General features: G+C 41.5%; 3 protein-coding genes across 7 annotated transcripts; all 3 read right to left on the bottom strand.

The window, feature by feature from the left end:
• Positions 1-39,623: 39,623 nt before the first annotated feature.
• Positions 39,624-64,093, bottom strand: LOC134149173 (ATP-binding cassette sub-family A member 10-like). The gene is given in 40 exon segments (XM_062592077.1): positions 39,624-40,232; positions 40,914-40,969; positions 41,047-41,126; positions 41,378-41,518; positions 41,806-41,925; positions 42,379-42,473; positions 42,998-43,030; positions 43,032-43,074; positions 43,681-43,859; positions 44,512-44,603; positions 45,061-45,178; positions 45,525-45,645; positions 46,043-46,134; positions 46,707-46,775; positions 47,583-47,711; positions 48,252-48,362; positions 48,559-48,729; positions 49,380-49,493; positions 50,430-50,567; positions 50,936-51,063; positions 51,810-51,976; positions 52,810-53,005; positions 53,174-53,293; positions 53,788-53,927; positions 54,075-54,165; positions 54,816-54,954; positions 55,304-55,423; positions 55,849-56,024; positions 56,129-56,239; positions 56,636-56,694; positions 57,260-57,431; positions 57,974-58,121; positions 58,582-58,767; positions 59,284-59,422; positions 59,766-59,992; positions 60,850-60,950; positions 61,057-61,215; positions 61,657-61,867; positions 62,213-62,340; positions 62,553-64,093. Coding segments are annotated over 39 exon segments (4,893 nt in total). The 5' UTR covers positions 62,315-62,340; positions 62,553-64,093; the 3' UTR covers positions 39,624-40,133.
• A 2,685-nt stretch (positions 64,094-66,778) lies between these two features.
• On the bottom strand, positions 66,779-86,222 carry LOC134148856 (ABC-type organic anion transporter ABCA8-like). Of its 4 annotated transcripts, XM_062591379.1 has the most exons (30): positions 86,114-86,222; positions 84,965-85,023; positions 84,392-84,502; positions 83,713-83,888; positions 83,196-83,315; positions 82,705-82,843; positions 82,060-82,150; positions 81,322-81,461; positions 80,672-80,791; positions 79,952-80,150; positions 79,480-79,646; positions 78,972-79,099; positions 77,954-78,091; positions 77,230-77,343; positions 76,299-76,469; positions 75,830-75,943; positions 75,558-75,668; positions 74,658-74,708; positions 73,963-74,054; positions 72,913-73,033; positions 72,451-72,568; positions 72,114-72,205; positions 71,193-71,371; positions 70,590-70,665; positions 69,669-69,763; positions 68,685-68,804; positions 68,288-68,425; positions 67,979-68,055; positions 67,829-67,884; positions 66,779-67,041 (listed from the first exon to the last, which is right to left on the bottom strand). In XM_062591379.1, exons 1-30 carry the CDS (start codon positions 86,146-86,148, stop codon positions 66,943-66,945), a joined length of 3,447 nt encoding a protein of 1,148 aa, XP_062447363.1. In that variant the 5' UTR covers positions 86,149-86,222; the 3' UTR covers positions 66,779-66,942. The 4 variants fall into 4 exon arrangements, with proteins under 4 accessions (XP_062447363.1, XP_062447364.1, XP_062447365.1 ...); XM_062591380.1 differs by lacking the exon at positions 68,288-68,425 and having other exon boundaries at positions 67,979-68,058; XM_062591381.1 differs by lacking the exons at positions 72,114-72,205; positions 72,451-72,568 and having other exon boundaries at positions 67,979-68,058.
• Positions 86,223-99,574: 13,352 nt separating this feature from the next.
• Positions 99,575-134,903, bottom strand: ABCA5 (ATP binding cassette subfamily A member 5). 2 transcript variants are annotated; one of them, XM_062591404.1, is made up of 41 exons: positions 134,847-134,903; positions 132,660-132,786; positions 131,771-131,837; positions 131,016-131,137; positions 130,064-130,268; positions 128,866-129,024; positions 127,952-128,049; positions 126,755-126,984; positions 125,193-125,334; positions 124,276-124,464; positions 123,783-123,930; positions 122,752-122,920; positions 121,081-121,139; positions 120,385-120,495; positions 119,972-120,147; positions 119,407-119,526; positions 118,500-118,638; positions 118,203-118,293; positions 117,803-117,942; positions 116,125-116,244; positions 115,309-115,510; positions 114,893-115,062; positions 113,891-114,018; positions 112,673-112,810; positions 111,812-111,925; positions 111,169-111,339; positions 110,015-110,128; positions 109,633-109,770; positions 109,110-109,184; positions 108,482-108,573; positions 107,345-107,471; positions 106,951-107,068; positions 106,738-106,829; positions 106,401-106,576; positions 105,662-105,737; positions 105,482-105,576; positions 104,567-104,686; positions 104,192-104,341; positions 103,083-103,162; positions 102,778-102,833; positions 99,575-102,028 (listed from the first exon to the last, which is right to left on the bottom strand). In XM_062591404.1, the coding sequence occupies exons 4-41, from the start codon at positions 131,118-131,120 to the stop codon at positions 101,921-101,923; spliced, it is 4,941 nt and encodes a 1,646-aa protein (XP_062447388.1). In that variant the 5' UTR covers positions 131,121-131,137; positions 131,771-131,837; positions 132,660-132,786; positions 134,847-134,903; the 3' UTR covers positions 99,575-101,920. The 2 variants fall into 2 exon arrangements, with proteins under 2 accessions (XP_062447388.1, XP_062447389.1); XM_062591405.1 differs by having other exon boundaries at positions 131,016-131,129.
• Between the last annotated feature and the right edge of the window lie 9,276 nt (positions 134,904-144,179).

Raw genomic sequence — 144,179 nt, 5'->3', positions numbered from 1 at the left:
GCACTACAGAGCAGCAGAGTTTGCAAGTCTATTATAAATCTTCCTGGTAGGACAAGTTTCAGCAGCGCAGGGGAGGTTAGGAGACTGGGAGGACACTCACCATGATTGCCAAGGCCTTGAAAGGTGAGCAGATAGTCCCAAATGGATGGCATTTACTAGCACTGATGGTCCCAAACAGTTGCTCACGGACTTTTCTTCTTGCTCTTCTTTCCATCAGCTCTTTTTCCACATGTTGTCTGAAAAAACTCTGGCAAAGAACAGTCTGTGTGGGAGAAGGGGTCTCTGATGCTGAGACCTGCTCAAGCTAAAGAGTCCTTTGTCCCTTGGCAAAGGGTGGCATGTTACTTATCAAACCTCTGACTGTGTCCTAATACTGAATGAAACGTTACAGCTTGTGGTAGAGAGCAGGTCATATTAGATGTTTTACTGACTGCTTCTGATCTTAAAACCAATGAATCGCTGAACTGCCATCCAATCCAGAAAATCCTCCTTGCAGTCACACTGGCATTTACAACTTAAAGATATACCAAAGAATATATAAGTGCAGAGACCTTTGGAGATTACTTTTATCATCTTTCCTCTATTAAGTATAGCTCAGCTCTGCTGCCCTGCACAAGAATAACATTAGCTTGTCATTACTTCTAGGAATCATCCATTAAGTCTTTTGAAAATGTTGTTCAACCATGTATTTGCAATAGATTGGATTGCTATTGCATAAGCCACAGAATGTTCCCCATGTATGATTATTATTTTTTGGCTCATTTATAAAGGAAGCAACCTTCACTGCTTTAGCACTTCGTATATCTTTTAATGAATCTGAGCTTTTGGCAGATTCTGTTATCTCTAGCTGTGAGGTTTTGCCTTTGGTTGGAAGCATAGAATGGACAAAGTCAGAGAGAGGAAGACGGTCTCACCAACTCACCTCGTGATTTCTCTGGTTAGAGGTGCTGTCTAGCAGCCGTGAAGAGGCCAGATGGTTTTGCATGGTACCCTCTGAATAAACCTGGCTGGGTGATGCTGATTCAGTGTGGGGATCAGCTCTTGGTAACTGAGTCTCTGCAGAGAAAGAACATGGTCATGAGAGGCACAGCTTAGCATCTCTCAAAAGGAAGGGATGTCTAGCTGAATTCCTTCTGTGGAAACCCCATGAAAGGAGGAGAAATTGCATGTAACTAGTGCTAAATGGCATATGATTCAAGCAAAAAACCCCTCACATCTCTTTATTACAGAGATTTAGCTCACTAAACTGTGTCAGGGCCTGACAACCATTACCAGAGGCTCATCTTCCCAGTGCCTTATTGACTGCTGGGACATCCTCATAATTGCCAATGGTGGGAAATGATTCTCCAGCATCTGGCATGTGCTAACGCTGATTCAATGCACTTATCAATCCACTTAAGAAAAGAGTGTATGTGCTGGGTATGCAGTCAACAGCAGCCTGACAGATTCAAAAAGATCATCATTTGATCCTTTTCCTCTGAATTGCTGTTGAATAATTGATTAATTTCCACTGAACCCTGCTGCAGTTTGAACAGTTAAAGGTGGGAAGGCATTGGCCAGACATCATGTCCCCTGTCTGGTGACAGGGCTAGGAAGTTGCCGGCCCAGCTGCCCCTAGCCTTGCCTGGGGGGTTTTATTTCAGAAGCTGCTGAAATGCTAAGAACAAGTTGTCCTTCAGCTCATGAAAGTTCATTTGACAGTTGAGACTGCTAAATTAAAGCTACTTCTGTTTTATTTTTTGGTGTAGGTTCAAAATATCCTCTGCTTTCTTTGAAGCTGGGTGCAGATATTGATAAGCACACCTGCTTGGAAACTTTTCAGCTAGATGTCTTTTAACAGAGGAGGGTGCGTTGCTTGGAGATCTATAGAGATAGTGAAGTCAGAGGCAGGTGGGTTTCTGAGTTGCAGCTCTCTCTGGTCACCTCAGAGTTAGGGAAAGCGAGCGATAAAACTGTTTAAAGCAGATGTTTCAAGAATTGCCCAGCACTGCTTCAAGGATACCTTTTTCATTCAAGGTCAGAATACAAACATGATTTTAGGCAGTTTAATTTTTTCCCCCACTTTTGTCCCCAGAAAAGCCTGGCAGCAGGGGTGAATGTAGCCAGGTGACTTCAGTTAAGGCATTTGGTCAAATACGAGAATTTGTACTGGCATGCTTGCAGAAATGTTGGTAGCCTCTGATCTTCCTGGCAGAGCTTTGAAGGTGGAATTTTTTGAGGGAGACAATTATGCAAAAGAGTCTATTTGAACAAGGGAATTAAATATTTTCCCATTTCATTCCTGGTTGAGGAATGCTGCTGAATCTTAAACAATACGCAAGGGCAGGGAAAAGGCGTTCTTCAGGCTTGCTGAGATCCAGTGCTGTCTAGACTTCATAATACAATGGTATACACCGCCCTGCTTTGAACTCTTGCCATGACCTCTCTCAGTGCTTCCTATAAATGGAAGCTGAGAAGCCTTCACTCTGCCAAAGCCTTGGTCACACTAAAGAGATCCTAGTTCCTGTCAAATTTGGCAATTTGTCTCACTAAACCAGTGAACTTGCAGCAGGTAGTAGCAAAGCTCATTTCCAAAACCACATCCCTCTTAAAACAAGAAGCCACAGTTGACTTCCCATGATGGGATGACCATCTCTGTCCAGGTTAACAGAGATGCGTAGGGGACTAGCTTGGCAGGGGGATGCTCCTGCAGAAGGTATCTAGAAGCCATCACTCTGCAGAGATGATCTTTGGAATGGCAACTTACTGCCAAGTAAAATTGCTGTCTACGCCATTTTAGAAAAGAGACGCTAGCTGCTTGAAGCCTGTCTCTGATATGAAAACAGCAGTGTCTGTCTACGTGAGGCTGCAACTGTCAAAAATAACTGGTTCCCTGATGTTTCTCTCCTATCTGCCTTCATGACTCTGTTTATGCAGTTTGGCTATGCAGTGTTGTTTTGGATCACCCCTGGCACTAGGATGTGTTTCCTTCTCCTACCCCTCTCCACTCTCTGGGATCAAGTTTCTTGCAGTAAATGTGATCTTGTCTTTCTGTGCTCCCCATTGAAGGCTGAGTTTGGGCTTGGTCACCTCTTTTTCTAAACCTAGACCAAGTAATGAGCATCTGCCTGGAGGCAAAGGTTTTCCCTAAGCCCATGGGTTAAATAACTCATTTGTTAAAGCCTTGTTCCTTTCCCAAGCATGTGCTGCCCGTGAGAAGTTAGCAGTACTGAGCGGCACTGTGCATGGGAAGGATGCCTTCTCTAACCACTGGATACTAGCTCTTGCAAAACCTACAGCAGTATATTGCCATCAGAGCACAGCCATCGCTTCACTGGACTGAGCAACTTCTGGCTCATGTGTATGTAGCATTGGCCGGGTTCACTGGCTTTGGTCCATTCCATTTGGTCCACTCAAGCACTGATACAGCCTCTCCCACAGTATGCGCATGCTCCATAGCTTCTAAAGGATTTTACTATCCAGGTCTGTGTGGAGTGGAAAAATATGCTCCCTGCTTTTACCTTCAGAGAAGATAATTAAGTGACGGTGTTGAACAAAGCTGGGAGTATATGACTGAGGCAGAAAACGAACCTACATCTTTTAAGTCCAGCACTCATTCCAATGCCCTCTGTGCCCGACTCACAGGCACTTATATCCAGAACTGACATTGCACTTTAGTAAACTCATTTGACAAACTGTATTATAGTGAGCCCTCAGAAACATCGCTACTCTTATTAGTAGGAAAGTAAGATCTTTGCTATTGTATTTTAAAAGATCTTGAAGTTTCCAGGAGTGCCCTGTGCTTTGTATGCCTGCAGTTTTGGGTGCCTGGGAAGACACTCCTCAGGCAGTACCCATTTCCAGAGGTTAAGTCCTGAGCAGTGCACATTAGATCTGTTTCTCTGTGTGAAAATGGAGGCAGCCCAGGTCTTTTTATCACTTTGGTATATGCTCCTGCACTTCATCAAGAGACAGTAAATTCCTGTGCAAAATGGTAGGCTGTAACCAAATAGGCAGAAGAGAAATCAGTGAATGCTGCAAAGAACCCCATAGATATTCATCCCCTGATATGAATTTGAGCTTTGGATTAACAAGTTTTCAGACCAGCATCAGTTTTTGGTTTGAGATATTTTTGCATCTCAGACTGACATGTCATACATAGGTCATGTACCATGGACAGATGTGTCAGGAACCATCAAGAAATCATGTTGCGGGTTGAGTAAATAGTGAATGAACTATTCCACCTGTTAGGGATATTAACTCTGCTTATGCTAGAAAGGGCAGATGAGATGCATAGCCTGAAGAGTAAGTAAATTAGAGCCTTGTATCCAGGATGAGCAGTCACTGCCTGCACACGTTCATTTACATTCAGGGAAACTTGGGCACAGAGAATTCCTTTGCTAAAGTCACACTGAGTCTGTGCAAATGCTGAGAAAAACCTGCAAAGTCCCACTCCAATTTTCTGCTCTAACCCACACAACAGAGCCTAATATCCAGGGCCGGGAGCCAAGCACACTCAAGTCAATGGAAAGATTCCCCTTGACTTTAATGGTCTTTGCATAAGTGCCTAATTCCTTCCTGTTCTCAAGCTCTTTTGGACTTAGTTGTGGAAACAACTGCAGACATAAAGTGTTGCAGCAAACTGTAAACCCTTCAAAGCAGTGTAATGGCAGATTTTGCTCTCCTCCCAGACAGTTGGAATGGATTTTGCTTGACAAAAAGCCTGATGTATGTTCTTCCAATCAGCACCGCGGCTACAGTGTGAATGAGAGTTTTAACAAACATGTTCATACGTTGTGGTCAGCCCACTACGTTTTGGAGCCAAGCTGTTCCCAGGACAGGAAAGGCAGGGAGCTGGTGTCCAGGCTAGGCAAATCTGACCCTCCAAAGCTTTGACAAGGCCAGTTTCTCTCAGAGCTGCAATTCTGCAGCTTGATTTTCTAGAGTCCAGTTCAATTCCCTGCCTTCAAAGACCATGTCACTGGTAGTGATTAGATGTTGCCCAATTTTATCATCTCTTTATGATATGTAAGACTTTTTGGCTCAGAATGTGTCACTGCAGCCGTTGTCGCACCTTGGGCAGAGCTGGCATCTAAAACTGCAGAGGGAAGGAAATGAGATCCCAGTTCAGCAATGCTCTTGCTTAACTATAAAGATAAAGGTACAGTCCAACTGCTGAGCTGAGCACATTTCTGCCTGTCAGCTGAGTAACTCATCATGTGCTTGCCATCAACACATCCCATGCTGTGAAGCAAAATGCACTACCTCAGACACCTTTGTGGCTTACTCCACAAGACTCTCTGTTTGGCAAAACACGTAAAGAGGTGCTTAACTTTAAGGACTTACTTAAGTTTTGCTGACTTCCATGGGGATTAAACATATTTGGAGGTGTTTGGCTGGAGAGGGAGCTCAGTGCATCTGGCTGGCTGTGCATGACCATTGAGGAGTACATGAGATTTTGTTCCTGAACTCTGGGACTGTCAACTAATATCTTTAAGCATGAGATCTACTGCTTGGTCTAATCATACAAGGACCAATAATGGCAAGCAGATTATTTAGTCTTTAAAAAGCCCACAGACATGCTATCTGACTCTCTGTTAGAGGAATAGTGACTTTCACAAGGGATCCATTTGAGTGTTAAAGAAAAGAAGAAACTATTTTCCATTATGGAAGGTTCTTCAGCTGACTGTCTGGGGAGAGAAGATTGATTATGATTGCTCTATTTCTTTCTCTACTCCCTAGAAACTTTCTGGATAGAATTAGGTGGTTAGAGTTGTGGGGGTGTTTTTTGTTTTATTCGTTTTTTTTTCCTCTGCTGTTCAGACACAGGTTGGTTTTTGTTGTTTCTTTTTTCTACATACACAAAGGGTGTCAGCGCTGCACACCTGCACATCCCATACTGATTGTTACTTAGCATGCTTATGAATGTGAGCCTGTTTACAGTGTAGCCTTAATGGCTTAGATTCAAATTCATATTCCTGGAGCCACGTTCCACAAAAGGAACAGAGACCTCACTTTTGCAGCTGTGCATTCCTGAGATGAAAAAGACAGCTCTGGCCCAGGCTGTTTCTTAGCAGTAAGTCAGACCTGTGCAATCTATGGAAAAGTCTGGCAGCTATAAAAAGCTGTCTGACTGTTAGAATAATCAATGGCTCCATCTGGGTCTGCTCCTGATGCCCTGATTCAGGGAACACTTCCCCTCAGCGATTTCAAAGATTTCAAACTATTGCCCATCAGTCTCTCTAGAAATGTGGCTCTGTGAAGACTTCCATTTCAGAGCCTCAGGAATTACAAAATGCTGGCCTGGCTCTTTCGGAATGATTATTTACTTTTTAAACACACTGACTGCAACTTAGACTAATCATGCTATTGCAGAGGAAAACAGGCAGGAGATGACACACAGATGAAGTAACGGATTCATCTCATTGCAATCTGGGTACATTTTTTTCCTCTGGAACTTAATTAAAATACATACATCTTTCCTCACATTTTTGTGAAGCTTGATGGCAAATAATCGTCACTATTTAATTACATCAACATTAACTTATTTTCATGGCTAAAAAGGATAGATCCAAGGGCAGTATCATTCCCCTGTACTAGATTACTCTGCGATGCATTAATTCCACTAAGCAGTTAGAAATGCAGCTAGTATAATCTGTGCCAGCACTCCCATGGGCTGGACTGTGCTGGTCAGTGGAAGATAGACTCCTACAGGAGCAGTGGAAAGTATATGCATTAGTCTGGGCTTGCTGATAAAGCCTCACCCTGCTCGTACTCTTCCTGCTCCATGTTGCTGGCACTGGTGTTGGCCCCATGGACTTGCTTTCCCTCTGGGATTCTGAGTTCCCCTGGCCTGAGAAGAAGCCCATCAGCCATTGCTTGTTGTTTGGTCACACTCCTTTCTTTATTGGTTTCCTTCTGACCTCCCCAAGGCTTCCTGATGAAAAAAAGAAAAAAAGATTGGATTGGATAATGAGTTATAATAAGTTGAGTTATGATATACCAAGCCACAAAACTGGTCATATTTAGTCAGAGAAAGTTAAACAGGGTCTCTCCTTGTACATCAGAATAGTCTGCTCTATAAAGGAAGCCAGTAGCTCCTTTCTGCGAAGGATGTAGATGCTACAGATGGAAACAAACAAACCGTGATCCCACAGCCTTCACCTCTTTCTGTTATTCCAGACTACGATCAGCATTGACAAACCAGCCCTGGTCTCAGTTCAGTGAGCCACTGGCATCAGTATTTACTGGTTAGTGCAGCTGTCTGATGTGCCTGGTAGCCAGGCTTTGCAGAGGGTTTGGTGTAGGCCCAGCAATGTCTTTGCATGCTTCCGTGATGCCTTTCCAGCTCAGTCGCATCCTGCAAGGTCATTGGTTATGAAACAGCTAGTTTTAGAGTGACATTTTAAAAAGGCAGCTCTTCTTTTTAATATAAAATTGTTTTATGAATGTATATATGTATGAATTTTCCAGTGTATTGTGTTCTGCTTGAAATTACTATGGTTCTAATGTGCCAAAGCTCGTAACGTTTTGTTCCATTTTCTCTCCTAAAGCTGATCTGTTCCATAACATCAAAATCAAGTCTGGAATTTTGAAGTGTCTCAAATTACAGTGCATATATTGGAAATGACTGTATTTTGACATGTTGCCAGTGCAGTTACAGTATGAGCAAAGGCTACAGAACAGGCACAGACAGGTACAGAAGAGTGCTGTTGCTCAGTAGGCTCAGTAGTAAATGGGAGTTACAGCTTGAGATGGACAGTAATTGACTGTAGGTATTTTCAAACATGATAATTGATAAAGCAGCAGAATCTATTTCACTGAATCTCACTTTGGTCTCATACTAGTTTAAATACTAGACTTTGTGTATGATTTTTAGTGCATTAAATTCTTAGTTTATGTCAGTTGAAGAATCCTGTCACTTTGTATTGCAAAGACACTTTAGATTCCAGCTGTAAGGCCAATGGCAATGTCCTACCTACTGTTTTTTAAGATTTCTCCTAACTAGCCATCAGAAGTGGCAGGGCACATATCTCTGCTCAAGGGGTAGTGCTGGCACAGAGCATGTGAGCCCAGTATGACTCCACCGGTGGGTGGTTTGGGTCTTGGCCAAGACAGCGAGGTTGGAAGGATGTGTGTGGTTTCACTTGAGTACTTTGTGGCTTGACTATGTGGCAAAGAGACTGAATAGGCATCGTCTCTCACATCCACGCCCTCCAATTTAATGCACACATGGAAAAAGCCAGTGGTAGCTGCTGTCTGTATGATAAATGGTACATTCTAGGGCTTTGCTTCAGAGGCTCAAAGGTCTTTGCAACACTAAGCCTAGAACTCTATATTCTGTTCTGGGTGCCTCTGACAGATGTAGCAGGAATGAGGGGAACAACAGAAGAGGTGACAGCAAGACCAGTGAGTCCAATTAAAGAGCTTAGCTTGGCTGACTATTTCGGGGATGAGTTAATCAGCTATAATAGGTGAGCCCTGCAAGGCATGGTGATGAGCAGGAACATACAGAGGGAGGGAGGGAGGGAGATATAGTTAGAAGAGCACTGGTGATACAATCTTTCTCACAATGTGATTTATTAGACTGTGATAGTGTCTTTCAAGTTAAGTGGCAGATGCCTTATCACACGGAACATTTAATGTAAGATGAGAGCAGTTTTATTGTAGGAAATTGTTCTTTATCTACAAGGGAGGCCCTGGACAAGCTGGACCAAGTCAGCATCTCTGGTTCTGTTACTACTGTGGCTCTCATAATACTCCCAGTCAGAAAGAGAATTTTTAAATCTTTTATGACATGCCTAATTGACTCATCATCCCTGCCCTCTGTGTGCAAGTACATTTGCACTGCCCTGAAACGTGAGCTAATCATGGCTGGAGATAAATGTTTTCTGAACATAGTTGAGGAGAGAGAGAGCTGAAGAGGGTGAAAGGGGAGCAAAGTAATGACTTTATAAAAGCAGAAGATTGTAAAACACTAAAAAATATATTAAAAAATAACAGAAAAGTTGTTCGTGGTTTCTTAAGCTAGTTTACATTCCTGGAATTTGATGAGGCCCTGGATTATTGTTGGGTTTTTGTAGATATTCTTCCATTTTTTAGGCTAGTTTGTCTGTAGTGTGGGCATATGTGGGTAGAGAACTGTGGAATATGCTGAGGAAAAGAAATAAACTAAAAATGGTCATCAGAGGCAGAAACTGACTGATTATATATGCAACATTTTTCTTTCTTTCTTTTTTTTAAGAACTTAGAGCTTTTAAAGATTTGGGGATGCAGAGATGGAGCATCAGGCATGACAAAGGAAGTTGACTGCATGCAATTGAGGGATGCTTCATTAATCATCTTGCCTCCGTGAGTATGTATAGCTGTGTCTCACTTTTTGCAAAATAATGAGTCCAGACTTCTGATTTATGTCATCTGGAAGGTGCCTAGTTCTGCAGTGATAAGAAAAGATGCAGCCAAACAGTCTTAGACTAGGATGCTAGAAAGGTGATGGTACAGTGACGTTGCAGGTTTTGTATTAGTGCTGCCAATAAATTAATTTCTTGTTGCCGTCCAATTTTGGTGTCAAACCTTGTCTTGGCATTTTTGCTTGGAAGATACTTATCTTCATGGAAGGATTTCTTCTCCTTTGTGTTACTCAGGCTTTTGCAGAGCTAAACCTGAATGGTTTCCTTAGGTTGCTGTTGCTTTGCTGGTAGTCCATCAAATCCCGAGTTAGTTCAGCAGATCCCAGACCAGAACAAAAGGAGCATAGAGAGCAAGAGGCCCAAGGTCTGGTCTCATTTATGTGAGTGTGTGATAGCCAGAGCATCCTCTGGTTATTCTGCTAATTTCCTGAAGGTCGCCGTGGATTTTTATTGCTTGTGCTAAAAGAAGCATCTGGCTTGTAATGTTAACATCTGAGAGGGAACTTAGAAGAAAAAACAGTTGCTGCTTCAGTTTCTGTAGAAGAAATAACTGTTTCATTCTGCCAGTAGCCCTGCCAGGATGTGTGCTGGTTTCCTGGGGAAAATGTTTCTACATTTGCAGAGACCTTTCCTGAGACACCAGATGATTCTGCCCTGATCAGAGATGACAGTTATAAGAGGTGTGAGTGCCATAGCTGCCAGCTGAAAAATACTGATTAATTTTTAACTCAAAGCTCTTCTCCACACTGAAGTTCTAGAGACAGGCCAAGATTACAGTTTCCTTTTCCTGCTACCAAACCACAGACTGACATTCCCAGTAAGTGTATCCAGTGGATATATTCTTTGCTCATTGCTCCTTTCAAACAGAATAAGGACTTTTTTGAAAATTGCCAATTCACTGTCTTCTTTTTTTTTACTCAGCTGGAGGATTCCTTGTAAATCATTAATATCTCTAGCATTCTTTTCTCCAGCAAGTTAATTAATATTTGATTCATAACCTCAAAAGGTAATGGATATTTATCCAAACCGTGGAGAAAATGAATGTCTTCTAAAAGTAATTGTAGTGACACTAAGTAATGCTCACTAACAACTGATCTTTTCTCACCTTCCTGCTGCTTCAGGAAACAAATTTTGCTTGGGTATGGAGGAGCTAAATCTAACCTTTTAACAGGGTTGGATTTGTGCTTGTCTGGCTTGGTATTTTTCATAGTTTATCTTTGCTTGTAAATGTTGTCTTTTTTCTGAGAGAAAACAGCATTTGTGAAAAGAGGCACAGACTGCATAGCATAATTGCTCCAACCTTAGCCAGCTAAGGCAATTGGAAACCCTGGGTGTTTTCATGGACTGGGAGGTCTCTGGCACTTTGTGAAACATTGTTCACAGTTCTGGCTATTGAATAAAATCCTAAATCATTTTCAAAATATTGGATAGCCCTTTCAGAGTTCCCATCTGTTTCACATAAATTTGTTTTCACATAAATGTTTACTGTCTTTGTCTCAGCTCTCTAGCTATTGTCATCAGTGACCTTAATTAGAGCATTTTAGAAATCATGTCTAGTTTGTAGTTCACACATAGACAATTAAAAAGTAGTTATTTGCTTGTACTGCTAACATGCATGTTCCTCCTGGCTACTGCTCTGCATGCACAGGCATACTTTAAAGAGTGTCAACTCTTGGAGAAGAGTTCACTGGAGATAAAAGTCCTTTTTGCCCATTGTAGACTTCAAGGCCAAAAAATAACTGTGTGGGTCTTGGGAATCTGAACAAAGTGACCAAGGGGCACAGAGATGGCCTGAGAGTTATTGGGGATCCTGGATGACAACCAAAGCATGACCTGTTGCAATGCTCTCCCTTAGCTTTTCCCACAGCCCCGCCCATTGCTCACTGTTGCCCTTGGCTGGGTCAACGCTGGACCTCATGCTCTGTGTCTCTATCAGGGGTCTAATTCTGCTCTCAGAGCTCCAGAGGGACCAGCGACCTGCCAAGAGCCATTCCAGCCTGCAACAAGTGGGAAAAATACTGTTGACATATTGTTTCTAGGCCGCTAACTTCACTAAAAACCCAGGGGACAGTGTGCCCTGGGGCCAGGGTGGTGGACTATTTGCCAAGCAATTTAGCAATGGCACTAGTTTTGAGGCAGCATGAAAGGAGCCAAGTGAGCTTCCTCCCCAAAAGGCTGTGTTGCTCACTCCCTTGTTTTTTATCATAAACGATGCAATTTGTAAGGCTACCTCCTGGAAGCACCAACCTCTGGAGTCACAAGATTGTGTGTGTGTATATATATATATATATATATATATATAATATATATATATATGTATATGTATGTACATGTATATAAAAAAAAACTCTATTTTCCTAACTCCCATGAAAATGTGAACTTCAAGCACAAAGAAACAGCTAGACTTTTTTAATATTTTTAAAAAATCTATGCTGCTTAAGATGATCTCCCAGGGTTTTTTTTAGGGACATCATTGGCTCATGAATTTTTAATTTTTGTGCTTGGCAGCACTGGTTGAATTAGTGACACAACAACTGATTTTAATGAGTGTAAGATTAATGCAGATGAGCTTCGCTGAAATTGTGATCCAGCTGAGGAGAGAGGATTTTCTCACTTCACCTACCAGTTCTCTCCTCAGTGGACTATTACATTAAAAGTATTACCATAGCAGAGCATATTGGCATTTCTGGTCATTACCTTGGGGAGAGATGCTCATTAAATAGCTTGTTTTATACAGCAGATTTTGCATATTAACCCTTGGTGGCTGTCCCAGGCCTTCAGCAGTGCTGTATGGCTGATTATGGCACCTGGCAAGTGGGGAAGGAGGAGTGCTGTGGATGGATGTGCACTGATGGAGGAGAAACCTCCCTTCACTCTCTGTGCCAGTGCCCACTGGAATGGGAAAGGGAAAGGGAAGAGGAATGGGAAGGGAAAGCAATAGGGAAAGGGAAAGCGAAGGAGAAGAATTCAGCTGTCTTGTGGAGCCGTCGTAGCCAGCTCCAAACGCAATCACAGTCCACAGATGGCTAAAAAGAGCTCGGCATGGACTATCAGCCTTCCTGGAGGAGCAGTGTTGTTTATCTCTGTTGTGTTGCTGTGGCCGCACAGCCACCAGCACCTGAGCTATCTTATTAAACTACAGAATAATGCACACTGGCAGGGACCTCGGGAGATCTCCAGTCCTTCCTTCTGCTCAGAGTAGGGTCAACACTAAATTCAGACAAGGTTGATGACCACAGGCAGAAGGAAGGTTGTACGCAGTGTTTGTCTGAGAGGTAACTTTAAATGGTATGTCAAAGGTTGGGTACTTACCCAGCACGGGTGAATGCTGAAGGGTCCCATCTCTTTTCCTGACCAAAATTTCCCACAAAATTTCCCATCTGTGGTCCACAATCTGGCGTTTTTGTCTGAGGAGCCACTGAAGATGAATGAATCTGACCCAAACATGAAGTGCTTAACACTCACCACTGTTTGTTTGGTTGTGGGCTCTCCAGTAACAGAGATTTCTCCAGAGATCCCTAGGCAAAGTAAGCAGGAGAAAGAGGCTCAGCCGTTGCCAGATCCTTTCCTCTGTGACAAGTGATTGTGGGACCTATTACATCCAATAGTACACAGTAACTGGGCTTAACCCAGTGGGGTTCAGGTAAAGAGTAGTGTTACTCAGGGAGGATGCATTTCTCTAGCTGAAACTAATGCAGACTAGTGTGTCTACATCTGGCTTTTCTAACAGAAGTTTATTTATATTTTAGAATCACAACAATTTATAATCATGGTAATTCTCAGGTTGGTCAGAAACCTAGCTCCTCGCTATCTACATTTCTTTCCCCTACTAGCATTTGTGCTCATACTTTTCACTCCTCTGACCTCTCCGTTGGTGGAATGCTGTTGTTTGATAAAGTGTGTAGCACACCAGGTTGTGTCAGTAGCAGTCATGGCTGTGACAGAACTGGTGCCACAGAACACACTATCTGCACTGGGCAGAGCTCTCCTACTGCTCTAAGAAATAACACATTAGGCTTAATGACTTGCTTTCCCATATACCTAAAATTAGATCTTTATGTTGTGAGTTAACTTATTACCTGCATGTGCAATAAGGAAAGATGAGGGAGGCTGAGCTAAACTAATTTTATTCGATTCTGTAGGCAACAGGCAGTTTTTTTATCGCTCATTTTTTATATGTTTTAATCAGATAGCGCTTTCAGAGCTGAAGTTTCTGCCTGCTTGGGCTGTAGAGCGAATGTAGCAGGCGCGTTTACGAGTGGAGTGTGACAAACCATAACTAATGAGGAGTCTCCCCAGAAAGCATTAGGGGGTAGCGGAGGAGAAGGCCTGCCCAGCGCCTCGGGAGCCCGCTCGGTGGAACGTGTTCAGCTCTCGTTTTGCAGGGATCGCCTGTCTGACCATGGCTAAGAGAAATCTGTGAGGGAGAAGCGGGTCACCGAGATAAAACAGTTGTACGTAAGAATTAGAAGACCCTGAAAAATAGCGGTCCAAAGTAACGGCACGCTTGCAGTGCCCTTCTCCGGTGCCCGACAGCTTCTCCGTGCAGGGACCGGGGCCGGGCAGGTGCGGGACCCCTCGCGGCTGTGCAGACATGCTGCCTGCGGGACGCTGATGTGTGGCTGGCAGCGGTCACCTCGCGGCTTTCCTCGAGGCTGGTCACACGAGTGCCCGCAGACCCACACCAGTCCAGAGTGCGGAGCCTTACCGGTTCCTCACTGGCTGACGGCTGGCAGGCCGGGAGCCTCCGCTGGGCAAAGCTTTCCCTCTGGCTTCTGCCGCGGCGTGGCCTTGCTCTGCCCTGTCCTTTCTGCCTGCCCCAACCGAGGGACACCGTCGGGGTGGCAGGACGGCCCCGTGCTCAGCGGCCGTTCCCCAGGGAACCTTCTAGAACCGGCCTGTCCTGGGAACCTTCCGGAACCGGCTCCCTGTTTTAATGCCAGGTCCAGCCAGGAAATGGCAGTCCTCACAGAATGGGGGACCCCACAAAATGGCGGGCACCTCAGGGAGCTCCCTCCGTGAGGAGGCGCCTTCTCCCGCCCAAAGTGGCCTCCTCTGGGAAAGCAGAAGCCTCAGAAGTGCAAATTTCCAGGGGCAGAACTAAGAGGGGCTACAGGCTTCCCTGTATTTTAGATCATTTTGTGCCGGCCAGGCTGGACACGAGGTGTGGACGAGCGTGCTTGAGACATGTGGGACAGCCCAGGCTCAGCAGTGTCCCAAATGCGGCTGGCTCTGCCGGTGTCTCCCGGCACAAGGGCCGTGTTTGGGAGGTTGGCTGCTGCACCAGGGACGGGTGCTGCTTCTTGGGCCACCGCACTGAAGGCACCTGAAGCAACAAGAGAAGGTTGAGGTGGACGCCGAGCTCGGGGTACGTGCCCATGCCGGGCTTACATGTGTCCCCTCCTCCCGAGACGTCCCCGCGCCGCCGGGACGGAGCCCGCAGCCTGCGCAGAGGTAGGAGCTGGTGGGAGCACGCTACCTGTGTGAAAGCTACTCCTGAAGTCTTCAAGGATCTTTTCAGCTTCAAAAAACTGTGTATTTTACAGCAAAATTCCCTGTGTTGTTAATACCGCTTTCAATCCGTCAGAATTATTAGCATTAGTTGTGCCCCAGTGGCAATGCTGATGATTTACCTTGTCAGCTGCCTTAGCTGCAGCGATGAAGGGCAAACCAGTTTCACCTTTTGATGAGCTTCCCGCATTGTCTTGCTTCTCGTGCTGAAGCAAAAGTCTACAAAAAAAAATGGGCTGTCGCAACATTAGGAGACTGCAAACAACCCCCTCCGGGTACACTTTTCTTGGAATGCATTAAGGAAGAAGAAGGAAAAAAAAAAAAAAAAACACCACAAACCCATTTCTCCTCATCCAAATTTTCCCCTAGTAATTTTTTTTTTTCTCTGACCAGCCCGAGCTGCTGGATGGGGTTTGCTCAGCTGGTGCAGCGTGGGACCAGCCCGTCGCCTTGCAGCTGCCTGCGGCCCCCAGACATGCTATGTCAAGCAGTTGCGCCGCAGTGGTTCGCCGCGTTTTGTGCTAACTCTGTCACGTCGCTCCTATTCTTAGCGCCGAGGAAGACAACTGCCTCGTCCTCGCACCGTGAGCCGCAGCTGGGGCTTCTGCACTCCACGGCGGCACCCTCATTACAAGGTATTTGCTTGAGCGTGCCTGTGTGCAGCACCTGCCTGAAGGCTCCCGGCGCGCCCCGACGAGGAATGTGCCAGCTCTGTGCCAGCTCCAAATTGCAGGGTTTCTTCTTCCTTGAAAGGGGAGGGGTGTCTTCATCCAGGGCCAAATTCCTTTTACGTGACTGAGGGTTGCTTCCTCGTTACACTGAAACACGGCCTTCCAAGGGGAGCTAATTCGCTCTGGTGTGGTGAAGGCGAGGAGGCACAAGTGCTGCAGCTCCGTGCACGCTTGGCTGGGTCTTCTCGGGGCAGGGCTGAGCAGCAGCCGGCAGGAAAAACCTGCCAGGGAAACCCAGCATCTCCCCTTTCTGGGAGAAGGTGGTTGCTGTTAAAATCTGCAGTTGCGTGGTCCCTTGTGCAGAAGGAGTCACAGCTTTGCCCTCCTAGTGAAGCCACCGGAGACAGCTCATCGTGGGTTTCATTTTACGTAGGTGCTTACCATATACAATTACAGGCCCGTGGATTACTGTTTGCGTCTGTAAGCTCTCTGGCCTTTTTCTCTTTTGGGTGCTTGGCTAAAATTGTCCACTCCCACTGAGTATGGCTGTGCATTGAATAATACATTCCCCCCCCCCCCTTTAGCACAGCAATTTTCTTTATTCTTCCTGGGCGCAGCTTAGATGTTTGTGCTTTGTTTTTTATTTCTGTAAGGCTTTTATTTCCCTGACCGGGATACTGAAGTGGAACATCTGATCACTGGGGTAAACGCTTCCCAAGATAAAGGGTTTGTATATCCTGTTTTTAAACTTGGTCTTGTAAAGTTGGTCTTTCTATTTAGCTAGCATTTCAGTGTCCATAAATAGCTTAAACTTTTTCGAGCTATTCTCAGTGGCAGTATCTATAACTCAGTGACTATGATATTGCACATCCAAAATGAGAAACAATAGATAAATACATTAAGTAAAATGCAATGGGTCAGCTACGTTCCTGGTGTTATGTTGGGAAAAGCTGCTGATTACAAGGCCTAGGAATTCCTGCAGTTACTTCAGAGAGAATAAGTTGCAAACAAGCTGGGGAAATTTGTTCTGTAGAACTTTACCCTTCTGAAACGTATCCCGGAAATGGCTGTGACCCTGGGCCAGGATATGAGACTGAAAAGTTTTGTATATCATCTTCATGGTCTCAGGGATGTGCTGTGAACTCCTGAGTGGAGACCCAGGCCCCCACTGAAGTCACTAGTAAGACTCCCAAATGGTGTGCTGGAGCCAGGATTTCTGCGGGTCACCAGGCCTGGGTGTCACTTCATTTTGCTGAAGACAAGAACAGAGCAGATTTAAAGGCATTACCAAATTCCACCACCAAAGGCTCACAGGAATTGCTCACTCTTTTGAAATGCAATTGCATAGAGCAATGTTGGAAGAAGAGTAATTTATCTGCAGGAAGATGTGACCTAAACAGACATGAAGAAGGCATTCAGATCATGCCTAGCCTTTATTTTCTGTGACCAACTCCAGTCCTCCAGGTGTATGTACCCAAAACGTTCTTAAAGAGTAAGTCAGCCCCTGCATAATATTAATGGAAATGAAAGAAAAGAGCAAGAAATGTTGGCTATCTAGAACATCAAGCTTTCTCCTGGAATATCTTAAACAAACAAATAACACACACACAGAGGCACACACATGCAACCACTCACACATGCATTTTAAAATGCTTTTATTAGACTACTTGGGTCAATTTCTAGAGAACCAATGAATAAAGTCATCTACTCTCAAAAAGCCACATTAACATTAGTGGCATGCAGGCCAAGACTCAGTTTGCCCCGAGAAGGCCAGATCAGTGATTCAATGACATTTTATGCTGCATTTTCCACATTTTATATTTCAGCTTTCATATTCACAGTCCTGCCAATATAATGATAGTACAGCTGCTTTTCATCTTCAAAGCACTCTGTGAACATTAACTATGCTTAAAATGGTGTTTAAGTAGCCCTCACAGTTTGCCCACAACCCTGAGATGATCTCAGAAGGAGAATGAAAGTTTTCTGTGTAAAGCACCTAGCTTAAAATACATTATTTCAACAAAGATGCCACCCCCATCAGCCTCTTCCCATTTCCAGCCACTTGCAATATCCACGCTATGGAAGATAAATAGAAAAATGTTGGAGAGCAGCTGAGATGCTGACGTATTTAGCATTGAGGCTCTAATAAAGATGAATGCTTTTTATGAGGAAAAAGAATGTGTAACTTGGAATCTGTACAACTATGTAACATACAAAACAGGCCTATAAACTCCCATGGCCTACAATTTAATAAATAACGCTGCATTAGTCAGCCTAAAGCAAATGATACCCTTTCTGCTGGGGCTCTTTGAGGTAGATGCTCTGTGATTCTGTATTTCAGACCACAATTTCTCCATCAAAATTGGCTGTAGTAAAATGTCCAAGAGCAAGGCAACAATCTGTTGCAAGAATGTCCTCTTGGTGCAACTGCTGCTCACCTCCAGGAGGAGTTTGGAGAGACTTGTAAGTCATTCAATCGGAGAGAGAGCAAAGAGAGAGTTGTTAAAGTAAGCTTGCAGTTTGCGCCCTTGGTTAAGCAGTCGTATCAGGGAGTTCAGGAGTGGAGCAAGTGTGTTACAAACCCTGCCTTTGCTGATATACAGATAAATGTTATTTCAAGTACCAGCCAGAAAAGTGTGTGTGCTTTTTCCCCTGGAAAGTTTTGGTTTTAGTGCTGTGTGACCTATTCAGCGCTCTGCTGATTTGACTACGTGCCTCTGACTTCAGCTGGACCAGCTCACTGCAAGGTCATTTCTGCAGCTGTAGCTAAGGACTTTTTCTCATACCCTGAAGCCAGGAGTGTCACTGCTGTTCCATGCAGTTTGTCCTCTCCCACTCACCCCAAGCTTGCACAAGTTGTTCAGGACAATGTGGCAGCTCCATCCCACTGCCAGCAGGATCTGGTCTGGTAGGGTGACCAGCGCTGTGATTTCAGCTTCTTCCATTGCATCGCCTCCAGCTAGTGCAAGATGTGACCACTGTAAATGGCCCAGACCTGTCCCAAATCAAATGTGGTTAGTTTGACCCAGTCCAATATTTGTGCGATGTTTTCCAAGCCTGTGGGAGGAGAAAGGCAGATTAAAAGATGCACCCATCCCAATCAAGGAGAAGGGTAGAGAGGATCAGAACTGAAGCTACGACTCTAAATGTAATTGAAAACATCAGGAGAAGAGGAGCTTTTCAGAGAAGCAGGTGACATTGTCCCCAGCAAGAGCTAAGGGTCAAGGAAAGTCAGCATAGGGAGAACTGCCTCTGGGCAGAAAAATCCTTGTGACAACCAATCTGGAGCTGGTGTGTGGTTGTATTATATCAACTCTCTTCTTGAACAAACCTTGATGGTCCCATTGCCTGCTGCAGTAGTAAGTTTTACTAGGAGGAGGTTGAGGACACATACCAAGGGGTATTATCTCTTCTTGCCTGTATGCATGGCTGATAGAGGGGAGTTTGGTAGCTGGCTCAATGTCCCACACAGTAACTGTGGAGGTTTCAAATTCTGTTACCACCTACTAGGAAAAGAGAACTTTGAAATATTCTACCTTGCAGCATTTGCCGTTGATTAATCAAGCGCGTCCTAAGAAGAGAACTGGACATGCTATCATGTGCAGCAGAATTGTATCTTCTTTGAATAGATGTCCTGTACCCTATGCCTTTAAAAGGGAGAACCACCCAAAGTGACACATCAACTACCTGCAGGTGTGTGTTTTTGCACGGTGAGTGTACCACACACAGTCAGGTCGGGAAGATAAGTGTTTACACTCTGAGCTGTGGTTGGCATTACAGTGAGCCTGAGTTTGGAGTATGGACAGAGCATACTTTTTTTTTTTTTTTTTTTTTTTTTTTTTTGTGTGTGTGTGTGTGTGTGTTCAGCAGGCGAGTATCTGCCCAAAGCACTGTGGCTGTATGTTATTCCCATAGTGACCTGAAGCCTCAGAAGGTAAATGCCAGTCCATCCTAATCATGCTCAGACGGAGTTATTCTCTGCAACCCATCCTCCCCACTCTTCTGTGGAACACCTCAGAAAGCTTCTATCTCTTGGGAGGCTTAGTCCATCAACTTACAGATAGCCAAGGCAATCTCCTTTTGCTCATTTCCACCCAAGGTCTTGTTGCTACACTGCCTTGGGCCAACCTAAACCATTCTTCTCCCTCTTTGACATTTATGTCTTTGTGGAACATACGGTACCTATTAGACCTTGTACTGAATAATCGGTAACACAGAGGTCAGATGTGGGCTTTGTTAGGTTTTACTGAGTGTGAAAGTGGGGAATATTCCAAATATATCTGTAAAAGACTGAGGTTGGGCCATTCATTACTGCTATGTGTTAGGAACATTTCCAAGGGGAGGCATGTGCAGAGCTGGTAATGAGGTCTCTTTTGGCACAAGCAGAGCTTTGAATGGGTGTGAAAGTTGGAGGCTGAAGGCAGTAGATGGCAGACCTGAGGAGGAAGAGAAATTTGTAGCAGGGGATATTAGAGTGCTTTAGGTTGGGTACACACCAAATGGCTCCTGCAACATAAGGGTGCTACAAGGCTTTGTGCTCTCTAAAGAGCAGGCAAAGTGGCTGCATAGAAGAGAGCAAGCAGGAGGATGCAAATGGCTGCAGGGACATGTGAGGATGGCAAACACTTCTTGGTCTCACAGCAGAGGTTGAGGTGGACATCAGAGGATCCTAGCAGTAGTTTCTAAGCAGTGCCAAGTGCAAGACTTTCTTACGTGAGTCAAGGTAGGGAGGGTGTTTAGTGGGCTGGTTTTCTGTCTCATCCCAACACTTTTCCCTTCCAGATCCCAAAATATGACAGAAAACATTATACTGAAGCCAAATAATACTGAAGCCAAATAAGACACGGCAGGAGCCAAACCATGACATGAACTCAGGGGCCTGCAAAAGTGAAGAGTTAAAAAGCACTTGGGACTTGTTTTCCAGGAGGGTTTGTGGGATGTTGTTTTAGCCTCACCCTCCCTGTTTACTGCAGAATGAAAGAGCCCTCAAAATTGGACCACTCTTTTCTTGTGGCTTCTGACATCAGTTTGACAGCAGAAAGGCCAGGGCATAGGACCTGTAGCTGTATTTTTCCAGTGGGTTTGGGAAGCAAGTGACTAATGTCAAAATAAATGTACTGGGCTGGGTGTGTGCCCTGCTGCTAGTCATTGCTTGAGATCCACAGTGGGATGGACTGGTGATGTGTCCATGCACCCACAGACCTGGTGGCAACTGCCTACTCTTGGTTTAGGAAATAGATTAAAATAAATAAATAAATAAATAAATAAATAAATAAAAGAGAAGAAAATGAAGCACTACTGGTGGATCTTGCTACATTTTTACCATTTCCATAACCTAGTAAGGATCTATCTGTGCTCCTCCAGCTTTTTCTTAGTATCATCTCTGAAGTCCCACACCAGTCACGAGCACTGTCCATCTTTCCCCTTCTCTGCTCCCAGGGTCTGCTAGACCAGGTCTCTCACAACCTGTGTGTTCTTACTATGGTGCAGCTAGTCATTACTGGCTGCAATTGCACAATTTTCCATCATTAGGGACGACATCTCTCTCCTATGAGGAAAGGCTGCGAGCGCTGAGCCAGTTCAGCCTGGAGAAGAGAATACTGAGAGGAGCTCTTATCAAGGTATACAAATATCTAAAGGGAGAGTGTCAAGAGGATGGAGCCAAACTATTTTCAGTGGTACCCAGTGACAGGACAAGAGGCAATGGGCACAAACTGAAGCAGAGGAAATTCCATCTTAATATGAAAAACTTTTTTACTGTGAGGGTGGTCAACCACTAAAACAGGTTGCCCAGAGAGATTGCGGAGTCTCCTTCTCTGGAGATACTCAAAACCCATCTGGACACGATCCTGTGCTCAAGGTGACCCTGCTTGGACTAGATGATCTCCAGAGGTCCCTTCTAACCTCAACCCTTCTGTGAGTCTGTGTTATGAAGCAAGCAGGCCAGTCTGTATGTGTACACATTTGACCTCTTCCTTCTCTTGTGTGAAGATGCCAATGATGAACCCTGCCTTAGGTGCACATTAGATCAGAGATAGCATGCTGGAGGGAAAAAGGAGCAGAAAGAGTTGATAAAAATCTGTCCCAGCTAGACTGCCAGTTCTAGGGAGAATATACCTCTGGTGGCTGAAAAGGCCACCTTATGACTCATGAATTCAACAGATTTCATCTAAGAAAAGTCTCAAAGAGGGAAGGAATAAAGAAAGGCATCACATTTCTTTTATATTCAATTTTCTAAAACTGGTTTCTATTGTAAGTGTAATGCAAAAGCCTGAGCCAAACACTGGACAGCTTCAGAGAGAGCAGGCTGGAGCTGGAATTCTTCCATTCCCTAACTAGTAGGGGACAAAACCATATGTTGAGTGTTGACAATTAGCAGGGCTCACATTCTGCCTTTCTGTCTAAATTGGATGTCTGTCTTGGGACAAATCTCTCTGGAATTACTGATGTGAGCAATCAGGGAGGCTAACCTGATGGATGGAGTGGTTGTAGAGCGCAGCACAGCAGGGCCACACGGATCACTACTTCTTTATCTCTACCGATATGGGTAAGCTTTAACATGTATGTCACCCATGGGGCTAAGAGGAGGCTGTTGTGTGAACACAAGGGGAAAATCCCATTGCTGGATGGAGCCCTGGAACTTCAGCACTAGTGTTTGCAGGCCAGCCTCTGAGAAAATATCGCAGACTTTTAGCACTGAGAAAAAGAGAAAGAGAAGCAGCAATTTGTTCCTCCTACTTCTAGCTAAAGTGGCTAAGGAAACCTTGATTAACCCTGTGGTTTTGGGAATGTTCAAGTCTGAGCTTTGTGGCTTCAAAAGATCTGGATCTTGAATGCTGACTGTAATATGTAATGTAGTGCGAAGTGAACAGGAAGAAGCTATCATGATATCCAAGCTAAATACCTAACACAGGCAGTCTGAATATGGCCCTATGCTCCCTCTGAAGCAAGCAATCTGAGTTGCTCATTATTATCATTCTACCCAAGGGCATAAGTCTAAGGAGGCAGAATGCACTATAAGCCAAGGTTCTGCCTGGATGTGTGCTATATGCTGTTTGCTATGGATCATTACTTATTTATTTCTTTTTACACCCATCTTCTAGTAGAATTAAGGGCGATAATGGAGCGCGCATTGAGCACTGAGTGCCTGCATAGTCTCAGGATACTTTATAATCATTGCAGTTTTCATCCTTATGGCATCTTTGGGGAGACAGACAACATTCAAATGCCCATTTTACAGCACCATGCACTCAGCACTTCAGAAAAAGAAATCCTTAGTAGTGCTGGCTCTGGGTAGAAAGTATGAATATAAGTTTGCGTATATCCAATCCCTCTGCAGTGAGCTCGAGAAGGTATGTCTATTCTTTTTATGCTCATGTATGATTTAGAGTGACTAATTGCAGAGAACTTCTCCTTCCATCTAATTGTCTGCAAAAGGAGAGATTTCAAAGTACAGTAATTGTAGCCACTATCAAAGGGAATAGAAGATAAAAGCAACTTCTCTTAGCACTAAATCGCCCCACATGTGTTTCTTGTCCATAGCAACTGGCAGTATTTGTATCAGAATAATGCATCAAATATATATTTAATCTTTCACCCAAGAATTTAAAATTGCTTTCCAAGGAAACACTATCTGAAGGAACCCCACACAGCCCTGGGCAAAGAATATATGGAAGTCATTTTCCCCCCGCTTGCAGAGTGAAACAGCCCAGCTCTGTAGCACTGGGAGAGAAGAGCAGCGTACGATGATTGTGCTCCACAGGGAAACCACAACTGGAAGACTGGGAGAAAGGAAATATACTGAGAAATGACAAGCAGGTCAAAACCTCTGTCTTGCAAATGCTTTGGACACAGTAGCTGAACAAGGTAGTTTAAAGGTTGCCGGGTATTTCCACATGGAGGCAGAGATTTGAAGTACCCTCAGAGAAATGATCTCCAAAGGAAGGGTTGCAGTGCCAAGAGGAGGCCCAGCAGCTGTGCTGTGCTGGGACTGCCAGCCCAACAGAAAATCAACTGACAACAGCACTTCTATACTAAGATCTGGGGTGGCCCAGGAAATGGGGCTGCAAGTGGAAATGTTTAAGAGCCACCACTTCCAGGTTTGTAGGGAGCACAGACATCTTATTCCCCAGGGTGTGCCAACTGCTTCGAGCTCTGCAGGACCAGTGGCTTCATGATATGAGAGCATTCATCCCAGAGCCCAGCAGTACCACCTGGGGCTTTTGGAGACCTTATTCTCAAATACTAGCTTCCCTTGTGTATTCAAAGCCCTTGTCACTCAGCCAAAGGACCCAGAAATACCCAGAGCTGCTGGGTAGCACCCAGTACAGCAGCAACACACCAAGTCCTGTGGATAGCTGAATATGAGGCCGTTGGCTTTACCAGAAACAGTGGTGGAGTGTCCCTGAAGAAAAAGGAACAAGGATTGGCTGTCATGTAGCTGCTCCAGAGGCACTCAGCATGACCTACCCTTCCAGTGACCAGGAGACTCAGGGGAGCTGCAGTAAGCCAAGGACCCCACACCCTGGAAAACACAGGAAAGCTCCCATCATTTGGGTTGTCTGCTAGTGTCCTCAGCATCTCCCTGCACAGGCTGGGGTCTGTGCTGTGTGCTGCAGACCTGGCTGGGGAGAGATGCCATGAGAATTTCTTTTTGTCCTTTTCACATTCTCAGCTTATGACTCAGTTATCAAATCAGGTTACCTTTGCATCTCTGGCAGAAAAAGAAAGCATCACAGAATTAGCTCTGTGTCACCAAGGAGTGCTTAAATATTGTGATTACAAAATTCCAGTTTCACATAATCTATTCAGACACGCAGGAAGAAACCTTTGCAATTAGACTCCCTGTCTCTGACAGGAGCACAGAAGATCTTCCTTTTTTTCTTTTTCCATTAGTGTATCTTTCTGTGATTTTAGAGCAGCAGGGGAAAAAAGTCTGTTAGAAATTCTTTGTTGTGCTAAATCTGTTTTTACTTTCCGATTGCGAAAGCATATTACATAGAACAGAGATTACTTAGAGACTTCCAAAGATTTGCTTTCGATCTTTTTTTTGGAGCCTCATTAAAATTGCAGGTTTTAATCTACACTTTATCCTTACAGTATTACAGCATCACTATATAATAATGGCCATACTTTTCATTCAGAATTAAAACCAGATAGATGCTTCTCATGCTTTGCTTTCAAATCTTTTTTTTTCTTTTTTTTTTCTTTCTTTTTTTTTTTTTTTTTTTTTTTTTTTTAATAATGATCAGGTCTGTTTTGTTTTTCTTTTCCTCTGGCACTGCTGGCACTGTAAAAGAAAGTCACTAAGGAGAGACTTTCAGTCCCAGATCTTTGTGTGTTACTGGGTGCAGTTTGTTTTGTAGATTTAGGAACAGCTTTTAGATAGTATAATGTATAAATAAAATTTTTAAAAAGTGATTTCCTACAGTATGATAGGCAAGAAAATAGATTTAAAAATAGTACCTCTGCTATCGGGGGCACAGAGCAGCTTGGACATGTTAGCATAGCATGTGATGTGCTAGGGGCATCTTTCAGGAGCTAATTGCTGTTGAAAGACCTGGTCCTCTATTACTTACTTAAGAAAAAAAATGTCAAAAAGTCTTCTCATGGCCTCAGGCGCATCCTGATTTCTGCTCTGTAGGAGAGGTTTGGAGAAGGATGACAGGGGCTGGACATGAGGACAGCCTCGAGGGCACACATTAATGAAGCTTAGAGGCTTCAGGACAAAACAGCCTTGAGCCAGGAAAACTGACCCACATTCTTGATTTTCTTGTACATCTTCCTCTTTCTATGATGAGAAGTTGCGCTGAGAAGGTCTCCTGCCTCACACCAGGCATGGGAAACAGCTTTCTCAGGCACATGAGGGCGGTGTGAAAGAGCAGGAGCTGGCTGTGTGCTGTGTGTTCCTGAAGGACTGTAGAGGAAATAAATGGCCCAAGGCAAGTTTATCTGCTAGTGCCCTGCCTTGTCACCATGGGAGTGGGAGCTTCCCTTGTGTGGTGTGGGGGTGAAGACAGCCCATCCTTATAGTGTCACTGCACCAACCCCAGCCACTGTTGATAGCACTGTGACTTGGTGTAGAGGTGAAATCCTTCATACTTGGATCTGCCCAGAGCTGCCCCTAATGCTCAAGGTGCTGCAAGTGACATTTTTATCCAGACTTGACCCCAGGAGTTTTGTTTGAACTGGAAGACAGCTCACTTGGAAGGATCCTCTGTATTTCCTTCCAGATCCACTCAACAATATCTAATAATAACTAGCTGCTTTCCTATTTATAAATGAGAATAGTGGTGAGGAACTTGTCTCATGTGGTTGGGGCCACCACAACCCCAGGTGCTCCTGTGCAATGCCATGACTCTAGCTCTTTGCTATTGAACTATTCTTCTGCCCAGCAGCTCCGTAACAGGCTTGCCATTGCGTATGGGAAAGGGCAGTACCCAGGGCTGTTGCCTTTGGATTCACACACTTTTTTTTTTTTTTTTTTTTTTTTTTTTTTTTTTTTTTTGCCTGTTGACAGGGAGTATTTTTCAATTCTTTTTAAAAATGGCATGGTTTTGTAGCAGTCCCTACTCCAGTTTGTAAAACAAACATTTCCCAAGCACTCAATGTTTCTGATGATGCTATTATTACTGGAATGTCAGCAGGAATATTAGAAACTTACTCTCTTCTAGTGGAGCCTGCGGATTTTATGGTTCTTAGCATCACCCACTGAAGATACTCTGCTCATCTCCCAGCGGTCAGATGTGACGCAGAGGGCTGATGTATCCTTTTGGCCAAGGCAGCTGGATGCAGTCCCTGCTTTGGATCTGAGCTGGAAAAGCATTTGGGCTTAGATTAACACGTGCTAACCCTTAGCTCTCGCCTAGCCTGCGTGCAGGAGGAGAATATTATTAGCTTTGCTCCAGCTGGCTCAGCAAGAGCCTAGGCTGGAGTCAGGCGGCAGCTGCTGGGCAGCCACAGCGCTGCTCCTTCTGCCTGTGCTGGCTGGATATCTCGGGAGCTCACTGCTGCCACGCCTGGAGCACCCAGTACTTCTCACCTGGCCAGTTCATTTATCTTTGCAATATGCCAGTGAGGTTCCAGTATCCCCACTGTTCAGTCAGAAGACTTGAACATGGAAAAAGTAGAACTGACTGCATGATAGCCCGAGCTGACTGCACAGTAGCCCCAAATTCACTAGCTTGCTTGCCCTAGGCTAAATTTTCCTGGGTGCAGTGAGCAAGGAAAGTGCTTAGAAAGGGTCACTACACGTTTGAGCAGCTGGTCATATCTGCCCTCACCTGCACAAAAACGCTATGTGGTCCCAGCTGATCAGCAAAGGACTTTTAAAACAGGCCCATGCAAGGCTGCAACGGCCTGAGCAAACTAACAATGCTATGGTTGTTCCCCTAGAGCAGCGACGAGTCCCTGGAGTCTGACAAAGAGGCAGAGAGGGATTGGGGCTTGCTTGGCACAACTGGAGCTCCTTTCCTGCTCCATCAATGCATGCTCAGCAGCTGATGAAACGCGTGGAGAGCAGCAACAGCCCTGGGATGCTGCAGAAATTCTGGCTGCGCTCTCAGTTGATGCCAGGCAGCAGGTGTGTGCTCTGCTTTGGTGATCTAGTGAACTTTGGTAATCTCGACACAGGAGCCCTACATAGGGGGATCACATTCTGGAACTGGCCCTACACCCCCAACCAAGGGCAGATGCCTAAATTTGTCCCTGCCTTCCCAGATAGCTCTGGTTTCTGGTGGACTGGACAATTTGCGGTCAGTTCCGTTTCTAGCTGCAGCATTGCCTCTGCTTCCCTTACAGACAACACTGTACCTGCATTTCTGGGAAATACTGGATAGAGGTGTTTTTCCCTGATACTTTCCCTCACTCTCTCTGCTAAATACAGGAAACGAGAGGTGATGAATATTCTCTGATCTGTTCTGACAACTACTCTGTTCCCTGGTGGATTACTAGGAAATCTTCTCAAATAAATTCTAGTTTCATATCTGTATGTTAACTTGTTATTCCTTCAGTCCTAATTAATTTCTCCTTCTCACCCTGAATCTGGGGGCATTCTTAGCCCCTCAAATGAGAAAGAACAAACAGATTTATTGCTGCTGTCAGCATGGGCCCAAGTAGATTCTTAAGACTGTGAAGACAGGCACACCCTTCCCCACTAGTGCAACCTGTGCATGTCCTGAAACTCCTCGGAGAAGTGTGCCATGGACACGTTGAAGAAGTGAATACCTGTGCTGGGGCAGCACCATTTCGCAGATGTTGGCCCTGTACATAGCATCTGTTCTCCAGTATTTAAGCCTCCTTCTTCTCCTCTGCGAATGCTTGTTATCTGCCACAACCTGTTAGGAAGCGAGCACACAGAGAGCTGCAGTACAAGCCAATTGCTCATAAGAGAGGCAGCGGTGCCACCTTCTGCACAAAACAGCCAGGGCTTCATGTCCTGAGGACTGAAAAATGCCCTGGGCTAATAGGAGCTGAACCACGTCTTCCAGCTCCCCTGGGAACGGGAGCTTTTCCTTGGATGCCTTTGGTAGAAAATTGAAAACGTTCTGACAAAATGTTCTGTGATTGTTGTATATTTTTCATAAGAAAAAAGAAACTCTGAGCAGCAGTTTACTGACTGATACAGCATTATCTGATGACTTGTCCTCAAATTCAGCCCAGCCCTTTAGAGCTCTCCCTGCCTCACATGCTTTCTGCCCTGGGAGCCTGCGGTCCCACGTGGTGAGAGCTCCTCCTCTACTGATGCTCACAAACTGTGTCTGCAGGAAGGAGGGTATTGCCAACATCCTAGTAGTTGCTTCTTGCTGGGAAATTAAGGTAAGAAGTTGGTCTTGCACCAGAGGTCCAAATCTCTTAAAGGCTATATGAATTAGTGCTCAGTTATTCCCATTCCTCATTACCGTGTGTCTGTATTGCAACTGTCATACTGCATGGTAGCAATATAAGATGAGAGTCACACTCCTTTGTGGGCAGAGAAGTGATTCAGTCATTTTTTTTGACTGAAAAAGTGATCCTGAAACTGGCACGTTGTGATGCACTGTTTGCATGACTCCCTGGAGTGCTGGGCCAGGTTTCCTGTTTCCCTCTCAAGCCAGGGGAGCAAATCTTGAAACTTTTACCTAGCCCTTTCTCAGGCCAAAATCCCTATGGTCACAACAGGCACTTTGCTTGAGAGAGATAAGCAAAAGAAGCATATAATATTGTTGAGCTATGGGCCGAGAGTGCTCACGTCCTCGTTCCAGGAATTCAGCTACCTCATCACCCTGTGTACCTCTCTCCACTCACCTTGTTTTGCATAGCGTGATGGATGAGGGGCTCAGTTTCAAGAATCTCATTTCTGGCTTCCCTTGAGGAGTCTCTTTCTTTGTAATACAGGAGTAGGTATGTGCAGAGCTTGTCCTGCTCAAGAAGGCCATCACGTGTGGTATCAGCCAGTGAGTGACAATGAATAAAAAAATGGTGAAAGGAAGGTGACTTCTCCATCAGCGATGGTACAGGCTCAGGAGTACCTGTGTATTTACAGTTGACTATTCGTCTGACCAACCCCCAGTGACAGCAGCTGTGCAGATTCAGAATGAGAGGTCTTCTCTGCTGTGACAAGAATCTGCACAGAGAAAATGTGAAATGGCCATGACTAGCCCAGACGCAGACCTCCATGCTGTAGGTTAGGACCCTAATGGGAGGGAGACATCAGAATGAGATGTGCATCAGCAAGCTGGCAGAAGCTCTTGCTGGCAAGGATTGGAAGAGCTGTGGGGATTTGGCAACGCAACATACCCAGGTCTGCATCCTACCTTGCTGAAAAGCAGCTGCAGTTGGTGGTTTGAGGACTTGGAGCTGATAAGCTCTGACAGGGCTATATGGACCTCCTGTAAAATTTCAAAATTTTAGCCAGTATAAATCTGTGTACAGTTAAGGATTTGGCTATTCTCCTTTACAGAAAGATTGCTGTACCTAGGCATTTTTTTCTCTAGATTTTATTAGCACTTAAGTGTTTTGGTGTCCTCAAGATCAACACCATGACAACAGAGTCTTTAGAACAAATATACGATCAGAAAAAAATATCCACTTCTAGTCATTATAGAAATAAGTATGCTAACAAATGATATTGACATTGAAGGGAGACCTAAAGGACATTTATTTTACCCTAATGAGAAATATTGCTATTCTGAGTGTCTGTATTACAGAGATGTCTGTAGAAACGATTAAATAAGCACCTATATTGTTATATTCAAGTTATTTTTATATTGTCTTCTCACTACAAATGTGCTGGAAGGTGTGCAGCCGTCACTGTGTTGTCCCAAAGCTGGGTTCTGTTACCGGTGTGCAAGCACTCGATAGACACACATGGTCGAGATACTTATTCATTTCATTTCTGCGCAGAGCTGGGTGCTAGGTGGTAGATCCACAAAGCTAGCACACCTTCTCCCTTGCTCATTCTTTATTTATACACACTTTTCAGGGAACACTTTGTACAAATTCTTCTATTGGTTACAGTTTCGTTACATCAGGTATTTGCTCTGTGCTTGCGCTTTAACATTCCCGTTAATTAGCATTAGAAGCGGAGAAGAGGTGGTAACATTATTATCATGTCATTTCCATCTTGTTATTCATTTAGGGGTGTGTAGTTTGATATGTTAATAAGCCTTAACGAACCTGAACTCACTTCTGAGTTATTCTGCTGTTTTTGTCTTGCCTATCTCTCAGGTTCTTCAAAGTGCTGTGGTTTCATCAAGGTTATTCAGCCGGAGCTGGTTATCTTTTACAATACTGTTTTTCTCTCTCCCTTGTCCTTCAGTCTTGTTAACTATTTGCAGGGTTTTTCTCACAGCATCGCTGCAACAGTCACTGACTAATAGCAATTATCACCAAGAACGACTCTGCCATAAATTGATAGTGCCATTGCACTTCCGACTAACAGCAAAGAAACCTCCTGCACTGCACATGCTGAATGCACTCTCTTGCAGTCATGACTGGTGTCGCCAAAAGATGAGCTCCTTTGAAAAGCTGTAAAGTATGTCTTTAGGGGTAGGTGATTCTTGGAATAGAACTTACTATGTTGTACTGTGAGAGCTTACACTACCATAGCACGCACCGTAGAGATGCCTTGGAGGCACAAGCTTGCTGGTCAGCAGACGTGGATGACCGTGTCCGGAGGAGAGGCAAGGAATGCGTCCGGTGCAGCAAGGGCACCAAACACTTGGATGTGAGGGACCAAGGTGAGCAGAGCTGGCCTTCTCACCCTTCACTTTGGTGACAAATTTTAGCACTGCACCAGCTGATGATATTGCCCCAGTTAGATACATGAGATAAACGTGGACCTGGGTTTCATCCCCAGGTCTGAGGCTCTTGTCTATGATTATTAGGTTGAGCCAGTCCAAAAGGCTGGACTCCCTTACGAGATGGGAGCTTGACAACTGGGTGGTAAAAACACTACGGACACAAACCTACCAGCTGCTCGGGAGCTGGGGTGTCACCCCTCCAGTTTTCTGCTGTGGAATGCTCGGGAATCCAAGCCATGCACTGCGAAGCGTAACCAGGAGATGGCACACAACGAATAGAGATGTTCCCTGGGAGAGCAAACGGAGAAAGGCACTGTTAGTCCTAAGGAGTCTGCTGCACATCCCCCAGAATGCGAGCAAAGTGACTCATTATGGCAGCTTCGTGAAAGAAAAGTCTCGTATCTTTCTTAGAAATCCATTGTGCAAGTCCTTTAACATGGAAAAAAAGCACACAAACCCCATTTTGTTTTGAAAGAGGGGAAAAAATGAGCACATTTCCCCCTCTTTGGAAACACGCAGCTGTCACGATATGCCACTGCCTTCTGTCCCCAAGGCCTTTCCTGCATGAGCAGAGCCTCCTGTGACTCCTGTTTTTGTTCTTTTCATTCAGCTGCACTTCACTGATTGCTCTAGTATCCCCTCTGTTAATGTGTTCCTTGAAGAAACTCTGTTTATGGCTTATATGAAGTCACATTAATAGTTAGTAAATTGAAGAGGTTTTTACTGACAGATCAGACCAAATAGCACAGCAATGTCTGCATGCCTCCATGGCTGAGCAAGGAAAGGTTCTCTGCCTCTGAACTGCAGGTCTGCATCTGCTGATTCACAGACTGGATGAAATACATTTCTCACATATGGCTTGTTCAGTCCATCTTTTTTTGTGGAAACAATTTTTAGACACCTGTTTCTGAGGTAGTATAGCAGGAAATAACAAACTAGCATTTTTTTTCCTAGCCATTGGCAATTCTCCATTTCTAGGAAAGGAAGAATAAAGGATGTACAATCAGTCAGTTAGAGACCAGAAAAAAGATTTGTTTTCAAGGAAAACATGACCTACAGAGCTTCTGCTACAAACATTGTATTTCCAGGGAATTATCATCCATAACTTCAACAGATAATTTTGAAACATATTAGCATTATTGGAAAACTATACACTGTGCCACATAGCACACACTCAGTTCATAAACCCCCCCCCCGCCCAAAGAGAGTTATTTTTCTCAATTTTCTCTCCTTCAGTTTAAACATAGAAAGTTAACTGCAACACTCAGTCAACAGTGACTTAAGGAGTCTCAAAAAAATGAGACCAAGCAACTCCTTTGATCCATTGTCAGAGTCCTTTGAGCATAAGAGTGCAAGGACAAGGCCAAGCCCATGGTCACACTACCCTGGGCTGCTAGTCAACGCTTTGAGGCTCAGGGGTTTCCTAAGCCTGAGGGTGTTTAAGAGGTCCTGATGAAATGTTTTTTCTTCCATGAATTTGTCCAGGAACTTCTCAGGCTAGAAGAGTCAGTGAAGGATGACACCATGAAGGACATGTGGAAGGTAACCAGGAGTCATTACTCATTGTCCCTTCCACTCTGAGAATCTCTATCAATTTACCCACATAATAAATACAACCAGTCTTACATGAAATCCCCAGGACAGTAAATAGATGTTCTGCAAACTCAAGAAAGAAGACGAAAATGACATTGTGCAACCATTTCTTGCTTTTTGAACCTTTGACATGCAATTACCTGTCCTCAGGCAAAATGCAGAAGAATGAGTTCCTCAGCCAGTGGGGCTTGGTATAGCTATGCTACATTATGTTGGCAGGAGTCTTCCATCCTATAGTAAGAGGAAAAAATGTAGCTGTTTCAAGGCTGGTTATTTTTCAGATTAAAGCAGCATAAAAAAGTATTTTTGACCCTTTTCATTGTTTCTTCTAAATTCCTACTTAGCATCTTGAAAAATCTTTAGGGGATTTGCATTTAGAACTTGAAACAATTTTCTCACAGTGTGGCCAAAGAAAAATAAGGCATGTGGGTGGAAGAAGCTATGGCCCATGCCAACAGTCAAACTCAGCAAGTAGATGTCTTCAGCTACATAAAGTGAGGCCAAATGGAGTAAAGCACTACTTCAAGTCTTCCTTGCACCCTAGTCTTTGAAAACAGATAGTAAATATATGCTGGGGCTGGGCACAGAGTGGATATTTCCATGGCCCAGTGCAAACCTTGCCTGATGTTTCCACAGGTAGACTAACATTTAAATAGTTGAAGAAACCTAAAAATAGACCATCTACAACTAAATACTGACTGTATTAAAACCTCTCTCCACAGCAGTGCTCTGGCTGGCAAATTACCTGCTATCAATGACTTTCAAGAAGGCATTCTCAGTCTAATGTGTGGCCATCGGAAGTTGGGATCCCAGCAGTCCTAGAGGAGGTAATAGTCAAAAATAGCTTCCTTCATGTGCCTGGTTGCGAATGTCATGTTAGGTCCTCTTGGCAGGTTTTGCTGCTAGAACAGCCAACTGCTGGCCCAGCCCTGGCTCTAGAGAAAATGAGGTATGGAAAGGAGGAGTGGGAAGGCTGTTGAGAAGAAGAAAGTATTGCTCCAAAGTGAGAGTTGGCATGATGTGTCCACCTGTAGCACAGCTGCCTATCTATCTCATGTATTCAAGGTTCCCCCCAGACTGGAAGCACTTACCTGCTAGAGACAAGGTTGTTAATGGTAGTTACAACTCCTCCAGCAAAATCAGAATATTTTGCTGCTAATAGCTGTAATAATCAAGTGGAATGACCTGCTCCAGCATGCCCCAAATCCCTGGGAAAAACTGCCACTACTTTTTACTACGCTAACCTCATGGGCACTGGCAGCCCTGTAAGTAGAAGCTGCCTGGCACCAGCAGTTGGCTTCACCCTCTGCAGAACGACACCTTCCAGGCACATGGACAGCTAGGGTGTATGCAGAGACTTTTCCTCCTTATGTTTAGGGGAGAAAGAGAAGAGCTCCTGCAAGGAACAGCTTCTGGGCCACATGGAGCTCTTCAGAGAGCTCCTATATCCAAAAGGAACAAGAAACATAAAAGTCTGGCAGAGAAAACTTCAATCTGAAAGTGGGGCACAGGAGGGAGGGAAAAGGGGGGAAGAAGAGCAAGGAATCTCAGTGAGAAAAGGTTATCCTTATCCGGCCTTTGGCATTTGGGCCTGCAGCTCCTACTGAAATCCATAAGGCACTTATCAGCCTTCTCTGATCTGACCTAAGGATTGCTTTACTTCCTGGTCTATGCTTCTGTCATTTTCTAATAGCCAAAATTCATTCACAGAAACATAAGCCGTTGCAGGATGGAAGCATTCAGTCCCCATGCGGACACACAGGTGGTTCTCAGCTCCTGCAGAGCTCATTTGCTAACTTGCCTGTCCATAAAGCACTACCCGAGATCTGTGCCAGGACAAAGATGCACAATGACAAACGGACACTTCCATTTTGCCTAGAACATAAGTTCATGAACTTCTGTTATCATTCAAGCATGATTTAATTAAAACATTATGACTTACACAATCACCTCTATGTCCCCCTCTCCACTCTTTTTAAAAAATGTTTCCTGTGTTTTCCAGCTGGACAAGCTATCCTTCTGACTTCTTTGAAGTAAATATTTTATTGAGTTTGGCTGCTGCCACAGCCACACATAGTCTTCTGCCTAATATTTTATCCATGTGGTCCTAAAGAACTAGAGGATGTTTTGAGCTGAGAGTCTCAAAAGGGTTTTGAGATGTTAAGTAGAGTTAAGGAGTACCAATGCAAGAGGAAAATGTGTTACTTCTTACCAGCTTTCACGTGCATGCTAATTTAAGCTGAAATGCCTTAACAATGAAATATTCTCAAAGAATGCTTGTTATGACATCCCAGTGCTCATATACTGTAAATTGGAGAACATACACTGCTTTATTAGCGAGGACCTGATACACTGTAGTCATTCCCTCCATAGCTCGCATGTGGAGATGTACTCCAACGATGATTTCCTCTTTTGTCTCGAATGGAAAAAGAGAATTGGATTCTAGTGCATTCGTGATTGCCAACATCTGCCTTGCCTCATTTCTGTGCTTGAAGAACATCTGGCTCTGTTCTAGGATGGCCATCTGTAGGCAATTGTGCTGCATGGACCAGGTCAGGCTTCCTGTGATAAAACCTCTCTGAGGTCTGCTGGTCTGAATTTAACTTCTGGCAGCTGCCTAGAGAGACTTGCACCTTCTTGCTGCTTTGTTATTCTTTCAGCAAGCTGGGCATCCAAGCCATTACTTGCCTTATAGGTGGAGGCCGCTTACTGACACTGTGCTTCCTTTCAGAGCAGACATAAATAACTTCATTTGATGCTGGTCCTGTCTCAGATTTCTTTCTTCTTTCTTTCTTCCCCCCCCCCCTTTTTTTTCTTTCTTTCCCAGGGCTACTGTGCAGAAAGGATATTTTTTGCTTATTTGAGCTGTTAGGTCTGGAAATGCCTGCTTGGAAGAGAGCACGTGTGGCAGGGCAGGTCTTGCTATGCTTTGCCTTTACCTTCCCGGGGTGTCTGAGAGCAGAGTGTAGGCTTGTGGGCAATCACAGGAACCGTGTTACAGGCTTCCACAGGATGTGAACCCTTCACTTAGCCTGTCTAGCATTTAAACTAGACAACATTAAATTAACATTTGCAGTATAGTTGTAAGAGAAGAGGAGACCTGGAAAGCTGTGCCCTTCTTGCTTGATGTTTTTCAGATCCCTTGCCTCCGCTCATCCATGATTCTGCAGGGTAAATACACTCTCCCCTAGCTCCCAAACCAAGGGCACACGCATGTCTTCCTTCCCCTTGTCTCCAGTACTGAAAAATAACAGGCTGACACGTTTTGCCTCACCTAACCTGAAACACATGGGCTGCTCTTTGCTGTCCACTTCTGGCAGCTTGATTGGGGCCTGCTGGATAGGAAGTGGGTTTGGACATGGCCAGCGCTGAATGGCCCATTGTGCGCGTCCCCCATGGGGGCTCTCTGTCTTTCACAGCGCTCTGCTGGGCATCTGCACAAAATGCAAAATGACAGCGTAGCATAAAGAGGGCATTATTAAACCTAACAAATAAGAATCTCTCTGGCAATAAGACTAACTTATTGCACAATAATTATTTTCCATAAGTTTTCTAAGGGGATCACGCAGCATCCACAGCAAGGAGCTATCTCACCCATACTGAAGGTTTTGCGGTGGAGAGCTGCAAGCACAGTTCCTGAGTGCCAAGCACCAGGAGGTGGTGGAGGTGTCCTGCGAGGCAGCACAATGCTCTCTTTGCTTTGGATTCATCAGCGAAGAGATCGGCTGCACGGAGGGCTTGTGCGGTGCTGGAGAAACAAGCAGAGCAGCCAGAGCTTCAGGCCGAGTTCAGAGCTGGTTTGCCTGTTGGAGCAGAGCAGCCCATGCTTCCATGGGGCTGCTCTTAATTCTTCACTCAAATACCCTCTAGAGTAACCGTTATAGTATTTATTTTTCCCTTACAGCTAGGACAGTGGAAAGGAGAGAGGCAACAGAGAGCTCTGAAGGGAATATTTAAGATGTCTGTTAATTTCCCGGAAATTTTTCTCTTGTTCTTTTCAATAGAAAAATCTATGTTCTCACGAACTTTACAGAACTTTTGCTTATTCCCTTTTGCCTAGCTGAGCTCAGCTTTGTGCTGCTGACAGACCCCAATTCTCCAAGCTCTGGCCAATGGCCAGGACCTGGAATTCAAGACTGTGTGCTGGCAATGGCATGAGCCCTATCTCGCTTCCCTGCTGGGCGATACAAAGCCTCAGACCCAGCTGACTCCCCTTTCTGTGGTTTTGTTTCCCTTTATTTTTTGTGCAGAAGATGAAGTTAGATCAGCTTGCTTTGACCTTCCCCTGCAATGCCAAGTAATGGAAAGCACCAACTATGGTAGAGAATAACCTGTCAAAGCCATGGTGCTGGAGAGGGAAGTCAGCTCAACAGTAGTTACGTCGAAAAACTGATTATTCAAGAGGTGCTGGAAGGAAAAGTCAAAGCTGGAGATGTTCTTGCTCCTCAAGAAGAGGTGCAAGCATTACCTCTGCAGCACAATTACCACGGGGAAATTCTGTACCTCAGTCCTACCTGCTTCTCTATTGCACTGTGCTTGTCATCTCTGTCCTGCAGTAACACTCTCCCAAGGCCAGCCTTTAGCCCAGCTAAAGTAACATTTTCCCTCACACATTCAGCTCTGCTCATGGTGTCGGGGGAAGGATTTCTGGTTTGCTCCTAGGAGTGTCCCAGCTTCAGGGTTTGCTGGCACAAACAAAGGAATTGCCTGCAGGTCCAGGAAGTCATCGAGAACACTTCTAGAGAATAAAATCCACACATCTTGGGGCTGTTTGATTAGCTTTCATTCCTATTTGTATCTCTGTATCATTCAAAGATCTCCCATGGGCCCAGACTCCCTTGTACTGTATGGCAGAGAGATATTTCCTGGTTACAGAAGCAAGGGTCTGCATAAGGGAAGAGACACAGACGCAGAGACGCACATAAGAGGAAGAGGATGGGGAGAGATGAAGCAAGTGCAGGGTCCATCTACACATCCCTGCCCTGCTGTTCCCCAGGGGTAGGTATTGGGCTTCCAGCAGAACAGGGGGCAATGCCCATTGCCCTCTGGAGATGCCCATTCTGCTAGGATGAGTGCTTTCCAGAGGTCTAAGATCGCACGAGAGCTGGTTTTATAGGTCCACTCAAGCCAGCAGCCACTACAGCGAACCAGCCAGCATCTCTAGAGCCATAAACCACAAAACGCTAGTGAAAAATATCAACAGAAATGGGTCACGTAACCTGACGTTAGAGAGGCTTACGGCTTGCACTGCCCTGAATTCTTTAACTCTGCCAGTATCCCCAGGGCACTAAATAAGGCTCTTGATTTTCACTGAGTTTACATTTTCTGGAGCTGAGTGTATGAACAGGTGACCAAAATGTTCAGTGATTTCACTTACTAATTTTCCCAGGGGTAGTGAGTGGATCCAGAAACATTGTGCAATCAGGAGGGAAATCATCTCTCTGAAAATGTACCCTCCAACAGCCAAAATATGTTTTGAAGCTGAGCAGGAAACATACATAAGCAGTGATTGCAACATAGTCACCACTGCATATTATATAAAGAAATTTGGATTTAATATTTGGACTTAATATGATATTCAGCAACTTCTGTTGTACAAAAAAACATGATAGTGTTTTGTGAAAGTATGTGCTAATAAACTCTTTCCACTTTTACAGTGGGACATTTGAAAAATATGAAAATAGAAAAATTTCTGCTGTGCAATTTGCTCATAAACTCATAAAGAAAAAAAGTATGACTTTTCACTAGACTTTTTGACCCAAGTCAAAATTATTCTGGGGAAAGTGTTCAGTGGCACACAGAGTTCCCCAGGCAATGGTTTGCAAAAAAGGAATAATCACAAATCTCAGGTCTTTCTGTTTTGTTCTTTGTATAGTATGAAATTTCCTATAGGGTTTTCCTAAATACACCCTGCTGTTAATCTATTGTATGCAAAATGAGAAGAGAAAGGTATTTTCTTTTATGTCATGAGGACAACCAACTCCAGCAAGCTTTGACTGGCTTCTGACCTTAGCAATACTTTTATCAACCTCGTGAAGAAACCTGAGCAACTTAATGGAGTCACCCAGAGTAAATTAAATCCAATCAGGACCTCAGTCGTGCTGAAGTACCTGTAGGCCACCAGTTTTGACCTGTGACATTTTAGTTGATCATTGCAGGAAAAAAAAAAGCAGCTAAACAGGTATGTGGTTAATTTTTGAAAGCATAGTTTAACTCAGGAAGAAAGTAACGGATCTCCTGGGAGATGCACAGAACAAACAGCAACTTTGCTTTGCAAAAAGATTAGAAATTGATCCAGCATACTTCCTTCCTAAAAACCTCTGTAAATGCCTCAGCACCTCCAGCTGTCATGGAACATGTTTCTGTGCTGTTACCATGCCTTTTGGAGGGTTTTTGGATGTTGATTGCTTTTTTGTCAGAGCCTGTGCAAGAGAAGTGTGTCTCCCCATTAATGCTTTCTTTTTCACTTGCTTCTTCTTTCTTACCGTCTCAAAGGCTTCATATCTGGCAGCTCCTCAGACTCCCCTCTGTTAGTAAAGCTAGCAGCAAAGATTGTAATGAGCTGCTGAAAGGCTTCCAGGCAAGAAATGCTCCAATTTTGATTACAAAACGGAAAATAAGAGCGGCGCCTTGTGAGAACTGCCGGTTTCCAAGGAGAGGAGCTGACCGCACAAGTGACAACGATGCAACCCCGTGTGGAGGAAGCACAGAGGTGAGTGTGCTCTGAGTGAGACTGCAAAGAGCGTAAATACAACCGACTACAACTGCCTGGAAAACAGTCCTGTTTGTGTCACTTGCTGGACACAAAGCAGTGCCTTTTGAGCACAAGGTCAGGGCAAATTTATGAGGTATTTCCCCACACACTCTTTTATGGCCCAATCCTTTGCTAATCAGGGACTTTGTGACCTAAACATCATTTCTTTGAATTCAGAAGCACTCACTGAAAATACAGCTTTACTGTGAAACAGCAAACTTACAGCAGGCCCAATATCCTGGCCCAAGGAGCTTAGCTGCAGTTTGAGTGAAGACTCTCAACTGTCAACTTCCTAGTTTCCAGCCATGCTACACACCCTTTGTCCCACCTCAGCCACTTCTTTCCCCACAGGAAAGAGTTTCAAGCTTGCTTAGTTATTCCTGCTCCTGCTGGCCCAGCACAGCAACAAAATATGTGGGTATAATCACAGTTTCTATAAAGACATTTATTGGTAGGATATAAAAATAGAGTGTAAATTTTAATAAGATATATTTAAACAAGTCTCAGGCAAATAGTTCCACATGTGTTAGTTGGTGGGAGATGAGCCCAAAAGACTGACAGCATGGCCAGTTTCCCTGATGTGCCCAGATCCACCATGCAAAACAAAGCCTTGATCCCAGAAACAGGTTACGACCCTTTTTTCTGCACATCTTTCTGGTCCCTTTGCTTCCTATGCCTCTGTCAGATCTGCTCTGCTTGACAACAGCTCTCACTAGTGTGGGCACTATTTCATCAGTCAGTCACTGGAAATATGGAGTAGGGCTCCACACAGACATCCGCAGAGTCTTCTGAACTGGAGAGTAACCCTCGGCTTGCACTCTCTGGAAAGAGAGCCTGTTCCTCTTCTCGTTATGCTGATAATGGTAGTAAATACGTGCAGTATCAAATCATTTAGATTATAGAGAATAATTGTATAAATGAGCATCTCAGGTCTTTAACTCTCTTCCTGCTGAAGTTGTTTCCATTCAAAAGTTCCATCCAAACTTAGATCAAAATTATCCTTCTCCTGCTCTCGGGAGAGTTCCAAAAACACCTGAAATGGTCAATATAAACCTCTAATTATTTCTCTGCCACACACTAGACACTGCAATCCAGCTTTATAGGAAGTACAGCTCTGCAACACCCACAGGAGGTATGTGAGAGGTATGCTTTACGAGGCGGGGAGCAGACAGAGTCGCTGAGATGCCTGTGCTTTCTGGTTTACCCTGCCAAGAGGTGCAACAGCAGCAGCCTACTGGGCAGGCAGATGGGTTTTACCCATCAGTGGATTGGCATAAGTATTCCTCAACTCTGACACAAGCCTTGTCCAAGCAGCATTAATGTGCTAGTTCAGGAGCAACCAGAGATGCCAGGCACTGGCATTTTATCTAGACCACCCATCCCTCTGGGCAGCAATGCAACTGTGCACTCATCTTGGGTGAGTGGAGCCAGGTAACAAACCTAGGCTTTTCCCGACCATGTCACTTCCCAGAATGTGAGGTGTTGCAATGGAAGAATAATAATTAACAAAAACAATATTTTTTGTCACTTAAACCCCTCTCAGAGTAATCCTCCCCCTGACACAAACCATGGGTGTGCACAAAAGAGCCATCGCCCCACCACTGCAGGCAGTTTCTCTGAGGAGCATCCTCCTGCCACAGTGCTGGCTCTGGCCACTCTGTAGCTTTCAATCCTGCACATCCTTTACAACATGTCTAGCTTTGAAATCATGTACCTGAGCCAAAGTATTCAAGGAAAAGCTGTACTCCTCGAGGTTGAAGGCTCTTTTGGCTGTAGAAAAATAAAAGAGCTGACATTTACCATACTGGGTTCTACCTTTTCAAAAAGTCATCATGTTTTGCTCTTACCTTCCTCTAGCTTGGAGAAAGACTGAGACAGAGGCAATGCATCTTCCATTGGGACCTTGTAGACTAGCAAAGATGGAAACCTGGAAGAAAAAGAAGTGAAGGTGACTTGTTCTGTATTGAGGGTTAAAAGTTTAGGTCATACTATGGAGCTGGACTTTTTACTGTATGGATTACAGCAGGGCTGGACCTAGTGACATTATCTAATCAAATCCCCATACAGAGACTCGGACCCATGCAATTCTCTCAACCTGAGACCCTGTATTTGGTCATTAAACTCAGCACATTTTTAGGGGGGAGGCAATTTGCAGCCACTATTCGTCCTGTATTTTACCGCTCCTGACGGGCTGCGCTTGGGAAAATCCTCAAAATCTCAGCATGCAGAAGATCAGCGTGTTCTGGGTCCTTGACTTTAATTTCCAGTAGGTAACCTTTGCCGAACTTGTTCTTCAGATACTGAATGGAGCCAATGCACCTGCAGAGGTGGGAGGAAACACATGAATGGACAGAGATTGTCAGCGTGAGGGTACAATAAATCCTTTGGTATCCAACCATCTGGTCTTTCCCAGAGGACATTGTACTGCTCCTCTCACTATTGCAGTTAAGGGAAGTATTTCATGAAGTCCACAGTAATGGACTCAAGCCAGGGAGGCCAGAGGAGCACCCCTGCTGTTCCACGGACCAGAGAGGGGCAGAGACATGCTTTCTAGCTTGGTCACAAAGGGTGAGCAGCCAGGCATGCTGGCCTGCGCTGCAGCCCACCGTAGCTGCCCGGACACCATGATGGCCACCCGGTCGCACACCGCCTCCGCCTCCTCCATGTAGTGTGTTGTCAGAATTGCTCCTTGCTCCTTGTTTTTCAGCGCAGCACGAATCATTTTCCTGAGGTTACAGAGGAGGGGGAAAAAAAGCCAACATTTCTTAAGTATATCAAATGCTTCTTACTACACCTTTGCTGCTCTAAATGTCACATCTCCTAAAATAAGTGCAAAAAGATATAACAACTTTGAACTGAGGAGCACATGACAGTGCTTTGAAAAAATGTCAGAAATTTTTAATCTTGACTCAAGCCTTTTCATAGATTCTTCCGAAACCTGCATATATTATGAAACTAAATTGTCTGCTGGGCTGAATTCACAAGAGGATTTTTCCTTCTCTTTGCTCAGACTTTAAGGTAGGGGGAATCAGGAAAGTGGAGTTTCCAGCAAAACTGTTGGCAAACGGCCAACAGCGCTAAGGGAAGATTGGGTGAACCTCACTCTACCTGTCTCTGGGCACCTGCTCTTGGCTTCCTACCCCTTTATCCCGCAGCATGGTATCCGAGGCAGTACTCACCAGACGCGGCGTGCCCCGCTGGGGTCCATGCCGGTCGACACCTCGTCCAGGAGCAGGATCGTGGGGTTACCCAGCATGCACAACGCAAAGCACAGCTACAACACGGAAAGATTTTTGAGCCAAATCTTCCAGGGTGCCTGGCACTGTGGGTGTGCAAGCACCTCTGGGCAGAATTTAGGTCACTTTATGAAAATCAGGGTTCTGATTTATAGGAAACATGGACTTGAAATCAACAGTAGCTTACATCGCCTTCAAATCGTGTTTCCTCTATTTCCTGACACAGGAGCTGTGTCAGTTTGACACCAAACCATGTAGATCAACCTTCTCATCCACATCTCCATAAACTGAGGTAATTCTACCTTTCACAACAACTGTAATTTAAAGAAATTTAGTAATTTGGCAAACACTCTGTAAAAGAACCCCTGACATGGGGACATAGTTGCCTCCAAGCTGACATAGCATGGAGGCACATGAAAGCCCTCCATCCTCATGTGAGAGGGAACATGAGGCTCTCCCAGGTAACTCAGAGCACAGCTGTGTTCCCTCCTCACCAAAGTGATTTTTCATTCATACTAAGAACACTGCAGAGCTTACTACAGGAAAAACAAGATATACATACCTTTCTAGTTATCCCCACAGATAATTTTCTGGCTGATTTTTTTTACATACTCCTGAAGCTCCAGAGCGTTCACTATTCTGTGGGGAAAGAGAAGAAAGGGAAAAAATGAACATTTGTGTTATTCTCAACTCCACTCCCTAATCTGAAAACAGTAAGAAAAAGAAACTTTCTTTCCCCTGCCTCTTTGCTCCTGCTTGTTTTCATTAAATCTTCAAATTTGTTATTAAAAAAAAAGTGAATATTTGAAGCCAAGTGTACTGAATAGGTGACAATCTCTTTTCTAAAAATAATCATTAGCATTAGTAGCATTATAAAGCCATTCTACCCAGCCTGTGTTAGTTGAGCAAGCAGTACTTAAGCACCCTTCTTTCCGTGCCAAACTATAAAGTCACAGGTTTTCAAAATCCTTCTCACAGTTAAAACACTTAAAAAGATGTTAGAGGTAAATTTATCCCCACTAAATGTCATAGGTGAATGAGAGATTTTGTCGAGCCACTCACTCAATCAAGGTATTTAGCACTAAAGTATTTCTGCAGAATACTTTCCCGAGTCTCTTTCAAATGTTGTTTCTGCCACCCCCCCCACCATCCCCCATGAAATTTGATGTTCTGGTTCCCTCTCCATGCCTTCAGACTGGGGAAATAAAACGTTCATTGACAGCTGGAACAATCTTCCCTCCATACCGGTTGACAGCGGCAGCCGTATCCTCCTTCCTCACTCCCTTCACAGCAGCATAGGCCTCCAGGTGGTCTTGAACCGTGAGGTTTGGCCAGAGTGGGTCCTCCTGAGGGCAATACCCCAGGAAATCTGGTGCGTGGTCCTGAAGATGGGAGCTTGCTCCGTCTCTCCTCAGCATCAGCACCTGCACGACCAGGCTGTTTGCTTTGCTCTCATATAGCCTTTCCACATACAAGTGTAAGGTTCAAAGGAAGACTATGGGCTTCAGCACGATTTAGGAAAGGAAACTCAAAGGGCAAGAGATTGATTTTGCAACCCTCATTTACATAAATGCAAATAAGGTAAATTAGGGGAGACGGATCCCTACCAAAATTTAACTAGGCTACTCAGGGTAAATCAGCCTCCAAAGATGCCTCTTTCTCTCCACTAACTGCAGATGTTAGGCTTTGATTTAGAATTTATTTCAATTTCTAGCTAACATGAGTTAAGATTTAAACAGGTATATACTAGTCCATCGCCTCCGTTCAGGAAACGTGCAAGTGCATCACTGGTTTATTTCCACTTTTTTTGTCTGAAAACCATGATGTATGGAATGAGTTTATACTTCTTCTAGTTGTTCTATTCTATTACTGCTTGTCAAAGTCAGAAGTAACCTACAATAATTTACATCAATAATTTTAACAGCCTATGCATTCAGCTAATACCTCAATCCCTAACATTGCTTGGACTGAAAATTATTGCTCAGCCTAGCAATATAATATAGCTATTGCTTAGCTTTACACTTGCACTTCCGTTGCGAATCTGTTCCTTCCCTCCAACCTACAGGTGCCTCCTACCTGCCCAGCAGTCAGTGTCGTCTCTCCAGTAATCATTTTGATAGCTGTGCTTTTACCAGCTCCATTGGGCCCCAGAAGTCCTAATACTTCTCCTGAAATCAATATACACCATTTCTCAGTAACACTTACCATTTAATAAATACATCAGGCATAATCACCATTAAGAAAGAGCATGCTAATACCAAAGGTCTTGTAAAAATAAAGAGCAATATAAGGGCCATGCTGACAGTCCCTAAATTACTTCTCAGCTCTCTATAGCTGATCCAGTGATATGAATCTGAGCATTGATCCAGGTCACTCAAAAGCCACTACTGAAGTGACTTCTGTAGAGGGGAGGATACGTAAGTTAAGATAACGTAGAGTCAAAGGTAACAAATATAAAGTATTCACACTAACACATCAGCCACAGACCAGACATGCCTTAAGCACAGAGCAAGTAGATTTGACTTTTATGTCCTTGTTCAATAACTGACACTCTCCAGAGAATTAAATTAATAGATATGATCGGGGTCTTTAAAATAGTTGCAGTAGAACAGTACCAGTTCTCACCTTTTTTAACACAGAATGATATATTTTTGGTTGCCGTTTTCTTCTTCTTCTTAAAAACAGAACCAGCTTTCTTTATTTTATATTCCTTGCACAGATTGCTGACAATAACAACTGATTTCTGAAAGTGAGGAGGAGGAAGAAAGAATAGTGTAATGTAGTGGATACTATTAAGACTTTAGTAATATTTTTCCCTTACAAAAGGAAAAATGCTTCTTCCAAAGATCTTTGGGTTCATTTGTTAGTTCTCTGAGAATACGAGGCGCAGCAGGACACTTAATTGTCCTCTTGAAATCTTTCTTCTCTAGTCTGATGGGATCCACTTGGTCCACTTGTGAGGTTTGATTTTCCCAGTGAGATGAATACAGTCAGAGCACTGACCTACCTTGTTGATAACTTACTTTATTTTTGCCAGTAGGCTTCTTACTAATATAAAATAGAGAGAGAAGTATAACACTTAGTTTTACCTCCTCCTGACTTGGAGATGCTATGGCATTTCTCACTGCTGTTCTTTCAGCTTTAACATCATCATCTTCTTCTTCTAGCTCCTCAGGGTTCTGGAGGCTGGTCTCTTTTCTTGGGGAAATCCTGCAAATCCATCAGCTCAGTCTTAGCATTTTATTCTTTACCTTAGTTCTTCACCAATGCATTTTGGATAGCCGAAGACTGAATGTCTCTCTGGTTCAGTGTTTCTTGTTTTTTCTATTATTTATTGTAGGGCTTTCTGTACTGTACAAAGTAGCAGGTTGGTACTTCCACACAATGCAGGCAACACTAAGTGGAGATACTAACAAGCTTGAAAGCCATTTAGTATTATCATAACTTTGTAGTGTTTAAGAGGCCATTGTGATTATAAAAAAAATCATCAATATTAAAAAAAATAGGGACAAAGGCAACAATTTTAAAATGTCGTCTTCAAGGAAAAGCAGTGCAGTACGAAGTTATATCTCACATGTGCCTATGGTGCATGTGCATTTATACAAACCTAAATATTGGGTCCTTTCTCAGAACTGCTCTTCCATATTTTATCTCCAAATATCGAAGTAGAAAAATGAAACCCACAGAATGGATATAAGGCTGAAAAAAAGAGGTTGCCACATTAACAGCCTTGTCTTCTGCCCTACTATGGCTGAAGCTGAAAAGATGGTGGCAATGTGAAAATAAAGTACATTAACATCTAGACTCAAGGTAAATCCTGAAGGCTGTGAACTCTGCTAACACTTAGAAATATTGCAGAAAATATCACTGGTAAGAAGAGAAACACGCAATTCATAAAATAACAGGACAGCATTAAGGTGTGATCTGGGCTTATTCTGCTTTCCCTTCCCCATTTCAAAATAACAAAATTATTTTTGCACATCTAGGTAATCTGTCATCCCGATCCAGAGATCCTCCTTTCACGTAAAATGAGCTCAGTTTTCTTGCCTCCCTTCCTCCCAAGTGAAGATGTGGCAGCAGTTGGTGCTCTCTGAATGGACAAGTTGTGATTTGGGTCTGAGCCCACCCTAAAGCTGTCAGGAGATGCTCCATCCCAGCTCAGTCACTGATCCAATGTGAAACTTCTGTCAGGTAAGTGTGAGGGAATTACATTTAGCATCTTTTAGGACATGAAAATTCCTAAATAAAGGTAATCTTAAATGTTTTCTTACTGCAAAGACAGCTATTAGTACACCATTCCTTGAAGTCACGTCAATTATTTCAGAGTCTTCTATAAAAATCTATAAGAATAATAAAAAAAAATACACAATGAAGGACCTGTGATTCTTTAGTGCAACGCTGACAAACGTTGGAAGAGTTAAGTGCAAATAGCAAATACTTCAGAAATGCACAAAAGCTTCTGATTCACTCAAAATGTTCAAAATACAGATGAACTATTTTCAGAAAATGTCACAGTGCTAAAAATAAGCATCAGCTTCTCCTTTTTAGGAATACTGGTCCATCACAGGAAAACATCTGTTCTCTTCTCCTTTGGAATCCCAGCAGAGAAAAGGTGGATGAAAATAAGAAAGAAGAGGCGAGTCTCCTATTTGGATTTACACTCTTAAATCATTTATAGCACAGAAAGATATAGTCTTGCGTATAGCTGGAGGATTTTGCTAAATTAATAGCTGCCTTTCCAGTACCACCTCTCAGCTGACATGGAGTAAAGCATCCTGTGAGTATTCTTAATTCTCATTTGCTTTCTATGCAAAGTAAGAGATATAAGCTCAAATTTCTCTTATGACTGTTCAAGCCAAGATACTTGACTTTGTATGGAAAAAGGTAAGAGTGCTTACCTAATCTATAATCATGGTTTAACTGCACGAGAAGTAGCCCCTAGCAACACTGAACAGCTGGAGGAATTATATCTGTTCTGAAATGGTCATCTAATGATGCACTCTGGTGACTCAAGAAGTCCCACCAGCAAAATAAAACTAATGATTCTTCCTGAACAGAATTTGCAACTGCCATCAGATTTTGCGCTCAATAATACATGCTTTTGTTTTATGTACTAATGCATCTCGTAGCTCAGCACCATAGCTTACCTGCTGGCTGTTGACCACAAAGCCCAGTAGTGGATGCATAGGAAACAAGACGGACATGATATAGAGGGAAGTTCTAGGATCCAGTGAGTAATCTATAACTTTGCTGATAACAAAAGAAACCAAACCTACCTAAAAATGAAACAAAAAGGCAACTTAGCTGAAAGGAACAGTTACACCTCTTCACCGGTGCTAAGAATTGCATTTATCAATATTTTTAGTTCCCTGTTGAATTTCTAATAATGGGAAATGAACACAGAGACAAGACATGCTGAGGGTTCAGGAGCTCCTCAGCCATCTCTGCCTGAGCAAAGGCTGCAGCTTTGGGTCTGCTGGGGAAAGTCCTCCCTAGACAGGCCTGCTTTGGGCAGGAGAATAAGGAACGTGATCCCCTTGTCTTCTTTCCCAAGGTTTATGGTCATCATGGTTTATGTCAAATATTCCACCTTCTTTGATATCAGGCTTAGGCTTTCTCTTTCTAACCCCATTTAGAGACTGGCGCTAAACAGAAAAAGGTGAGACTAGCTTGATATAGTGTTGCCTACTAAAAAGACGACATGTCCTTATCTATGTCCTGGATGTACGTTTGGTGTTTTGACTTCTAATTCATCCTTATGATTTTGAAATATATTTTTGTAAACCCTACAGTATCTTATCTAGCCCTATACTTACCACTATTAGGATAAAAGACCAAAAATCACAGTTCCACCCTTTGCGAAACAGGAAGGAGATCAAATAGATGAAGAGAACAATAGACATTCCATAGCCAAAAATAGTCATAACCTATAAAGAAAGAGCTTTCATTAGAGAAAAGGAGTGGCGTAAAGAACCAGAAATCCATGCGCATCAATGTGGTTCAGTTTAAATATACATACGTTAAGACCAGAGCATTCAGAAATTACTGCAATTACTGCTGAGTACAAAGGACTATAGTCCTTTCACTCCGTAGTGAATCAGTGACCACCAGAATTATATTTACCAGCAAAAAAAGGCTGCTGCCGCTCCCAGAAATCTTGCTACTCATTGCAAACTGAAGCCCAAACATTGAGAAGAGAAGAAGCCAGCTCAGAGGGATGTCTACCAGTGCCTGGCCACACCAGTATGCTGAGGGCAAGAGCCCGGAAACCCGCAACTGGGAGCGAGCTCCTGTCTAGGGATGCACACAAAAAAGGGCAGCTTAGTTCAGGCCCCTGGTTGGCCTGTAACATCCTTGGGAACAACTCCATGAAATATGAAGAGAAATATGAAACATTAATGCCTCCCCCAAACCATCTCACTGGTCCACCTCTCCTCCAACCCTGAGGCAGCCTCACACCTGGAAGCTAGGAAGTTTCCAGGAAACTTGGGAGCTTCAAACCAGGAAACACCAGGAAATGGAGAGCATTCACAGTCTCCATGCCCACCATGCACATTGGATAGGCAAGGAAAAACTGAACAAACAAAAAAATACCTACCAAAGCAAGAAAACACAGGTAAGAGACTGCCATAATGACACCTATGTTTCGGACACTACTTTGTCGCTCCGTTTATCTGTAACACTCCTACATACACTCGCATTGTTTATTGTCCTAACTATGCCTCCAGGTTTGTTTTCTCTGGAGTGACCTGTCTGCTTTTATCTTACTGAGGTTAAATTCCAATCCTTTTAGTATTTTGTTAATCTCTGCTGAATGCAAAGCTGCTTATGTCCACCTAAGGAAAAATACCTCAAACAGCATGTCACATTCATGTGACACCTAGTGACAATACAGTTGTAATCCCTTCTTCCCACCCCAAAATCTGCTCCAATTCAAGGATTACCTTGTAATCCTGGAGGTAGCCCATTGCAAAGTGAGCAGGAAAACCAGGGAATAAAATCAGCATATAAATGAGGTAAAAAGAAACAAAATAATCCCAGAATCGTGGATTATCTACCTGAAAATAGAAGAACAAACCATTTGTAGAAAACAGCCACATCATAACAAATAGATACCACAGTTAATCTTACTGCGTTTTCATGATTTAAGATATAGTACTTGCACAAAATGGGATTTGATGCTGAGCCATCAAATGATGCTGAGTACTGGGGTGATGGAAGTTTTCCCCTTAAAAGACTGAACACAACCCTACAAAGCGCTTGCCACTTGTGAAGAGAGATGGGTAGTGTAGGTCCTACTCCCACCCTGGACTGTGATAAACTACACCTATGGATCAATGTGCCACAGCTTGATGAACACGATGTGATGCAGAGAACAAAGGACCTCCTTCTCAGCTCTGGAGAAACCTCACAGCCTTCCTCTCTGTTTGACAGCTCTCAAGACCCACAAGGAAAAAATTAGCATCCCCTAGACATTCTTGCTCACTTCCCTCCCCCTCCAGAGAGGCTGCTGGTAGTCCCAGGGACTGTCCAAAATCAGATGTGGTGTTGGTGCTGGCAGATTTCTGTCGGGGAAGGAGGAGGCCTGTGAAAGTGGTAAAGAACTTTCAAGACAGAAGGTTATGGGGAATTATCTCATTTTTCAACTAAAGATTAGTCTACACAGCCTTTTACTGATGGACATGAACTCACAACTGTCCATGATGGATTGGTCACATCCTATCAAAGATGCTATTATGCAGCTTCTGGTCCAGAGCTGTTTTGCATCCAGCTATTTGAGAGCACAGGCAGAAGCTGTGTAGTTGTGCAAGGGCCCGTGTTAAATTTATCCTTAGACTCACCCCTGAAATCAACAGTGCTTGTTCCACAGCCACTGCTGATGCAGGTAGATCAATGTGTATGAACAACCTCACATGGCCTCCTACTATCGAAACCTTAAGCAATTTTAAGAATAGTTGTTTGATGCATTCTGGCTATCAGACTCCGACACTTACAGAGAAAAATGGATGATTCCAAATCCGAATATGTGCAGTAGAATTGAAAGTTCTCAGCAAAGCATTGCTTATGATGTTCACAAGCACTGGAAAACAGTTGATGGCCTCCATGTGGCATAATACAGTAAACCTGTAGTTCTTCAAAGAGCAAGAAAACAAGATGAAAACCAAAAGATTTTTTTTACTGCAGGGAAGCAGTAGAAACTGATATGCTAATATGAATTAATTTTGCTTATATCTTGGCTGCTAAATAAATAAATAAATTACCAGGTACTAAAAATCTCTAACTGTATTACAAAAGTAGTAATAAAAAAGTAGTTTGAGGTGGAGGACTGGAGAGATGAGGCCTCCCTCTAGCATGCAGTCTAATAGTCAAAACACTTCCAAATCTTTGTGCTCATGTCTTATTCAATAGGGTCATCTCACAGGTTCAACAGAATTGATTGCAGCATCTTGCTTATTAAATTATTGGGAAGAAACTGGAGGAGGAGAAGAAAAATCCTTACCTGGCCTTCTCGAGACACTGTTATAGCCCCGTTATGTTTTAGCTCCTCTGTGATATTTTCCACACTTCTTATTTCCACTGTTAGATCTTGACTCTCTAGAGTGTGGATAAAGTCTTCAATGCCTGATCCTAGCATGAAAGCCAAAAGCAGAAGATTCATAATATTGTACTATTAAATATTAAATGAGGCTGCCTTTTTTTTTTTTTTTTTGAAACCATGATGATCCAACAAAAACAGATGAAATCTAATGACTACAGAAGTCAGACAGCACCTACGAGGTAGGTCATTTCATTTCTGTATAGCATTTAGATTTTAGTCTCAGTAATTGAAATTTTGCATTGTCATTTTTTTGCTGTCCTCCTTGACCTGCAAAATACTGTTTCCTTTCTGATGGTCTAGTGAAGCAACAGTGTCATGCTCCGGCAAAATAACATATAACATGCACACATAGGAATGCCAACCATAAAACACTGGAAGTAGACCATTCATTTGACCCAGCATTAGTTGGCCTTTGTTGGAGTATGGTGCTAGCTTTCAGGATCCCACAGTTCAGAAAAACAGAAATTTTGGATAGAGATCTTTATTTGTGGCATGGAGTTAACTGGGGAACATCTTGTGCCCCCTTTAATCCTATTTGCTAGGATATCCCTTTTCAAATCAGGGTCTCCTCAGCTGCTAAAGCAACTGGAGGCTTCAGTTACAACCCCTTTAGAATGATAATTTCTGTGCTCTTCTGTCACTGAAACTTTCATCACTTGTTGCATTCTCTTCCTCCTACACTTTCACTTATTTTTCTTGCAAAAGTAAAAAAAAAAAAAAAAAACAAAAACCCAAAATAGAAAATAATGCTAATCAGCCTATTTGTTCCACACACCTGTTTTATTGAGGATGAGCAGGGTGGTAGTCTCCAAGTGAGCCTTCTTGCCAAGTGGAAGAAAATACTGTGCAGATGACAGCTCCCAGGCACTTACACTCTGCCATGCAGCAACCATGGCCATTTGTAAAACCACAGGAAGCAGAAAAACCACATAGAGTAGCAAACTACAATGAGAAAGAGATGAATAAACCTTTTGAAAACATATTCTGCAGATTGCATTTATGTATCAGAAATAATATGTTTAGCTTATCCAACACCTTTGCTATTAAAAATATTTTAGCATATTTTAGTTATAAAACCTTAATCATTTACAAGAGCCCTCAAAATTCAGCAGTTAGAGGGCCTCAGATTTAAGGAAGTCAAATTTTTAGAGTCATGAAATCCCCTTCAGACTTGCCCAAGACATAAGTTTTTCATAAGTCAGTATTTCCCCTTTTCTCATGCCCTGCCAGGAAATGATGGCTTGGCAAACTGAAGATCAATGAGGCCAAATGAGTTCAGACACTGACAAGATCAGAGAAGTTTTAAAAAAAATACAGAGGAAGTTTGAAAGTAATATTTTTTCCTCCCTTCTTTTTATACTCATTTATTTTAAAATCCCCTCCTCCACCCAAAACAAAACTGTTCCTAAATGACTCTTTTTATCAGAAAGAAAATGAGGTTTCCCTTGCACATATCACTCCATGTAGGAAAGAAAATGCACAAAATAATCCAGGTATCAAAACTGTTAAAAATCAAGTCATGGCTGCAAAGTCAGTGATGGGAAAGGCGTTGGTGTCTGAGAGAGATTTTATATTACTGGCACTGGAAAGGAAGAAATCTTCCTATCCTCTGAGTTTAGTGCATCACAGAGATCGTTCACAGGAACGATCTGATTTCAATTACTCCAAATGTTCATTGAAACGGGGACGTGAAACCTGCCCCGCTTGCAGCGACTGCTGTTCACATCATGCTCTGAGACTTCAGAGCTGAACGAGAGAAGCGCTTTGGTACTTACATTGACCCGAGGTTTTTCAATGAACCCTTAAGCTTTAAGAGATGAACTCGTGCCATGGCACAGACCTGCTGCCTCCAGAGAGCCATGTCACTCACAGTTGCCTCTACAACATCCGAGAGCAGCAGGGCACCCTGCTCCAGCTCATCCGGGGACCTTGTTCCTGCATCTGCCCACTCCTCACCAGAAGCATGGTCATCTACAGAGAGTTTTCAATGTGCACAGTTACATTTGAAATCAGCTTTTACATTGTAATGTGTGAAAAGAAATAGAGTGCCCTAAATAGTGAACTATTTGTAGCATGGTAAATGTTACTGTAAAGTAGTCCCTTTTCTGAGAAGTGTTTATTTCAGAGCAGTGATTGTACCTTCTTGATCAACTGTGGTTTCTTCCTCCAGTTTCAGGAAGACATCTTCCAGGGTTGTCATGTTAACTCCATAATTGATAATTCCCTGGTCAGAGCAACTGTCGAGACCACTGAACAGATCTGTGAGACAGCAATAACGCAAGTGCCTTCAAGGTGTTCAAACCCAAGCACAGATCTCTAGAGCAGACTCCAATGTGCCTGAAGTTGACCTGACTAAACCATCTCCCGCTCACAGGGAAAATGATAAAGCAATGAACTGACAGAATGCAAAGGTTAGGAAGGAACAGGAAACTGCCATATTCATAATTCATTGAAGATTTTTTTCATTTAGCAACAGTTTCAGACTACGTGTTACTGTATTCAAATAACAACCATAGCCTAAGCTCAGAGGCTACTGAGCTTCCTCATCAAGGTTCACCATTACAAACAGAAGATGAGTGTAATCTTAAACGTTCAGAAGTTAAAATTTTGGGAGAGGCCAGAGGGGGGAATAAAATGCAACAGTTCTAAAAAGTTCTTATTCTACTCCCACAGAACTTCTCCCTCTCCATTGCTCTCTCCCTACATTTCCACCTTTTTTCATAGCAATTCTCAATTATTTCAGTATACGTTACCTGGGAATTTGTTCACATTTTCCAATGGCAGTTTATATCTCAGCTCATATTGACTGTGTCCTGAGAATATGGCATTTGGGATGTACTGTTTAACCAGAGCTGTCACGTTCTCTAAGTCACAAGACTCACTGACATGGATCCTGTTCAGTTTAAAAAAGCAGAGGGTTAATTTGGAATAAAAATGCTGTATTTGCTAGGATCTGTTATATCCAAAGCTCAGCTTACTTCGTTCACCCCTTACTCTAGGGTAAAATACTGCTACCGGTTGCTAGGGCTAATATAGATACCTTAAATGATAGCCAATCCCCCATTTTTTCTTCAAGAACAGAGAAGAACCAACACACTTTAGCCTCCCATGTGAGATAAAAGCCTTGCGATCTAAAGAAACAAAAAGTCAAAAAGTTTATACTGTAGAGCAGAGGTTCTAAACACCTTTTTGCAGCTGAGCCTTGTTTGAGATGATCGATATGTTGTGCACTTTTATGGGGCCGGTTCCCTTTCCCCCAGCCCACTATTATGGCCTTTTTGGCTTCTGCCACCCATGCAATGGATGGTCAGTAAATACAGAAACATCCATCTCCTGGCATGTCATCCTCAAACTCAGTTCCAGCTTGAGCACATGTCTGCTGGAGCTCACTCATGTGAGCTGAGAGCCTTACTGGGGAAACACATGAGTAGCAAGTATCTTAGAGAGGTTATTTCACGCAACATGATTAAGGGAGAACAGGTTTACGATGAACTTGGATATAATGGGTGTCACCAGGGAAGCATAACAAATGCCCTGCATTGCTAAGGAGACTATTTTATTTCCCCAGCAAGGCCTTAGCCTTGCTATCCTGCTGTCCTTGTTGACCCGGTGTTTCTGTTAAAGTCGGAGATAGCAACTGCCTAGTGCTATCAGTGCCAGTGGAAACACCTCTCATGCATTTAACAGGACCGAGATTTCATCCCAGCTAGTTTGGCCTGGGGAAGGACTTTGTGCTCAAGGCATGCTCTGAAGAGAAGCTCCTGGTCGAGTCCATGCTCACCTGCAAGGATATCGGCCTCGTCCATGAACTGGGTGCTGAACAGAATCACTCGCTCACTTCTGTTTTCCTTGAGGAGGCTCCACACCTGATGCCTGGAAAGGGGATCCAATCCAGCCGTCGGCTCATCCAGTAACAAAACCTACAAGAGGAAAGAAATTCTCATTTGAAAGCAGACATTCCTCCTTGCCAGGAGTTACTGCATGTCTTGTGGGTTTTGGCATTCTCCTGAAAACCTCAGGTCCTGAAGTCAAGAATGGCCATCTTTTATGCAAAAGCAACCATTCTGGGACCTGTACAGTGATCCGGGAAGTATCTATATTAAAAGTAGACCAGCAAAATCAGATTTATGAATTTACTTTCTTTGAGGTATAATCATAAGAACTTTAAAAGGTAATAAAATCAGAGTGAGCTTGTAGCTAAGTGTATAACATTTCAATTAGGTTGGACTCAGCCTTTCAAATATTACACAGCTGTGTCTGCTGCTTTACCTGGGGGTTTCCAAGCATGGCTATTCCAATGGATAACTTTCGTTTTTGTCCACCACTCAGCTTCTCAGCTTGAGTGTCTTGAATGTTGCTGATATCCAGCAATTCCAAAATATTTTGTACCTAGAAAAGTACAAGAAAGTCCATTTCAAGCACTAGTATTCCTCTGGTCATTTTTTAGCCATGAAGGAAATCTGATTGCACCTGAAGGTGAAATTTCTACGTGTGCTTACAGAGGCAAGCTCCTACCCACTGACCCCGCTGCTGGCAAGAGCGGTCGCAACAGGGCCTAGTACATTCCCCTCATCTCCTTGGGATGAGCAGAGTCATCACCTTAGTTGTACCGAGCCACTAAACTGGCCCACCTCAGTGCGCAATCTGATTAAAGCTGGATACTTGCTTTTATTTTTGGAAGAAACTGTCCACTAGACCTTTCACATTTCCCAGTGCAAGACAAGCCTTTGCTGAAACGTGGGATTTGCCTACAGTCCAACACTTTCACCAGAGTCCCACGCAGTGACGCTTTTCAGGGGAACGTGCACACTCACCTCATGCTCTACCTCTTTGGACTTGATGCCCTTGATTTCAGCAAAAGTCTGCAAATTTTCTTTCACTGTTAAAACTTCAAACTGGACATTGAATTGTGGGCAAATGCCAATCATCTCTCTAATTTCTTCCCTGTCTCCTATTTCAGATAGCTTGGAGTTGTATATGCTTGCAGAACCTGTTTACAGGAATAAACACAATGAGGTGGAAAGAACTTTTCTTTATCCATAGAAAGCTTTAAATCAAGCCCACCCCTCCACCATTTCACCTCTCGACACCTACCTTCAGAAGGTAAGGTAAGTCCGCTGAGCACATTTAACAGTGTCGTCTTTCCAGCCCCACTGTGGCCAAGCAAGGCAGTGATCTGGCCCTCATAAATATTTAAAAATAAACCTAGAATAAAAACATTAGGTTTGGGAAAAAAATGAACTTTTACTTGCTTCTGCTCATTGTCCCAGGCACCAGCAAGACAAGGAAAGAAATATAAAACTAAGTAGAAATGAAAATGCATTAAGTAAACTGAGGGGTAAAGTTGTGCAAATCTGGAGCTAAATTCGTAAGTTGCTCTGTATTTAGCAAAGACGACAAATAAAACAACTGAAAAATCCTTTCTTCTTCTCCATACTCTCAATAAAAAAGTCAATCACTAAAAACTGAACAGAATAACAATTACATCATCTAATATTTTAGAAGAATTTTCAAACAATACAATTATTGCTGTATAACTGAAACGTTTGCACAACTATTTCTGTTCATCTTTAACAGGAATCAGTATCACAGCTTTCATACCTCTTAAGGCTTCTGTTTTCTTATCTTTCTGTTTATAAACTTTTTTAATATTGTTGAGTCTAAAAGGAAAGTAAGAAGAATATTATTTCAGGATTCTCACTATTACATTTCCCTGGTACCCCTTTATACATTTTTATGGATCTTAATTCCCAGTACCTTATGTCTTTTGGGGTCATTCCTGTCATTTTAAATATACATTGAGATTCAGTAGGGTTTTTGCGCGAACACAGACGTGTACACAAATAGGAATATCAATATGTGGCATGCAATAACAGACCGTCAAGCCTTTCATGGACAAGGTCGAGTCCATTGCAACAGATACCCCTCTTGCTGCCCTCTGGCTTCTCCCTCGTCACTAATGAACCTTAAACAAAGTCCACAGCAACAATAAAAAACAGCAAACGGTTTATCTGAATTTCCCCACTCGTGACTGGTCTGAATTACCTGTTTTTCTCATCTGCATTTTAACTCTAATTTTTCCTCCATGAAATACTTTGCAGAAATGTCATTAACATGAAAACTACCTGGATAAAGTAAAACAGAACTAGTGGCAGAAGCAGGGGTGGTGTTAGTGGGAGCGTTGGACCGAACTCAAACAGGGCAAATAGCAGCTCCTCTCTCAACCTGATGGCCTCCTTCCCCCTGAATTCGGGGGGCACTGGCTCTACGTCATCACTGAGCAGCTCCTCAGGGCTCGCGGCAGCCTGGGGCCTCTCTCCGGTGGAGCCTCTCCTGCTCTTCATCCAGTACGAGGGCTTCAGGCAGAAAAAAGGGGGATCGGGGATGCCGTATTTGCCTAATAGGAAAAAAAAGAAAATGACCTATGATCAGTCAAAAGCACAAGCAAAGCATCATTCTGGATCAAATGCTTAGGACGGTCTGGAAAATGAAAATAAAAAGCTTGGCTGCCTCAAAATTGTTACTTTGTATTGCTAAAAAGAAAGTTTGGGGAGTCTTCATTAGTATGCATAGATCTGGGCAAAGAAGGGCAGGTTCAGGGCTATTTCTAATGTATTCTGTCTTTCATTTAATGAATTAAAATATTATCCAATACATCATAACACTATTTTTTCACAAATAATTCTACAGCAACATAATTAAAAAGAAAAAAAAACAACATTGAACACTTTGCTGCCTTTGATTTGTGAATCACCAGTCCAGGCCAGGAGTAGGAAAGTCACTCAGCAATAAGATACATTTTTTAGAAACCAAAGCCTATACTGGTTGACACAAACAGTGGAGCATCCTCTCATCTCCCTGAAGAGCTATTACACACAATTAGTATAAATCCAAAGTACACAAGCAAAATGTATAGTTGTAAGTATACGTCATACTTACCAGGCAGAACTTTATCAAAGTAGAGAGCTAACAGCAGATACAAGACAGAGTCAAAGATCAGCATAACGTAAGTTGAAAGTAAAAAGTATGACTCCTCCATAAGGTTAGAAAAATAGAAACCTATTCCATATTTTTCTAAATGGAAAATCTGAAATAAAGGACAAGTAGAAGAGTTTTCAGGCTGGAAAGCCATGAGCTTATCATCAAGCTATGGATGCAATCGACTTTTAAACCCCAAAATCTTTCAAAAGTGCAACACTGACTGCCCCCCTTTTTTTTTACTTTTAGTGAGAAAGGGGAACAGATTTACTCCAATCAGAGATCCTATGTTTCCATTTAGATTTTTCCAGAATAATCCAGAAACAGAAGAAAAAAATCAGAATTTTATAGAAATATGATATTGGATATAGGAGATACGATACTGGCACATTTACAGAATTGTATTTGTCATCGAATACAAAAACGTTATAATTGTACACAATGATTGATCAAATCGTACGGCAAACTGGTAGTAATTTTGCCATTATCTGTGGCAAAATGCACTCTGCCTTCACCCCAAGAGGACCCAACTATTGAGAAAGTTCGATTAGGGAGATAACGCACCCTACCTTTGCGATTCCAGCATTAAATGCAAAAGGACAAAAGAGATCGAGAAACCACTTGACAGGTTTGGGAATATTTTCTACCAGTACTGCGAGGCTTAAACATCCAAAGACAAAGATGAAGAGGAACCCCATGGAGCCGGCGAGCTTAAAACTCCTTAAGAGGGAGCAGAGCAGGAAAACAAAGTGGACCTGCAAGAAATGGGAGTTTTTCATTGGCAAGGTGAGCTTCCGATGCTACCAACCCAACCCGAGACATGGGACACGGCAGGCGCGCGTCGAGGGCACGCACCAGAATCACTGTGCTGAAGGGGCTGACGTACCTCTAAGACGTATCAGCACCTACATACAGGGCCATTTCAACAGCTGAAGGGGAGTAAATATCCTCAACTAGTAGCATTTCTACTTGCCAGGCAAACGGATCTCTGGTGAGCTAAGTCTATGCAATAAAATATATCTCAGTGGGTAGATCTAAGGTTTCGCTTGTAGTCAGTCTACTGCCTGTCAGATCCTCAGGCTTAATTCAAACCACTGCCGATTACGAGATACAACTGACTCAGAGAATCCACTCATCTATTTTTATCGGCAAGACCAGGAAAAAATATAGTTATGAGCGAATGTGCAAGTGGCTCTGGAGTAATGTTTAGGCTAATCAAAATACTAATAAATTACACGGTGAGAAAATTTGGCTTTAAAACTCCAACTTACACATGCTAGGCCATACAGGAAAAACAGCAGTACGATTGCAGGGAAGCTGCTAAGGTAGAAAGCATCCTGCACAGTGACGGCTGTCAGCAGGCAGGACATGACCAGCACATAGACAGCATACAACAAACTCCAGGAGAGCCTGAAGATGGAGAGACGGTATTATAACCTTGTTTGTTTAAAAATTGTTTATGGAGCTTCATCTGCATGGGAGAACCGTTTCAAATTATAGTATTTCCCGAGGTGAAGTATTTCCCATTCACATGCTACATACACCAGTCAGCACGACCCACTCCAGGTGAAAACGCCCAGAGAGGAAGAACACCTCGCACTCCCTTCCTCATCCCTTATGGTTTGTCCTTTCTGCTGGAATGGACTTACAAACTCACTGAACTTGTGAACTCATTGTGCAAGTACCCAAGGGTACATTGATTTTTAGTAAATAGGCACTTCAGTTATCTCGCTTTTGCTACTGAGGAACTCACCAAAATGCAATATCTTGTAATCCCATCACCTTCATCAGTACTTTGAGCTTCTTCTTTTCTCTTACAATATTCATTGATAAAAAATGCATGAATGAAGAGAAACACATCACTATAGTAATCATGAAATAACTGTACTCCAAAGTAATTGAGGAGATGACGCTCCGGGATCTCATACGGACACCGGCAATGGATTTCATTTCTTCCCACACGGAATGATTTACCACCCCCTAAAGGAATTCAAGGTAGAAATCTTAGTGTTTAATTTATTTTATATTGCAAGATGTAGCTATATAATGAACCTTCTGATTCACCAGCCCCCAGAATTATTTCTAATGCAGGTCTACACAGAGCATAAACAAGCACAGCAATAAGCCATATGGGAAGTGCTTGTTTGACTCGCTCAGCTGTCTGCGTCTCAACTAGTCTCCCTTGTAGTCTGTTGAGAGAAATAAATCCTTCACCTCATCCCGTGATAAATGTCCAAATGCACAAATGACTCACACTGCCCAAGATCCTGTTTCTCTCCGTGAGTATGAAAACAGTCTAGGTGGCTGGATAGCTAGACAGAACAACCCCATCCAGACATATTTTTGAGGTACAATTTGGAAAGAAAAGGCAAGAAATGACAGACGGGCCTATTCTAAAAAAAAAAAAAAAAAAAAAAAAAAAAAAAAAAAAAATCCAGGAGACATTCATACCACCCCTGCTGAAACTGCCGTTTTCTTGGAATCTGGGATATTCTGTAAATCAAATAGTAGTATTGCATTTGGTTCACAGCCTTTAAGAGTAATTGTAATTTTGAAGAGAAACAATAGTAAACACAAATCTTCAAAGTAAAACTGAAAGCATGTCTTTTTTTTGCAGGGAACTTCGAGGTGAAGGAACTTCTGATTCTATCCAAGTTCTTGCTGCCATTGCCAATAATATTCCCAAAGCCTCTCAGGCATTGGAATAATTTCAGATATTTGTTCTTCTGTAGAATTTTCTGACACACTAATCCCTTGCTATTGTCACAGAACAATTTGTCTTTTCTAGACCAAGTATAAAAAAAGGAAAACCACTTCAGTTCCTAAATTTGGGTTACCTCTATAATAGCAGCATCAATACTGGACTGCAGGGACAGGAAACCTTTGTACCAATACCTTGGGCTGTGACAGTACTGTGATGAGAAATTATAACAGGTATCTGCAAGGACGAAAGGTTGAAGGTTGACATATATGGATTACTCCAACACAGCTACACTTGCCCATGCCAGGCAATCATATGCCCATAAATATACATTTTGAATTACCTATGTATCCAAAGTTCTCATTTGGAATAATCACATTCCCAGCAGGAAACCTGAGGTGATAGGAGAAGTTGTCTTTAAATACAACTCCTATAATTTTGTTATTTGAAATCCATGCTTTCTCCAGGGCGCTCTCACTTTCCAGTGCCTCTAATTTTATACCTGTCGTTTGTAAGAAAAACATTGCAATGAGTTTCTGCAGTTCTGAAAACGTGAGCATGGACGTTGGGTATATATTCTGCTTTTATTAGCTTTGCAACTCCCCCCCTTACAGTTCTCACTGGATGAGGCACATTCGCTGTACCTTTAGGTAATTCACACTTAACCAGTTGAGAAAAAGGATTTCTCAGAATAACGAACCAATGTGTCTTAATGGTATTATTCTATATAGCAAGTATCTTGTAAGGCAGAGCTGCTTTTCTTGGAAGTGTAAGCTGAGCTCACTAGTCACGTAAATACTACTAAATACCAGAAGAAATATTTGTGAAAACGGGAGATTTGGGATGAATTTTCTCTATTGACTGAAGATACTTAAACCCAATGAAAACACACCACATGTACAATAGGTTAAACAAATCTAAATATTTAAAAGATGAAACATACCTAACATTACAGAGTCCAAGGCCACCTTATTCATTATCTGCCTTGTGGTCACCGTTACGGGCGTATAAGCAACAGTAACCCCGGTAGCATCATAGGCAGGATCGTCGAGTTGTCCGAGATAGGTGTAAGGCACCTCCGGATGACGGATATCCATGGTGAACACACTAACTATGAATATCAGAAGCAGAAAGAGCAGAGACAGCATCCACTCCTAGGTTAGGGGAAAGATGGAGAAGGGAGGTGGATTAACCTTCTTAGAGCTGGATTAACTAAGAACGTCTTTGCACCACACACGTCACTTCAGTGAATTACTCTGCCCAAAGAGCCCACCAGAGCTTTCACACAGTACATAAATGACATAAATGCAGTTTGTTAAAAAAAAAAAAAAAAAAAAAAAAAAAAATCAAAGTCTCACAAAGTCTTCATTACCGGCTAGGGTTTTTCACATATACATTTTTAACTTTGCAGGAAGAAATTGGGGTTTAGAGAAAGGCAGGGATACGATGCTCTTCAATATTTAGCTTTTCACTGTTCTGTTATCAATTTTTTAATTTACCTGAAAGCTCTGCATTTTCATCCTCCATTTGATAAGCACATTCTTCCACAAGAGAATTTTTGTTTGCTGGAATATGCTCATATTTCTCTGAAGTCTCTTCATCTCTGAATCTACAATTCTTTTAATTACTTTCAAATAAAAAAAGAACAGCAGTGATTTTTATTTGCACAATCTTTTCATTTATGCCAGTGTATGGTAATATTTTTTTAAAGTTATTTTATTGCAAGAGAGAGAACCGAAGCAACTTAGATCGCGCTGCATGGATCGATGCTCCAGCCCCGTGCGTCAAGCACACGGCCAGCTCCACAGCACAGGTTTCAGCAGCAAGGGACCACTGTACCTGGAAAGACTTGCACCGTCCTCAGCGTACTCCTAATCCTTGCAGCTCAGCATTGAGGCAATGATTACAACCAATATTTCATGCTTCAAGGTTTCTGCATGGAGGGGGTAAGGATACTCCTGCTAAATTGGCTTCCAGGGACTGTTCTGCCTTCTTCTGATGCATCGCGGGTGTGGTATCCGGTGCTTAGCTGGTGCACTTCCCACTGTGGCACGTCTGCAGCGCGCGCTGTACTTTGCCTCCTGAAACGCGGTGCAAAGACCCCACAGACTGGTCTGTTCTTGTACAGGCATTGACACCACCCCTGCTTTCTGCCTACGATACACTATTTATTTTGGAGAGCTGAAATATATACCGACTCAAATCTTTAAACTGGGGGAAGACAGTTATGAAACGCAACAGGAAGATCAGGCTGCATGATCTCATTGGCTTGGGCAGCCTTAATGTCCAAGAAATGACAACTTCATCATTTAAAATCACCAAAAGCTTTTTGCATGTAATTCTAATCTGCTGTAGGCTTCACACCAAGAAGTGTTGAGCAACTCCTGGATGTGGTACAGGCTGAGCTCATCCTGAAATCGGTGTCAACTGAAGGCAACTTGGAGTTATGAAAGAACAAACCCTTGGACATGCGCTCAGAGAACTGTCACCGTCAGGGATATTCGTGGGAGGAGAGAGAAACCAACAGCTGCCAGCGTGCCCTGGTGTATTACTCCAAAAGACTTGGCAGCATCCTAAAACATTTCTGGCTGAAGAAAAACAATGATTTCTTGCCTGGATAATCATTAATGGTGGTAGTGGAAGCTTAAAAAACTGGGTTTGAACCACTTTGGCAGATGAGATATGCTCATGTGAGCTGTTAGTAAAATAATCGTGAGTAATTTGACAGAATAAAAGGACTTAATACCCAAACGTGAAGGGGCTATGTTCATAGCCAAAATACTCTTCTATAATATATGTAGCTAAAAAACACTTTCAAACAAAATGGTTTCCTGATCTTTTGTTAAAAACTGAGGTAGAAATATCGGAGTATTTGTATACCCAACCCTTCGTACCATATAAAAGGAAGATGCGTGTTCTCCTATTCCCTTTGGGAAAACATTGTCTCCCATGCTGACTGGCATGTTGGAGTTTATCTGCTTCCGAATACTTACAGTCACATTTTCCCTCTCCCTTACTTTTCTCCACTCTACTCCTAACCCTATCAATAGCTGCATTTTATCACAAATGGAGGGTGCAAAGGAGAGAAAAACAAGACCAAGAATGCACACGCAGGTCTCTTGGGCGAGGAAACGCATCGCAAGCGTTTGCTGCAAAGTTTCTTATTGCCGTCGCTCCGAGAGGCGGAGGTCTGTCTCCTGGCCAGCCCGCGGGGATCTGCTGCTGTGTTTGAGGGACTACGGGGAGATGATGCAGCAGTGAGTTACGGGGAAGGAGAGGGCTCAAAGACATCAGGTGGAAGCAGATGCAAGTTTGCTCGGCGCGTAGGAAAAAACATGCTCAAATACATTGGATTACTTAAAATACTGGAACAAGCTGAGCTTTACTACATCCTCTTAAAGCCAAAGATGCAGAAATACATGTTCTGTCATAAACTGAAGCCTATTTATGCATTATTTTGTATCAAACTAAGGTTAAAAAGACTCTACCAGCTTTAAACAGTCAATAACCTTAATCTCAAGTTTAGCCTTTAAGCCTTTTAGAATGAAAGGCTCCAGGCGACCTACCTATGCGCTCATATTCTCAAACAACAGTATTTATGGCGTTATTAATTACCAGATGCTTTCATCTCTTTTAAATAATTCTTTAACCCTTAAAAAAAAAAAAACAACCAAACAACAAACCCAGAAATTTTACCTCAACGGGAAGGTTTGAGAAGTATCCCAAGCCCGTAGTTGTGACGTTCCCGTGAAACGCACACTTTTCAGCTCCCCCGCGACGGGCTTGCCGGTCGCTGCAGCGCGTTGCAGGGCTCCTCCGCTCGGTTTTTCATTCTGGCATTCCTGCCCAGAGGCATTGCTCACGCCAGCGCTTCGCTTTTCACTGCCTTTCCCGCCTTCTCCCCCCACTCTCTCTTCCTCCCTGGCAGATCTTCAGATTTATTTATATTATAGAAAGCAAACAGAGCGTATTGTTGTCGAGTCACTGCAGCAGATTCTCTGAAAAGTTACTCAGAAAATTCTTGAGTCTTGGCCAAGGAAAGAGGGAAAAAAAGAAAAAGACAAAAAAACCTCTTCAACAAACCTTACAAAATCCTTCATCTGGCAAGCTTCCTTATGTTTCTCAGTGCAGCAGCAGAGGTTCCAACGAAAAGCAATATTAGGGCACTGCTCAAGGCGGTGGAGCGAATGTTGACCCTTGCTTATCTCTGCAGGGCCACGGTTTTGTTTGCAGAGAGCTGTTTCAGTGCGATGAGCACCCGCAGGCCAACTCCGGTGACGCACTGCCACCTGGATGGAAACGCTCCCATGCTCTTTGGATTACAGCAGAGCTCACAAACTTTAAAAAAAAGTTTTGCCTGACTAACAGTGCATTTCTAAAGAAAAACCCTCTCCTTGCATCCCTAGACTGGACTCTGGCTCTGGAGCATCCCTGCCCCTTCTCCGTGCATCCCTTATTCCCAGCTGAGCAAGGCGTAAAAACCCAGTGGTGGGAGGGAGCAGGGAGCAGCCTTGCTGGGACAGAGGCTTGCACATGTGGAGGGAGCTGGATCTGCTTCCCTGCATAGAAAAAAAAACAAAATAATAAGGCTTAAATAACATTCAGATGTCTCAACCAGACCAAAGCAGATTTCACAAGACACAGAATCAAGATTTACTCCTGGTACATGCCTCCTAGGTGTAGAAATCCTTCCTCCTCCTGTTCACCCCCTCCTTGCAGAGGAAAAAAAGAAAAAGAAATTTTTGTTTTAACCAGGGAAGTAGACATGTCAGATCTTTTCCAGTGAGTCTCAAGCAAAGACAGTTCCCTCCTCATTATCTTAAAAAAGACACTTGCTTTTGGAGATCCCTACGAAAAGCAGCTCCCTGGGCGCGTGGGGTGGCTTTCCAATTTTCTCCATTGCTGAGCCGCTGCAGCCACCTGCTGGTACCCGCCAGCCCGCTCTGCCTGCGCCTGCACACGCATCCGCCCCTGCACACGCATCCGCCCCTGCGTCCTCTGCCAGCGCTGGCCACGCGTGCTTCCACCCCTGCATTGCTCACACCCGCATCCGCGTGGTCTGGGCAGCTCGCGGCACAGGTCAGGGTCTTGCTGCTGCGCCTCTCTCCAGGGACAACGCTGCCCCAGCCCCGTGCAGGTCCCAGCTCCCAGATCCACCCAGCCCAGCAGGTTGCAGGCGTCGAGGAACAAGGTGCTGGGGCATGCAGGGAAATGCCCAGCTGCCCAGACAGATAGGTTATTAGTTTGCTTTCCATCTGCAAATTTTGTCCTCCTGAGAGGAGCAAAGGGGTGAGGTGGGACCCAGTGGGAGTCTCCTCTGGCTCTGTCTTTCCCCTGCCATAAGAAGCAGGGAGCAGCAGTGCTTTGGCCTCGGTGGTGATAGCACTGCAGCTCCACGTGTAGACCATCTACAGATTCTTGGCACCAAAGTCTTTGAACTCAGCACACAGGAGAAAAAAAAGTAACAGCTTTGCACTCTCGAGGGATGAGGAGCCATCTCCTCACCTCTGGCCCCCAAATTCAGTGTAAACAACAGGAGTGGGCAGAAAAGGTTAGGACCTAACATGCTGTCTCCTCTGCATGTCCCCAGGGGTAGGGGCTGGAGATGGGCCAAGCTGGCCCAACAGCACCTGAAACCCGTTGATAGCTGCTTTGCGGGGACAAAACACAGCCCTGAGCACTTCCACTTGTCCATGAGCACCATGAAGTACCACCCCTAACACGAGCCAGAGGGAAGTTTCTCAGCACTGAGAAGGTTAAAACTCTAGTTTCCGCACACCACGAACGAGTGACCCTTTAAGAGACATCCTCTCCATTCACACGTTATTTCCCCCTCCAATTGCTTCCACGTGCACAGCAGCAGCATCCCTGCTTCTTCTCCACCCAGCAAGCGAGTATGGTCTTTCAGCTTGTTTAGGTGAGGTGACTTGCGAAGTAGAGTTTGCTCTGGTGGAGTTATTCCTCAACAAAACAAATCTCACAAGTCAGTCTGAACAGGAGTACAGATGAACTGCAGATACTAATTTGGCAGAGAATCAAAGTTTTATTTATTAAAATTTATATATATATACATATATATATACATACATATATATATATATATATATAGTGCAGCAGAAAAACCTGCAGAGCTCTATGTGTTGCGACATGGATAACCAAGTCCCAGGGCTGTATCAAATCACACATATTAATAATACTGATAAAATATACTGAAAGATTTTTTTCTGGCTTAAAGGGCTCTAGGATGAAGTGATCTCCAGTCCTGAGCTCCAGTGGATGCTGCATCCTGGTCGTGCTCTTCAGGGTCCTTGATGAGGTCTATAAACACCTGCAATGGACCGCAACAGAAATGATCTAGTTATTTCCAAGGACCTGACAATACCAACACTGATCATACCTTTATTAAAAAAAAAAAAAAAAAAAAAAAAAAAAGAAGAAGAAAATTTAATTTCTAATCTTGACTATACAGTTTTTTTCCTACTAGACTTATGCTATTTCTTTTATTCTACATGAGATACATTTCTCATATGCACAACATTCTCACTTGCCAAGGTTTAAATCAACATTATAAAAGGCTGATCTTTTTTCTAAAGTATCAGTACCTGTTTGTCATTTCTGGGACTTATTTAGAAATCATAATTCCCCTTCAAACTGTACAGTGAGATTTGAATTTAACTGCTTTTCCTGATGCCTTTTCAGCAGTAAAATCTCACTTTCAAGAGTGTCCCTACATATTCATTTATCCACTTAATTGCAGTAACTATTTCTTCTCCAAAAAACCTAATTAAAGCAATAATTTGGCAATATTTTTTCCTGCATTTCAAATTCCACAGCAATAAACTATGCTTTATAAACCAAATGAAACTTTCAGCATAGTAAAAGCACAGTGCATTCCTACTTTCTTAACTCTGAGTATGCACACAGTGGTAAGGGCTTTCCCATTCCACTTTCAACCCTTAAGCCTGGTTAAGTCACATTTTTGGGATATTTGCCTCTGACCCCCAGCCCAGACTCCTAACTAGCATGCTGTGAATCACACCTGAAGTAGCCCAAAGTAGAGGGCGTGGACACACTCTCAAACTCATTCTACACTATGTAACTTTTGCATGCCCTACCTGTTGCAAGGTGCGCAAAGACAAGCTGTACTCCTCAAGCCTGCTATTTTGTTTAGCTGTGGAAGGATGGAGAAGGAATTCTTAAAAAAAAGAAATCCAAATGAGCAATTTGCAAACAATCTTCATACTCACGTGATTGTTTCCTTTTACCTGCTTCTAGCTTGGAGAAAGACTGGGACAGAGGTAGCACATTTTCCACTGGTATCTTGTAGACCAGCAAAGAACTACTACTACAGGGAAGAACAAAAAAAAAAAAAAAAAAAAAAAAAAAAAAAAAAAAAAAGAAAAAGAAGAAGAAGCAGCTCCATCAGTTTGTAACTCAGCACCAAGGTTTAGGAGCCTTCTCACGGCTACTGTATTCTCAGACAGACGACCGAGCAGAGTCGCTAGAGCAGCACAGCGGCTCTGCAGGGTGCGTGGCCGGCTGCCCAGCCCCGCGCCGCCCCGTGGGGCACCGACCTTTCCTGCCGAGTCGCTGCGGGGAAGAGCCGCAGCACCTCGGCGTGGACGTCGCTTTGCCTCACGTCCTTCGTTTTGACTTCCAGGTAGTAACTCCTGCCAAATTTACTTTTCAGATCCTCAATTGAACCGATGTAGCTGTAGAGGAGTGAAGTAGGAAAACAGTGCTCTAACCATCATAAGCAGCAAATAAAGCTATGGCTGGATGTAAGCGGCAGATGTACCGCTCTTCAGTTCTTATTCTTCAGCTATTTACACCACGTTCATTATACACTTGGGGCAAATCAAGCCAAAATGAACATTTTCTATTAGATTAATAAGAGTAAACCAAAAACATTGACTAGGACAGTGCCTGAGCTGGAGGCAACCCAGTGAATGACGCTATCCCAGTGCCCACCGTAGCTGCCCCGACACCAGGATGGCCACCCGGTCGCACGTCGCCATGGCCTTGTCCAGGCAGCGTGTGCTGAGAACTGCTCCCCTCTCTTTGCTTCTCAGTGCGCTCTGAATTGTTCTCCTGGAAACAAAGCGATCACAGTTATTTCTAGGAATCACAGTTATTTCTAGGAACAGCTACAGAAAACTTCCTCTTCTATTTTTCCCCTCAAAACCCAACTGAAATGATAAAATAATAAAAAAATGGATGACCATTTCAAAGACTTCAGTAGCAAAGGAAATCTCCATTAACTAACAAAAGACCAATGTTTTCCTTACTCTGCTCAGAACAACTTCTGTAACATTGAGTTGATATGGAGAAAGAAGTTACTAAATACTTCTTGTGCCTGCTTTAACTAAAAAAAAAATAATTTGAGCAGAGAGTCCGTTTTCCTTGGCCTAGGTGAAGTTATCTTGCTTGAAGATGACATGAGAATGCTAATGTTACATTGCAATTTGTCATGTCAGCATCTCCCTAAATTTTACAGTTTCAGGTAAAGCAGCTGTTGAAAAATAACAGTAAAAACAGAAAAAACCTCAGTAACAACAGAGTAACAACAGTAAATACTAGAGCTGAATGTTCTTTCTTTCCAAAAACTCATTGACCTACTCACAATTTTGTCACAAGCTCTGATGAAAACGGGAGTTTTTTTCTTCTGTACCAAATGTACGGTTTCAGTTGGAGCCTATTATTTTTTTGATGATGCTATCATTATGCTAAAATCTGATGGCTAGTAATGGCTTACTGCCTGCTGAGTAAGGGGTTTAGTACCTAGTACCCCGTGTAAGTAGGAAAAGGGAAAACACGGACATACTCTTCCACTGAAGCAGAAGCTATTTGCTTGTCCAACGGTTACTACAGTACCGAGGGTCAGACCTCTTCTGATACAGTTGTAAATCCATAGTCTATTACGCGTCTCTGTTCTGCTAAGACAGCGCTACTCACCACATACAGTGTTGCTCTTTCAGATCCATGCCTGCTGATGGCTCGTCCCAAAGCATGACTGTTGGGTCACCCAGAACACTCAGCGCGAAACACAGCTGAAACGGGAAGGACACCAAGGTAAGGTCTGTTTTCACCTCGCCTGAGCAACTAGAACGAGGGAGTTGTCCCTGTACGTCTTAATTTCTGTAAATCTTTTAGGAGCGAAACTCTTCATTCAAAAATACAGCAGGAACAGAGATTCAGAAACTGCTCCCAGGTGTTCTTAGTTAACGTTTTAATCTTACAAAGACAGCTTTTCCCAAACATCCAAGTCTGTCAAAGATTTGAGAGTGGTTTTCCATCCTATTTACTGGCAGATGCATGTTACAGGGCCCAAAGAAGTGATTACCTGGTAAATCCAATTTGTGGTTACCATTTATTAAACACAATGGCTTGAGAGTGGGGAAAGAGGAGACTGGGGAATCCTGCCAAACAGGATTCAGAAGATACTGATGAAAATAAATCAAGCTCGAAATGCACTTGCTGTACGCACTTCTGTGTTAGAAGGAACCAGCTTGCAAGAGCTATAATAATGCACATCTGGGTCTCTTGTGGCACAGAAAGCAGTGAATATCTCTGAATGAGGGGGGATAGAGCAAAGCCAGGCTGCCTTCACTCCCCTCTTGACTCTATGGAGCTCTCATTAGCAGAGCGCTATGCATGAACAGGTTATACAAGAGAGAAGTTTCGGCTTTCTTCCAAGAAGAAAATTTCTACCAAGCGAAACAAAACTTCCACAATGTGGAGGACCCCATTCTGCTCTTGATGACACCAATACAGAAGCCAGGTAACTCCATGAACCTCCATGAAGGTTTTTGTACATCACATTTGAGAAAGAGGGAGCAGAGATTTGGTCAATCACGAAACACGAGTCTAACATACCTTTCTAGCTTCTCCCACAGACAGTCTCCTGACTGCTGTTTTTAAACGTTTCTGGAGATCCATGGCCTCTGCTATGCTGTGGAAAGTAGAATAGAAGTATAGAAATATATATCTCCATTTGCCAACAGTGTAGTCAGGGGTACTGAGGAACCCTGGAATCAAAGACCAATGTACTTGTCACCTTGGGTTACTTAGTGATTATATTCCTAGTTCTATTCATAAATTAAGGAATGCTTGCAGAAACTCATGCCACGAACGACAGTAGGACAGGACAGGACAGACAGGAATGACAGTAAGTATGGCTAATCATAGAAAGGGAATTATTAATGTAAAGACCCCAAACTGAAGCAAGATCAGATGCTTTCTGAAGATTCTCTAGATAAACTAGGGTGAAAATCTCCACAGACAAGGGATTCAAATACTATAATGTAGCAGACCTCATCTGAGGTCACATTCCTCCAAGGTAAAGAGGCAAATTCATTGCAGGTACTGTCTTTTATTCACAGCAGCCAGGTTTATTAGTGAAACCATCTTTCCATGTCTCCCCGTCTTTTAGCTCTGGAGAGGTGAAGAGCTGAAAACAGAAATTATTTGGCTTCATACCGACTGATGTTAACAGCTGCATCTTCTTTTCTCATCCCTTTCACAGCAGCGTACGTCTCCAGATGTTCTTGCACCGTGAGATCTGGCCAGAGCGAGTTTTCCTGAGGGCAGTACCCCAGGAGCCCGGGGCTGTCCTGCCCTGGAGAAGAGGCAGCTGCATCACTGCCCTTGATCAGCACCTGCACAAACACATGCCGTTGGGAGCGGTCTAGGTTGTTCTGGCATGAACAACTGACCCTCTTGGAAACTCTAACTCCTGTACTGTAGCATGGAATAATTGTGGACCTCATAAGCACATGGAAAACACAGTTAAGCACTACTGAACTGATCATCTCCATCAGTCATGACACCTGCTTATCTGAATCTAGGAGGGTGTTGCACCAAACCTAGGGTGCTTACTACCACAAAACACAGGCATTGGGTAACAGTACCAATATAAGACTATTACCTCCTAGTAATACTTTTTAAATTTCAAATATGTAGTCCCAATTCTGCAACAGCAATGGTATTTCCCTCCAGCACTTTTCATTAATCATCACACACAGAATTAAATGATCGATTGTTACTGGCCCAACTTGATTCACGTTTGTTTTCAATTTCCTGGCTTTGCAAGGCTTTATAATGACTGTTATTTTCTAAGATGTCAACATTTCTTATAGTGCTTACAAAATTTCAAGACGGGCTTCAAATCCACATTGAAAATTTTGTGTAGCTCAAACTCTTAAGAGTATTATATTAGTTTTAATGAAAACTAGAATGTGCTTTGAAGCCATCAACATTTTCTTTTTATTTCTGTAACTGTTGAAGGTTGTGTATATATAAATTCCCTGACTACAAGGCTGTATTGCCATTCTGCCTTTTCACATCCTTCATTTATCAATATTAAGGTTATCTACCAACTGCTCCAAAGGAATCACTTACCTCCCCAGCAGTCAGCGTTATGTCTCCAGAAATCATACTTATAGTTGTGCTTTTCCCAGCTCCGTTAGGCCCTAACAGACCTAATACTTCTCCTGCAACAAATATGCAGGAATTATTAATGAGACTCCCCCCTCTGTGTATCTAAAACTACAGTAGAATAAAGGGGTATTCATTAACTTATCCCAGAAAATTAAACCCATGAATGCAAGAACCTACGCAAGACACAGTGTGCCTGATGCTTGGTTACACATTAGAAAGTTCTAACAAAAACATGGTCTCCAAACATGACCCTCACATTAGACAGTCATTTACAAGGGTTGCAGCAAAGCACTTGAACCTTTTTTAACGCTGAAAGAGAGATTTTTGACAGCAACTTTCTTTTTTTTCTTTAAAAAGGAGCTGGCTTTCTTGTCTTCATATTCCTTGCGCACACTGTTGACAATGATAACTGGATCCTGCGTAGAGACAAAATGGGAAATAAAAAACCGTCTTGCTATCATATGAGACAGCTCATATGTTCCTGCCATTATGTATGACTCTCTAAAGAGAAAGACACTAAATTCAAAATCCAGGAAACACAACAATAGAAAAACAGAAGAGTAGTAGAATGTGAATAAAAATCCAGTTCTAGTCTTCCCTGCGCTAACTCCCTCTGCTGCTAGGGCCTTGGCGAGCTCCACTGCAAGGTTAACGCGTGGAAATCAAGAGAGCAGTAAACACAGGTGCATAAACTAAGAGAGCAGAGACAGACCAGAACATGGAGCAGGAGAAAGGAAACAACCCGCAACAGTGGTTTTACCTCTTCCTGTGGCAGCGACGCTATCATGCTCCGAACTCTCTCCCTTTCAGCTTGAACTTCTGCAGCTTCCTCTCCCGGATGGTCCCTGTTCTGGCAAGCGACCGGTTTCCCGCGGTGTATCCTACGAGCGGCGGGGGAGAACGGGTGCACACCGTGAATCACTTCCAAGAGTGTTTTACAAATTCATTCCCAAAGTAATGCCAGTACAGTACCCTGCATCATTTATTTGAATTAAGGGAGCTGCTCCTCAGACAGTATTTGTTCAAATATTTATTCGTGGAGGGGAGGAGGGCAAATCATAGTGATACACTTGAGAAAAAGTGTTAGCATTAGCTTTTCTTCAATCAGTATTTACTATTCCCCTGCTCACCACATGCCAACAATCTGCCCAAGGAATAACATATATAACCCAGGTTATTAAAGCTATTTAGGCATCTAACTCCTAATTGATTCACATTTATTAATGTTTGACAATTAAATACTTTTAAAAAATCAGATGATCAGAGAGCACTTAGTGAATAATCCTGGCTTGATAAAGCTTTAGAGAAACTGCCTGTCCTGCTGAGAACAATACTGAGGAATCTGAAAAGAGGTTTGAATGCCTGATTTCAGTTTATAATTATTAATTCAGCCAACTACAGTGAAATGTCCTGAAATCACAACTGTGAATAAAAATAAACAAACAAATAAACATTTATTAATTCTCTCTAGTACACTGTAATAAAATTGACTTTATATTGCAACATACTGAACCAGAATTTGTCCTCAGATACATTTTGGGAAGCTCCCACAAGCTAAATCTAAAACAGCAGCGACCCAAAGGAATACAAAATTCCTCCCTTAGTTCTCAACTGCTCCACCCACCCCAGCAAACTGGTTAAAACTAAAATTTCTGCTTTATTCTCACTTTTCTAAACTTTAAAAAGTAACTTCTGCTGTCAGAAATAAGCAACGAGAGCACTGCCCAGCTCAGAGGGCCTGAGCCCACCGGGGACACCAACGCAGCCTTGGCCCTCGAAGGACACAGACACTTCCCTGCTTGGCACAGACCTGAAGATGGGATCGCTTCTCATAACTGCTCCTCCATATCTCGTCTCCAAACAGCGAAGGAAAAAAGCAAAAATCACACAGTGGACATAAGGCTAAAAAGCAAGAACGAATTAGGTTTGTATGGAGACAAGCAATACTATATTTGATTAATTTTAACTGTAAAGGGATGCTGAGACCTATCTCATTTACTTTAGATACTGAAAAGATCACGTAGGTCTAAATTAAAGCTCGGAGAAAGAAGTTAAATGGAAGCTTCACATACATTTCCATCCCATTGGCAGATCATTTACAAAAGCCTTGACTTAATGCTGCAGTTTTAGCTCAAACGATCGGCACTCCAAAGGACTCTTTTTGAGGTATCTTACAGGATCAGAGACCACATCTTTCTTTTGAAGAAGCAGCATTACACTGTTAGTTCTTTAATAACAACTTTTCACATGTCTGAATGCCTGCCCAAGTTCTGCTTTATACATGAGCTCCATTTAACCCCTCATCATTTTCCATGTATGGTATAGCATTTTATGGGCACATGAGAGACAAACCCTTGACTCCTTGGATCTACCTCCCCTTCATTCCATATTAAACTTTTTACCATGCCATGCTTTATTGATCGGAAGAGACATGTATACCCTGTGCCAAGTGTATCACATTAGAACAAGAATCTTTTACAAAATAACCATCAAATTGCTCCTTACTGCAAAGGCCACTACAAAGATGTTACTCCATATCTCAGGATGACTTATTGCCTACAGGGAAAAAAAAAAAAAAAAAGTTGATTAGAAAAACTCCCTAGTATGGCTCCATTTGTGCAGGATGAAAGTGGACATTCAGCACATAAGAGAGGCCCCACAGTGTGCAACCAGTATGCTTAGTGGCAAAAAGCAGCTGCCTGGGGAAAAGAGTGCAAGGGTGCTCAACTCCGCTACCTCCCATCCTGCCCCACGCGTACTGCACTTTGCAGTGAGGTACCAGAGCTCCTTAGCCGCATTGCTCCAGCCCCGTGCAGTTTAAAATGTCGTTTATATACCACAGAGTAGGATCAAAGTAAGTTTGGGATGTAGGAAGATTTAGGTTTTTTTGCAGTATTAAGGAGGCTTGTTCTGCACCTATCTTTTTGGGTTCATACTACCCCAAAGACCTACAGCTTCTATGGTTACAGCTAAAATTCAGGTGCCCCAAGTTAGCTAAATTAGATTAATCTTTTCCATCAACACTTCTCTCCTGCCAGTGTTTTCGCTTCCTTTGGTCAGTTCTCCCCACCACTCCAGTTCCTTCATCCCCACTCCCTTCCCCTTCTCATGCTAGTCTATCTGCCAAAGTACAAGGTAGATTATAACAGCTTTTTATAATTAAACAAAAAATCCAAATCAAGCAAAACTCTAAAGAACGAACAATTCAAATTTTGGTCACTTCCCTTACTTCTCAGTCCAAATGATTTCTTTGTTGTCTTTTCTCACTCTTTTGTCTCTTGGCCAGTTGGCATTTTGGGACAAGGAATTTTGGAAATGCTGCATTTACATGAGTATAGCACACCTTTCTTTCTAGGTCGTGCCATGAAGCAGCTGTATTTACTTTAGTAGAATATGTTTACTTACAGATACAGAGAAGATGAACCAGCCCAGCAATGGAAACACGGGAATCAAGGCAGAAAAGATCAAAAAGGTTGTTTCTTCTTGGTCATTAAAGAAAAAGAAAATCAAGGTAATCTAAAATAAAGCAGAAAAAATATTTCAAAATTTCACAAGCTGTTGTTAAAAACCAGTTTGTCATTGATTTTGGTTATTCTGGTCAATATCTGTATGCTTGGAGTAAAACCAAATTTGATGTGTAAATCAAATATCACAGAGTGAAGACTCACTTCACTTACCAGAATAAGGATGAAAGACCAAATATAACGATTGCTCCGTCCCTTGCGGAATCTAAATGCAATTAAATAGATGAGTAGAACAAGAGATGCTCCATAACCAATGATGCAAAAAATCTAGAGAAAGAGATCGGTATTAGTGACAAGGAGATGGATGTGAATAAAGTAAAATCTGTCTACAGCTGTTCACTTCAATTAAAATATTGAACGCTTCTAGATCAAAGTACTTTGAATGGCATCTCAGCGTGAGGACAGCTTAGTGATTCCCACCGTACCGAGAAACACCCTGAGACAACAGCTTAGAGGTGTAGTCAGACGTGGTGAGTAAGTGGAGCTGACGAACACAGTGCGCACTGAGATGGCAGATGAACAACAAATGACGACGATGCTGTTGCTGAGGAAACTTGCCGTAAAATAAGAGAGGGGAGTATGCAGCTGACTGTTTTGCAGCAAATAAGGCGTTCAAGCTTACCAAAGAAATAATCACAGTGGCATTCAAGATGTTGGCGTGACAGAACAAAATCAGGATCCCAAACATGAGGCTGATGAGGGCCCAGAAGAGAGAGACGTCCACCAGCGCCTGCCCACACCAGTATGCCGAGGGGACGAGCCCAGCGAGCCGCAGCTGGGTGCGAGCCTTGATCTGCAAAGGGGAAAGGGAAGCACTTCAGCAGAGCTGTATCACGAGGCCTCCAGCTTGGCTGGTGCGGCTCTGGAAACAGCTCAAGGAAACAGAGATGAAAAAATCCATTCCTGCTCACCCTCTTCCTCCAATCACCCTCTTTTCTCCCTCTGCTCCCTCATACAGAATATTGGAACACGTCACCGTGAAAATCTAAATCAAATTAGCTCGAGAAGAGAAAGACTAGTGCTATTTCTGATCACAAACACCCAGGAGATACCGAAGTTACCTGCCAGTGGAAGCTGAATGCCCAGAGGCAGGACTTCAGCATTCAGAGCCCCGAGCTAACTCCAGAGGAAAACAAACAAACAAACAAACAAACAAAAACAACTAAAACCCAAACGACTTTCCAACTCCAAAATTAATTGACAGAAAATTGTTCTGGGCCCCAGGTAATTCTCCGAGATGAAAGCTAATGAGCTTTGACACAATGCTGTGTTCACCTGGCTGTATTTCTTCCAGGTCCCCAGATTAGTAACCCTGGCCAGACTACTCTGTAGAGACACTGTTCATATAGAGGCCTCCAGTACGGAAAGCACTGTGTTGTAGACACGTATGCTGCATCTCCCCAGTGCCTTCAAACAAAACCAACTCCTTTTGTTTTTTCTTCCTAAGATTCTTAAATTACAGAACAAAGCCATGAAATTAAAATCTACCCAGAGACATCACATTTGCATTCATTTCTCCTTGTATAAGATCACTTTCAGTGCATGCTTTTTACCTTGTAATCATCCATGCTGCTCACTGCAAAGTGAGAAGGCAAACCAACAGTCAAAATCAGCATGTAGATGAGACAGATGTAAAAAATTTCACGCACTGTAGCTGGGTTTTGTAGCTGTGGAATAAAAATTCACGTTTCAGAAATTATCAATAATCAACACTTCCCCAGTGAAAAATATAGCTAGCACAATCAATACTCATCACACCGGCATGTGCCACGGGACACACAGGCAAAGTGCTATAGCACAACTAAAGGCACAATGGGACAATAGTATTTATGGTAAATCATTTGTGTTTAAGAACACAAAACAAGGCAATAAACAGAAGCATTTAGCTTCCTAAAATTTTCAGGGAGAAGTACTTTAATTACTGTGAATTTTTGACGATAGAGACCATCCTTTTTGATGCTGATGCTTGCCAAATGGAGGCTAAACCAAGATGGGGCTTAGAAAGCACTAGTGCTATTCTCCTACCTCCTGGCACTGAAACCCTATGGAGCACTTAAAAACAACTAGAGAAAGGAATTCTCTAAGTAACCTATGTAATGACCACCGAGAAATGCCAGTAACTGGCCAGCAGCTGGACTTATACTGCTGACCACAGCCCTTGGAGCTCGCTGGTCCAGCTAGGTTTCCACCCACCTTTCAGTCCACACATCCAGTCCTTACTGCTTCAGTTTGCTAACTATTTCTAATAATTTCCAGCGAGAAAGGTGGGACACTTACATTATTAAAGGGGTTACTCCAGATACGGATACGTGCTGTGGAATTGAAGAGTCTTAAGAAAGTGTTGCTGAGGATATTCATGAGCACTGGATAACAGTTGATGGGCTCTGTACTGCACATGATCGTGTACTGGTAGTGCTGAAGACATAAGATCAAAAGACATTACTTTCATGCCTATGAGATTTGGGAGGAAGAGCTAACTCTAGTGAGGATTTTAGGGAAAAAGAGTGATAAATGCAACCACATTCTTTGAAAGAGTGAGAACACTGAGATCTGAAAGCATACTAAGAGTAATCATTAGCAAAAAGATGGGTAAAGACAACTACTTTTGGAGAGCAGCACAACCTTAATACTCTTCTTTAAAGGCTACTGTAAAAAAAAAAAAAAAAAAAAAAAGCCGACAGTGGAAAGAACACGTTTTCTCCCAGAAATAAAAAGCTTCCAGGGATTAAATGACTCCAGGGAGAGAAGTTTCATTTTTTTCTGGGAGGACGGAGGACATTGAAGAGAAATCTCAGAGGCAGAACAGAGAGCTAGTGCAGCTTGAACCTTCAATCCTGCATGCCATCTGGGAGAGATCCTACGGATGGGCAGAGCTGCCCATGGGCTGCCATGGTGGCTGCCATGCTGCCTGCAGAGCCATAGTTCTGGGCAGGGAAAGTTTTCCCAGTATCCCTATTCCTCTTGCACTGAGGACAGGAGGACTTGATACACTTTGCAGAAGGTCACAGGTGGATTAATGGCAATGAACACCGGTGAAAGTGTCACTCCTCCGAACACTGGGGAGCACCTGCCTCAAGGTCCTGCTATGCCATGTGGACAGAGCTGGAGCCAACATCAGGCATTTATTAACCAAATATAATCTCAGCTTCCCACAAACAGAATTACTGATAACATCTAATATGTCAAATAAGAGTTTTCCCCTTTTCTGATCTTTGCATTTTACTGTGCCTCGTTTAAACACATTTCAGAGAATCCTGTTGACGTAGAGAATGAAGGAAGAAAAACTATCACTCACCTTTCCTTCCAGGGATATTTTTATAGCTCCATTATACAATGGCATACTTGTGATGTTTTCCTCAATAGCTATTTCCGGCACTATGTTTTGAATCTTCAAAGCATGAATGAAATCCTCAATTTCTGATCCTGAAATCAAGCCAAGAGCAGAAATTAGAATAATTGGAAGGTTTTCATATACACCATTTCTTACAGACAACTTCCTACTCATAAAACAAAGGAGAAGGATGTTAAAAAACATATCATACAGAATATGAGCAAAGTGATATTTATTATCTTTTCAATTTTTATTGAACTGATTAAACACAGTAAATGTTTGAGTAGTTAATTTCATTACTGTTTGTGTAGTTAATTTCATTACCTTACTTTAAAATCAGTCTTTTAAATTTGGGGTTTTCAGTTATCATATTATAATTAGATTTGCTTTTGTTCAAAAGAAAACACCTCCCAAAGCCACAAAGGTATGAAGAAACACACAGAAAAATCAACATCACATATTCTTCTTTCACCTGTGTCATTGAAGATGAGAAGATTTGTTGACTTAATATGAGTTCTCTCTTCAGTGGGAAGAAAATACAAACCAGCAGTCAGTTCCCAGTTATTGAAGCTGTCAAACAGCTGAATTCCAATAACAATGATAATCATAGGAAAGATAAATACTCCAAAGAATAGCAATCTAGATGAAAAAACAGACCAAAAATGGGTCCAGAAGCATTCTACCTTTCACATATGACAGTTATGCGATATATGCAGAGAAAAGCAATAGGAGATTCAAGAAAGGAAAACTTCAATAATTCAGAGTCCTACCAAGAGGTTCTAAATGCCCTTATTATTGTATTTTTAAAAAACAATTTCCAGCTAATTCTTAGTTCCCAAATAATCTCCATCAGTTTTTAAGCCTTTTCTCAGTCACTCAAGGGTATATTCAGATACTTTTACAGGTATTAATGCCACAAACTAAGAGCGAGCTCCCATACTTACAAGGACCTGAATAATCTTCCTTCATGCTTCAGCTTTAAGAAGCGAACTCTTGCCATCGCACGAACTTGTTGTCTCCACAGCTCCATGCCGCTTACTACGGCTCTCCCTCTCTCCCAAAGCGTCAGAAGACTTTGGTCCATCTCCTCAAAGTTAAAGCACTCTCCATCTTCTGCATGTTCATTACTAAAACCACTATCTTCTACAAAGGAGTTTCAAAGGACACGTTTTAAACCTGAACAATCAAAGATTTTCTGTTCTAGATTTAGGAACACTCATTTCTAGCAAGAAAAGAAATGACAACACAGAAAAAGGGTGCTAATTTATACAGAGCATAGTTCATATGAGTGAATTCACATTAGCTGAACCTGGGCTCATATGGCTACGTATACAACATCTTAACTGGTCTTGCAAATTGCTCTCTGACAAGTTTATCTCTTCCTGTCTCCCAGCCTGGGCAGTGTAGCTCTCAGAGTTGCTACAACATCATTCTTCAATTCTCATACTTAAAAGCCTGCGAAAATTGAGATTGAACGATACCTTCTCTGGAAAGGTATTTGTCACTAAAAGAAAACTGAATTTTTAATGTAACTGCTACTCTTGACTCCATGAAAAATATTAAAAGTCACATTTAACAGAAACTCAGTATGGATTCAGTTAAAAAAAAATATATATTTGGAATCTTAATCATGTAAAGCTTGCAAATTAGACTCAATATTTTACCTTCTTGAACAACAGCTTCTTCACCCTCCAGCTTCAGGAAAACATCTTCCAGAGTCGCCCTGCTAACCTCGTAATTAACAACCCCCTGCAAAAGGTTGCTGTCGAGATGGCCAAACAGATCTGTGCAACAGAAACAGCACAGTCAGATGCAACCCAGGGACCGAGGCTAGTGCTGAGCAGAAACACAGCATGATTATCACTGTACTTTCTGGGCTTCAAACCCATTCATCTCCATAATTTAAAAGCCACAGCAAAATTATTGTGCTCTTTAAAGGTAAGAGAGAAGAAGTATAAAATTCAGAGTTCTCAATTACCACAGGCCTTCCTGGCACAAAAAACAAACAAACAAACAAACAAAAATCTTGTCTTGAAACCACAGAAGAGTCATTGGAAGTCCAGGCTTTTAAGACAGTGGATTTTAGTTTGTAGATTAGTTGGTAGATTTTATTTTTTTTAACTTGCAGTATTAGTAGTAGCATGTTCAGTAGAGGATTTCTTTAAAGCAGGTATTTATGCAGCTCTGGGCCCCCTAATCATCTGTTGTACAGATAAGGGAACATAAGCATGACCTTCTCAGCAGCTTTGCTTTCTGGTTTTCCCACCACTTAGTGTCCCTTTATAACCACAGCGCAGCTACAAGTTTTTGTTACCTGGGAAGGCATCCATGTTTTCCGCAGGTAGCATGTAACACAGTTCATCCCCCTTCCGTCCTCTGAACACGGCATCAGGGATGTACTGTCTGACCAGGGATGACATGACGTCAGGGTCACATAGGTCATTGACGTGCATCCTGTTTGTATGAAGAAGCAAATTTTGAGTCATTCAATAAAAAAAAAAATGCATGTTTCATCCAGTTAAAATACTAAAACAGCAGTTGTTCTTCAAGGCATGGAGAAAACTCCAAATCTAGGCAATACTTCAGTGGGAATTTTTATAGGCCTTTTCCGGCTCTGCGGTGCCCCTGTTTTTACCATTCATATAAGAAATAGTTGAGGTTAAAATAAAGAATCTGGCCAGCAATGCCAAACCAAAAACACAAATTAAAATCCAAAGGAAAGTAACTTTATCTTAAAGCCACTGTATGTCACTGGCATCACAGAGCATGTGGAAATTGCAATTCATCTTTTTCTGGTCCCCTTTTGGCTGCTAGGAGGTTGCAAAGTCATCTTAGCTGCATATGCAGAGCTTTCAGGATTGAGTCCAAAGAAAAGCAGCTTGCTATCCAAAGCAAGATATTTTTGGCAGCCTTAGAGCCTTCTAAAATCAATTGTCAAGATTTCTATTTCTCTATATGGAAACTCTGTAAGAGACAGACTCTATGAGCAAATACCATGTCAGCTAGAAGTTTTTCATAGAAGTAAGTGAGGATCAAAAAGAGAAGGATTTACCTTAAATCATAGCCAACTCCCCATTTTCTCTTCAGGTAAAGAGATGAGCCAACACACTGTAATCTCCCATTTGAGAGAAAAGCTTTCCGATCTAAGGAGTATGAATACAAAGGATTTAAGTGGGATTTACAACAGTATAATAGACCAGCTTCATTCAGCTCCTTCTGAACACAGTTATTTTGATAATGAAGTTGAGAGGAGTAAAACCAGTACTGAAGTTTGAGTTTTACTGTTATTGTTCTTTAAAGTTGTCTGCCTTTCTCCTAAACACCATGGTTGCTCTTAATTATGCATTCTTACAGCTTATAGAAAATTTCCCGTGCAGTTCAAGAGCAATAAGGAAACAGGACAGCTATTGATTCAGACAATATCACTGATTTGCTTGGGCGCTGCTAGTAGCAAGTTCAGATGCAACGCAACTGCTTCATACTGAAGCAGAGTGTAAACTGCAAGGTCTTGGAAGAGTACTTCAGCCTGCTTTTATCTACCTTTTATCTAGCTACCCAGGTTGGGTAGCTGCTATCAGATAAAACTTGTCTAGCAAGCACAGACTGCATCTCATCAGGACTCCATAGGTGCTGCTCTGCAATGGGGAGACCTCACTTCCAAATCATATTCAACCACAGCAGGAAAATCTGAGCTCACCAGCATGAATATCAGCCTCGTCCATGAACTGGGTAGCGAAGAGTGTCACACGATTAGCTTGATGTTCCTTCAGAAGACGCCACACCCGCTGCCTGGAGGAGGGATCTAACCCCACTGTTGGCTCATCTAAAAGCAAGACCTGCAAAGGTGAGAGAGATCAGACCTTTGTGTTCCTGGGTGTCCAAGCCAGCATTTCCATGTTTACACAGTTCTAGTTGAATGCTTTTGAAAAACTCATTCTAGAGGTAAAATTCAACCCCAAATGACTGCCATTTCTATTGCTCTTTCTCCTGATTTAATATTACCCTTTTTGTTTAAAACACTATTTTCATTGACCTAGATTCCTTGTTCCTTTTGACAATCAAATGAATTAGTAGGTCAGCAGATTTTTTGAGTGCCAAGAGAAAAGAAGTACAATTGTCTGTGCCAAATCAAAATGCAAAACTACACATTAAACCTTTGTGCATGCGTAAATATGATCTGCTCCCTACCTTTGGATTCCCTAAAATTGCAATTCCAAGGGACAATTTTCTTTTTTGTCCTTCACTCAGAGTATTGGCACGGACGTCCTGATGATTGGTGAGATCCAACGCTGCCAGAACTTTCTGCACCTTGGCAATATACAAAAACAAAGGCCAAACTTCAGCTTCAAGGTTTGGAGACTGTGTGCTGAAAATACACATTGGGAAGTACCATCTGAGCCTGCTACAATAGCTCCAAGATATGAGGCACTTTTTGTTTCATATGGAGTTACAGACAGTACACAAGAGTATAACTTTGAGATTTAAACTTAACTGCTTTAAATGGATTTGCACTGAGAAAAACATTGCAAACCAGACTGCTAACTCTTACCATATGGGAATAAGAGAGAAATAAAATGCACTTGTCCCCTAAATTAGGGCTAGTCTTGTTTTCAAAAACAAAACACTGGTGATCTTTCATATATCTACCTCAACAAACTCTTCAAGATGCTGTAAAACAGAGGTCAGTCATCAAACACATACCAACCTCTTGCTCTACCTCCTTCTTGTGAATCCCCTTGATGTGAGCAAAAGTTCTCAGGTTTTCCTTCACTGTTAAGGCTTCAAAATGTAAATTTATTTGTGGGCAAATTCCAACGATTGCCTGAATTCCTTCCATATCATCTATTTCAGATACTTTGTAGTTGTATATCATTGCAGAACCTGTACACAGGAATAAACGAAACAAATTTTATAATGTGCAGTTTTTACCAGTCATATGGGAAAAGTGTACTGCTTTGTATTCATACCTTTGCAATTAAATCCAAGATCATGGCTGTTTCTCAGATGTTAAAAATAAAATAAAATAAGATGGGCAAAATAACTTCTGTTGTCCAAAGATTTTAATACTAGCCAAAAATATTTCAGAGCACCAAATCTCTCCTAGGAACTAAAATATATTTTCTGTAGATATGCAGCTCAGGGAAAACATCAGACATCCAGATGGGAAACAACCATCTGTGTGTGCTTGCACACCCGAGTATATCCACGAGGGAGATAGTCGTCCTGAAGCATCTGATGACAGAACAGTCTGCACTGACAACAAGCTAGACTGAACAACCCAAGAAAAAGCTGCTGCTTTTTTCTTTTTTTTTTTGTTTCCTCACCCTAGTACACTTGAAAGCCAAACAGCTTCTCATCTTCAGCATATGGGTCCATCATCTTACCTGCTGAAGGCTGGGCAAATCCACTGAGCACATTTAATAGAGTAGTTTTTCCAGATCCGCTGTGACCAAGTAATGCGGTGATCTGGCCTTCATAAACCTTCAAGGACAAGTCTAGAATAGAAATAGGATAATATTGGGATGAAAGTCTGAAGGAAATATATTTGTACCTGTAGTTTATTACTAAGTATGATGGAGGAGTGTCATTTCTTTTGAAGACGACAGGCAAAAAAACAGATCCCAAAGCATGGGTTGCATCTTCGCAATTTAGTTTACATGTTGAGAGGGTTGGGGTGTTTTTACACAACGGTTTATGGTTGTAAATACACAGCTTTTGAGGAAACTCCTGCTATCGCAAAAATCAATAAGTAATAATTTTTCTGGAGTGAACAGGAAAATAAGAAAACGCACTTTCAGGAATCTGCAAATAACCACACCAGCAGAAATAACCACTGCACAATGTATTTTAACGTCATAGTGCTGAAGGCAGAATTAAGTACATCCAAAACATCTCAAAACAGTTTTGATTCATAAATAGTGAAAAGTGAAATTAAAACATTATAAAACCCCTCTTACCTCTTAAAGCTTCTGTTCTCTTGTCCTTCTTTTTGTATGTTTTTTTAATATTGTTTAGTCTAAAGGAAAGGCAAGCAAGCTGTTACTACTGAATCTCGCAACTCTAGCGCATTTCTTCTGCCTAGAAGTAACCTACAAAAACTATTGGAAGGCTATTTCTCAACCTCCTCCTCAAACTGATTCTGCTTGTCATCATCAGGGGTTAGTACATTTCATGAAAAAACTGCTTTACAGAATTCATCTCTTAGAAAGCAGATTTAATTACTGGTGTTTTCTAAATGATGGCAAAAAGCCTGAAAGCCAAACTCAACAAATGATTAATGAAGTAGGAGGCCACAGGGAATGAAACAGCACATAGATCAAAGGCGATCATAATGCACATGTGCAACAGGGTCTGATGGCCACAGCACACAAAGCCCTTTTCTTTCATTTCCTAACTTAGGAGCACTTGAGTTAAACACCTTTGCAAAAGTTCCTTTAGCTCTTTTCCACCCCTGCGCTTGCCCTCCTTCCTTTCCCTGGAGCATCTACAATGATGCATGTATTATTTTAGCAGGTACACATTTACTTTTCAGTCATTTTGGGCAGCAAAAGCAGTGGGCCAAACTAATTCCATAAGGATGCAAACAACAGTATTTTATTCAACACACTTCATCCGTAGAATTTAAAGATGACAGCAAAAGGGAACAGACTCACTGCTGCTGCTGCTCTGCAAGGAGGAAATTGCTAAGCAGCAGGTAAATCACTGGCACAACCAGGAGCAGATGCTGCATGCCCCGCACAGTGCTTAGATCCAGAGGATGGTACATCCAATAAATGTCCAAAAGTACCCACAGGGAAAGAACGACACATTGAACAAACCCTCCATTTGCAGTATAAACTGCCGCCAGTTTTTCTCAATATAGTGACATAAGGGACAACGAGAACTCCAGAGTGCTCCACACATCCAGCAGGCCAAATTAAAACCCACTACAAGCAATAGGAACATCTCTGATTTCAGAGGAAGTGACAAAAGAAGAAAATCAAGCCATTGACCTTATTGTATTTTAGACAGTTCACTCTAACATTCACCCATGCAATAGTGGCTATTCTATCTAGACTCAGATAAAATATGTAGGAGTTGTTTTTCACGCCTACAAGAGTCTTTACCTGATTGCTTCCTTCCCATTAAACTCTGGGGGCATCGGTTCCTCATTATTACCGAAGAGAGGTCCATGGCTGTTGCCATTGCCAGCTCTCTCCCCTGTGTATCTGCTCTTGCGTTGGAACCAGTATGATGGTTTCAGGAAGAAAGAAGGAGGATACTGTACTCCATATTTGCCTAATTCAGAAACAAAAAAAGGTAAAATATCACTCCAAAATTGCTATATGCCTATTCACAGTTGATAAATGCCATATTCAGCCATCTCATCTTTTACAGGCCCAGAATGAACAGCTTTTGGCAGAACAGAAGGGTTGGCGATTACTGCGATCAAAGTTGCCCACTTGTCCGTATCTGTAAATGCACGCAGGCAACACCGCAAATCACAGCAAAGATCCCATTAATCACCTCTTTACTTGTTTTTAAAGCATTCTAAGCCAAAGTCCTACAACATCCTTTTAAAACCCAGTGGTTAGGTCTGCTGGGGTAGATGTGAGGGATCTCAGTGCCTCACAGCAGCATTTAGAGTTCCTTTTGGAGGTTGTTTCTGAGGCACAGCTGATTTAGGTAGCTATACGCTTCCAGCCTCTGGGAAAAAAAGATTCTGCCCAACAGTTTCTTCCTCACAAGTATGGCAATTTTAGTTTTCAGCCCCTCAGGTAATGTTGCACAGCACATTTCCATCAAGATGCTGTTCCACAATCTGATCAGATTACTGGTCACATATTTTTTGCTGCTCCACATAGGTTAGAATTTTCTCAGCTCTGTCCCACTGCTCCTTCAGCACCTCATTCTCTATGAGAGGGGAGGGTTAGAGAAAACAGTGCAAGTAGATTCATACTGTTTCCCTAACACTTCTACTCACCAGGCAAAACTTTATCAAAGTAGATGGCCAACAGCATATATAAAATACTGTCAAAGGTTAGTATGATGTAGAGCTTAAAGAAAGGGTACAATTCTGGTGCAAGCGTTGCTCCATATTTTTCAAATTTTATAATCTAGGGGGGGGAAAACAGTACAAATCAGATGCAATACTTCCTTCAGCCCAAGAGACTACACGCAAGCCCCTGTTTTGCTGTCACGACCTTTTCATCACCATAACCCAACACCTGCTTGTGATCAGGACATTGTTTTTAAGCTCTGCAATACTTTGTGACCAGAAGCATCAGAAGTGCTGCACTAAGCTGAATTCAAATTTCAAACCTGCCAGACGCATCCCGTTGTTGCAACAGTTGCCAGACACAGAAATTTATGGTATATACAGAGATGGTAAAATTCATGATAAAAATGAGAGTCTAGCTGCACTTGTTATAAATTAGTGTGTTCATACTTTTTGGAGTCCAGCTTGTTTTTTTTTTTTTTTTTTTTTTTACAAATCACTTAATACAGAGTTACCCTGACTAGGTCACTTTAGGGATAGAAATTACACATGGCAGCAGCTCTGTCAACTGTCCCAAGTCTGCAGTGTGTTTGCTGTAGGTTAAACTTTTATGACGTGCTAGTTTTATTTTGAGCGTACCTTTGAGATCCCAGCTGTACAGACAAATGGGCTGAGGAGATTAAAAATCCATTCTAAAGGCAGAGGTATTTTTTCAAATAATGTCAGAAAGCCCAGACATCCAAAGATAAAATGAAGGACAAAACCCACAAAACTAGCAACATTAGGCTGCTTTAACAATGAGCTGAGCATAAAATAGAAGTGAATCTGCAGAAGAGAAAAACAGTAATTAGCAGGATGCATTTTTGCTGATGATTAATGAACAGCCCAAACAAAAATCTAACAAGCAACATTAGAGACATGGTTGGGTTTGGTTGTCCTCTATGGATCAGGTTCTTAGAAAGTGAAATCAAGCCCTGTGTGCTCGTGGCACCTCACAGGGCTCGCCTCGTTTAGCAGATGGCTGTAATTTAGGGCAGGTCTATACAGACGGATGCTCAGAGCTCTCTCTGCCTCCTGAGCAGGCTGGACATGAGGCAGCCCCAGCCCCAGCACCATTCAGCAGCAGACTTTCCATTAACGTTACTGCTGGAGCTTCTTTCTTTACTGCAGGTACATTAAACCTACAATGATCCATGCACTAGATGTTGGTTGTCCATACGGTCTCTAAAGAAATTACCATTATTTTTCCTTGCAAAGTCCCTGCTCTGTGTGAAATGCGAACATACAAATATTGAGTTTTTTTATTTTAAGTCAGAACCTCTTAAAATTGGAATGATATTTTAGCCTACCAGTTTCAACAATAAAACTCTAAGCAGTGCAGCAGAAGCTTTTTTGTTACTTCCTGATGCAATGTCCTGCCCTAAAATATTCTGTAATCTAAGTTTATAAATACTTTAATCAGCAAACGGAAAAAACACATGCATAATTTAAAAACACAGAAGACTACTTACTGATGCTATGCCATAAAAGAAGTAAAAGAAAAATATTTCAGCAAAGTTGCCTTCGCTGATGACTTTTTTTGTGATCGCTGCCAGCATGCTTGCCATTATCGAAATGTAAACAGTGTAGAGTAAGCTCCAGGATAACCTGCAAATGAAGGCACGGTTATTTTGCCTTTGTAAATGACAGCAATTGCCAAAATATATCTGGTACAAGACATGCTCCTTTTAATTCAGATGCTTAGCAATTCTCCACACGCTCCACTTCCACGCGCAGCTTCCAGTCCAGCATGAGCACCAGCAGTGTGCTGTGCTCTGCGAGCCTGCAAAGCCCTGGATGCTCCCTCCTTGCCAGGAGCAGGAGGAAAAGCGCCCTCCACTACCAATAAAAGCAGCGCAGGTTTCTGTACATCACTTCAACAACGTGTGAAAGCTTGCTTCAGGGAGTTTGCACGTACCGCTAGACAACCACAACCGACTGCTGCCGGCATCTCCTGGATCTCTGCTTCTCAGCTGAGCGGCAGCAGCAGACCCATGACCATACTTCACATAAACACTCAGGTAACCTGCTTAAATTGGGAAAGCGTAAAGAGCCCATACACTGCACGTTATCGCATCTCACGAGCGGCAGACACTCTTTAAGCCCTGGTAGCGGGGCAGTTGAGGACCCAGGGCCCATGCATGGCAGGTGGTCTCCTGCTCAGCCCATCACCGCAGCTCCCCGAGTTTGGAAAGAAGCTGAGCTGCCCTATGGACTGACACTTTCATTCTAGCTAATGTAATTCCTGCAATTATGCCCAGTTTATCTCCTTTTATTAGACTTACCAGAATGCAATATCTTGTAAACCCATTGCTGTCATTAAAACCTTGAGCTTCTTTTTCTCTCTTATAACCTTCACTGATAAAAAGTACATATATGGAGAGAAACACAACAGAACGTAGAAAATGAACCAGATGTAATCCAATTTATATGAAGGTTTGATCAAGGGTGATTTCAGACGAATGCCACTAATTGACTTCATCTCTTCCCAGACAGAATGATTTGTTTTCACCTAAAGAGAAGTTAGCTATTAGTTTGATTTTTCATAATGAAATTGTCAACATCAGAATAAAGACCACTTTGTAAGCTTTAAAGTTACTAGTTTTTCAATGACAATGTTAAGTTCTTTAGTGGCAAATTAGTCTCAATATTTAATATATTTCCATAATTCCATGTAATAACTAACAATGCTGCCTTGAGCTATGAATACAACCATGACCTAAAAAAACAGATGGAACAGAAACATAACAGAAGCAGTACAGAAGACTGTATAGCTATAGGACAGGAAATGCACAGCATTACTGCTCTGTAAATATTGTGTTTGGAGTCAATCGATTTTTTTATGACGTAATAAGTTTTCCACTGAAAAACGGAGTTTGGAAAATACTGAACGTTTCAAATTTATTTTTCAAAATGGACCAGTTTGTTAAAAATCACAATCCCCAAAACAAGACAAAAGTTTTGGCTATGGTATTTCCATTCATTTTACTGTGACTTTTCATGAAATTTTGAGAAAAATAAAGGAAAAAACAGTGAAGAAACAAAACGACTTCTACTTCCACAAAGGGATGGTTGATCTCTGAGTGAGTCACAGCCCATAGTTACTCCACAGCTTGTTCTGGCTGCTAAATTTCAAAGTAATACAGGAAATTGTATGCAAATGACAGCAATTTGCCAAGATGATCCATCCTTCTTTTAACTTTTGAATCATGCTGGTATTTAAAAATTAATGATCACAGAAAATGAACTTTGTTTTTTCTTTTGTAAAGTTGAATAACTTAAGAAAAACAAACAGAAAAAATATTTTCCATCATGATCATACTTACTTCTATCATTGCTGCATCAATGCTGGACTGCAATGATAAAAACCCCCCGTACCAGTATGAAGGAGAGTCGCAATAGCTTGATGAAAAATTGAAGCAGGTGTCTGTAGGAAAGATAGAAAATGAAGCATTTTATCTATATGTTTACATATACATATGTATATACACATATACGTGTGTGTGCGTGCGTCTATATGGTGTGTGTGCGGTAACAACATATTTGAGCTAAGCGTCAGAAAATTAAGATTTAGTATGACTCAGTCTTTCCCCTGGAGCTGCCATCTTCTCTAAAAACGGTGCAGTTTTGGGAGTCGATGGCCTTGGCTCCCTGGACCACCTGATACAACAGCAACGTTGCCTTCGCCGCACTGCGGAGCCAGCCAAGCTCAGCCTTCCGGCACTTCTGCTGGAAACTCTCCTATTTTGTTTCACATGGTTTATTTCTTTTAGTCAGCAAATGGGGGCATGGTTGGTCTTAGCAAAGAAAGATGTGGACAAATGTGCGTGCATATTTATTTTTTAATACGTTAAATGCCTGTCAATATATAGATATGCTAGAAGCAGCTTAGTGCCCACCATGTTCATTTTCAATGCGTGATCTGATGTGGTATGACACAGAGGGAGTGTGAGAGCAAGGAATTTTGAGAATGTGTGTTAACATTTTTTTCCTGACATTTAACTTGCTTCTGAAGGAAACAAAAATTTAAATCCCAATTATTATACTCTCTTGAAGTATTTCACACATACAGCCTAGATCCCTTCCAAGTGGCAGGGCAGCATAGAAATTCATTTAAGCAGTTTGTTATGTAAAAATCAATTCTCTAGGTTCATTTATTTCTGTTACCAAAATTGTCCAAGACATCATTTGGAGCTACCACGCTGTAGCTTTGAAATCTGAGACTATAGGAGGAGTCATCCTTAAAAACAACACCAATAAGGTCTCCATCCAAAATTCCATTTGTTTCCAGCATTTTCTCATTTTCCACTTCTTCTGTTTTTATACCTGTCATTTCCAAACAAAACAAACAAAAAACACAGCAGAATTTCTGATTAGTGACGGAACAATACGAAAATACGCATCAGTCACATTTTGTACTCCTGTAAATTGTGTTGACCAATCCTCCCTCCTACTGCAGGGTTTTTTTTTTTTTTTTTTTTTTTTTTTTTGGGGGGGGGGGGGGGGGGGGGGAGGGGGAGGTAGCTTTTTTTAAGGTATGCAAGAGACTACCCAATATACTCTGCAAGGAATTATCAGTAAGAGGAGAATCAATAGGCGGAGAAGGAATTTTCTGAAGCTTTCCCCCTCGCTGTTAAATAAAATACGTGGCTCTAGGAAGGCTCTCGGCTGTCTCCCTGATCACCGGTCAGGCGCGTGCGTTCTAGCTGCACCAGCATGAAATCAAATCTTTGGCCTACAGGGACAGTCTGCTAAGAAAGGACCAAAAAAAAGGGACAGCTATGACACGTCCCCTAACACCAGTAATGTAGACTGATGTACTTGTACCGTCAGGGTACAGCAGATACTGTAACTATAAACAAGGATTTAATAGCAACATTACCCATCATTACAGAATCTGAAGCCACTTTATTCATTATTTGCCTGGTGGTGCTTGTTACAGGTGTATACGCAATTTTAACTCCAGTAGCATTAAAGGCAGGATCATCTAAGTGTCCAAGAAATTCATAAGGGATTTCTTGCCGTGCAAAAGAGAATATCAGGTTTGATGATATGAATATTAGGAAGGCAAAAAGCAGCGATGTAATCCATTCCTAGAGAAAAGGGAGGAAACACAGGTGAGCAACAGTACAGTGTTTTGAATGTTAGGTGGTATAGAAGAAATCTGGTCCTGCCTCAAGGACTCTTCTCATTAAGCGCTGATCTGTCTGCAAGGTCCAGTTCCTCCAGACAAGAATGTTTTCTTTATATGAACGAGGAAGAGCTATTTTGCAGGTGTAATAATTTTAGAATAAGAGAGATGTTTGAAGTGAAAAACATGTTTTCTTAGAACCAGAGCCAATGAGGTCTCCAGATAATTTTGTACCAGTAATTGTGAACTGGACATTGTGTTCTTCTGGACAGTGCAGAAATTGGATCAACAACTGAAAGCAATAAGCCAGCTTTGAAGCAAGCTGTTATTATGCTGTGATATTGTTGTGTCACTAAAAGAATTGTAACTGCTGACATTTTCCCCAAGAACCACATTATCAGCTGAGGCTTTTCATATACCACCTGCTATAAAAACAACAGAGCATAAAATCACTTCACAGGGAAAATCCTATCTTTTCCTTGGTAGAACAAATACTTGCCTGAACACTTTCCATTTTCATCCTCCACACCGTAAGAATATTTTTCCATAAGAGAACACGAGTTTGTCGAAATATTTTTGAGGTTCTCTCACATATTCTCTGCATTTTCCCAGCTAGGATAAGAAATAAAAGGGTATCATCGAGAGTAACACAGATTACTGAAAGTTAATACATTCACTTAGGTAAACTCCACTTCAGAAAAAGCCAAAGAACACGGCAAAGGTTAAGAGCTTTCCCCATTTTACAGTTTGGGTATAGAAGTTCAAAGAAAATGGTCTAAGATTACACAAGAGGCCACAGACCTGCGCTGGACACAGCTGTCTTTCAGATTCATCCCAAAGAGACTCAGCAGAAAGATGCATTTAACTAGCTGTAATTTGATTCATCAACTGCATACAATTAACAACAGAAATGCTATTCTCTTCTGTACTAAAAATTGGAAAAGAGCGGCAAATAGAAGAAAGAATGTTTAATTTTCAAAATATTTTTTATTCAGTTATTCAAAACACTTGAAATATCTATAATTCACAACAACAGCGTAACTTCCAGCTGTGGAGAACAGTAGCTCTGGTTTACAGCACACACTCGGCTGAGCCTCGAGCCCTGCGTCTCGTGACGTTATGCACTGCCTTAGACACGAGGAGTTTGTTGGTAAGCCACTGCTCACGCTGTCGGCTCCAGACATTGCAACGAGCCCCAGAGCACCCCGGTACAAACGTCCGTCTGTCCACATCGACCACAGCGGGAAGGCACCTGCCATCCAGGAGGCCAAGTTAGAAACTGAGGTTTAAATGCTCGTAGTGGCATCAATAGCTGTCACCAACTCCCTTAAAACAAGTTGGAGACCCGCTTGTCGTGCTTTCACACAAACTAATATAACTAAGAATAACTCTGATACAGCTAGAGCAGAGGAACATTAAGAAAACACCGGTTTGCTCCTTTACGCCCATCTCGGTACTAAGCAGGGATATAAGCGGCTCCCGCCTTGAGCGTGCAGCCACGCGGCAAACATCCTGCGCAGCAACAGCAGGAGTAACTGATTTCACCACCTTCCCAGAACAAGAGCTGAGGATGGAGCCGCAGAACATATTTTTGTATTTTATCCTTGAGAATGTCTGAAACCCAAATCAAAGCAACCTCAAATGCGCTGTGCTCTTTTCCCTTTGGACATTTATTTCCTGATTTCGCAGACTGGGCAGCTGGAGTTAATAAACGATTCTACTACTCTGTTCCCTTCATTGTTTGTTTTTGGAAGAATTAAATATTTGCATACTCCAGGGGCAAGGGATCCAGAATCTCTGTTTACTCTTTGACTGTTAGCATAAAGTCTTATCTCCATGGAGCTCTGCTTTTTTTGCCATGAACTTTCTCCTGTGCTTAGACATCACAGTCTATTCTGAAAGTTAAAGGCAATTAGGAAGTGAGTTCTAGGAAGTGCTAAGTTTTTGCCCAAGTGTGAATTTCACTCTTCATGAACCGAAACCAACAGCCCATCAGCAACAAGACATTTGGGCCATAAACAAAGTTTCATGCTGAAGTATTTAAGGAACAAGAAAAACGTTAGGGTCTTGTAAAAATTGCACTGAATTCCTACAGATATAACAGAAACACTTCATTAAAGAAGAACAACTAGATTTGTACCAGTTTTAACCTTATTTTTGCCATCAGAGTAAGAAGCACATATCCCCTGCTACCTAAAGCATTAAGCTGCCAGGAAGTCAAACAGACAATGATGCCTACAGATGCTGTGTGAAGTTTGTCAGGAAGAATTTCAATTCAATATTAAAAGACAGCATTTCAGCAGGAAAGATTCATGCCTACCTCTGCAAGATCTGAGATTTGAAATAGCAGGTTTGGAAGACATAAAGCAAATAGCCAGAAATATGTTTTGTAGTAACAAGAGAAGTCATTAACCAGAGCATCACTTGTAAAAATAACAGTATCACTGAACATCTCTGGAAACACTCCCTATTTGAGGACTCCATAAATGTGCCCACACTTCTTGTTCTCCAGGAACTCACTTCCTAGTTATTGCAGTGAGTTTTAGTGGGATTTTATCTAGTCTTGTTATATCAAAGGTTGTCCCAGGAATGCATGTCACATATAACCACTTTGCTTCTTCATTTAGTTTCAGTCTGAGGGATTTCCTACTTGGCAGCTCCTCAGATTTGTCTCTTCTGAAAAATTAACAGAGCATATTGTGACTAGCTCCTGAAAGTTGCTCTTCAGGATTACTGGCAGAGAACTTGGAGGCGCAGCAAGATGCAACCCACATTTCTGTATTTGTGGCCAGCGCTGCAAGGGCAGCCGCTGACTTTCCGAAAGGCAATGATTAATCCCTGCGCGGAGGGAGCACAGGGGTGACCACGCTCTCAGTGCGGTCCCCTTTGCAAACTACTGCACAACTAAAAAATTGCAGCTAGTCCCTAAGCAATCCCACCTTTACCACCTGACAAATGCGAGAGAGATTTGTACTAATTCCCCTCTTTAATACACAGGTTTTAAAACAGGCTTTTTTTCCCTACTTTCAGCTCTAGAAAGTTAGCTCTGAACTTGTCCTGTATCAGAGTTCAACATTTTAATTTTTACAGAGAAGTGAACTTTGATGATCTTCATGCGCAGAAGCTGTTACTGGTGATAGCAAGGCCAGGGGAGGGAGGGAAACGAAGGGACAAGCTAGCTGGGAGGACCTAGAGCTGGAGCATTCAACCTGCGGTGCTCAGCCTACAGCAGTACATCAGCAGCAGGAATCGCAGTCCACATGCGTCCAGGAGAACATTTTTGTTCCTTTGCCTCTTAAGCATTTGGATGCAATGCCGAAATATGTCAGAGAACAGAGCCAGGAAGTTTTTTGTTCTTTTAACATAACATTGTACTAAAAGAATAGGAATAAAAAACCATGAAACGCAACCCTCTCCCCCCAACCACCATGAAAACATAACAGGTGTAATTTTTCCACTTACAAAATAGAAATATGAAACTTCTTACCTGGCAATGTGTTTTCCATCAGAAGTATGTCTCCTGCAGCTCTGAGATGTCTAGGCTGTTCGCCTCTTTGCGGTCCTGGAGATGGTTCAACACTGTTAACACAGCCTGCTGGCCATGCCCCTCTCCAGCCTGACGTCACGGAGTTTGTTCGCAGTGGTGCAAACGCTCTCAATGTTTCTGGAGCAACAGCAGTGACCAGAGCAACACCTACAAACCAGGTGGCCTAGCGCTTGGAGATATTATATATTTTGCCTCGTTTAATATGACGCATGCATAGCGTGTAATACCATAGCACGTTTCTACAGGGCTTGCAACCTGTATATATATAATGAATCAATGGGAAGATATATCAAAACATAACCAATCATGAATTAACGTAAAAGTCATTTTCAAGAAGAAAAATATTAGATTGTTAAAAAAAAAAAAAAAAAAAAGTCCACTCTATTTTACCATACTGACAACAAAATGACACTTTCCAACAAAATAGTTTTAAAGGAAAAATTCTGACCAGCTTAAAGGTTTCTTCATGCATTTACCTTTGCCAAGGATTTCCCATGTGCTCCGATCAGACTGGTGGGGAACCGCAGCAGGAGCGCTGCTGTCGGCTGGCAGGAGGCGGTCACAGGTTCCTGGTCTCACTCCAGCTCAGTGGTGAAGAAACCAACTCCTTGCCTAGCAGTGGATTAATCTGGAGGGAAAACCTCCACTGCCTTTCTCCTATCTTGCTTAGAGCCTGAGCCAGCAAATATTCCTTCCTCTGAAGAGATGACTCTTGTGTCCACGGGCCAATGGTATTTTTTTTTTCTCGTTTTTCTTCCTCCCTTTTTGTTCTTAACAATTTTTGAGTTTCCACTCCTTTTTGTTGCTTTTCCAGCAGCTGCCACACAGCTGGAATCAGGGTAGGGAATTTATTTATTTTTTAATAGGTTTTCAGTAATTTGCTTTCAAAATAGGGAGGTAAGGAAATAAGATAAGCCAGGAAACACAAATGAATTGGGAGTGTGTACACCCACACGACAATTCAAGTAGTTAAAAGAATGTACTTTGATTGTGCTGGAACTTCAACAGCTTAAGGACTCTGCATCTGATTTGCAGAATTAGATAAAGAAAACAAAGGCAATCTGGCTGTTGCTTAAGAAAAGGCCATAGCTCTTCTGCAGCTGCTGAGTTTGCCATTTCCAAGGAGTGGGGTTTTTAGAAGGAAAAAAGCTTTGGTACTTCACTGACCAGTGTTATAACATCTGCCACACAGTCACACACACACACACACACACACACTCCTTGGAGTAGCTGGCCTAGGGCAAACAGCTCTGGTACCTTCCCATCATCTCCAGAAAATGCATTTTAACATAAAAATGCCATGTGTTCTGGGGAATCCTCTGGGTTTACCTTTCTGTGTACTGGAGGACTCCTCGGGCTCCGCCAATGAACCAGGGCTCCAGGTAAGTCTAACTCTTTGGAGTGTCAATGAAAAGCAACTAGATAGCACGTATCACCTTAAAAATCCTGTGAATAACCTCCGCAAGCAGCCGCACCACAAGGCTTCAGAGGAGGGACCACGGGGGCGGCCGGGGTGGACAACCCTTCCAGATCTCCCGGGAGGAGGAAAGGACGCGGGTGCTGAGGCAGTGTCCTCGGAGGGGAACCCTTGAAGCAATTCACTTTCAAAGAAAAGGAGAACTGAAAGCTACAGGAAACTGTTTTCCAAAAGATTAAAAAAAAATAGAAGAAAAAGAGAACTAGGGGTTTTCTGAAGATTTTTAAGGCAACACTATAGGAAAATTAACTGATCTTCCTGTCTTTAAAAAATGACAAGCTATTCCTAAGACACCACTGAAAAAAAAAGTAGTATGAAAATGTGGAAAATTCAACAAGGTTCTGGCTTGATTTCTTCAGAATTAGTTTTTTCCTGATGGGCACAGTAGAGTCCTCTGTAGGTACAAGCACAAACTCCCGCTGTTGCGTTGCACTGCTCCAGCTGAAAATGAACTGCTTTTTTTTGGTGGGGTGAGTTTTCAAGTGGATAAATCCGATTCATCTCTGCAGATGTACAATTACCAGTGCCAGAAATACGCAATTGCCTTCGGATCACTTTTAGCACAAGCCTGAAGCTGCACTGATCCAATCTGGCTGTGAAATGCAACATTGCTGCGGGGTGCTGAATCTGAAGTATTGCAGTATCATTTTTTTTGGTGATTCATTACCACCAACTGCAAAACACTGTACTCCCCTGAATCCAATTAAAAACATGATCTTAATCCCTGCACTCCAAAGCCGGTGATTAAATCCACTATTTTCATGATCTATGCAGCCTGATCTTCACGACCTGGAGCGGCAAATAAAATTAAAGCAAAACAGGAGCCCCACAAAACCCACAGACCAAACACAAGTGAGGGCCAAATCCAATAAAGGATTTGGGTGCTAAAAGGAAGACTCAGGATTTAGATCCTGAATCCCAGATTGCAATCTAAAACCCTTCCCTCCGTGTTGCTGTTGCACCCTCTCTGGGCTCACGGCGACGGCTGAGGCACCAGCCCCGCGTCCCAGCTGGAACCCAGGCTTGGTGCTCTCTCCGCCGAAGCCCCAGGGGCTACAGGGGAACAGCTCTTCCTCACCCGGCCCAGCCAGACTTGCAAAGCTCGCTTACTTTTACACCCCTGGGGCTCTCCAAGGAACACCAGAAGCCCTACTTCTAGCACAGCAAAACACATGCATAAACAAGATTTAACAATCCGATCCTCCTTTAATTTCAGTAGCACTTTCTGCTGGAAAAGGGGGAGAGGGGGAAACCCTCTACTTCGTAAATACAGCAAAGTGATAAAAGGAAAAAAAAAAAAGCCCACAAAATAAACTATGAATGACTCAAAGTACCTGACTGCAATGCCAGGATGAGCATTAGAAGTATAACTCATTCAAACCTGATACCTTCTGTTTCTTACTACCAGAAATACTGGCTGTCCTCTGTGTAACACACTATGCTCACTATACAGGCGTATTTTTAAAATAAGGGCTTTTCTTGCTAATGTGAAAAAGATCACCATTATTAAATTCTCCCACCTAAAACATATACTAACCCTACAAAGCAAACCTATCTTCAAAGCGTCGCACATGCTAGCTAATTATTCCTCACAACACCCTTGCAAGGTAGGTACAGAATCATTATACCTGGGAACGGTGCACCAAATTAAATCATTTGCCTCAAGTCCCAGGAGCACATCACAGGCAGAATGTGAGCCTGAACCCAGCACTGCCTTGGCTTCCAGCTCTGTTTTATATCCTAAATCACAAACTGTCTCTCACAATTGTATGGTTGGGATTCAGTTCTTCACTGACAACAGCTGAACCACAACAGAGCTTCAGGAATGAAGTGCTCTCCTTGGTTTTCAGGCTATTCTATATGATTTTGCATCCATTTTTCCCTATTCTTGCAATTACAGACATCGTGTGACACTTTGAAAGTCTCCCAGCTACAGTATAATACAATTTTGGCAAAGTTTTGGAGTGGTATTTTATACCACATTGAAACATGGTATTGCCACACAAAGCAGAAGATCCTACCCAAATATGCAGTTAGTTTAGTGAGTCAAATTCTTTGTAAAAGTAGCTGTATGAATGCAGTGCCACCATCAACTGGGTTATGCCAGTATAAACAAGAAAAAAATATCATGCTGAGCAAATTTAGATGTTAACAAAGTTTTCATACAGCCCATCAGAAGTATTAGAAAATGAGACACTTACTAGAAAAGCTTTGGTGATATTATCCAACAAATACTATGGTATAGAGTAAGAATTGCGTTACAGCCTATTAACTGTGGCTGTAAGTGAGGGAATAAAATTGAGGAAAGATGTCAAGGATAACAAGTCAGAACTGTGCTTTTGCAACTTTACGTGAAAAGAGTATGTTGTACATGGCTAGACAGATGTACAGAGGACACAGCTGAAGCATTTTTAATATAATTTACAAAGAGAGATGAAATTAAGAAGTGCAACGTGATTTGGAGAAAACATTTATCTTGTACATATACTCATGGAAAAGTGTCATGAGAGAAAATTCTCAGTCTAACCTATATTACAAATAGCGAGAAACATTCAGAAATATTGACCACTTGCAGGGATGTAGATGGAAGCAACTGGCTGGTGGATTCCTAGGTGCTAAACAGGAGACATAGCAGAGGATAGAATAAATGAAAGGGCTGAATTTGGGTCATTTTTCCTTTCCAACAGGGAGGCTTTAGCCTGCAAAAGATTGCCACTAGAGCTGCAGTTTGCACGCTAGTGCTTTAAATCAGTTCACTACCACTATTTCATCTGCAGTGCCTCAGAACGGGACATATGCAAGTACCATTGCATAAGGCTTATCAGATTGACTGTCTGCTCTCGTACGGGAATGGGCACCTTCCCCTTGGGAAGCAAGCCAGTCAGCAGGCACAGGGGACATCCAGATGTTTGTGCAATTCCTGGGCTCAAGTTTAACTACAATACAAAATCTACACTGTTATATGCAATCATAAGGGTGCAAAGGAGGAGGGAAAATTTGTACATACAGGGTTCATATCTTCCCATACTGAATTAAATAACAAGATTTCTAGGGATACTGATGAAAACAGATTTGGGCTCTCAACATTATAATAAATCATTACCATAAATATTACATACATTATTGCCAGGTAATTATAGATAGTTGGGAAACAAAACTTTGCCATAAGCCATGACACAAAAAGTAAGGGTATTTTCTAACTTTAGTGTGAGCATACAGAATTGATATGACTTATGAAGCCAACGTTTTGATATAAATGTATCACTAAATTTGTTCATTGCCAAACACAACGAACTATTAACAATCTTTAATTTCACCTTATAAAACTAAATGAGCAATGGCAGCTTTGTGTAGAAAAACAAAAATAACGCATTTTAAACACACACATATGTCAGGTCTCAGAATAAGGGGTCACATATTCCACTCCTGTTTGTCCTCCTACAGTAAACTAAAGGCACCATTCCTACTGATGAAGTTGTGCATTTGGGTCTGACACTTTTGGGTTTACAAAGCTGAATGAGAAACTACCATGCCAGAAAGAAGCAAACATCCATGTGCTGAGCATACGATTGCATCACTTACCGCTATCACAACAAAGATGGATTATAAAACATTGTTGCATGTGCTTACAAATTTGTTGTTAAGAACAATGAGAACATCTGAAAAGGATTGTGTCTGAAAACAGCTGGCAGGATAAATGTGATTACACCCAATTAAAGAATTAGACTGCGTTGACAAAAACTAGAAACACTGACATTTCTGCAAAGATTGTAACTATATGGTTATTATGTCTTTGTACTTTTACCAAATTGGGGAAAAAAGCATCCGTTACTGTATACTCCATTTAACCCCACAGTACATGCATTATAAACATTAATGCCACCTAGAATGGCAGCATGACTGATTTGCCAATTTGCAACAGAAAGGAATGTATTGTTGGCAAGGGCCACATTTATCAGCTGCATACTAAGCTAAGCTCATCGGGTAATTCAGGACCGTATTCACAGTGAATACAATACTTTGGAGTGCTTTTTCCCCTCAAATGGGAGGGCCTCTTCTAAGCAGGTGGAGGTGAAAGCAAGCTGTGCCCTTCGTTACAGGCCTATTCCTGGCACTTCTATGTGCAACAGCAATGCCCACAGACGGCACAAGGTAAAGGTGGCCACTGAGAAACAACAGTTGGACTCACTGGAGCAGGATCTATGCCAGGCTACTGTTTTTGCCAAAATCAATTATTTTCTGCAAGGCCTGCTTAACCTCACACATAGCCCTGACACCAAGTAACTCCTAAGCCTGTAGAGCTGATCAGCATCACTTCAGCGTTTAAACGAGCTCTCTCCAAAGCAAGTGGTGAGTACGAACTGAGGGACAAACGTGAGGTGGGCGCTACTGAAAGAGCGAAGCAGACTGACCAAGACCAAGAGGCGACGGACTGTGTCTTGGCAGCTTCTTCTCACTCCTGACTCACAGTAAACTAGAAAACAGTGAGCAGAGAAGGAATTCCTGAACTGGTAAGTTAACGATAGAATTATTCATTTGAACATTACTCAGCAAACATTATTCATACCATCAGCAAGGCGGAACATGCTCCATTTTTCCAAGTACCGTTTTCTTTTTCCTTCCTCACTATGATGATTTTCATGCCCCGACATCTCTCCCAGTGCTCAACATGCAGTACAAGGGATTATCACAGTTGTACAAAACATGAACTGTGGAGCACATCTACTGAATCTTAGAGAGTTCAGAAAACAACTCTATCTTCTTGTGTTCTTTCCCACCAAAGTGTACTGTTCAATGTGCCAAAGCTACTATCTTCCTCCTCTTGTTCTTTAGCAAGTTCCACAAAAACCTAAAATTGACAAAAGGGTTATAAATATATCATGTTCCTTGTAAGAACTTTCAGAGTCACAAGATGCAGAATTCATGGCAAAAGTCTGGTAAATATAGAATATATTGCTTCATATCCAAGTACATATTTCAGTTTTTAGTATTTTGGTGATTTCTCCCCTTGCTTCTACCCTCCCCCGCCCCCCCCCCCCAATTTCTTCAAGAACACACTGAAAAGGAAGTTGAATCAAACACAAACTGAAGGATCTTTATTGTCAGCACTAACTAATCCAGAATAAGCAGTAATAAGCCTCAGCTTTACTCTCTTCTCAGAAATAAATTGCAAAGCCTATCATTTAGGTAAGTGATATTTCCAGTAATGATAGTCATTGCAGTTTATATGCCTTATTTCAAAAGAAAAAGGCAAAAGTGGTAGTAATGCAATCAGTGGAACTGACAGCCCAAATTCACTTTGGAAAATGAGGCCTCAGCTCCCCAGAAACATAAAAAGGGGAGTCAGCACAATCAACTTCAGCTGAATGAAAGCTGGACATCAGATTCAAGCCATCTTTACAGGGTTCACTCCAGAGCTTCCTCTCTTGCTCCTTCCTCCACTGACAAAGATGCTTACCCTGATGCCCAACTTCCACGTGGCAGAGGCTAAGTGAATCCACCCCCAGCCACTTTCGAACACGTTATCTAAAAAACTGCTCCATAACATGTTAAACTGCCATGGCTTACCTTCGTGAAATGTAATGTGCTTTAACGTACCTGTTCCAGGGTTGACTGAGAAAAGCTGTACTCCTCAACGTTAAAAGTATGTTTTACTGTTAAGAGAATACGCAAGAGTGAATATGCATTATCTGAGACAACTTGATTTAAAATATTTTAAGCTAGTACAAATGCTTACTTTTGACTTCGTAAGAAACAGAGTTAAGGACAGCAACAGTAATAGAAAAAATAAATGAACTTAGAACAGAAATGTGAAAGTGACAAGCTAAACCGTACACAGAAGTAGTTTCAGTCACAAGACACAATGATTTCTTTACACAATGTGTGGCAGAACACTTAATTACCTTCTTCCAGCTTTGAAAAAGAATGTGAAAGTGATTGTACATCTTCTTTAGGAATTTTATATGCCAACACAGAAGCAAAACTGAAACAAATAAATAAATCAAAATTAATTTCAGGTGAAATTACTGGAAGTAAAAAATATTAAAACCCAAGTGAACTACTTAAATCAAGTTTTTAAGACCACTCCAAGCATTCTGACCTAGCCATCATCGTAAAAGAATATAGCAGTGATCCAAAAACAGGAGGTCAGTTGTTTCTTTACTTTGTCTCAAAGCAAACAGATCAAGGTGCATCAGCTAAGACTTCCGAGACAACTCTAGGATTTTTACGCTCTTCAGGTAAGAGTCTGCCATTTATATTCTATCTAAAAATTCCACTCATGAAAGAAAATCTATGCCTAAAAAATATTTGATGTTTTGCCTTTAAGATGAACTTAGCCAAGTGTCACAAGGTTTCTCTGGACTTTCTACTGCACCCAGAGGTCCCTGCAACCTAGAGTCCAGAACAGGGAGCTGCTTTACCATGTGAATTTGTTTCCCCAAAAATGAACTCTCCTCCTAGTCCTCCACGTTTGAGGAAATTTGCTTTCTTATGCAATTCCTACAACTCCCCTTTCTCAAATTCTCAATAATGGAAACCAAACTAGACTACAATAACCCTAGAGTTTATACAACAGAAATTCTAAGCTATTGAGGGGGGTCAGTAAAATGCCTCTGAAAAAAAACAACCAACTAATCCTCAAACTTTGAGGTAGCCACAGAAAACTGTCAAATACCTGTAAGTAAGGGACAGTGATTTAGTGACTCATTTACCCACATTTTCTGGATAAAAGAGGGGCCCCTACCAAGAAGGAAGCTGCAGGCAACAGTGATGCACAAATCTAGTTTTGCTTCCCCTGTGCCAAACATCTGTGCACATATTGCTCAGCTCTGGCCATCAGCACTAGCAGTCTGTTTTACTAACTTGCAAAACACTTCCTCTTTTTTAGCAATGTACAAATATTTTTTTTGTTAATTTTAATATCATGGCATCCCTTATGAAGTAACTAAGTCACTGACAAACAGGAAGCTTGTATTAATATGAATGTTTTCTGCATATTTGTTAGCTTTACCTTTCTTGACGATTTGCATTTGGGAAAATGTTCAAAATCTGTCTCTGAAGATACTCCAGCTGTTGTACATCTGCTGTTTCTTTTAATTTCATTTCCAAAAAATATCCTCTGCCATATTTGCTTTTCAGGTGTTGAACGGTACCTATACATCTACCAATTGGTAAAGAGAGAAAGCGTCATGCATGTTACACCTTACTCAAAAAGCAGATTAATATTCAACAGAACCTTCTACAAGTTTAATTATGCTGCTCTAAGTCCAAGATGAAGATAATTATCTACTCATTTTTCCAAAGAAATACATTCAAGTCAACACAAGTCTTACTTTCTTTTGCACAAAGCATGTGCATAGGGGCGGACTGCACAAGCCTGCTATACCTGAGGTGCCCAGACACCAGAATGGCCACTCGATCACACACGGCATCAGCCTCTTCCATATAGTGAGTCGTAAGAATAGCTGCTCTCTCTTTATTTTTAAATGCTGCTCGAATTGCCCGCCTAAAAAAGAAACAAACAAATAAACCCGAGAACACAACTGAAGCAACAGCGAAACACCTCTGAAGCTGCACACAAAATGTGGGAAGGCGCTATCCGGGGAATCACAAAGAGAAAGCCGCAGTCCTCCCTCCTTAGTAAAAAGCTGAACACTCGTAGTTTCCTTCTGGTTTCTGAAGTTTTTCAACTGCTCTAGTGAAGAGTATAATACTGAAGCATCAGTATTTTACAGAGGTCTGGACAGGCAAAATTGCCCAATACAAAGAATATTTTTCATATATACTAAATTTTTTCTCTCTCATCAAATGTGTTGCGTGAAGACACATCTACACCATCCCAGTGTTTGATTTGTGGAATAAAGGCAGCCACCTTGTTAGACTAATGTCTCTCTTTTTAAGGGATTTGTTGAAGCCACCAAGACATTTAACATGTTACAGTAAATCTTTGGTTAGTAAGAAAAAAACACCTGTGATGGCTAAACAAATCCCGTTACGTCAAGGAGTAGCATTACTCTCAAAACCACAATTAACACCTGAATTTCTCACAGAGGTGACTCAAAATTCATTCTTGTTCCTGTATTATTTTACTTCCCAGATTTTTCTCTTGACTTCTAAGCTTTCAATCTTCAAACTGTTCTGAGAAAGGACACATGAGGTGCGATGTGCATGAAGGTACAATGTTGATTCCCTGTATTTGCCTTTTCTCAGTGTTCACAGGAACGATGCACAAATAAACAGGAAAAAAACAAGTATCTTTCTACACAAGCCTGCTGTAAACGTGGCACCAGATAACACTCACCACATGTGCTGTTTGGCTTTTGGATCCATTCCAGTAGATGGCTCGTCTAACAGCGTAATCTGAGGGTTACCCAGCATACTCAATGCAAAGCACAACTGAAGGAAAAGGAAAAGTAAAGGATAATTATGCTACAGCCTTTTGCAAATACTGAATACAACAGCTTTAAAAGCTTTTCCATACCTTGCGTTTCAATCCTACTCCTAGTTTCTTTGTTGGTTTCTGCAGATGGTCTTTTAAATCCAGGGCACTTGCGACGCTGTAGAAGAAGGACCACACGTAAACGGCCCGCATACGCCAAGACTGTGATCTCACTAAAGACTCTTTAGCATTACTTGCACCATACAATATGTAAACATTCTCATTTAAAGAACTTATGATTTTATGGCTTCAGAATTTATGATTTTATTGCTTTTCCTACAGCAAGCATCTTCCAGCATTTTGTAAGTGAAGAGAACAGACTTTCTGATATGACCTTTCCTACAAACTGACAATGTTTTACCCTCTTGCGAGAAATGGGCATAAATCCATCACACATGTGAGACAAAACAACCTGCTCAGTGTCCCAGAGGAGTCTGTGGTGACAACCCAAAGAACAGCTCTAACCACTGCACTACCAGTCCTTGCAGTGTGTGCAACAATGATCATTAGAACTTCACTCCGTGTTCAAATTGTATGGCTGAACACCCTTACTATACGTCCCGAGGGAAATAACCAAACATACAAATACCAGTGGAATTTTGTGTTGTTGATTTTTTATCAACTAAACTACAAGCTAACATTTGCTGAATTTGTTAAAATGATGCTACTATAAATTGGAATGAAAAAATATTGCACTAGAAAAAGGAAAAAAGTCACAAGATTATAATCAAAATATTTGAGGTTTTAGGTATATTTTCCTTTTTTTAAATAAACTATTTACCGTTTTAAGACTTCCTTTATATCAGTCTGACTCATTCCTTTGATAGAGCCATAAATTTCAAAGTGTTCCTCCAATGTAATATCTGGCCAAAGAGGATTTGTTTGAGGGCAGTACCCCACAAATTTAACTGAATCATCTTCACTATTCAATCCAAAAGAATAATTTCCCATCAGAACCTGCAGGAAAAAACGTATAGACTTTCCTTAACAATATTTTCACAGAAATCTCACAACTGTTTTTATAAAGTTTTAGCAAAAAAGGATTTAGGAATCCTTGTACTAGTAAAAAATATTAAATCTAGATTCATCTTCTATTTAGTTTGCAGCATATAATATACCTGCCCACCAGTCGGCTCAATGTCTCCAATAAGCATATTAATTAATGTGCTTTTCCCAGCTCCATTTGGTCCTAACAATCCCAGTATTTCTCCTGAAAGAAGAATGACATATAAAATATTCCCTGTGAGGTCCAATAAATGGAACTGTGAATTCAAAAACACGAGCCATTTTTGTAAACATGGCAGTTCAACAACAAGCAATTTAACTCAAACCTTTTTTCACACAGAGAGAGACATGTTTTGTGGCCACTTTCTTTATTCTCCTCCCAAGAAGAAATTCCTTTCTTTCATCATATTCTTTATGCAAGCCGCTGATCAGAATTGCTGGTATCTATGGGAAAACAGAGATAATATTTAGGTCAGTAACTAACCAAGGGAGACTGGTGCCCGGACTTTGGGTCAGCAACAGGAAGTAGAAGAACGCGGCTCCCCTTGCTCTGGGGGGTTGAAGTCAGAAAAATTAATCTCCAAGTGCCCTTTCTGGGGTCTGAGGTGACTGCAGGAAGGGACGGCTCTAGAAAATACTAGATTTTGGGGTTTGGTAACAATGGGGTCACCCTTTTTACCGCCCACTGGAATCTAAGCCAGAGGCGAGGCATGGCATTACCTCTTCGCAGTTCTGGCTGCTTAACAGTTCTTTGACCCGCAGTTTCTCTGCCTTCACATCTTCATCTTCATTCTCATCATGTGGGACATCTGGGCATTTCCACGTTTTGGCTTTTGTAAAATATTTTCTAAGAGGAAGAAAATAAAATCAAACCTCTAGTTCAAAACAAAGCACTCAGAAAAATCAGTGGAGAGTTGCTCTCTTAACTGATGGACAAAGCAAGTTGTGTTTGTCAAACCTAGAAGTAACATGTTTATGTAGTACATCTGAGAAGCCCCAAAAGGCAAGGAATGAGAAAGAATGATTGCATTTATGTCATTTTTATGTTGAGCTCTTTGTTAAGAGTATCAAGTTGCTAGTCAGGCAATGAGAAAGGAAGTTCATAATCATCTGCAAAGCAACAAACAAACCTGCTTTGTTAGCAGCAAGCGAACTCCATCCCAGCGGGCAGGCGAACTGCACTGACCTTCCCTTCTGTTACATGCTTTCTGGGATTTTACCCCAGTTGTTTCTAGTTATACATTATTAGAATGGGAAATTTGAGAGGAAAATCTCAAGTTAACTCTGTTTACGTATAGATGATGTCCTTAAGAAATTCCCCATTTTGCACTGAGATAGCTTGAACTACAAACCATACCTTTGCTCTCTGATGATTACGTTTCAGGCAGCTGAAGTTAGGAGAGCAAATTCTTTAGGCACGTGGGATGGGATATAGCTATCTCTGTGGATGTGCCAAGGGAAAACCAGTATTTACAGTAAGTAGTCATGGTTCTCTTCTGTAAAACTTCTGAACGGTTTTCTAAACACAGGTCAAAAGTCTGAAGACTTTTGCATGCACGTATTTTAGAACAAAATAGCATTTTATTTCTAACAGAAAACATTTCTGTCAATGACTCATTAATAGAGCATTAAGTGTTAACAGAAAATGGAAGCTGCAGGGATCAAATCAGTGCTTCCTTGTCAAAACATTTTATAACTGGATAATCCTGGTGTAACAAAGGGATGTTTTTGTTTTACTTTCTGTAATATCCTCCACAGTTATGCATTATATATTCCAGTTTAACTGCCAGCATTATTGTTAAAAACACCTTCTTCAAACTACTACTTTTTACAAATCTATTCAATGTAGAAACAAACCTGAAGAATGGATCTTCTCTAATTGTTTTACCTCCATTCTTCACCTCAAGGCATCGCAATAGAAAGAGCCACATTATACACTGCAAATAGGGCTAAAACAGACAAAAGCAAATACAGTTAATCAAAGCACTGCAAGCCGCCTCTACAAGAACCCTCTCTTTTGTCCTGCCCAGTTCACTCTCACTTCTTTCACAGACCCCTTTCCTTTCACCTGGCTTACTGTTGCCAAATTTATGTTGCCTCCCCTTAAAGCCCACTAGTGCTGGTAGATGCTGCTTAGTGAAATGACACTGAGGACTTACCACCAGAGCAAACACGTCTATTGAGATTTGATGGCAATTATTTAGTCTTTGGGAAAGAGAAAGGAGTCCCTTTCTCTGGACTTTTTGCTTCATCAGTATGAACTCCCATAATAATGAAAATTAGTAGCAGTACCACTAATAATGCTGCCAAAGCAGATGTTGAGCTGGAGAGGCCAGTAGCTTTTACTGGTATTGTTCATACTGTACTAGGCTGCAAAGCAGGAGGCTACAGTGATGCTAACCACTAAATCAAATCTTTATTAATCTTAAAGAAGGGGCCTCCCAGTAGGAGTTAATGCTTCTTTATGGTGAACAGTCTTGCTTACAGCTATAACTGCTACTAAGAGTCTGTCCCATGGGTTGTAGAATCCTTCATTCTTTTGCTGGTCTTTCCATGAGACCTGACAAGGCAAAAAACACGCTCAAGTAAATAAATATCCGCCAGAGGCTGCCTATTCTACATCTTGCTTAAACCTCAAATCAATCTTTTAAATATTTTGAGCTCTAGAGAAATCATGGTTACACTAGCTTTTTTCCACTGCATTTGCCAGAGATGGTTACACAGCACTCAACACATCAAAATATGTCAGTTCCACAGCCTGAGAAACAAATCATCTTCTATTAAATATTTAATGGAAGAATTTTTTTGTATCATTTTAAAACTGGAGCACTAACAGGAAAGAAGTTGACTTTTCCCCGCAGTTGATACCCTTAACTCATTCAGTGGCTATTGATGACATTAGACAGCTATGCAAATAACTACTGTTCTATTTACATTGCCATTAAAGACACCTGCTCAATTCCAGCCATGAACACATGTTCTATAGAGGATTTTCTGCATTCTCTTACCTTTATAAAGCAAATCAGACAGCCAATAAGGGGATATATAGGAGTGAAGACAGAGAAGACATAATGCAGGATACTGGTTACAAGATAATACCCCATAAAGAAGGCCACTTCAGTGACAACAGTACAGACCAAGGCTGTCTACAACAGAGAAAGGGGGAAAAAAGTTTTTTTTTGCTCAGTTCACATTCTTAAGGTGTAAGTTATCTAATTAGAAGCACATTTTTAAAGCTTTTATCACCTTGGGATATGGCAGCAATAAAGACATAGGTAAAAACTTCAAATAAGGACACACATTCAAGTATAATGACTGGAAAGTTTGTTGTGGCTTTGCAGTTAACCTGTCTTCTTCATAGTCAAACAAAATGAGGATAAAGTTACTTACCACTGAAAATATAAAGGACCAAAACTCTTTTGTATTTTGCACTTTTTTAAATGTGAAGGAGACCACATAAGTGAACAACACTACTGATGGGACATAGCCAATCAGACAAAATATCTGCAAAGATTAAAAAAAAAAAAGAGAAAGGTTTCTCAGCAAATATACAACAAGGACCTGTAGTTGACTTTCTTGTATTAAGTATCAGCTGGGATTATTTTAAGGTGGAACTCGAATTCTGGACACATCTTTGTCATTTAATTTGAAATATTTCTCTACACTGGTACATACAGCACATATTACTAAAGATTCAAATAAAAGAGTGCATGGATAGGTAGTAACTCCATTCACACAGAATGGAAGCTTTGAGTTTTCTTTAAGCTATTTCCTATCTTCAAAATACAGGCTCTCATAAATGCTGGCACTGAGATTTTTGGTAAATATTAGGAATTCCATTTGTAATTTTTTCATTTTTGCAGAAATTAAAACAATGGTAGATGCACTGGTAGAAAAACAGCTCTGCAGCTCTATGATCGAATACCAAAACGTGATTAATACAAAGGAACAGATTCTGGGAAAGAAGCTAGGAAAATCTGATTCTTTTCAATTACAGCTGAGATCTCAGAAAAGCCCTCTTTGAACATAGACATTGTAACTTTTTCAGTGGCATGCAGCTCATTAACAAGCACAACTACTGAGTGGTTAAAAAAAAAAAACAAAACAGATCTAGTAAACAAGGCACAGAATGGTAAGAGTATTTTACTGGAAAAGCCTGATATTTTGAACTTCAGTTTTATTCTAGTTCTTAATGAAACTCCAAAATTCTACGTCAGGAAAGAATATTTTGCTTTTGGTGCAATCTGACTGGTGTCTCTGAGCTAAAAGCCCTAGACACACGTCCTCAGACCTAAGCAGCCTGCCAAGAAGCTGTCATGAAACCAAGTAAGGAGTGCAATGCAACCCTGAGCATCTTCTCTCACAACTGTGTCAAAATCAGATCATCTTCACCAACATCCAGATTTTATCAGGCATTTTCTGTGGATGTCGGTTGGAAAAATTCTGCCGAATCACCAGTTCTAGTAGGAATAAACACTTGTGGAAAAGAACATTAACAAGGTCCTTATGTTTCCGTACATCCTATGACCCCCCACTACACTTACCACAGCAAGGAACTTGCCAACATAGAAATAAACACCATAGTGAAATGCAAACAGGCTGCCTATCATCAGGACAAGAATGCAGAAGAACAGCGGGAAGTCAACAACTGCTTGTCCTGTCCAGTAAGCGGAGGGATAAAGACCTGCTATCTTAAGTTGTGTGTATGCTTTGATCTGCAAAAGGAAAAGAATATCCACAACGTTAATTCTCACCGGTAAGTGAGCTGGACCTCATTCTTCACTCTAATATAATGCTTTTAAATTGAAGTGAGGTCCAAGCAATTTACCTAGATATTCCTGATCCAAAGATTTTAGCTGCCAAAGCAGCATAATGCATTTCCACAGGAGGCAAAAGGGCTTTTCTCGCATCTAATCTACACAACGTGGCAAGTACCATGCTCATGTCTGCATAGTTGTGCCTGCCTTGTTCATCTCAAGGCAAAAGACTGCATTTAAAATGCTTCTTAAAAACCTGAAATCTAGGTTAAATTCTTGGGCACTCTATGAATCAACATTGCACTGCTGCAATTACTGGCAGGTAGCTGTTGCATGACCATCCCCCCTCCCCCCACAAAAAATTCTCTATATGGCTAGATGGGCACTTTTCAAATGTGTCTCAAACTGTCTATTTTAACTGAAAGTTTACCTTATGGTTTTCTGCATTCTCCATGGCAAAATATGGTGGCATTCCAGTAACAATGATTCCTAGTAAAACAGATTGAAAATAGAGCTCTAGCTTGAAAACTGTGTCAGGAGCATCCTGAAAAATAAAACAGGTTTCTTTGAGGAATAACAACACACACTCACACCACACACACTCTGTTATACTTTTAACATGCTTTTAAAAATTCCTATATGTCTGGAAGATATATTTATATCAGACACAAACTTTCACCCCTTATACAAGTTGCTTTTAACAATTCTTTCTTAGTACAGATTACAAAAATAGAAAATACAACAAATCATTTAGTCATGGCATATTCCATTCAAGTGTTGATGCAATAAACTCCATTTCGTCATTTTTTCATAGAGTAATACTATGAAATCTAGATGCGTGTGACAAGGAATGCATTAGTGATTGAAATAGGACTTAAGCTTCAAAACATATGCTTTGTACATCTTAAACTCATATAAGCAGTAGCGAGGAGGGGAAAAAGCTTACAGAAGTTTCTGGAGTATTAATAAATTGCTATGTATAATATACTACTAGAATATTTATCTAATGCAGCATATTCTGCAGTATCTAATACATTACTAGAGTATTTATCTAATGCAGTGGTTTTCTTACTCTCCTGATTGCCTCTGGCCTTTCTAGAGTTCCCCTGCTGAAGGTTATTCCCTGCAGTGCACAGAAGGATTTACTTTATGTTTTCCCAACAGTATTTCCTGCCCATGGGAAAGCTCTGTGAAGGTCTTTAACAACGATGTGTTGCCTACTGCATGCTTAAGTGCAATCATGCCATGAGCTCTTTTAACAGTGTCTGATGCAGACATGGGTGCTGCTTACCTGAATGAAGGGGTTGCTCCAGATTTGAATACTCTCAGTCACATTCAAATTGTGAAGAAGTAGATTGCTAACAATATTGATCAAAACTGGCAGGGAATGCACCATGGTACTGTTAAACACGACTGTGAAAAGGTAGTACTGGAAAAAGACATATTTGCTATATTAATTATTGTGCATGAAGAATAGAGCTGAACAGGTCTCTACTAGGGCCAAAATTAAACCTGAACATTAAAAAAAAATCTTAAAAAAAATGCATAATTAAGTATGCTTTGTAGGGAGCTCTATACTGCTCAGGCTGGTTAATAACACATAATCTAATTCAGTAAAATAGCCATGCTCATACAGAACAAATCAACTGGAATGAATTCCTGAAACATTTTATAAACTGTAGCACTATGTCAAATGATGCTCTACCAATTACAGTTCTGAGAAACATGAACACAGAGCCTTGTGCATCTTAAGTTTTCACTAATGCATTTAAAAAACAGGCAAAAAACTACATTTGTGAAAGACTGCACTGTCACACTAATACTAATAGTTGCAACGAAGGAGAAAAAAGGAAACAAGAGAACTGGCATACTGCAAAGCATCTTCTTTGTTAAGGATTAAATACAATCCATGTATCCAAATCCATTTGACGCTCCATCAATGACCATACTGAAGTGAATACTTACAACCCAAGATACTCATTTTTCCTTCCATGAGAGCATTATGGAATTATACTTCTGTCAAATTGTATAAATTAAACTGCACAAGAAGAAAAAAAATAAACTACGTATGCCAGGTCTCTTGTGAAGGAAAATATTTCTCTTGGCTTTCTGTATCTTTATGGGGAAAAAAGGAGGTGGAAGTTTTGTTAAACCACCATAATTATCATTATGAAGAACATTTATCTTGATAATATTCCATTCTGTTAACACATGACTCTCAACCCTCTGGTATTAGCCATATTTCCTTCTTTATATTATTCAAAATTTGAGACATTTTAAAATTTGAACTTCTTATTAAAAATAACCCACAATTTTGATACCTGAAGCCATCCCCAAGTATTCATATGAATAGCAAAGATGAAATCTAATTCTATCACCTCAACTGAACGACCAGAGTCAACCTTATCAAGCTTATCCTGAATGCATTTGTCAGGAAATAATACAACAGAATAGTCACCAACGAACTACCCGTCTTTGGGATACGGCAGTGCAGGTACATCTTACTCACCTTTCCTGATTCAAAAACATTTAAAGCTGCGCTGTGTGGTGCAGCTGAAACGTAATTAGTGTCATTGACTATCTCCGATAGTATGTTCAGGCTCCCAAGAGAGTTGACAATGTCATCGATATCTGATTCTAGCATAGGACAAGGAAAATTACATTACTAGCCATCATTCGCTTGGAATATTTTACACAAAATTATCAATCAATTTTCCAGTCAAGAGCAGCAAACTTTTCTCACTGATATAACCCTATGATGAAAGATCATTGTTTCCTTACACATGCCTACCACAAATATCCTCTGCTATTTTGAACAACACAAATGTTTTGATTTCAGCTTCCCACTCAACAGCCTTACTAGAAGGAAAAATTTTAGCTGCATTATCCAATTAAGTTGTACAGACCAAATGCAACAGTCAGGAAGTGGAGGTACCAAGAAACATTACCAGAATACTAAAAGTTTCAATGGTCCAGGGAATTAACTAACAAGACAGGAAATCACTGTCATTTTGATAAGGTATCAGGAGGACTAATGTTGTAGTAAGTTTAAATTTGGGACTGATCAAGTAGAGGGTTCTCTGGTTGCACATATTGCACCTACACAACTTTAAACACTCTGAATTAAACAAAATGGGAATTTTCCAAAGTGTCCTGCACTCAGACTTCAACACTGACATATCTGAATGTCTCTGGTGTAGTATCTGCCCAATTCTTTTACAACAGCCATTGCTCTTTCTCCAAGAATAGAGAGCATAGGAATACTACACGTGCGAGAAGGAAGATCTCTGTATTGATAGACACCTATTCTCTACCAGGTTTAAAACTCTTCATGATAAATTATTTGGAATAATTTCAAGGAGCATTTGCTCACAACATAAACACCAAGTTGTATACACTATCCTTCTCCACAGCCTGTGACCTTTCTTTCTCCACAATGGTAAAATGCTACATTTTAAGAAATAAGTGTAACTAGGAGCTATCCTCATGGAGCTAGCATTTGCTGTCCTACCTGTGGAGTTCTGCAGAAGAAGACGAGTTCTGTACTTGTGATACTCCTCTCCGGGCTTCAGCAAGTACAAATCTGGGGAAAGTTTGATAGGAGCTACAGAATTTTTGAAGTAGTGGTGTATAAGAAACAAAAAAATCTGAACTAAAAAAAAAATCAGAAAAAGCAATAACCTGAAAGAAATAAAAGTTTCATTTTTACTAAAATTCAGTGAAAGTAGACCCAATTTATGTACGTGTCAGTTGAAACATGTCCTTCACCCCAAAAAGCATGTATATAACAGTAACAGATAGTCTCACGTTTGTTATTGTTTAAATATAACTACTAAAATATATTAAATCACATCCTCCAGTTCCTCTGTTGTCATTCAAACAGGTTTTGAGAATTTTGTATGCAAAGAAGAAAGCCCTAATACTTACATAACTCTCACAGATTTATTTTCTCGCCTTAGACTAAGGAAGTGAACTTTTGCAATAGTAGAAACCTGCTTCTTCCAAAGAGCTGTATTGCTCATAGCAGGTGATGTTGTCTCAGAGAACACCAGGAGGCTCTGCTCCATATCATCAACTGATTTTGTATCCATTTCTTCCTGTACTTGCTGGGAATTAAACACACTATAATCTGAAAAAGAAAAGAGGAAACAAAATTTTAACTACTCTGACAGCACTATTGACTGCACAGTTTGGAATCGTAGATTTGGAAAGGTTTGGTGGCCATCCATTTTTTCTCTGACTTTTAAACTGGAATTGAAAATAAATTCAATGGAGGGGGAGATCTCAGCCCTAAGTGCAGGTTATAAATATTAATGTCAAATTGGAAATTAATTATATTTTGGGCATCTACAATTGTAGAAAGTACAAACTTCCAAAAAGAAGATGAATCATATGGCCATAAATGGTGACACTGTAATGCAGAAAAGTTTGATGTAAGTACACTAGATGAAAAATTAAACACTATATAGAAGGCCAGTAAAGGACTTTTTCATTCCCGATCCCACTAGAATCTGTTCTCTCCCAAACCACTCTGATTCTGAATATTTCAGAAGTCTGGAATAACATGTGATCTGATGCATTCCGTACTGCCTGGTGGAGTGCTTACAGGTGGATCTGTTATTTTATTGCTATAGTGAAACTATTTCAAGTTGTGCCAAGTCATAGACAATTGTGCACTAATTATTAAGACTAAACTGAATACAACAGAAAACATAAAAGGAAGATATTAGCAGTCTAGCTCACCTGCTTGATCAATCTCTGCTTCAACTTCTAGCTTCAGATATACATCCTCCAATGTTGTCATGGAAACACCATAAGTAATAACACCCAAGTGTGAATGAGTGTCAAGATCAGAAAATAAGCCTAAGAAGAAGAAATGAAATATACTGGTTGCTCTGAAATAGGACATCATCTTTCCAAGACATTTTCATTTAAGCTGGACTCTCTGCATCCCTAAAGCCTTCAGCATGACACTCTAAAAAGCAAATGCTATGTAAATATAATTACTTGATTATGAAGAAGCAAGCCATGGCTTGCTTGAGAACCAAGGCAGTAGTAAGCTCCTTTAAGTGCAAAACTTTTTGAAATGTCTGTTCAGGTAAGGAAAACTGTTTTCCTGAACCTGTAGTGATTACAAAAAACAGATTACCAGCCTAAAGTCTACCTGTGATTAGAGCTGACTATCAGCTGTCTCCAAACACATCACTCATGGAAACACCAGCACAGGGACTGGAGAAGAACTCAGGCTACACAGATCTGTGCCCAAGCATGAAGTGATTTTACAAATAAAACCACTGAATAATTTCACATTAAAAGTTACCCATACCTATAAATCTACCTTAACTGGATAGGATATTCTGGGTGACATGCGTAATCTGAAGACCAAAATTTCATTCAGAGTGAGAGCATTCATTAGCACCTCAGGACAAAAAACATTTTCATGCTCTTGCCAATCCTATAAAATGAAGCACTTCACAAAACCAGAAGCTTCAGAGTCAAGGTTAAGCTGAAAGAAATGCAAATACGTAACAGTGGGAAGAGTAACTAGGACACCCAGTGAAGCTTACCAGATCTCTGTAATTAAATGGCAGAGATACATTCCTAACCTCTACTCTTCTTCAAGATAGAATCAATTCCCCCAGACTATCTTGCATAAAGATGCCTGTTTTTCAAAAGTACACTCAGAGACTGCAAAAGATAAAGCTAATGAATTATTAACTAGTTAAATGCAATGAGAGAAAGATACTTATGAAATATGAGCCACATTCACATCTGTATTGGTTCTGTCTCCTAGCTTTTCATATTGTGAAAAGGACATACTGTTTCTTCCACTCTCTCCTGAGAGATGAACAAGGAGCCCTATGTATGACTGATCAGATAATTGCTGCCATCTAGTGAAATCAGCACATTTGTTCCACTCTCCCTCTTTCACCAGTGAATTTTAACGTAATAACACAACGTTCTTTCCAGCTCACAACAAGAGGGATTAATGTAGCACTTGTGCCTTTCTGGCCTTCCTGCTGGAGGCCAATCTTGTTCATTAAAATGTTCTGCAGTAAGATGATGATGCTTTTACAAGACAACTACATTCTTGGCCAAAAGGTCTCTATGTTCCTGCTAAAAGACATTTCCCCAAAATTTGCTATTGGGTACCCTCATCACTTAATATATCACAATCGCCTTGGAGGAGGAGAGGAGGTCCTCTTTCACCTGAGAAAACTGAGTCGGTGAGAATGAAAGCAAAGACCTCACTGACACATATTCAACAAAATCATAGCCAAAAAAACAAGTACGTATAGAAATGTGTACATACAGAAATGACAATATAACACCTCTCAAAGTAATACAAGCTGCAGCCATGCTTGGCAGATTTCTCTTCTACATTCTTTCAACCCTGCAACTCAAAAAAAAGCATGAATACCTGCAAACTTGTCCATGTCTTTGAGTGGCAAGGTATAGACCAGCTGCTGATCGTTCTCTTGTAACAGGCTGGCTGCAGGTATATGTTGTCTTATTAGTGATGTTGTTGCTTCAGTGTTGCAATATGCATCTATGTGCATACTAATAAAATACACAAAAACAAATGGTTTTTTAAAAATTTGCTTTTCTCCTTGTATCTACACCAGAAACATTAGCCAGTAGAACATCAGACATTTAGTATGAGGAAGAGAAAAGGATCTTTTTTGCAGTTTTCTTTTCTTTTTTTTTTTTTTTTTTTTTTTTTTTGCAGTAAAGTGGAGTGGGGTGCCATCTCATTGATTTAAACAGGAAAAAAAAATAGCAAGTGACAGCATGTAGTGGATATCACATAAAAAGAGTACCTCAAACGGTAGCCAATTCCCCATTTGCTTTTGAGAAAGAGAGAAGATCCAAGGCATTTTAACATCCCTTGAGAAATCACAGCTTTACGATCTAGAAACAAAATCAAAAGGCCGTTCGAATCAGAGTGCTGTCAATCAGCTCCAACCCCAACCCCACCTCCCCCCCCCAAGTATTTCAAATAATCCTGTTCTCCAGCGGTTGAAGGAGCATTGCCTTAGGCACTGTAATGTAACTGTTGCTTACAGACAGCCTCTGCCTTTCTGGACTGCATCACCCAGCATCACAGCAGAACTCACCAGCAAGAATATCTGCCTCGTCCATGAAATGAGTACTGAAAACTGTCACGTGATTCGCTTTTCTGGCTTTCAGGAGATTCCAGACAACATGTCGCGAACATGGATCCATACCTGCAGTTGGTTCATCCAGCAATAAAACCTAGAGGCAAAATGAGAAACATTTTCAAATCCACGTTCACATCTCAAGAAATACTACTTAAACAACAGATATAGGCCGTTCTTTGTTTGAAGGCTGCTATTTAGTTGTTTAAAACATCTGGAAAAATTCTGAAGCATGTAAAGCAGCTACCTTCGCTACTTTTTGAACACATAAATCACCTGTTGTGACAAATAGAAAAATCACAGTAAGTTAATGCATTTATTCCTTTTCTAATACAATTATATTTAGCTATCTATTAAGGGATTATTAATGCACATGTTTTTAAAATCACAGCGAACTGCCACACTTATTTTTAAATATATATATGTAAAAGCACTCTCAATTCTTATAAGTCACAAACACACAGCTACATTTGTCACTCCATGTGCTTGCTTGCATGACTTTGCAAGGAAACTCTGACAGCGGGTTTCTCTGTTGCAAGCTAAGCATTATCTGCCAGACACAATTTGAAACTTTTCATGCTCAGACACAATTTAAAACTTTTCATGCTACTTAGCACATGAAGTGATCAAATCCATAGCTATTGCCATCACCTAAACTCTTAACATCCTGAATCATAAAGGATGAGATGTTTAAGCCATTTTAACAGTCTAAACCACAGATGAGAAGAGGGAACAAAATCAACAGCTGCTCACAGTAACAAGTGTGTGAGGGAGAGGGAGAGGGAGAGGGAGAGAAACCTTGATTTTAACAAAAAACATTTAGGTGTATTAGAAACAAAGTCAAGAATTTAACTGTCACACTTACCTTTGGATTCCCAAGAATAGCAATTCCTACAGATAGCTTCCTTTTCTGCCCTCCACTTAATTTTTTAGCTTGATTGTCTCTGATAGGCTGCATATCCAAATCTAACAACACTTTCTGCACCTTTGAAAAATAAGAAGCAGAGTTATTGTTAATAAAAGCAATGCACTAGATTTTTTTTTTTTACAGGATTACAGTTCTCAGAATTCAGATTAACTGTTTCTAATTCATAGAATATTTGGTATTTGAACTGTGCACTTTGCTAAGAAACCTGTAAGTCAAGATCAGGGACTTAAACTACAGCAAGACTGTAAAAGTTAGATGTCTATGTTTGTACACAAATGCTAGAATTTAAATGTTTCACCAGTATTTTAATTTCCTACGAAGGAGTAACTATTCGTCTTTGTAAAAATACCCATCTACATTCTGTCTCCTTACCAGATGTACCATAAGCTGACATTCCTTTGAACACTTGTCTTAAGGAAGTATCTTTGCAGCATAGGGCCGTTCTGCCCTGTTAAATTAAAAATGAATATGCAACAATGATACTTACGTCTAGCTGACTTACCTCTTGTATCAAATCATTCTGAGGTATTCCTTTAATTGCAGCAAATATGGATAGATTCTCTTCCACAGTTAATATATCAAAGTGTATATCTAACTGAGGGCACACACCCGCTATTTTTCGTATTTCAAGCATTTCATCAATTTCAGAGACTTTGTGTCCATAGACAGAGACAAACCCTAAAAAAAGCCAAAGGTAACCAACTAAATTTTTTTTCACACTGAGACAGAAAGTAGGCTAACACGGTCAGTTAAAAATGGACATTAATCTAAAGTGAACAGTTCTAGACAGAAGCCAAAGAAAAAGTTAGTGTGATTTAGAAAAAACACAAAAGTTAATGTCTTCCATTTTCACAAGAAAGGTTGAAAGGAAACAGTAAAATACAGCCAGAATTTCCTAACATGAGGAAACCTCACCATCCGTTGGTGGACAAAGCCCACAAATGATGTTCATCAGCGTTGTTTTTCCTGTCCCACTGTGGCCAAGCAGAGCTGTAATATGGCCTTCATAGATGTCAAAGGATAAATCTAGCCCAGCAAGGTAAAAGCAATGGAAAGAGGAAACATTAGTGATGTATCTGTATTACCCCATAACAGGCTTGTATCACAGAAGTAAATTCAAATACTGACATATTGGGTATGCATTTACACTCTGCTCAAAGAAACACCTTACCTCCACACTTCGGTACAGCAACACTGCAAGAGCTGCAGCCAACAAAGCTGGGGACACTCACTGCTAGTACTATGATGAGACTTCATTTTAAAAGCAGTACAAGGTTTCATGCCACATGGGAAATGACATGAAAGGAAACAGGGAAATGGGGCAGGGAAGATCGCATTGCTTTACAACAGGGATAGAGAAGGGGTAAGAGCAAGATGTCACCAGATTTTCTCATAGCGATAGAAGAGCTCCTCTTTTTGTGATAAAATTTTAGATAGATTACTGTCAAAGTGGTAAGAGAAGACAAACAATAGCCCATCTGGCATTCATGCTTCAAGCCCCACCCAGCCAAAAGAAACCAAAAAGCCAAACTGAAACACAAAAGACCACTCGTAATTCAGTTATTGCTCCTCTGTATCTCATAAGCAGCTTAAAAACTAAAATGTTCTTACTTCTGAGAGCCTCCACAGTTTCCCCCTTTTTCCTGAATGTTTTCTGAACACAGCTGATTCTGAAAGAAGACACGTCATTTTATAAACTACTTTAAGATCTTTATATGTCATTTTGATCGATTAACATTCTAAGACAGTCACGAAAAACAAGATCATGCTAAAGTTGCACAACATACATTAAAGAGCCATAGAGGCAAATCAAGAGACAGGACATCTTGTAGGACTTACTGCACCTCCCACATTGGTATCAGAAAGTTTTTTCTCAACATATTACTAGGTTAATATCTATGATGACAGAGTAATTTCAAATCTGTATTTCTTTCAGAGAGTAGAACAATGCACTAAAGAGCTCCCAAACTAGAAAAGAGGGCATAACTCTTCCTCAACGATTTCACAACCTGACAGAACATTTAACAGACAGAATATGGAAAAGAGGTGTTAGTACAATAGACTCCAAAGGTGTAACTGCTGGCAGCTCTCGACAAAAATCAAGCAAAGGAATACACGTATCTTTCTCTCCAAGAAAGGTAAAAACCTTCCTTCCAATCCCACTGTTCTCTGAAGTGTGGAAAAACAAAACAAAACAAAACAACCAGTTTATCTAAAGGAACAATGTGAAAGATGGGTTTTGGAGATGCATTTGAAAGCCTGGCAGGCTTGCCAATGAAGTCAGAGAGTGAGTTACAAGTATAAAGGATGGGAAGGAGAATGGGGAAGGAAAGACAATGAAACCTGTATGTACAAAGATAGCAAAAGAGTGGGGGGAAAATGAGGGCAAGCTAGTATTGGGATGCTGTGGAAAGAGTCCATGGCAGATGAGCAAGGCAGAAAAGGTTACAATGTTCTCGCATGAATGTCAAAGCATCAGGAGAAAAAGCAGACCCTTCAACCTGTGCTGGACACTCTAAGAGACATGAGTAACAGAGACAACATAAGACTAAGTCTGTCACTAAGCTCAAGTATTTATTTGAGCCTAGTAGAACCAACAAAGAGGACTGAAGATGAGTTTCTTTCAGGTCACAAAATAATGAAAACAAGGACTAAGGGAATGATTCTGAAAACAAACTCTGAGAAGCACTGGAAATACATGACAGTCTAGATGAAAGATAACTGACAACATGAAACAAAGTGTGAAAGATGAAAGCAAGTAGATCAGTTTTTCAGTTTTCTTTTACCCTCTTACATATGACATCTGGGGTAAAACAACCAAAAAGTTCTGCAGTTTATGAAGAACTTAGCCTTCACATAAACTTAGAATTTAACTTTCTCTCCAGCAAGAATCAGATGTGTGCTAACGGAAAATAACTCCCAGAAGAGCAGGCGTTCCAACATCTGCAAACACTTACGCCTCTTGTGGCCTCAGTGAAACCGAAGGAACGGAAAACGGACTGTTTTTGAGAGGACTCCAATTGAAGGAATACAATACACAAACAAATCCTTTCTTTAAGCCGAGTGATTTACCCTTGGAGGACATCCACGTAGTTGGTGATGGGGCTTCATTGAAAATGGAAAATAGCTGTGCTTTGTGTGTGGAGAACTATCTGCAATGCATACCATATGCTATTTGAATCAACACACTAGAAAAACAAGAGCAATTTTCAAATCACACTTTAAATATCTGGAATGCAGGTGATCTGCTCACCTGAACTTGGAGAATGGGATGAGTCATACCTGATGGCTTCTTTTCCCTGAAATTCAGAAGGAACAGGTTCAACCATCTCACTGAAACTTAAACTGCCATTGATGCTGCTCTCATACAATTCCTTGTAATTTTTTCTGCGCTTTGACCAAAACGAGGGCTTCATGAAGAAAAACGATGTTCGGCGTAGTCCAAACTCCCCTGAGTAATAACAGAGAAAAAGAAAATTTCTTAATAGTACTGTAAATATATCTCAACATTTGAGTTCTGGCTATAAAACCTATGAGTGATCCCACTGCAAGTTTAGGAGCCAAGTCTACATCCTGATGCTGGAGGAATCTAGGCAGCCAAGTTTATACTATCTGCATTTAGGCCATTATACCCATCAGTGGTCCTAGCAGATTCTGGTTTCTTTAAGAATTTAAATATATGCAGAATTTCTTTCTACTCAGGAAAAATTCCAAGTACTGAAAGAACGGTGACTTAAACATACACAATGCAAAGAAACAGAGATCATAAGCAAAGGAAGCTGAAGGGCCTAACCAGGGACTGGTAGCAAGATTAACAACTTTCTTCTGTATTTTGTGTTAAAACTACTGCTGTCACAAGGAAAGGTCTGGAACAGGCAAAGCAGTCTTTAATTTTCAACCCTGCAAAAATAAATTGCAAAGTCTGAGACACTAATTAACCCAGCAAAGAAGGTTTTCATTTTAAAAAAGACTGTCTAATACAAAAAAACCCAAATTAGCTGACGTATCTAGAAGTAATCAATTCTTACCATGCTAATATCCTCCTTACATCTCACAGTTTTGTTATAATAAAGATTATTTCAGCAAAAATAGTCTAAGTCATAATTTAAAATACATTTGTAAATAGCTGGCACCACCTTCTTTCTCCTTAAAATTGAAATTAGATGAACACCACACTATTACAGTGCTAAACGGCCAAGTAGTAATATCATAGTATGTTGGAGTCACTGAGAAAGGATTTCAGACTTGGGGCTCAGGATTTCAGGAAATTGTGACGTTAGCACAGTTCAGTTGAGTTTCTTTCATGAACATACCTGGAATAACCTGATCAAGGTAGACAGCTACAAGCAGATAAAATATGCTATCCAGTGCCAACAAAATAAGAGAGATAAAGAGTGGGTAAGGACCGTGATTTAGATTTGAAAATGTTGCACCGTCTTCATAATCTTCTAGATGCATGACCTGCCAACAAACACGGACAGACTGAAACGTTACAGACCTGCAATTTTATCAGCAGAATGAAATGACAGCATGGTGCAAAACTCAGGAACAGAGAAGATCAAAAAGCGACAGGGATGACAGCAACAAAGAGTAATAGCTGTCTGATGGTCTTCTCTATTTTACTTGATATTAAAATCGCCACAGAGATTTATCACAACAGGCAATTTCCCCAGCATCATCAAGGCTTTTTTTTTTAAAAAAAAATAATTAAACTTTTAAGAATATCTACATCTCTACCACTTTGAAGGAGATGCAAGACAAATGATTGCTATAAGGCTGCAATCTGAGAAGTACAAGGTTATTTACCTCTGCGATGCCAATCAGGAAGGTACATTGACACAAGGGACTCAGAATCCACACAGAAGACTTTGGGAAATCTTCCAGCAGGACAATATTAAGACCCACAAAACCAAAAGCCAGCGTTGCCAAGAATTCAACTATACCCACATTTTTTGACTTTTTAAATAGAGGTGTCAGCATAAGTGCAAAGAAAACCTAAGAACAAACAGATCAAAAAATATAACATGGTAATACATTAAAAAATGTAACAAAGCATAGAAAATACAAAGTAGAAAGACTGTAATTCCATTTTTGTCTCTGGTAATCAAATCACGTTCCTGGTTTACTCAATTCAGCATTAAGCCAAGACCTACATGTCTTTTGAAAACAGACTATCAGGAGCAACAGATTTCTCAAAGACCTCAGGCAAGGGACCACAGAAGAGAACTACGAACGAAGCCATACTTGGCAGTATGCATACACACTCTAATTAGTGAACCTGCTTTAAGAAATATGTAGTAAAGAAATATTTTTAAATTGTTTCATTATGAATTTTGACCAGTAATTTGCTATATTTAATTGACTCTTGAGTTTAATTAGGGCTTTAGCATTATACTATATAGTAATAGCAAATGTTTAGAAGTAGGCATGATTTGGGACTTCAAAGTAGTCCCGCACTGCCATTTTCTGTTCAAAGATAGATAGTGACCATAAATTCAAACACTTTGGTAAGGAAAGCTATTTCTCATAGCCACAATCAAGACCTGCACAAGCCCCTGAACCAGAGGGGACTACAGAAAGGGAACGGGGCACATAAGATAACTGGTTACTGTTTTGCTCTAACAAAACTACATCCAAGCTGTCTAGAAGAGAGAACAGTATCAGATAGGAATGAAAAGCTCTTGGATAGGATGGCCAAATCCAACGAGATTGAGAATACTTACTGAAGAGATTCCGTAAAGAAAAAAAAGAAGAAATATCACAAAGGCACTGCTCTGGGGAAAGAGCGAAGAGGCTGTTGCAATGACCGCCATAAGAATGGACATGACGAAAATCAAACTTGCGTAGAGCAGCACCCAAGAAAGCCTACAAGCAAAAGAGGGGGGAGAGGGGAGGACACACACACACACACAAAAAAAAAGTGAATGAATTCACAGTGCGAATTACTCACAAAAGCAGCTAAAACTACAGTTCTTAAACCTTCCTGACTGCAAGCCTGTCCTTTGGTACAGCAACAAACAACAGCCCCCAAAGGAAAAGAGCTCTTGCACGTATCAATGTAATTGTTTGAAGCATTAGAGCATGCCCATCGATACCGACTGCATCTAAAAGAAACAACTAGATGAGTCATGATATTTTTTGAACTTGTATAATTAATTCCCTAGTTTAACCAGAAGAGGGTAATTGAGCAGCATGTTTCAATAATTAAAGAAATCCTATTTAAATTTTAATACATTAGTCAGTCCAGCAGCTGAGCAAGGTAATAAAATACTGTTCTGTATAAAAACAGAGTTGAAAGTCAGCGAGCAAGTCTAATCTCAGGAAACAAATTCGTCCAGGTGACATTTTCCTCATAAGCAATTTGGTCATGTTTTTTTCAGTTGCATTACCAACATGCCTTTGCAGATCATGCCCATTTTACACAGGGATTCCCTGAACCCCAAAGTTAAAATGATTTTCTCAAGATCACAAATTCTTAACAAATCCTGACGCGTGAGGGGCAAGTGAGGACCACTAGCCAATGCTGCAGGTGAAGGATATAACTCATTCTAAACAAGACTTGTCACTAAGGAAATACTACCAAAAAAAAGTCAAGAAAGAGCTTTGATAAAAAGCAGAAGTGATCAGACAAAAATCAGCCACAGCTGACTGTTATGACACTCCACGACAAAGTCCTAAGATGATGTGGGGCATCACTGCTGGCAGTGCAAAGCTACACTCAGTTTTATCCCTACAGCTACTGATGTTTTCAAATCGGTGCATCCCCTTTTCTGGAAAAAAAAGTGTGTTTTATTACATAAAATTTCCACCACAGTGGAGAAACAACTTAAAATCTGTTGTTCAGACTTCTCTTTTTGTCACATTAAAATTATAGAGTCAGACTGGATTAATTATGCGTTGGGGAAATGCTGCTGATAAGCTCTGAAGAGAGACTGCACGTTACCTGTTTAGCCTCAAGAATAAGTGTTACTGAGCCACAGCATTAAAAATGACAAAACAAATTACATGAAAATCTCATGTGTCATTTTATTCAATCCCTCCAAGTCTTCTGTATTTATAAATGAAGCAACATTACTCCAGTATTTACTTACAAAAACATGCCTACTTCTATGGTAGGCATACTTCTCTATGTTAGATTTTACAGAGCAGTTTGTTTTTAGGTTGCTGCAGTATCAATCTGATTAACTGAAAACAATTAGTGAACTAAGAATAGGATAGGTGGAGTTTATTATATATATTTTTTTAATTTTCTAGAATGGATAGGTTATACAGAATACTCACATACCAAAAGGCAGTGTCATGAAGTCCCAATATTTTTAAGAACTCCTTCAACTTCCTCTCTTTTTCTGCTACAATATGAATTGCCAAATAATACCCAAATGGTGAAAAAGCAATTACTAAGTAAATTAAAATGATTGCACGAGGAAAACTGTCTATTTCCATCACTTCAGCCTCTCCCATAACGACAACTCTTGTTAATTCAAGTTGTTCCCAAATTGATTGATTAGTCTTCAGCTAAAAGGAAAAGAAGAAGAGTTACGCTTGTATCGTTTATGATTTTACATCCCCATTCCACTCAGAAGAACAGCAGTGGTTTTGGCAGGTTTTGTAACCTGCTAAGGGACTGCAACGAATAAGTGCTTAGATTGGTGAAGAAGGTCCTCAGCTGATCCACAGTTAAGTGTCCTCTCAGCTTAGACACCTGTGAAAAGACACGCATTACTGTATCTCCTCCACTGCAATTTAAGCTGACTTGTTTCACCTTAGACATTTGAGACAGACAGCTACCACAGCTCAGCTGCCACGTGGTAACTCATAAAACTCTGCTAAATCAGTTCTTCACCCAAGTTATAGCTTCACTGACATGGAAACATCTGGAGACTTTGAGGAAAATCTAAGACCTTAATTTCCCCAAATCCCAGTCTGAAAGCACAGAAATAGAACATCTGAAGAGATGGAGATAAAATGGACAACAGCTTTGCAATTCCTAGCACTTAAAAAGATGAGACTAACTGAGAAAGAAGTGATGGGAGAAAAATACTTAGAAAGGTATTTCACTGATCAGGAAAAAACCCAGCAAGGCAAATGTTACAGCAGCAGAGACAAATGAACAGTGTTCACAGCACGGGAGGGTGAGTGCATGTGCGTGCATGGAGAGGAACGCAGCCCATCTAACCACTGCCCTTTTTGTTAAAGCATCTGAAGTACCATTTTGGGGTCACCACAGTCACTTATATTTTAATGATTGCTATCACATATGCTTCAGACTCATTTAAACACAACAAATGTCCACGTTATTCAATTGGACAAAAAAAATTCTGTACAAAACATGGCAAAACCCACAAACAAATATCCTGTCTCTTCAATGGATGTAAACTAATGGCTAGTAAGGTATTTTATACAGTTAACAGAGAATACAAAATGAAGGCAATTCAAAGATTTGTACTTCTTTGGTCTTAATACACTGTTTATTTACTCTTACCTGTACAATTGCTGCATCGATGCAGGCTTGCAGAGCTGTAAATCCTGAGTACCAGTATGTTACAGATTCACATCCTTTCACCAAACTGGAACAACTGGCTATAGAATAATCAAGGCATTTAAAAAAAACAAAAAGCCTGAGTTACATCTGTCCTGTTCCCAATGTAAAGATGTCACAGGTTGATACAATCCATTATAAAAGATAGAAACAACTTCCAAAAATATATATATATGCATACATAATATTTATATGAATATGTGTGCGTGTATAAATATATAAAGGACTAAAAAAATAAAAAGGATTAATTTGCAGTACTGGATTCAAAAGGCTCCCTTCCCCAGAGCAAACAAACAGCATGAGGGATATGCCATTAAGCTTATAACTGCTATACAAACAGTGAAAGGATAACAGGATCTGATGAGCTATCAGATAATCTTCTGGGTGGTTTATGGAGTGCTGTCAAAAACCCCCTGAAAGCCAAGAACAGAAAAACACACGGAGCATTGCTGTCTCCTATGTTCTGAAAACCCGCAAAGCTGCTTCACTGAAAAAGCCAAGTCACGCCAGGATGCAGCGGATCTACAGACTTGCACTATGCGGCAGAGAGCACGTCTGCACAACACGGCGCGGCAGGGCCAGCACCAGCGCGCGGCCGGCCTGGCCCTGAACCACGGCGGGACGGCAGCTGGAACGGGGAGAGCAGCAGAGCTGCGCCAGGCCGGCGCCGCACTGAAGCTAACCTGCGCACCTTACTCATTTCTGCATTATGCTAAGTTACACAGCACTCCAAATAGCTTCATTTTTTGTAGCACGCAACATCAGGCAAAAAAAAAAAAAAAAAAAAAAAAAAAAAATGAGGATCTGATTTTCTAGCTTATTCCTTAGGAAGTAAAAATAAGAGTGTTCACATGTACCTCTTGACTCCATGTAAAGAGAAGACATGGTAACAGAATCAGGAAATCTAAGCTGGTAGGACATAGCGTCGTTGAATACTACGCCCACAAAGTTGGAGCGTTTAAAAGCACCAGCCTCCTGCAGTTCTTCTTCACTTAAATATTCTTCTGTGATTATGCCTGCAAGATAACAAATCATCATGTTGATTTAGATACTAGCACAGCAGCAAGAAAAAACTGTGCCTATTTTAAAGCAAAGTCATGCCAGTCACTGATAATTAGTTTCAATTTGGATATATATAGGGCTATATTTTTGTCCTGGTAAATAATATTCCCATGAATATAAGCCTGCAGTAGCGCCATGTTAATAGCAGGGAGAGTAATTCAAAGGGAAGTTTACCCCAGCACCTTTCCCTCAATCCTTTTTCCCCATTTCTCCTGTAATAACAGCTTCTGTGCCCCAGTTCTTACAGGCTATCTGAGAATTTATTTTCAAGTACCAGCCCTTTTCAAGAAGGGCAGATTAGCTGGTATAGAGGGTTAAATATGTGAAAATACAGCATTTTGCCACTGGCTTCAGCAAATGACTTCAGCTCTCAGCTCACAGAGAGCACAGCAGCAGTTTTAACAGAGAAAGATACCAAAATAAAAATACATCAGAGTGGTTTGGGATATATCAGTTACCGCTAGCTGTGTCAGCTATGTAGAAAAAGCACTTTAAAAAAATCATTTTTAAAAATCAAGGAAGTGACACAGTGTTAATGGGAACTATAATCAAAGAAAATCATTTTCCTCACAGTAACAACAGGATTGAAAACTCAGCCTAGAATATCGGCAGATCAATATCATCTGTTGAATTTACCCCAGGATATCACAGTATAACACCAATTAGTTCTAGAGAGTTTCAGTGGCTTTTAGTACTTTGCATTTTCTCTAAAAACCTTTCCCTTAGCTACATAAGGCTTGTTAGCTGTAACAGGAATATGTACGTGACGAATATGAACTACTCTGAGGAGGCAATGCAAGAATATTTACCAACCAAACAAAATTTCTTCACAGTCTATTCTCTTTAGCTGTGATGGAAAAGAAATGCTTTCCAGTCTGTCAGAAGCAGACAGGTCTGATCTACCATTAGCAGCAACAGTGAACTTCCTCTTTAAACACAAGCCACAACACGAGATATGCTTAGAAAAATAAAATGCTCAGGCATTCAGTATACCATCTTCAAAGTTATCGAAAGCCACTTTCTTCATGATTTCTCTTGCCATGCTGCTTGGTGGTGTGTATCCAATGACAAAATTCACCAGCAAGGAGGTATCTAGTGTACCAAGATCGGTGTCGGGTATCTCGTTGTATTTCTTATGTGGATGCATCATACTCATGAGTATTAGCCAAAATAAGAAAAAGAGTGGGAAAAGAATTTCCTATATGAAAAATATAAGAAAAAATGAGAATTTCAAAGAGAAGCAGTAAAAAAAAAATTTTCCTGAGTCACGCAAAGTTTAAAGAAGGGACTGTGTCTTTAATTGCTTGATTGTGAAGATTCCTTAATGATTTCAATGCAACAACAGATTTAGCACCTTTAGTGCCAAAACCTTCTCTGTAGTAATGTAGTACGATTTTAATAGCATGCACCGCTAACTTGAAAAGCCATTTTAAAGTACAAAGGAATAATTCCACTCGCTCTAAGTATCAGTAAATTTATGCTATTTATAAAAAAGCAAAACACAGACCATGAACCATTAAATAAGTCAAGCCAAGCACTGCACTGTCTCTTGTTCACCTCAGAACTTCCCTTAAAACATCATATATGTCATCTTTGCATAAGGCTAAACCTTCAGAGGAGATTAAAAGATTTTAAAGAGCTCTAGCCCTGCTATACCAGTCAGCTATGGTCCCCAGGAAGCAGGCAGACTTTTGTGAAAGTGCACTAAGATTGCATAATTAATTCAAGGATATCTTCTAGATAAAAAGGTATATTCTTATGATACATTTCCAGTTTAAGGGTTGTAATAGCTTCTGAAAAGGCCTATTACAAGCCAGAAATCAGGGCAGATCTGGAAGCTTCAGAAATATTGTATTGAAGCTGAGCATTGATTCCAATTCAAGAACCACTTAAACGTAGAGTAACCGTAGACACAAACATGAGAGTAAACAAGCTATCCACTTACCTGAACACTACTTTTTTTAGTCCTGCATTTAACGAGACAGTTCTTGAATAAAAGAGCTTTGGTTTGTCTCCATACTCCTGCCTCTCTCCGAGTACTTGGTGCCATTTTTCAAGACTAGTTTGCTTAACAGAAAAACAAACAAGCAGGATAAAATGACAAAATAATTCAAAAACACATAAGCCAAGCAGTTACAGCTTTCACTACCTCTAAAAAGCACTCTCCAATATACTTGCTAGACCCCTGCTACAGTAAGAAATTGTTAGCACTCATTTATAATCAGAAAGTTGTGCAAAGAGGAATGGGAGAGACCTCAAGATATCACTGAGTGATCTTCCACTCAAAGACAGGATCAGCTCTACGCAAAATAACAAGATTGAAACTAACTTTGGCTTATTTTCATTTTATTACACAGATACTATAAACAAAGTTATTCATCTCAGTGCTTAATTCCAATGTCCAACTCGCAAGCTCAGGGCAGCTAGCCAGACCAATGCATTTATAGAGAGAGACATTACCCCAGGCAAACTGTGCAATTTACTGTGAGTAATTCTTTTTACTGCAGCAGATGTAATACTACTTATTTTCCTAATTTACCTTTTCATTAGGCAAGCTGAATGAACGCTACAGAGTCTCTGAACATAAACGTTTGGGGAAAAAGTTTGGAAAATGCTCTTTCCACAAGCGCCATTTAAATTCCACTGAGACATACTTTGTGAGCAAACAGTAGGTTGGGGAATTATCAGGTTTTGACTCACAGTTCTGCTACCAACTTGCTGTCAGAGGTGTGAAGTCACTGTTTAATCTCTATCTCCATTTCCTCACCTATAAAGTTGAAACACAATCATTAACTGCCCAAGAAAGATCACATGAGAACAAATGCAGCTCTTTATATTGTTTGGCAAATACAAGCTACTCTAAATGATTACCAGCACCATTTCCAGTTCCTATCTTACTAGCCTAGCTAAGAAGATCAGTGCCGAACTAGTCACATTGCAGGGTCTTGCAAACTCAGGAGCACATCAGCTGTCTAGCATCTCCTTCTAATGGAAAGATGGTTGGGATAACACAAGAAGAAACCATTCGAATGGCAGAAAGCTGGAAACTGAAACTCTCTGTACCAAGACGTTCTCTTCTGAGATCACTCACACATGGAACCAAACATCTTGGGCCACAAGTCTTACCTGCAGCACTATATGCCACAGGTGAACAATTCAGTCATTTTTCAACATTTGAGTCAAAATACAGTACAGATTTTTAGAATTTATCTATATTTCAGGTTTTCTGGTTATCAACTCATTCAAAGAGTCGACAAATGTTTTTGGTGATTGCATGTTCAGAGTGGTTTTATAACAGGACCTGGCTGCTCTGCTGTCTTTTAGAAAACAGGCAGTTCAAGGCTCCTTCCTTGCTATATTTTTAATATGGAAACCTATTTTAGGAATACAAACATTACCTAACTACAGTAACACATGAGGTTGTTCAGATGTTAGCACCACTGCTACGAGTTTAGCTTGTGCAATGAAAAACTTCAAACGATCACACTGCTTATAGACAGGCATTTATATCAAAGCATGCATTTCCTTAAGAGTAGAAGGAAAGAGAGGAGGGGAAGGACATCTGCAAGCAAACAAAACCACCACTCACCAGCTTCTCAGACTCTGATGCTGAACTTGGCTCCACACAGGCTAGTTCACAGATGCTCAGAGCCTGTTGGGTCTGTGGTCCCCTGCGAGGCAGCGAGGCTCTGGCCAGGCACATACAGCATGAGGGCCTGCAGGAGACATGTTTGCAAGTCCACTGAAAATGAAGCCTTGGGAACAGGTTCCAGTCAGAGCAAGCAACTACTAGACTACCTTTAATAGCACTGAAACAAATTCTGCTTTAGAAATTAAACATCTTGCTTTTTCCTCTTCCTATAAAAAACAAAATGCTTAAATGTCACCATAATGCCACTAATGAATTCTTGCAGGAAAAAAAAATAATGCAATAGCACTAGACGTTTTCAAGTGAGAAACGCTTTAAAATGACAGATGATTTAAAAATAATCAAGAAAAGCAGCTATTGCTTACAGATTGTAAAAATCAAAGTGTTTCTTCTCTCTGTTCACAAGTACTAAGCATTCAGACTTCCACTGCTCGAATTTCAGGAGCAGATTTCAAGCGTTTACAAGAGGAGAAGCTCCACTGACTTCCTTGCTGAATGCAACATGACTGGATTAAACAGCATAGTGTTCCTCAGTTACGCTTTGTTTTAACCAAGCCCAGAAAAGCGGCAAAGCTAATTTAATCACATATAATCACTAAAGTTAATGACTGCTCTTTCCTTTCTATCCAGTGAAAAACAAAACAACAACAACAAAAAAAAAACACAACAAAACAAAACCATGCACAGTGTCAGTTGCACATATCTGCTGGAATGTTTTCATGCTTTAATTCACATCATTTAAGTTAACTACAAGAACACTAATTCATTTCTTGGTATTGCTTCTGGGAAGCCACTGCAGCAAAGTTTCTGAAATTATGTTACAAACGATCAAGAACACTGAAAACCATCACTTGAATGCTGAAGAACTGTACCCTGGCAAAAAAAAAAAAAAAAAAAAAAAGCTTTCGGGAACTGCAAATGAGGAAAACGAATGCAAACACTCAATAGAAAAAGGAGCTGCCAAGACTTTTATTTGAATAAGTATACTAGACAAAATGAAAAGACTCTTAACCTGCAAATATCCTCAACAATTTAGCCACTTCCCTACAATCTCGCATTGATAGAAGCATCTGAAGTACAACTGCTCATGGGTGTCTCAAAGCAACCTCAAGGAAATTACTGGTTTTGTGCATTTAATTCTACATTTCAGATAGTGATGATTCTTACAGGAGAAAAATAATGCTAACGTGATACTCAGAAAAAATTCTCTCTTTTCCCCAGATGTCAAGTTGATAATAGACTGTAGTGGTCAAGTTACATGACTGTGCTTCAAATCACATTCCCTTGTTTTCAAGCTAAAGAAAACGCTAGGCTCAGCCAACTGAAATGTGGCTTAGTTAAAAAAATGTTATATCAATGGATAACAGTATCTGCAAAAAGATTTAAAAAAACAGATTATCGATCTTACCGAAACAGGCAACAGACTAAACGATATATAAGCAAAACCCCGACATGCCTTTTATCGGTCTTGAATTATTTAGGCTAAGTACTCAATGTGCGCATTTAAAAGTCAGACCGAATTCCCGTTCCCACCTGAATCCCAAAGGGAAAAGCTATTCCTTCTGCTGGCGAGCGCCCATCCGCAAACCCAGCGTCACTCGACCGCGGAGTAACGAAATAAGCCGCAACGGCCCAAACGCCGTTTGCAGCGCAGCGCAGCGCAGCTCAGCGCGCTGCCTGCCCTGCCCCGACGAGCTGCTCTCCGCGGCCCTTCGCCAGGTCCCTAATTGCGAGCGCTGAGACAGCGCCGGGCAGAGCGACCCTCCTCGCTTGCCCTTCCGCCCCCCACCCCCAGCCCATCAGACGGTTGGTTCTTGCACGATTTCCTCATGCTTGCACACACGCCCAGCTTAAAAATATATAAAAAAATAACCCCTAAGTAAACAAGTAAAGCAAACGGAGCGCGCCACGGCAACGCCTTTGCTGTATAGTAATGACGCGCACCGACTGGTATAGCAAAACCCCTCCTCTTCCCCCGCTTTTCTCCCCCCCCCCACCCGTTTTGTCCCCATAAACGCCCCGCACCGCCACGGCTGCGGGGACGCATCGCCCCCCCGCTGCACCCCCCCCCCCCCCGGGGGGGGCCCTTCCGCGGGCGCGGCGCGGCTCTCCGCCGGGGGAACTCACCGCCCCGCGGCGCGGCGCGGCCCGGCGCGGCAGCGGGACGCAGCGCTCCCCGCCCGGCGCAGGGCGAGGGGCGGCCGCGCTGCTGCCACCGCCCCCGGGGCGGAGCGCGGCGGTTCTGCCCGCGGGGCCGCGCGCTCCGGCCAGCGCCACCCCCCTTCCTGGGGCCGCCTCCCACCCCCCTGCAGCACGACCACCGCCTTCCTCCTCCTCCTCCTCCTCCTCCCTGCGGCGAGCAGGGCCCGTTCGCCGCGGTTTTTAAGGGCGAGGCGGGAGCCGCGGCGCTAGATGCAAGGCCACACCGCTGCAAGCGCCCCATACCTGGCCGCATCACCAAAACCACGGCCAAAACATTGAAAATATTGCCTTGAGCGCAACCGCTGGCTTCTGATCCCGTGTGCCGGCTCCCTGCATCGTCAGCTCCCGAAAAAGCAGGAATACGCTGACAGCAGGGCTGTGCCAGGAGCAGTGACGTTGCCTGCCGAGTCACCCCTCCTTTCGAGCATACATGGGAAAGGCTCTTCCTCGATGACCAGCCTTTTGGGGACAAGGGGGATGTTTTGTCATCAAAAATACAGAGTTCTTAGCTATCTTGTTCACAGTGTTGAGACACCAATGTGGCACACATTTTTAAATGCCTACTTCAAGCTCTTAAGAGAAAGGATGAGCTGAAAGCTAAACCCAGAGGTGTTGCTGCAGAGGACAGGCTGCGTGCGTCTTCCAGAAGAGACAGCAGCTCCTTGTGTTCCACAAATCATGCTTCCCTGGTGGAAGCAGTGTTATTCTGACGGACGAGGTTTTAAGCTACTATTCAAAATGCCCGTTTGAGTTGGTTTTGCATACCTGGCAGGTGCTGTATGAGCATCACATATGCATGTGTTGAAATGCAGCTGTATAACATGAATTTGGATTCAATATTTTTACTTGGAAAACTGCAATGAAGTGCTTGCTTCCACATCTAGAAGAAAGAGAGTCTCAAACTACCTTATTAAATAGAAAGCTCAGTTTACATTTCTAGATATCAGACATGCACAGCCTTCACATTCATACTTTCACTTGCAATGATGATTAGGAATATTCATGGTTCAAGATACCTCATTTGCAGTTTTGCAGTCTCATCCACCACATTCATACTCCTGGACACAATAAACCATCTTCCACTTGCCTCCTCTGTTCCCTGATGTGATTTTCTGCACATTCAATGCCATTATGGGGAAAGCAATCTCAGAACTCAGGGGGACTTCTATGTCCAGCTCTAGTCAACGACTTGCTAGCACCTTCCTTAAGGGGCAAAAACATCCTTTGCTTGGCAGCTTCCAAGCAAACATCCCCGCGGTCCAGGCACCACGAAGGAGGCTTTGTGGATGAGACTGCTTCCACCAGGTGTCCTCCGAGAGCGACGCGACTCCAAGCACAGCATAGCAACAGCTCCGCTGACCCTGATACCTGCTTATTTCTACACAGTGCATCAAAACTAGTAGCTGTGAAGCAGCTCCCAGGTGGTTGGGTTCAGGCACCTGCAGTTACACCACATTTAGAAAATGATAAAAGCTCATCTCATCTTCTTGCTATCGCTCCTCTAAAAAAGACAGCCATTGACAACGGCTGCTTTGACCAGAAAATTCTTTTTTTCTTCTAATTGCCATCCAACAAAGAGTATTAGATACAAATACTCTAAATAATGCCTAATTTTGCCTAATGAATGCTGAATAAATACAATGGCATAACCTGAGCTTCAAGAAAACTAATGTATCTTTGTCTACCTAGCATTAAACATAACAGAAGGCCTGTCTAGGACTGAATTTTTCTGATCACTTCAATGTTTTCTATGGCCTCCTTCTATACTCAAAACTTTAGCTACTCACATTTATGTTCTACCCAGAAAGTTTTGAAATCCTGGCAATTTAGGGTATTTTAGTATAAGAGCCCCTCATCAGCAGGCTGACACCTCTTATTCACTTCAAATACAGTCCCTCCGGGAAAGGGCTCAGAGCTTGGTATCTATAGCAATAGCCCATCTTAACACAATTCGTAGCAACAGCAAAGTGAACAGTCTGCACAAAGCACTGAAGTGGTTTCACATGCAGTTGGTCCAAAACATTGTGCCCTTCTATGCCACAGAATACACAAATATTTCAGGCTATGTCATATGGGACGATAACATGACCTAAAATAAATTGTAGTTTCAGGCAGGTGACTAGCATCACCACAATGGGCATTGTTGCAGTTTTTGGAAAACATGACATAATGTCAGCGTGCCAAAAAGCACATGTGCTGCTGAATCTAGTACAACAAGCAAGTCAAAAACAATCCTCAGAATGGGGAGAGAGCTTGCATAGAGTAATTATCACTTCAAATACTTCAATGCTTTTCATCTTCAAAGTACATTAAAACCATTACCTAATTAATTTTTATAGCATCCCTGTATGTTCAGGTGCCTTAAATATAACCTCCATTTATAGACACAGAAAGCCAGGCAGGAGTTATGCAATTTGTTGAAGGCCAAAAGAAGTCTGCATCTGAGAGATGTGTATTCCTTCTTTCAAACAGCAGTAATCAGAAACGTCTCCAACTTTTACTTCTTGGCAAAAAGAATTTCAGTTCAAGAGAAAGCAATTTTACTTCCTTAACTGAAGTAATGTTTCAAGCACCTAAAACCAGGCAATAGGACTTGTACAGCAAAGCTGCATGAATACTGAACAAAGGTTCGATAGGTACAAACTATCCTATCTTCTTTAACAGGGGCTCAGACTTGGAATATTTTTGAACTATAGTTTCTACTCATCTCAAAATTGCAAAGCTTTCACTTCTACATCAGCAAAGTCAAGGGTGCAGTCTATAACAAACATACTGAAAGATTACACCTGGCAAAAGAGTTGAGCATTAAGGAGCAGACAGTAACATCTGTGCATTTATTCTAAAATTTTAGATGTTTCTTCTCCCTGCTGCTGAGGGAATTTGGTGTAAATATTCCATAGTTGAAACAGTTGGTGCTTAGACTACGTAAGTTCAACAAGGGAAGGTAAAATACTTTTCCTGAATGATCTGTTGAGTAAGTTTGAGTTGGAATTCTCTTAAAGATAGTAGGCAATTTATAAGGGGGGGGTTTGAGAACAGCAAGGTCTATCTGACCACTGAAAGAGCTGGGGGATCCAAGCTAGTGCAGGAACTGTGTTACGTGGTCAAAGAGTTTTCCAGCTAAGTCAGACTATTGCTCTTGAGAGTACTCAGTGCTGAGTGTGAGGCAGTGAGCCCTCACAATTGCTTGAACAGTTTAAGGAACTCAGAGTGGATCCTTGCAATAAGGTCTGGTAACTTTTGTGCCAGGAAGGTTTTTTCTTCACTTGTAAGGCAGCTCCAAACTTTTCTCTTCGCTTCAGTAGTTAGTCTGTCTTCAGTTTCCAGATATCCAACATCTAAGTAAAGGAGATGGTTAAAAGAGACAAGAGTTCAGGTAAGTAACGCTGAAAGAAGTCAGTATTTGGAGCCAGTATAGTCATAGCTGAGGCTAAAGTGATAGTGTTTCACTAGCTCCTCCTTTGAATGCTGTTTTGCATGGCATATATAATAAAAACAGTTTAAGTTTGGAATACATAATTCAAAAATTTAAAGAAATCTTGAAATTTTGAACTCAGTATATTTTGCCAGTGTTTATGCTAGCAAGTCTCAAGTTTGTTCTCTGTACACAAATGACCAAACAGCTCATGCCAAAATGGTGAGTTTTTTTTTTTTTCCCTCCCAACTTTCAACATTCTCTGCTGATTTACTAACCTACATTGTACCAGGAACTCTGAAGCCACCACAGTGCATGTAGAATAGCACTTTTTCCCCTGATAAACCGTGGATGGACATTCATTTTATTTTGGAGAATCTTCTTATGGAAGTGCTTCACTGAATACTTGTATATACTCGATATTGTAGACAGCTCTTGGTTTCTCACCTAAGGAATTCAGTGAGCAGCATATTATGGAAATGGTTGTTCAATATGCTTAAATTCTAATACACAGTGCTTCAAAAAGAAAAGGTGAAGTAACTGAATTTCCTTTAAGTATTTAGTGACTCAGCCTTTAGTTTAAAAAGAGAAAAGTGAACATTAAAATCACAAAGAACCCTTTTGCAAATTCTTTGATAGAGTCCCTGCTTATCCTGCTAGAGAAATGATTGTGCAATATATTCTACATCTGAATATGGAACAGAGCAAGAGAAACGCGTATGTCAGAACAGCCATTACTTCTTGAAATCAAACATGTGAGCTCCATGGATTCTGTTATGCTACATAGAGAGGAAAGAACAAGTTCTGCAGGCAGATAACCAGATGGTCAGAGCTAGAACCTTATACTTGGATTTCAGTTTTGTAGATCCCAGGTCTTCCCCTGTCACTATACTTTTGACTCCAGCACGGCTTTTACATCACAGGGGGGAAGAGGGTGCCTGTTTTGACACTTCGCGTTCATCAGAGGCTGCAGAAAACCTAGGAATGCTCAAATGATTCTGTCCATGGATGCTGAAACTTCAGGTAAGCCACTGTCCTTTCACTATTTTCTTTTTTTATCAAAGCATTGTAAAACACATTGAGAAATCAGAGGCCTGCCACATACGTTGCTCAGATTCAAATACAGACAAAACAAAACTGTTTTACATTTTTTAGACTTACCATCTGCTTATCAACTGACTTAAATACTACTCCCTACCCATTTTTTGTTAATGTTTAGATAAATTTTCTCATGCAAGACACTCGCTTGTACATTAGTTACATTTGTGCCCTTACTCTGTGGCAGACACTCTCCTGACCTTGGAAATGTCACTGTTGCAGGAGAGACTTTGCAACTGTAACCTAAAGGCTACTTTGAGCATTGCTAGTTTCTGGCACGCTACTCAGGAGGAGATTGCTCTGTCTGGACCGGATCTAAGAGTACCTTCACTTTCCAGAAAGCAGAAATAAAAAAAGAAACAGCATTTATACCATAAATCATACATGCTTTTGTCATGCTATAAGAAGGCACAGATGTTCTCAACCAACAAAAGGATTCTTCTGCACCATAACTGGTGGTCTGTAAGGGCTCCAACATTGTAATTCTCTTCAAGAGTACTGGAGGAGAGCTGGTGCCAGGTTTTCTGACTGGTTTCTCATTGCTGCGGGATTGCATTAAAGAACTGTTCTTTTATTTCTTCGAAGGATTGCTATTAGAGACTGTGCCAGGTAGCACCAAATCATATATGAAAACAGAGTTATCTATTATGTCCCAGTTCTATTGGGAGACAGCATTTCACTTTTGCTCTGCTTTTCAAAAGAACATAGACTGGAAGAATAAAACCACAGTAATATGCTTGTGCCATTTTTTTGTTATTGTTAGTTTTGTTCAGCTGCAAGTCAGCACGCGGTATGGTACATCATTATGAACAACAGGGGTGCCAAGCTGTAGCAGCAACCACATCAGAAACTGCTGCTGCTGCTTCCCAGCTCTGTTCACCTATTGCAGTTTTGTTCTGACAGAAACAAAACTGTTAAAAAGGCAGGCTGTCTGGAATCTTTTAGGTTTAATTAAGGATTTTCATGCTGACCTGGATGTACCTGCTAGCAACAGGTGAAACTGGAGAGTAGATTTAGGCCTTTCCTTCAGATCAGCTATTCTTCCTTTCCTCATGCAAAAGGAGGTCTTAAGGGGCATTCAATCAGACGGTTGCCACAAACAGTTTAATCCAGAGATCACCTCAGAAATCAGGTAGCTTTGCTTGCAATACATTATTTCACCCTCTGGAGCAGATGCAACAGCTCATAAGACAACAGAAAATACTTTAAAGAAGAAATCTATTCCATGTTTACTGTATGTTTATTGATGCAAGCACACATAAAGGATGTGCCTGCATCAATAAACCTGCATGTAAGCACAGAGATGATGCATCCACATCATCCCAGGCTCTCTCTGTCAAGGAAGCTCTTCAACAGTAATCCTAAGCATCTAATTTAGAGGCCTAACTCCTTTTCCTGAGCTATAAGGAGACTAAAACAATAAAAATAAAATAATAATAATAAAAAAACTGTATGAACACCAACCTCCTTCTGTATTTCCGCTCTGTTTTTAAAACTCTGCAGCCAGTGTACCTATTTCAACAGCCCAGCTGAAAATGGTGTTTTGCAGCCTAATAAAGCCATGAGCTCTTTGCTATCAAAACTCACCTGAAATTTAGAAGCAAGACATGATTATGAAGCACAGAGATACTGACAGTCATTTCTACTTGTGGAAAAAGAAAAGAGTTTAAAGTGCTGTTCAAAATAGCAGTATTTTGCATCTCAATAAATGGTTACCCAAAATGTAAGTCCTTTAAGAGTCAGTTTTGCTTATGGACTGCAAGCAATCCTGCATGAACAAAATTTTATTTTGTGCCATTATCCACCTTCTATGACAACATTACAACTGGCTCAAAATAAATTTTCATATAAGAAACTTCAGTCTTGGACTAAGACCTGGCACAGAGAGTTTCAACCCAGAGTAAACTTGTATGGGAAGTTAGAAACTTCTGAAAAAAAAATTCTAAATGAAGCATCCATAGCCTCTTTACAATATCAGTGCCAGAGAACACAAGGATAATACATATATTGTATGCAACACATATAGAATATTGTAATTATAGCACATCTATACTAACATATATTCATTCTAGTCATCAATTATACCTCACATTTGCAAAAAAAAGAATCAAAATGCCTATTTTAAATCAGTTTTGCAAAACAAGCAGAATTGTATCAAGTTCTCAACCATAAAATAACAAAGAGCAAACTCTGCTTTCTTTGCTCAAATGAACGTTAAGCAAACTCATTTTGTCTGCCTGTGGCTGAAGAGACAGGGTAGCTGCTAAGGGAGAGTCATGAACCTCCCTCAGGTAATCACCGCCAGCACTGGTGGCAATTTGTTTTCTTAGGACTGGCAGTGCAAGGATGCTAGATCAGCAGGCATGCACAATTTACACAGTGCAGAGGGGTTGTTCTGTAGCAGGCTGTTTTGAAAGGCAGGATTTTATTTGCCTCACAGGAGTCTAGCACTAAGCAAAGGTGCCCCTCCAGTTAATGAAAAGCAGCCGAAAGAAGATGGTTTTCACCACTGTTCATACTGCGTATGGCAGCATCTTCTCAATTCAGTGGTTGTTAAACACTTGCCCAACACTAGTTATGTTCCTTTCCCAGTAAATTTTACTGTATAGATTATAAAATATAATTTCCTGCTTTAGAAAAGCACAGCATTGGGTGACTTTGTATCAAGGCATACTCTAGATATACATGTCATTTAAAGAAAATTATGCTTCCTGTTGCCAACCCAATAAAAATATCCCTTCAGACAGAGGCTGCTACCTGTCCTTATTTAGCACTGCTTTTCTGAGAATCTCACATTTTGAGCTGCTAAACCTTATTCAACAGTGTTCAAGAACATTTTTATAGTAGATTCCTCCTTCTCTTCCTTCCTTTCCCTGGCTGTCGGTTAGGCATGATCTTCTAGCCCTCAATATTTGAGCAACATGATTCCTTCCCTTGTGCCTTCAGTACCTGGAATTCTAGGTCACCTCCTCCCCAAATGCTGGGCAGGCCCAGGGCAGCACATAGCATTAGAGCTGTAACCAGAAAAGTCAGCTGGCAAACAGGTGAGGCAGGGCTGCGTGCTCAGCCAAGAAGAGCTCCAGCTTTTGCAGAGCAGTCAGGCAAAGGAGTTTCAAGGCACACAGCTGGGGTGGGCAGTGAGGCCTCCAGGCATGATAGTTAACTTCAGAGTTTTAGCCCACCCTAAGAAACATGCCTCACAAGTGATCACTTTCAGCACATGTTCACAGCCTACTGATGTCAATGTTAATATCGAGTCATTCAAATTTGTATCATGTCGAACAGGAGCACAAAATACTACTGGAAGCTTTTGACAGAGCTTCAGATGTACTCACAAAGAAAACAGGCGCCAGTAATTAACACCAGATCATATTACCCTGGGAGTTACATAGATATAATAAAGGTTTAATAAACCACCTCAACAAAAACACTCACATGGTGGTTGCTGTTGTACATACAGAGTGATAAAGACCATCCCTACCCTGAAAAGTTACAGGCAGGCTCTAGTCTGGCAGCGAGGTTTGTCTTGGGTGCATTCCCACACAAAGCCCTCTGTTCTTGCAGCGCTCAGAACTAGAGCCTAAAGCCTTTGTAAACACCAGCACTCACTTGTGCACGGTACTTTGCGCAGGGTTAGCTTCACTAAGTCCTCTCACATCCTCCGTGATAGAAGCATGCACAGACAAAGCTCTGCATCCAGTGGGGGAATCCTGAGCAAAGAATGATTTACAGTTGAACCTTTTCTTATTTTATTTTTTCAAAGAAAAACAGCTTGCAACTCATTTTGTTGCAAAAACTAAGGGCTTGGGGTAAGGAGATTTTAAGCATTAGTCCTGAGAGTTTATTTCTTGTCAGCTTGATACAGGCACCATCGTTACTGGTGGAATGAAGGAGTCGGGAAAAACAGCAAGAGACAAAGTCCAAAGTACAGAGCAGTACTGCAAGGTGACAGAAACATACCTAAGCCAGTTAGAAAGCTGCTGCTGAGGAAGGATATGAGGCAGGTGACTTGCTATAGACCAACATTCATCGGGCCAAAGGTTGTGACTACACACATCATGGAGTTAACAGCAATCAAATCATTGTTACCGGTGTCACAGGTCTGGTGGCTCTTGCTCTCAAGGTACATCTCTGTTCTGCCCTCGCCTCTACTTGCCTAGAAACAAGAGATAATTACAGAGATGAATGCTTTCAGTTGGCATTTATTTAATTAAGCCAAAAGGCACTCTTATCTTAAAGGAACCTTAAGGGAGTCCTTTAAAAACACTCTCACTTTGCTCTCTGTATGGTGTGTACAATGCTTTCACTAAAGGATTACTCTTCCTCAGGCCAAAGCCAAGGCAACATTGCCAGATGTTTAAATGATGGCTGACAAAAGACCTGTAAATCTTAATACAAGGGAGACAAGATTGTAATATGACCCCCAAAATATTTAAATTTAACTCTCAGGTGGAGCTGAGCAATTGCAGGCCCAAGAATACAAAACTGAGTACCGCCTCCGAGAGGCTGGCTGACGTACACTGAGCTGAAACAGTAGCACTGAAAGGCTCAAGAGCGAACGCAGCAGTTCTGGCGAATCATAAGAGGTCTGTGACTAAAGACTGAACTAAGCGCTCATACAATACGTAAAGGATGTATTTTTTGGTCAATTACTTAACCAAAATAGAGAGAGAACCTATTATATGTACATTCATATATATTAGCAGCATCAAAATCCCAGAAGTAGTCCAAAAAGATACAATATG

This window comes from Rhea pennata, chromosome 19, assembly GCF_028389875.1.
Source record: "Rhea pennata isolate bPtePen1 chromosome 19, bPtePen1.pri, whole genome shotgun sequence".
Taxonomy (NCBI): Eukaryota; Metazoa; Chordata; class Aves; order Rheiformes; family Rheidae; genus Rhea; species Rhea pennata.
Note: the sequence above shows the minus strand (reverse complement) of the source record. Positions and strands in the feature narration are given on the sequence as shown.

Coding starts and splice junctions, on each gene's coding strand:
- LOC134148856 (XM_062591379.1), bottom strand. CDS start 86,148: ATGCCCCCAGAGTTTAATGGGAAGGAAGCAATCAG. Junction 77,344..77,953: donor GGAGTAACCCCTTTAATAAT/GTAAGTGTCCCA, acceptor TTTATTCCACAG/CTACAAAACCCAGCTACAGT. Junction 73,034..73,962: donor AGAAGCGATCCCATCTTCAG/GTCTGTGCCAAG, acceptor CGCCGCTCGTAG/GATACACCGCGGGAAACCGG.
- ABCA5 (XM_062591404.1), bottom strand. CDS start 131,120: ATGGCACCAAGTACTCGGAGAGAGGCAGGAGTATGGAGACAAACCAAA. Junction 107,472..108,481: donor AGAGAAGATCCATTCTTCAG/GTTTGTTTCTAC, acceptor TCTTCCTCTTAG/AAAATATTTTACAAAAGCCA. Junction 103,163..104,191: donor AATGCAAATCGTCAAGAAAG/GTAAAGCTAACA, acceptor TATTTGTTTCAG/TTTTGCTTCTGTGTTGGCAT.